The 135,225-nt window shown below is 32.1% G+C and overlaps 10 protein-coding genes across 11 annotated transcripts; 5 read left to right on the top strand and 5 right to left on the bottom strand.

The window, feature by feature from the left end:
* Window positions 1-15,322: 15,322 nt before the first annotated feature.
* On the bottom strand, window positions 15,323-16,398 carry LOC122607761. The gene has a single exon (XM_043780793.1). It carries the CDS (start codon window positions 16,344-16,346, stop codon window positions 15,522-15,524), a length of 825 nt encoding a protein of 274 aa, XP_043636728.1. The 5' UTR covers window positions 16,347-16,398; the 3' UTR covers window positions 15,323-15,521.
* Window positions 16,399-24,749: 8,351 nt separating this feature from the next.
* Window positions 24,750-26,065, top strand: LOC122609252. The gene is made up of 3 exons (XM_043782310.1): window positions 24,750-25,242; window positions 25,596-25,784; window positions 25,899-26,065. Exons 1-3 carry the CDS (start codon window positions 24,750-24,752, stop codon window positions 26,063-26,065), a joined length of 849 nt encoding a protein of 282 aa, XP_043638245.1.
* Window positions 26,066-40,143: 14,078 nt separating this feature from the next.
* Window positions 40,144-41,635, top strand: LOC122608417 (uncharacterized protein At3g28850). Its single transcript, XM_043781522.1, has one exon. It carries the CDS (start codon window positions 40,194-40,196, stop codon window positions 41,424-41,426), a length of 1,233 nt encoding a protein of 410 aa, XP_043637457.1. The 5' UTR covers window positions 40,144-40,193; the 3' UTR covers window positions 41,427-41,635.
* Window positions 41,636-44,464: 2,829 nt separating this feature from the next.
* Window positions 44,465-50,290, bottom strand: LOC122607384 (signal recognition particle 54 kDa protein, chloroplastic). Its single transcript, XM_043780348.1, has 15 exons — window positions 50,011-50,290; window positions 49,762-49,900; window positions 48,546-48,613; window positions 48,337-48,438; window positions 48,084-48,236; window positions 47,436-47,513; window positions 47,188-47,313; window positions 46,970-47,072; window positions 46,725-46,825; window positions 46,228-46,365; window positions 46,015-46,158; window positions 45,364-45,439; window positions 45,172-45,257; window positions 44,944-45,069; window positions 44,465-44,814 (listed from the first exon to the last, which is right to left on the bottom strand). Exons 1-15 carry the CDS (start codon window positions 50,122-50,124, stop codon window positions 44,710-44,712), a joined length of 1,659 nt encoding a protein of 552 aa, XP_043636283.1. The 5' UTR covers window positions 50,125-50,290; the 3' UTR covers window positions 44,465-44,709.
* A 651-nt stretch (window positions 50,291-50,941) lies between these two features.
* On the bottom strand, window positions 50,942-56,244 carry LOC122607689 (4'-phosphopantetheinyl transferase HetI-like). Of its 2 annotated transcripts, none has more exons than XM_043780711.1 (9): window positions 56,151-56,244; window positions 53,794-53,937; window positions 53,242-53,417; window positions 53,036-53,103; window positions 52,846-52,947; window positions 52,608-52,763; window positions 52,363-52,455; window positions 52,012-52,141; window positions 50,942-51,161 (listed from the first exon to the last, which is right to left on the bottom strand). In XM_043780711.1, exons 2-9 carry the CDS (start codon window positions 53,898-53,900, stop codon window positions 51,094-51,096), a joined length of 900 nt encoding a protein of 299 aa, XP_043636646.1. In that variant the 5' UTR covers window positions 53,901-53,937; window positions 56,151-56,244; the 3' UTR covers window positions 50,942-51,093. The 2 variants fall into 2 exon arrangements, with proteins under 2 accessions (XP_043636646.1, XP_043636647.1); XM_043780712.1 differs by lacking the exon at window positions 56,151-56,244 and adding an exon at window positions 55,961-56,029.
* Window positions 56,245-57,397: 1,153 nt separating this feature from the next.
* Window positions 57,398-61,983, bottom strand: LOC122606962 (rho GTPase-activating protein 5-like). Its single transcript, XM_043779867.1, has 5 exons — window positions 61,351-61,983; window positions 59,908-60,028; window positions 59,619-59,738; window positions 58,305-58,535; window positions 57,398-58,190 (listed from the first exon to the last, which is right to left on the bottom strand). The coding sequence occupies exons 1-5, from the start codon at window positions 61,863-61,865 to the stop codon at window positions 57,678-57,680; spliced, it is 1,500 nt and encodes a 499-aa protein (XP_043635802.1). The 5' UTR covers window positions 61,866-61,983; the 3' UTR covers window positions 57,398-57,677.
* A 16,558-nt stretch (window positions 61,984-78,541) lies between these two features.
* On the bottom strand, window positions 78,542-84,781 carry LOC122607267 (probable protein phosphatase 2C 42). Its single transcript, XM_043780203.1, has 4 exons — window positions 84,013-84,781; window positions 81,794-82,164; window positions 80,242-80,478; window positions 78,542-78,967 (listed from the first exon to the last, which is right to left on the bottom strand). The coding sequence occupies exons 1-4, from the start codon at window positions 84,365-84,367 to the stop codon at window positions 78,755-78,757; spliced, it is 1,176 nt and encodes a 391-aa protein (XP_043636138.1). The 5' UTR covers window positions 84,368-84,781; the 3' UTR covers window positions 78,542-78,754.
* A 26,127-nt stretch (window positions 84,782-110,908) lies between these two features.
* LOC122608599 (auxin-induced protein 15A-like) lies at window positions 110,909-111,608 on the top strand. Its single transcript, XM_043781697.1, has one exon. The coding sequence runs from the start codon at window positions 110,992-110,994 to the stop codon at window positions 111,358-111,360; it is 369 nt and encodes a 122-aa protein (XP_043637632.1). The 5' UTR covers window positions 110,909-110,991; the 3' UTR covers window positions 111,361-111,608.
* Window positions 111,609-119,324: 7,716 nt separating this feature from the next.
* Window positions 119,325-122,442, top strand: LOC122608291. Its single transcript, XM_043781380.1, has 7 exons — window positions 119,325-119,564; window positions 119,922-120,384; window positions 120,755-121,009; window positions 121,093-121,182; window positions 121,263-121,430; window positions 121,545-121,960; window positions 122,050-122,442. The coding sequence occupies exons 1-7, from the start codon at window positions 119,451-119,453 to the stop codon at window positions 122,116-122,118; spliced, it is 1,575 nt and encodes a 524-aa protein (XP_043637315.1). The 5' UTR covers window positions 119,325-119,450; the 3' UTR covers window positions 122,119-122,442.
* A 3,991-nt stretch (window positions 122,443-126,433) lies between these two features.
* On the top strand, window positions 126,434-134,609 carry LOC122607588 (beta-fructofuranosidase, insoluble isoenzyme 1-like). The gene is made up of 6 exons (XM_043780595.1): window positions 126,434-126,782; window positions 132,147-132,155; window positions 132,539-133,401; window positions 133,483-133,641; window positions 133,770-134,032; window positions 134,204-134,609. Exons 1-6 carry the CDS (start codon window positions 126,584-126,586, stop codon window positions 134,472-134,474), a joined length of 1,764 nt encoding a protein of 587 aa, XP_043636530.1. The 5' UTR covers window positions 126,434-126,583; the 3' UTR covers window positions 134,475-134,609.
* Window positions 134,610-135,225: the final 616 nt, after the last annotated feature.

Raw genomic sequence — 135,225 nt, 5'->3', positions numbered from 1 at the left:
GCGTTATCGATTATTCGGAGAAAATAAACTTAGAACACATTACTCCGGATAACAGTTATAATATCTGATTTTTTAGTTTAGTTTATCAACAACTATAAAATAAATTAAGAAAAATTATATAAATTTATATAACACAAAAAATATTAACTGTTAAATTAGACATAAGAACTTAAGAAGAACAAAAAATTTAAACATAATCACTAAAAAAAACCTAACTTTATAAATAAAACTTTATACTAACAATTATTTTATCGTCATTAAAAATATATATATTTTATCGAAATCAAACTATTTTATAACCAATAGAGTAGTGACTGTAAGCATTAAAAAGTTGTTTCAAAACGCAATAATTCAAAAAGGTATTTTCACTAATAGGCCAAAACAATATATAAGAATCAATGGGATCAATTATCACTTTTAATGATGGAATCAATGGAAAGGATGGAAAGTGAAAAAATCCTAACAGATGTGGGCAAGTTAATTGAAAAAATCTAACGAATTTGACGTGGTGACTACAAGTGAAAAAAGTGGTAATTTTAGCATAAAATTTGGAGTTTTAGAAGTTTAATGAGTGAAAGTGAAAAATGTGTTAAGTTCAAAAACCAAAAATGTAATTTACCCTTCATTTTAAATTACATAAAATGACTGATCATATCGATATGTATTCTGATATTTAATTCGATAATGTATAATTTTCTTATTCAAGGAAATACGTTTATAACCAATATATTATTTTTAAGATGTTTGATCGCCTCCTCTAATTTGGTCTGTCTTTTTTTCATTTCATCAAGCAAAAATCGCACATAAACAGTGAATGAAGAAATGTGAAAATGAAATTAGATAAAGATACATTAGCATATATTAAAGAAAATTACTCCCTGGCCGGTACTATATATAATGTCGTCAAGGCGTACAACGTTGTCGTGTTAATTGCACCCATTGGCCGGCTGAGTCAACCAACTATCCCGACCAATTTAAGTTCTTTTTTGAACATCAAGATGAACTTGATCTATAAAAACCTATACTAACAAGTTTTATAGAATTTTATATAAAAAACAAAAATTGAATTAATCGTACCGGTCAGTATTTCCGGTGATACAGGTAATACCAGAAAAATTCACCCCTTCGGTATGACCAAAACACTAGTTTTTAAAACATTGGTGGGAGGTTTAGCATATGTTGTCTTACCGTTAGAGAACCCACTTGAAAAAGAAATCTATTTTAAATACCTAATGAGGAAAAACTCTACTAATCCGCCCAAATATATGACGATTAATAACGTGAGATATGTACCAACATAATTAAGATCTCATGTTTAATTAATTAGTAAAAGGAAAATGCTATAAGTCCATGCTACGAAACCAAGCAATACATAAAAAAGACACACAAGGACAGAACTTTTAAGGGGACAAAGGGATTTCAGCCGCTCAAAAAAGTTTTATTTTTAATACTAATTTTCTTATATATTCTTCAAAAAGAATTTTCATAATACATATTAGCACCTCTAGCTAATAAAGCTAAAATTTTATGTCTCATTAAGTTACACCCCTTCATAATAAATTTTCATGTTCCGTCACTCGAAACACATTAGAATACCCAAGGTATTATGACATTCGTTTAGTGTTTTTTACCCTCACAATCCCGTGAGGGTTCATAAATTTAATTAGTATGTGAACAAAATTTACCTTTCAAAGAAAAAAAAATGTCTAACGGTATTGGCCGGTATTGGACTACTATACGTACGCACCTCATCTATTGGGAGGTATATGATTCAAGTCTCTGCGCGGGACATATATATGTGTAAAGTGTAATTAATCACACACATATATTCCAGGTTTATCGATGGTTACGTTTTATCTATGTCATTTGCAATTTGTTATATAAATTATGTAACTTGCATTGTGAATATATTTCAAAGCCAGCGGGTACCTATTAATATTAATCGTATGATAATATCATCATTTTACAATTTGGGTATCACGAATTTTCATAATTGGGACAATACGTATTGTATAATCTAGTTTTTGATTGAAAAACTAGAATTCTCATGGTACGTAGTTTAATTATTGTCCCAAAACTTCTCCCAACTAAAGATTGGAAACAATTACAGTAATTACAATAGCATGTCATATGTAATATCGTGGTAAAAAAAATCATATGTAAGGTCATCTACATATCTACTAATTAATAAGCTAGTTACTATCACTAAGGGAAATGATTTATCCTCTACAACATTAACTTAAAAATCTTTTTAAAACTTTATAAATGTGATAAGTGAATTTCACTTAATCTCTTTCCTAATATTACCTCTTAAATTTTTACATGTCACCATTCAATTAATTAGGAGGATTTTTTAAGCGGATGAATTAAGAGGATTTATCATTCCCCTTCTATTAAATAAACAATCACAACATATATACTAAGCAACATGGGATCAGTGTTAAACACTCTAGCCTCTGGAGATAGAGGTCATGGGTCGATCCTCATCCCATGCAAAGGCTGGAGGGCCTTTTCTACCATTTAGGTAGTAAATGGAAGCAAACTATCTACTTAGATAGATGTAAGGTTTGTCTATATCTTAACCTCTCACATACAACATCGAAGTATTAAAGATCAAAACTCACTGAAAGACAGCACCGAGTTAGTTTCTTTCTTTTTTTAATCACAACATATATACTCTGAGCACTGCCTTTAAAGGCTTAGACCCTGCTAGGATTCCTAGGAACATGCCCTCTTTGACACCTGCTATTTGGGTCCACGTCATACATTGGTTTTTATATATAGACGTACACTCTATAATTCGTAACCCGTATAAAACACATTGCCCGGCCATTCTAACACAATTTACAAAAGAAAATATAATAATAAAGGTGGGGTGGGCTGCATATATGGTTCTCAGCTTTAGACATACTGAGAGGCGGAGTCAAGATTTGCGATTGACGAAGACTGGGTGACAAAAGATATAGGGTCTGTGCTAAGTAATTTGAAGCCTAAGACGAGATAGCTTGAGTATGCTCTTACCAAAATGTTGTTGGCTAACAACCTAAGAGTTATTATTATCATACTAAGAACTCAGTTATACACCAATCCTTATTTTTGTAGCAAAAGGCCAAATTATAACATTAAGGTTGTTTTAGTGAAAGGATTTCTAACTACTTAAGCTACCTAGCTATGTTATAAAAAAATCTATAATTTGTAAAGATTTTGCACTCCGATTTTTTTAAAAGTTATTATTACGTACTGTAAATAAAATAAACAAAAATTTTTTCAATAAAATGATACGTAAAATCAGTTCTGTAGCTGAATACAAAAAACAAAAATGAAATTGCAATTGTTAACATGTCCCGTTCTCAGAATGTACACATCATACTACCATCATTTTCATATTTAAATGTCAAATAATACACCCTCTCCCCTCTGTATATCTACGAAACAAGTCCACTAACTCACTAAGGGGCTAAAGTGAATATACATTTAAAGAATAAGAATCAAAGTCAGAGTTAGTTATAGTTCAGGGGTTAAAATAGAAATAAAAAGCATTTCATCTTCTTCAGTTACTTGTACCTGCTGCAAATGGATTAAAACAACCAAAATCTGCAACTTCCGACATATTATGTGCAGCTTTCGGTCATGTATAGCAAAGAAAAACAGACTGGTTGGGGGGACCAAGCACCCCCTAGTCCTCCCCTTAGCTCCGCCCCTGCTCAATGTATTATTGTACATTTGTATATGTGTAGCCCAAAATATAGGCATCTTGCATATTTTATTATTATTATTATTATTATTATTATTATTATTATTATTATTATTATTATTATTATTATTATTATTATTATTATTATTATTATTATTATCATCTTTTTCTTTTTGTTTACGTGGAACATATTTCTCAACATGAATTTATCTAACTACATATACATATATATTTCATTCAAGAAGTATCAAATATGGAGTAATATATAGAGTTGTATACTGATCGATAATTCGATATAATGGGCTCTCTATTGGGCTATTCCTAACGGGACAAGCCTATAATGTATTTCACATGTTTGTTTGGAGCTTGCACCTTATAACGACATATATTGATGTACTCATGTACACACACAGCAATTAATTTAAGAATATATATAATATTTTGTCTAAGAAAATATGCTACTTTTGTGCATTCACTTTTCATTCTATTCCATGAGATAGATAAAACAAAATGAGACCGATCGAGTTATTTGTAGATGAGGCTATATATATATATATATTTAGCAATAAATTGTGACAATGTAAGTCGTTTTGATAGCTAGCTACTCAGTAATAAAAGAGTTTAAAAAAAAAGGGGTAATTTGTTGGTGTGTGGTACAAATTAAAGTCGACTAAAATACCATTTTTTATTCTCTATTATTTGTTCAAGCAACAAAGAAGGATACAAGGAAATGTTACAAACTGTTCAAACATGTTGTAAGTCTTGTTGAAATCACATGGATTATTTTATCACAAGTGTTCTCCAAAGTAGACTTGACCTGTGATGACCGTTAAGATTTTTCAAAACTGATTAATTAATTATATAAACGTACGTTTATCGTCAAATATTTCTTTGAATTTGAATGCGAGTATATTTTGTTCTTTGAATGTAGATATACTAATCCTAATACCTGTACAACTATATAAAGTGTATCATAAAGAAATTCGAATATACCTCATACATGATTCGTGAGTATGAAATAAATTGTGGTTAAAGTAAACTGATGATCGAAACTAAATTATAATAAACGTAATGATAAATATTATATATGTATAGTTAGAGTTTTGAATTTACCTTAAATTTTTACAATCACATCAAAATCGGAACTTGTAAGCATAGTGGATGACGACAAATTGTCTTGTGATTTCGGATCGTAAACTCAAAATTTTGAAGTCTTTATGTTATTAACTTATTATAAATAATATAAGTAATAGGAGTTAAAGAAATTGAGAAAGAAAAATATGCAACTTTATTAATGGAAAAAACGATAAATCAAATAAGGTTATATTATGTTTTGTATTTATAAATTAAGAGTTAAATTTTAATTCTAATTCTAATAAAGAAATTAAATCTATATACAATTAAAAAAAAATAATTTAATAAAATAAATAATTTAAAAAGACACGTGTGGATCTTAACAGGTTTGCACATAATGATGATTTATTTTTATAATACTCCGGTATCATTTTATAACTGGATTATTGTCGCGCGTAATACGTGAGATAAACATGTTATATTTTTGTAATAACATATTTAATAGTATTAAAAAAATATGTATAAGTACAATTTTTATTTTTTAATATGAATAGCAAAAATTAGTGATAATGTTTACATAATTCTATCATTTTTAAGTTAATAATTCTATCTTTTAATTATTGGTAACTTATAATTCATTAATTAATATCGATTTTTATTTATTGGTATTTCAAACTCAATCTTTTAATTTGATCATAAAATATTTAAATATTAAAATATTTAATACAATTATTTTAACCTACTAACTAATTAACCCGGGTTCAACCCGGGTATTCTAATTAAAGTTTTAGAAATGAAAAATATGTAGTAAAAATAAGTATGTAATTTTTGTTAATAATATATTATAACTTGATATTGATATAAAGATAATGAATCAACTAAGACAAAAATACATAAAATAAGATTACCATTTGGGTTAAAACAAAAAGAAATTTCAAATATTTATGTTGAAAGATAACTTTCTTTGTCTTTAATAAAAGATAGAAATTTTAAATAAGCATTTAATATAATGGTTTTTTTTCATATATATATGACATCATAAATCAAAGAAATTTTTTATAAAAAAATATGTGGGTTTGCCACATAATATTTTTTTCTAAAAATACTTTAAGAAAACAATCTTCTTTTATTTATTATAAAGATTGTATGTATATATGATATTAAAACTTTTATAAGTAAGTTAAATACATAATGATATAACAATGTTTACAATCATTTGAATATATAATATTTTAATATGTAATCATTTAACATGATATAAGATTCATATAATTCATATGATTTTTATTACAAAATATTAACTCTTATAATGTTTTGTGCCTATGTGTTTATATGTTAAAAGAAACTTACTTTAACGACCCATTAATCATTAAAAATCCTTGATTTTACTAAATAATTCTTGTTTTAGACCCAATATTTAATTTGAATAGCAGTTATTTTATTTTATTTATTTATTTTTATTTTTTTTGCGTTCTACTTTCCCATCACGGGTCTTGTTTGGGGGGCACAAAAAACATCACGAAGTGAAAATCAGTGGCTAGGCCTTCGTTGATAGGGTTTTTTCTCATGTCTCGGCTGTAATTGGCATAAGTTTTTTTCTGACCCTTTTGCAAACTTAGCAGTTAAAGATCTGGATTTTCTTCTAGTTTTATGGAGCTCTAGATTGTAATTTGTATATTGGCTGCTAGCAAATTGCTAGTTTGGTCTATGTTATAATTATTTACTGAAATGATACATGGACTATCCACCATATTACTGGTTTCATACCTATAACTTTAAAATTACTCTCATCATACATCAACTTATCAATTTTTCACTTGGACGATACCTGACTTGACGGACGTCAGTTTGGCCGTTAAGTTGGGGTATGACTACCGTAAATTTTAAAGTTTTAGGTATGAAACCAGTAATATGATGGATAGTCCAGATATCATTTATGTAATTATTATTATTATTATTATTGTTGTTGTTGTTGTTGTTGTTGTTGTTGTTGTTGTTGTTGTTGTTGTTGTTGTTGTTGTTGTTGTTTTTTCTTTTTTTTTTTAATTACACAAAGTACATTGATATTTTTTTTTGTAAATATTTATATTTATTTTATAAAAGAATACTTTATTTTTATAAAAATATTATTGTAAATATTTAATTTTTTATTAAAAACTATTAATATTTCAAAAACTATTATTTATAAAATTTATTTTTTAATAAAATAATATTTTCTTTTATAAAAGATCATTTTTAGTACAAAGTTTATAATTATTTTTATAAAAAATATTTTTCAATCTTCTTTTTTAAAGGGGTGAACCGAAAAGAATATCATAATTTCTTGTATTGCATTAGTACCTATACAACTACTATGTAAGGTTTGAATCAACTCAAAACAGATTTAATCAACTCCATGTGGTGGTATCCATTCAAGACTTCACGTTCATTTATCAATGCTTTACATGAAATTAATGTATTGCTTCCAATTTACTTATTTTTTTTAAATAAAAAATAAATAAATATGAAATAAATAAAATCATCATGGATCTATAATTTGATTGATTAATAGTTTTGAATAAAAAAACTAAATACTTACAATATTTTTTATAAAAATAAAGTATTCTTTTATAAAATAATAGTAAATATTTACAAAAAATATCAATGTACTTTTTAAAATTATTTATTCCTAAATAATACTTTGTGTAATTAAAACAACAACAACAACAACAACAACAACAACCACCATAATAATAATAATAATAATAATAATAATAATAATAATAATAATAATAATAATAATAATAATAGTAAAAACTTCACTTCCATTAGAAATTAATAGGATTTACAAGAAATTATAGTAATAATAATATAATAATAATAATAATAATAATAATGGTTAATTACATAAATGATATCTGGACTATCCACTATATTACTGGTTTCATACCTAAAACTTTAAAATTTACCGTAGTCATGCCCGAACTTAACGACCAAACTGACGCCCGTCAGGTCAGGTATCGTCCGTGTAGAGAACTGATAAGTTGGGGTATGATGAGAGTAATTTTAAAGTTATAGGTATGAAATCAATAATATGATGGATAGTTCATGAACCATTTCAGTAAATAACCCTAAAATTTATTTTGTCGTTCAAAAAAAATTTAATATGAATAGCAAAAGTTAGTGACGATTCATAATTTTATAACTTTTAAGTTCATAATTGTATTGTTTTAATTTTTTCAACTAATAATTTATTAATTAATACCGACTTTAGTTCATTTATATTTCAAACTCTATCTTTTAATTCGATCACGGATCTTAAATATTGCTTTTCAATAAATATTATTTATTTTTTAGATGTTGAGTTTTAAATTATTATTTTTATTACAAATTGATACTTTGTTTCGAGAAAAAAATAAAGGGTACAATGCTCATGTAATTATTATAAACTATTTTTTTTTGGTATCAAAAGTTGGTTGTAGTTACAACGTCCAATTTTAATAAAACAATTATACGTTGCGATATCTCTAGTTAAATTCAAGAGTACCATATTTTGATGATAAAGAACAAATATCAGATTAAAAAAAAAATACACAAACAAATATTATCTATAAAAAAGTATTACAAAAGATAACATACAATATATGTCTTAAATGTTTTCAAGTTATATATATATATATTATCTACTATTTTAACATTTAAATTTACATATTTAACAATTCATCTTATTTTAAAAAAAGTCACAAGCAACTCATGTATTTGACACAAACACAAATCTAATATTTTAAAAGACAACTGATGTAACATCAATTAATTAATCATAATTTTCGATTTTTATAAAACTAAGTTATTAGACATATGACTAAATTATGCTATTTTAAAAAAATAAATACAATCAAAGAACTTTAATTATTATCTATATGAATATTTATAGAAAAAAGTCTAATTAATTAATTTATTTTTTTGTTTTTCATCACTAATTTACACTTTGTTTTTCGCCACTAATTTACACTTTCTATCATTAATATTGAATTTAAAAGGGATTTACTTTGACTAATAAGTTGTGAGGAATTGTGTTTAATAAATTAAAAAAATTAAAAAATGTGATGTAGTGGTTATAAATTAATGCTCGATATGATCCAACGATTCTTTACTTTAAGGATGATTTCAGGACTTTGTTATATATATATATATATATATATATATTGTAGATTATATTATTCTAATTTAATTTTATCAGTATATTTGCATTTAAAATTTAACATAACTTAACAATTCATTTTATCTTAAAAATGTCATAACAACATGTGTATATGACACAAACATAAATATAGTATTTATTTAAGACAAACCTAACCTCATTTAATCAATCAAAACTTTCGATTTTCAAAATTTTAATTTCCTATGAATTTATATACACAATTTAGCTTGGGATAGTGATCATGGACATTTGCATAAATGAAACATGTTACGATTCTTTTTTAAATATATTATATCAACGTGCAAAGTAATTTATTTTCAAATTTAAATTTCAAAGTCTTGAAAGCTCATTCAATAATTCTTTTCATTCTTTATTATTTTTAAATTATAATTTAAAAGCATCAAATCCATTTCTTTGTGATCCCTAGCCATAATCTTTATTCTTTTTGATTTCTTATTAATGTCACAGGTTCATTTGTCTTTCTTTAACTTTTTTTTTTTTTGGTATATTTGTTCTCTCTTTCTACTTTTTAAGTATAAATTGTTGTGCATAATCTATGTGAATTTCAATATAAATAAATTATTTTAATTAGTTAGTATTTAATTTTTTTTACCATTTGACCATTAAATGTATACAGATAAATTAAAATTAATTGAAAATAATAGAAAAAAAGGGTAATTGTAGGAACCCTAACCCTGGTACCACAATTGAATACCCATCGACCCATCCCGTATAAGTCATATGATGTCGGTAAAATATCTCTATCCTAATACCTACATGATATGGGCACCCCGAAGGATCGAACCCACGTATTTAAACTTCACATATGGGTCTAGGCTTCATTGGTAAGGGGTACCTTAAAAAAATTATTTTTGTTTACAGTGGGGATCGAACCTGAGACCTTAAGGTAATCAAGTGTTTGCCTTACTACTACGCTAATTTCTTATTGGTTAATTGAAAATAATAGTAACAGTGCATGAACATACACTTAAAAAATAGCTACTTTTAAAAGTATTTCATATGTTAACTTTTTATATATGACATAATAATAAGTAAAAAAATATTGTAGCCCTTAGATCATTTTGATAATTTCATAAACCTTTTTAATAGCTTTATCCCAAAATAAGTATTTATTAATTATTTAATTATTAATAATTAAAAAAATTATGTTTGAATGAATTATGTATTAGTTTATTTGTAGATACATTTATTTAATTATTAATATTGCAGTATATTATGTAAGGAAGAAAATCGATTTTTACTATCCATTCATGATTACATACATATATTTTTTAAATTAAATAGTGAACTCATATCAATTATAGACTAATGTTGTAACTTCTCAATAATAAAATTATAAATAATTTTAATCTAAAATATTGTGAATAAAAAGCTAAAATTCATCTAATGATTCTTATTTCTCTAGCTGGGTGAATTTACAAAGAGTAATTCTAGGTTTTGCAAACTTTAATTTATTTATTTTTTAAAAAAATGCTACGAAATTTGTTACAATTCAACGAAATTAGATAAAATACATTACAGTTCATTCAAAAATAATATCAAATAAGTATTTTATAATAAAACTTTAAGTTTTAAAGTTTACAAACAACAAAAAATAAAATTAATGTATTAAGAAAAATGTTAAAAATGGAAAAATAAAAACATGAAACAATCGGTTTTACAATTCGACAGTACCGGATAATACCAGCGGTAATGAACAATGTAAATAACAGAATACCGGGCTATAAGTTATTTTCAACAATAAATTAATTTTTTTCGGTATTTTTATAAGTCATAAATTATTTTTATTATTTATAAATTAATAAAAGAAAGTTTTATGAATAAAGCATCATATGTAGTATGGAAAAAATTAATAACTTATTTAATAATATTTGATTTATAAAATATTATGTAGTATTTAAAGAAATATAACTTATAATAGATTGTACTAGAATTTAGACCTGTGTCCAACACTGGACACGAGACTTACGACATTAGTAAATATATATATTAATCACGTAACTCATAAAAACTTATAAGTTCAAAGTTGAAGATATATGTAGATATTATGTGTTTAATTCAAATGTCAAGAATGTTAAGCTAATAGAAAGAAAACTAATGTAAAAAAATAATATTGTAAGCATATACCCTCATTCGACAGTTGAAAAACTTTTTTATAGACGAAATTTATTGTAATGTCTTTTCTCTTCTCATCTTTGTCACATATTAACACCTTAAAGACCCTTCTCGACTTAACTCGAGATACTACAATGTACAATTATTCTTGTGTGAAAGCTGGACTTTGTATATAGAAACCAATTTTAATAACATTGTAAAATAATTATTTTAGTTATTTGTTTTTTTGTTAATTAAATAAAATTATGTAAAAAACTAAATGATAACATCATCGAGAGTCAATTTAATGAAACTGGGCGATATAATTGGTTAATAAGTCATAAGTTCAACTGTCTCTACTAATATTAAAATATTACAATTAGTCAATTACTATTAAGATCTTGATATATTTACATTAAATTTAATTTATTATATATATATATATATACATATAATAGAACATATTATTGGATATATATTAGTTATTATTTTATTGGATAAATATTAGCTATTATTCTATCGGATATATATTAGATATTATTTATTTATTATATCGAAATTATTGGGTAAAAAGTGTAAATTTGTGATGGAAAACAAAAAAGTGTAGATTAAAGTCAAAATTAAAAACAAAAACAAAAGTCAATATTAAGAAATCGAGAGCTATGATTGGTCGATAAGTTATTAAAGCAACTGTGTTTTAGTATAATAAAAGATGGGAAAAAAATAAAAAGATACACATACATTTATGTATTTATGATGGGAATATGGGATACATGATTCATAAAAGGAGTTTTACGTGTACATCTATCTATCTATCTATTTACGATCATGATTAGTACTCCATAACAATTATTTACGGTATATGATTTAAGGGGGGTTTTGTCTAATCATAAAATGTATAAGTATTAATGTTGCCATTTAATAAAGATGAAATAATTAAATTTGATCTAATATTTCTTGATTAAAATTATTGGGTAAAAAGTGTAAATTTGTGATGGAAAATTAAAAAGTGTAAATTAAATTTAAAGGGGTATTTTTTGCATAATCATAAAAGTATAAATATTAATATTGTCATTTAAGAAAGATAAAATAATTAAATTTGATCTAATGGCTCTAAATCAAAGATGAAATCCATCCAAAGGTTCTTGTTTGTTTAAGAATAAACTTCCCACCTTGTTATATATATATTGGTAGATCGGTATATGGGTCAAGTATAACCACAAGAGCCCAAATGACCTCTATCCTATTAGTTAAGGTAAGGTAAAACACTTTATTTTGACAAAATGCTTGAGGTTGGGGTAGTATAAAATAAAGTACATCCAATCATTAAATATTATAGAATATAACCTTAAAGATTATGATAGGCAAAATCAAGATATATGTATTTTGTATTAACTAATTATTAATAGATGAATTGGTATATAACGGAGTCTGAGACTAAGAGGGTTTTAGGTTGAAATCCTGATGTGAGCAGAATGCTCACAGGAATGGAGATAGGACTTTCTCATAATGGGTTTCCTCTAAAATTGAAGGTGAGAATATGAAGAAGCATACCACTGAGCCTAAATTTGCCGTTAAAAAATGAAAAAGAAATAATCATGACACTTTATGAGATTCCGGTATAAACAACAATTAAATATAATTGGGTTTTTTGGAATTTATCTCTTAGACTTTGAGATATATATGACAAAGATGGTTATAAATATTTTATTTAAGAGATAGAGAAACCAAACAAGACTTTTCTTTTAGAACATATAAGCATATGAAAAAGAAGCTTCATACACTTGTTTCATGCCCCATTGTAGTCAACGTATTTCAATTCATTCCATGTAAGACTTTTGCTGAAAGGCAACAATATGTTTAAAAGATAATAAAGAGAAACGAATTGAATGACATCACAAAACCCTTAACTCTAGATTTATGTATAAACAAAATAGGTTTGTGTGAGTTTGTTTAGGCCGTCAGAGATAATTGAGTTTAGTGACTAAAGCTCAGGTTAAGACTTGTGATCCTTTAGTTAATGAGCTCCATGTAAGACTTGGCTTGCTTCTAAGGCCGGTGCTTATAGCTGCGTCCCCCGGCGTCTGACGCACAGCTGAGGGGAGACGCTATAAGCACGGTTGCGTCTTCCTTCGCGTCTTGGTGGTTTCTCCTAATTCCAGACGTGCGTATTCGAGCTTCAAGTGGGGTCCGGTGCTGGTGACTAACGTAAAAAAAAAACATTCTTTTTATAAATATCTAGCCGTTGGTTTTTGAAATGGCCCGTTCCCCCTTTAATTTTTTTTTATTTAAACCACCACCATCTCCAATCTTCTTCACACATTCATTTCTTCACCATTTCACATACTCACATATTTCTCTCAATTCATATTAGCAAAAAGCAAAATCAATTCATCCACCATGCCTAAAAGAACCAACAAAAACCAAAACCAAAATCAAAACACAAACCAAAACCTTAATCAAAACCCACTCCAATACCAATACCAATACCAAAACACTATCGATGAATTTGACGCGTCGCTGGTGGGATCTCGCCCGTCCATGTTGTCGTCTAATATGATGGGGGCATCTAGTAGCTCGAGTGCTATGAACCAATCATATACGAAGTTGTTGCAATCACCACTGTTAAACGAACAGTTTCAGTAGTTCGTGTTACTCCAACAATTTAATCAATTTCAAGCTACGAACTCATAATTTCCTCAATTCCAGATTCCTCAATTCCAGAGGCCTGTAGATGAGACTTCGTCTAAACCGGCACGAACTAGTGTTGCCTCTGTCAAGGAAGAAGTGGAAGAAGTTCCTGCCCCACCCAAACAGTTGACGAAAAAAGGGGTTGCTGTAGCGGAAAAGGCGAAGTGGTCAACTCAGGAGGAGGTTTTGTTAGCTGAGGCGTGGACAAATGCTTCACTAGACTCGGTTGTGGGGATAAGCTAAGACGAGACTATGTTTTGGGCCAAAGTGATAAAGGGGTTCAACAATAACCGGCCAACGGGAGAGCGCAACAAAAGCCAACTACAAGGCAAATGGAACAAGATCAAAAGAACCACCAAGCTGTTTGGAGCAATCTTGAAGAGATTGCAAGATCAAGGCCGCCAGAGCGGTGCAGATGACAGACAAGTGTATAAGATTGCTCATGAAATCTATGTAGAGAATCATGGGCCAGCCCGATTTCCATGTGAGGAGTGTTACGATGTGCTGAAAGATTGTCCCGCATTTTGGCAAGACCATAGTATTGCCAAAAGAATTGCAACTGATTTTGTTGATTCGGGTGAGGATGAGGGACACGTTCGGGTTGGTCTGAGTGTAGAACTGGATGCGGCTTTGAACCAGTTGTTTAGAGACGACCCAATTAGGAAACCACCGGGTCGTAATGTTAGCCGGAAGTTGTCTAGTGGCTCAAATGCCACTTCTAGTCGTGGTTGTTCGAGTGGGTCAGAACAGGCCTTGGGCAAGCTTGATCAAATGCTCTTTTTGCAACAAGAGCAGATGAGAAAAATTAAGGAGGATAGAGGAGGAGCGGAAGATGAGACTGGATGATCGCTTTCTAAAGAAGGTCAGGGAGGCTTTTAAGCTTCTGCAACAGCCAATTCCGACCGGCATAGACGAAGACGAGTTGGAGCAGATCAGGAGTACGCGCAAAAACCTCATCGATAAGTACGGGCCATATCTTAAGGATATCTAAATGTAGTTTGTGTTTTCCGAATAAATGTGTTTTAATTATTAGGTTTAATATGTGTTTTTAGGATGTAATTTTAATTTCCATGTATTGTTTTATGTTTTTTTTTTTAATAATGTAATGTGTGTTTAATTATTAATAAAATGTGTTTTTTTTATTTTTGTGTAAAAAATATGAAATAATAAAATAGTGGGAAAAAAGTGAGGTTATAAGGATAAGGTGTTTTTGAAGAGAAAAAGCTGACTCAGCTATATTAGTTCGATTAGGCTAAGCTCAATTGTGGCTTTAACCAAGTCAAACTTTATTAAAGAGCTAACAACTAGGATTAATACTTGACGTCTTAGAAATGACGATTAGTGGAAGGTCTTGAGTTAGAAATTCGATCAATGGTTTTAACATTGACATTAACGTTGACATTCTCAACATTGTTGACCTTTTTACAATCCAATTCTCCCTTTCTTCACTCAATTAATTAAAATTCCATTTTCATTGAATCATTGGTACAAACTATTAAAACTTGCTCTTACGCTTTTGAAAAAAAGAAAGCATAATGTCAAAAACAGAAGGCAAGAAGTCAAACTCATTGACAAACATGTCAAAAAACTTAAGTCTCTCGTTACTTACAGAGTCCCTTTTCAGACAACAACTTTCTAAATCCAAATATGATTATGATCACAATTTACTGCTAATGAGACAAAACACACAAAGTAAAAACAAGTTTTTAAAACACCTAATTTTCAACATGCCACGTCAGGTTGCCAACCTGGGCCCTACCATATAACCTAAGCTCCCCCTCGTCCTAAATCCCACGAGTGACGTCCTGACACGTAATCATCCTCACAATCAGAACTACCCCAAGACCTTCTTCCTGAAGCAAACCTTATCATTCCCCCTAAACCAGCCGGTGCAGTAGGCGTCCCCGGTTCACTCATAACCGGTTTAACACTCACACATATTCTCCTTGAACCGGGCATTAAACTCTCAACCGGTTCCTTCACTTTCTCTCCCGGTTTACTGCTTTTCCGACATTGTTGACCTTTAGACCGGAACAACGACTTAAAACGAGCCATTAACCCGGACCGTTTGCTTGCATTTTTAGCCGGTTCTATCGTTTTTTCAGCTAAATTCTTCTTACAACGTTTAGACCTGACTCTACCAATACAGGAAACCTTAGGTGACGACGGTTCTGTTACAAGAACCGTCGTCCTGCGAGAGTTTCCGACAGAATTTGATCGTGTCGGAAACAACCTTAAATTAACCTGTTTATTACACAACCTACGTTTACAATCAACATAAGTTGTTTTTTGGGTTTTTGGTAAACCTATAATAGCAGCTTTCGACTTCGAGTTCACAGCATAATAACGCTGTGAACTTGGAGTCGAATGACTACTACCAGGGTTTATACTCGGATTCAAATTCATTGAACTTGAATTCGAGTTTCCTTTAGTAGATTCTTTTCTTTCTAAAAATGCATTTCGGTCAAACCAATCGAATTCCGCATCTTTAGATAACCAAAAAGATTCTGGAGGAAAATCCGAAGGTAATTCCACAACTGTACTGTTTGGAATATCAGAATCCTCTGCCTCAAAATGTAAATCTTTTTGCATTCTATGTTTAAAAATGGAAGCACAAAAAATATATGTTTTGTTTCTTTGTTTGTTTTTGATAGTATGACAATGAAGAAAATGAGACAAGTACGTGGTTTTATATAGGACCGGAAAATATTAGTTTATGTATTTTAAAACAATTAAATATTTGATTTGGGTCCACACTTCTTTCTTTTTTCTCTAGAAGTTTATATTAGCTCACCGCATACCCAATCTTTCAATTTGGGATTTTATAGTACTAAAATAAAAATATTCACTTAAAATATGTTTTAAACTTTTTGAGTCTATAAAGTGAAAAATATAAAACGTACATTGGTGAGTATATGGACCACCTGAGTACCTGACTCTGTTTCGAATTTTTAGTTTTAATGAGTAAGAACAAATTATGTTAACAAAAATAAGTCATTAAGGTTTATTCATGTTTTTAATTATTTCAATTTAAGTTATATAAGAAAAACAAAGCTTCAAGTCAAATGTACTCATCTTACTCAAAATATTTTATGAATGTTTTCAAATAATTTTAATGATCACATCGATTTAGTTATTTTTAATGACCATAGGGCTTCATGTCGACCTCACCATATTAACATGTACTATAAGCCAATAAGGAAGTCAAAATTATCAAATTCTGACATGACGCATCAACGTCATATCATTTTTTAGTTCTATAATTTAGTCAAAATTTCACCCTACCACTAATATTACCATTCTCAACAAATTCTTAATTTCTAACTGCAACATCATCACCAAATTATTTTCATTTATTTAATATAAACATAAATAAAGTAAAATTCAAAACGCCCAAAACATGGAGAATGGGGTGGTGATGTCTTCAAAATGTGACCCCCCATTTTCTCCCATCCTCATTGACTCCATGGAGATATGCGTCCAGAATGGTGGTGTAAAAATAACTAAGAGCGTGAATAATGACCAAGACACGACGGCCACGATTTGGTGCTAAAACTAGAGACGTGAGAACGGCAGGGATTTGGTCCCCAAGATGCCTTATTAATTTAGGCCTAAATAGAAAGATGTTAAATAAGCAGAGTATTAATTTAAATATAAACCAAATTTATATATGTCTTGGAAAAGTTTTTTTTTTTTCTTTTCTTTACACCTATCATAAAGTAAAATAATCTGATGTACATATATATATTTCGTTAAACAATGAAATATTGAAATGGGTGTAGCGTTTTCTTTAATTTCAATATATTTATTTTTTATTGACTTGTGGCGGTAACACTCAAGATACTTGACATTTGACAAGTTGACATCATGTTTTATAATCTTATTCTACATTAACAACCTGTATTATTTTAATTCAGTTATATAAAAGTGTTTTAAATAATACAAGGATTTATAATCATATAATTAAACGAGATACAGTATGTTGTATTAAGTATTTAAACACAAAACAAATATATAACAACTTAGTTGCGCGGATGTTTATAGTGAGTTCTGAGCCGTCATCTTGTTGTCTCCGAGTTTTTTAGGTAAGACACTATGTCATCTCATCTGGACATATTCCTTTTCTATAATAGTATAATCTATTTAAAAATATCATACGAGTATTATCTTATATTCTTATTGGTTTCCTCGTTTTTGAAATTCTATATCAGAAAATATAATTGAGCTGGATACTTTCATTGGGATATTGTATTTATTTTGTTGGATAGAGGGAAAAGGTAACCGGGGGACCCCTCATTTTATGTATCATTTTGTACATATTAATTCTTCGGTTAAGAGCTAAATTTCAACCATTTAATAATCTATTGATTTTTTAAAGTTTTTCTTGGTAAGACTACTTCAACCCAAGATCTCCTTTAGAAAGTGTCGATTGGTGGTCACTTGGCTATTACCTAGTGGTTTTATTTTGTTGGATAGTTATATACTCTTTTGCTTAATTATGTCATGAGTATATTGAAATAATGCTAAATTATGTATTAAGGTTATATGTGTGAGAGAGAAAATGAGAGAAATATGAAATACTATTATAAAGGCTTCTAAAAGTTCTAAAAGGTTCATGATTACATGGGCAGGGGTATTTATATGCATAGCTACACTTAGCACACCTTCATACTTAACTAAATTACAATTAAACACCCCTTCATACTTAACTAAATTGCAATTAGACACCACAATTTTATATCTAACAATACAAAAGTCTAAAGATTGATTCCCTAAATTTACCGTAAATGTTGACCCTTGATTTAAAATCAAGGGTTAATATTAAATAATCTTTTAATTTTAACCTTTAATTTTAAATTAAGAGTCAAAGATTACTTTAACTTAACCTAACAAATTAGTAGTAATTTTACGGAATTCTTTCCCGAATGAAATATGATGAGGTATGACACATTGACATCCATTACCTTAATTGGTAGAAAATATAATTTAAAAGTTATTTGTACTATGTATTTCATTTATTTTGGTATTACTTAACTGATTTAATTTTCTTATGAGCATAAAACTTTCTTTGCTGGTATATACTATAATATAGATAAATATATTGAACGTTTTTTTAACTATTATCGTCTAATAATTTTAGGTTTGAAACCTCTTTGATTAAACAATTATTTAATAAAAAGACACTAATGAAATATTTGAGGTTAAATAACATATCTTTAAAATTGGTCAGTGGTATATTTTAAATCCATTATGTGGGCCTTCGGGGTGAGTTTTTTCCAAGGTCTCAGGTTCGAGTCTTGAGTTTCTCATCTCAAGGTATTTTTCATGAGGAGGGGTTGGAGGTCCAACAAACCGCTAGTTAAAATTGTCTCCAACACATTTAAATCGAAACTAACTTAAAAAAAAGAAAAGAGAAGGAAATATCTTTAAATCAAAAACATTTTTCATAACTAGATAATCAGAGCTAGAAAAAACCTAATATAATTTATCATCTTTCAAACTCTATTAATGTAATAAATTAAAGCTTTGCGGTTCTAAAAAAATAAATAAATTACAGCTTTTGTTATTAATTATAAGAGGATCAAAATCTCAATGGATATGATATTCCTACAACACAATTTGTCAATCTACAACAATATCTGCCTTATGCAATTGTACTATGTGCAACAAAGTTTGTATTTTTGTTATATATAGATGATAAAATTATGTTATAAAAATATCACTCTCAAATCCCAAAGTTGAACCAAAGTTGCAAGCTTTCAAGCTAGTTTATATATATTATTATTACAACTATAATATTTGTTTTCTTAGGTCGCGTTTGGTTCATAGAATTTGATGGAATTGGAATTGAATTTCATTCCTTAGTGCGTTTGGTTGCACAAAGAAGAGGGAATCTCATTCCATAGGAATGTAAACTGTAAGTGTAATCTAGAGGGGGGGGGGGTGAATAGATTATACCAATTATTTAACTTCTTTTTGAAATGTTATGATTAAAAACAATGTTTTGAGACTTAATTTGTGCAAGACAAGTAATTTGTAACTAATACCATACACAAACATATAAATGTAAAAGTGTAAGGAAAGAAATACTTCACTACACAAGAACACAACGATGTATAGTGGTTGGGGTGAATGTTAACGAATTCGCCTTAATCCACTCCTCGATTCACTAATCGAGATTTGTAGCACTATGAACTCCAAATCCGGTGGAGAGTCCGATTATACACCTTGACACTTCAAGATATCAACAACTCCTAGTCACTAGGATGAAACCCAATTCTTGACACTTCAAGAATCACCTAACTCTAACCACTAGAGTTTGTTTACACCCAATAATCACACTCACTAGTATGATTGCACAATTACAAATTATAGGCTCTCACTATTTCACTAAATAGTTTCCTCACTACAAATTTGCTCTCTTGCTAAGAATAGATTTGAACAATGAATAATAATATGATAAGTATGTGTATTCAGTAGTTGTGATGCAAAAGGTGGTTTCTCAAAACAACCCAAGTGTTGTTTATAAAGAGAAACTTCAAAATAGATCCGTTTGGTAGTATGGACTCTGTAGAGGCCGTGCGCAGGTGCACCATCCGTGCCAAATTTTGAACTTTACAAAAAGCCAAGAATCACTCCATAGATACCTTCACCATATAAGGGAATAATCCCATCTTCATGTTTTCTTGAAAGAGAGACTTAGAAAGGGTAGATAATGCATGCCAAATATGAAAGGTTTTGGGAGAATGGGTAGTCACAAGAGGGTATATGAAAATGAGAAGATAAGATCCCCACTCAAACTCAAATCTGCATTTTAAAGTTATTCACACCCAAAATGTTGACTAATTCTGACTTTTGAGAAATGTTGACCAACTTTGACTTTTGTACTTAGAAAAATTTTGGCCTCAAAATTTGCCGAAAAATCAAAGTGTTAGAAAATGGAATTTTTTGATTTGGATCATCATTATATGATTATATAAGCCTTTCATGAAAGTTACAGGTCGATTTAATATAGAACGAAGCGGGAAAAAATCGAATGTGCCGAGACCAAAGGCACACGGCTCTTGCACAGGGCAAAGGTCGTGCTATGCTTCAGAGAGGAAGTGCTATGCTTCAGAAAGGCCGTGCTCCAGTGCTACACCAAGATGTCCTTTATTGACATTTTTGGTCCGGAAATAGCGTATGAATGCTTAGGTTTGTATTTTTGACATTTTTAAACAAGTGTGTACGTTCTTGTCATATATCAAAACAAGCGGAGACGTTAAGTATAATTAATGTGCCTAAAATGCACTAATATAAACATTTCATCATTTGATGGAATCTCCATTCCTTGGGGATAGAGGAAGGAATAATTCCTTCCTTCACTTGAATTTACAAAAAATCAAAAACATTCTGTCAAATTCCTTTCCTTCAAATTCCAATTCCTTTGAAAAATTTCATTCCTTCCCAAAACATTCTGTGAACCAAACGCGCCCTTACTTTCTTTTCATTCTATATCCACAGTAAGTTTCCAAAGTTCTATACTTATATATTATTTAATTTACTATTTACTAGAAGATATGAGAAATGTCTCTTCTTGTTGTTACAAGTTCAATAACGGAAAGACATATATGACAAACAACTTTGACTAATCAAAGCTTTATACTACTACTAGCGACGGATAATAATGGGTTAATTTGTGTTCCTCCATATAACGGAATATTGTCTTGGTTATATTCATATTATATTATAAAAAAAATAATTTTTTATTTTTTAAAAATGTTGAAACTTGTGTAATATTTTCATCTGGTAACTCTTAAAATATTTTCACGTATACTAATCCCTTAACGTTAATAATTAAATTACACTATCAATCATTTACTTCGCAAAAATATTTCTATTAAACCTTTACATTCATTACTTTTACATCAATAAAATACACCACTCGACATAGCCTCTGCCACTAATAATTGCCGACACTACCACACCTTTGCCATGACGATCACCGTCGCATTGTGCGAGTATCGTGCTAGTAGTAAACAAGGTTTGAATTAATCTTAAGACCATATAATTTATATTTCTATATAACAAGCCATTGTAGACTTTTCGAACAAAATAGTGTGCATACGACTAGTTATAATTTATTACCTTTATCTTTTCTTCCAAATTAATATTCCGTTACATGCAAATATGCAATAAATACCAACTATTGTTCGGGGTATATGATAGAACAAAACAACGGTGGTGGTGGTGGTGGGTGGGTGTGGATAGATGGATATATATATACCCATTCTCGGTATACCCAATTCATAATGTCTGTTTTATTATATAATTGTACATATACTAAATTATAGATTCGTGAATTAACTGTTATTTTCCCCCTCATAATACTGCATATCTTATATATGTAATATTTAATAGAGTTATGTCCGCGCAATGTTGCGGTGTAATGGTGGCAGTGACTGATTATGGTGCGCGCAGAGGTAGGGGTGGTGAAGGCGGTGGCGTTGGTGAGGACGGGCGGTGGTGACGGATGTGGTGACGAGTAGTTTAAGTTATTGATATAATGTGGTTATGATAAATTGTTGAAATTTAAAACCAATTTTGAAATCTAAAACCAAAATAAGATTTACTTTATAATATACTAGAGTTATACCGCGCGATGCGGCAGTGTAATGACGGCAATGACGGGTTGTGGTGGCGCGATGAGGTAGTGGCGGCGACGGCTGTGAGGAGGGTGGTGGTGACAGTGGCAGTGACATGTAGTTTAAGTTATTGATGTAATGTAGTTTTGATGAATGGTTAAAATTTAAAATCAGTATTGGAATTTAAGTTCAATATTGAAACTTAAAAGGAAATTTTCTTGTATAGAAGTATAAATGTAATATTCTAAAGTAATTTTTATTTATATTTTAAAGTTTTCTAATTAATTTATGGATTTATTCTAACTTAACTTTATATTAATGTATCCATAATGAGTACTAAGTTCATGGTATGCAAAGTTTGGAAACTATTAATTAGTATAAATGTTTTGAAACTCTGGTATTGTGAAAGATAATTGAGAATTAAAATATAAACATACTTATGATCTTGTCCTTGACATTCAAGTATATGTATTTGATTATGATGCGGGTCCATAACACACATAGGTTTTTTTTCAATCACATGTCCTATGATAATTAGATAACAATCAGGATTGTTTTCATATTTTTTGAAACCAGTTGTACTCATAATGTAATATTATTTATGAAATATAAGTAATAGTTAAAGTATAAACAACTTCGAGTGTCATCGTAATATTTTTACCATGACAACTATTAGCGGTACTACTCACAAACTCACAATACTTATACGTTAACCTATAATTAGAGCCGACAATAGTTCCCCAAAAACAATTGATTTGGCGATTTTGGATCATTTTTCATTCACTTTGGGAGTAAATGAATGGTATAGTGATTATATAATTGAGTGGAATTGGGTGATTTAAAAGGTAAAAATGTGTATGGGGCTGTATGCATTCAAGTTGAGTAACAAATCTCTCACATACTAATTTTTTATTATTTTGAATAAATGTTCAATGTATTTTATGTTTTAAAAAATGGTGTGTAAGGATTTTCCACCTAACTTGAGTGCCTAACATCATCATATTATCTTCCCCCGATCTAAAAATACATTTATAAAAACTCCCTCCAGGACTCCCACGTCATATTAACTTGACTGCCACGTCAGCAGGACTCCCTCCAGGACTCCCCCAGGACTACCCTGCCTATAAGACAGCTTCTTCAGGACTTTTTCGCCACATCATCATTTCTTTTATATTTATTTAATTAACAAAACACCATTCAAATAAATACTTTTATTATTAAATAAAACATTACAACACTTATTAAACTAACATTACAACACTTATTAATCATTCCATAAACGCACCGCGGCTCCGGCATGATCTCATGATAAAACCCTTCTGTTTCGAGGTACACGTGAACTTGACTCGACATTGTCTGCTTCGTCTTCGTTACAAATATCAAAAATTGCGCTTGCGATCTTTGGATTAAATGCGTAACGGTTGAGTTTAGAAATTTGAAATCGTCACTTGATGATGAATTAGACATGATTTTGATGGTGTTTGATGAATGAAATGGTATGTGATAGAATGTTTGTGTGTTAAAAATGAGAATAAGGTGGAGTCTTTAAATAGAAAAAAAAAAAAAACTATCCGTTAGAAATAGAAAAAAAAAAAAAACTTTGAATATCAAAAACTATCCATTGCTCGGTCCCACTTGCGGCGTCTTCCATAGTCCTCGTGAGAACTAAAACCAAAAACGCACAGCGTCAGACGCTCCGTGCTTATAGTGTCGTGCGTCTTCAAAGAGTAGGACGGAGGGGGACGCACTCTATAAGCAAAGGCCTAAGTACCTATAGGACAGATTAATATGCAACCCTAATTGGTCCTCGGGGTACACCCTAATTGCTCAAAAATGGCATAATCTCTATTCCTTAATTACTATTGTTTCTATTTATATTCATATTCATATACATACAATCATATAAGGGTGCTCGGAGTGGGAGTAGGCACCAACCGGTACCGGGTCGGTACCGGAAGTAACACCGCTCCGACCCCCCGGTACCGGTGGGGAGGGGAGCAGCGTGGGCACGGTGGTGCCGGTTTGGGTGCCGAAAAGTTGAACGTTAGAAAAAAAAGAAAAAAGAAATGGGGCCCACACTCCAACGTCTCTCTCTCTCTCTTTCTTCTTCTTTCCTTTCTTCTTCCCTTCTTCTTTCTTTCCTTGTTTCTCCTTTTCTGCACTTCTGTTTCTTTTTTTTTTCTTTCAACACACAAATCACACACACAAATAACATACACAAATAACACACACATATATCTATATTTTCGGAATCATGAACCCTTTCTTCAACAATCCTTTATTTCTTGACAATCACGGCCCAACACCCCCAAATTTCCAATCGGACTCGAGTTCATCCGACGAGACGGAACGGTATATTAATCTATTCACAATGGCGCATTATGCGATTCAACAAGATGTCCGTGATACTGCCTCCTCTTCAAGAACGTATACAAGACGCGACGATCGCAGTGAGTCTCACAACTGTCTTTTTCGAGATTATTTTGCCGAGGAACCGAAATTTAATGAGACTTTTTTTAGACAAAGGTTTCGTATGAGTAGACGGTTGTTTGTGAAGATAGCTTCAGATTTGGAAAACAATTTTACTTATTTTCAAAGGAAGATCGATGCTCGTGGTAAATGGGGGTTTTCGGCTTTACAGAGATGCACATCTGCAGTTCGCCAGTTAGGATACGGTAGTAATCCCGACAGTTTAGATGATTACCTAAATATGTCGGAAAGATCATCACGTGACACCCTTAATGCTTTTTGTGATGGAGTCATTAAGTTGTATCGACATGAATATTTGCGTAGGCCAACGCGTACAGATACGCAACGCATTCTTGATCATCATGCTTCTTATCATGGTTTTCCCGGCATGTTAGGTATATCTTTACTTAATATATATTTACTTAATGTATATATGTATATATACTTTACGTAGTTTAGTTAATAATGTATATATATATATATTACGTAGTTTAGTTAATAATGTATATATATATATATATATTTTACGTGTTTATAGGGAGTCTTGATTGTACACACTGGGGTTGGGATAATTGTCCAGTAGCTTGGCGTGGCCAGTACACGCAAGGTAATCATCACGGGCCGACGATATCGCTTGAAGCAGTTGCATCACAGGATTGTTGGATTTGGCACGCATACTTTGGTGTTGCCGGTTCAAACAACGACATTAATGTGTTGAACCAATCTCCTTTGTTCAATCCTTTTGAAGACGGCACAGCACCGTTGGTTCCATTCACTGTAAATGGAACTGAATATCAGTACCCGTATTTTCTCGTGGATGGGATCTACCCAAGATATGCGATGTTTGTGAAAACGATTTCCCATCCAACCGGTGAGAAAAGGATTCGATTTACTAAGGCACAGGAGGCTGCAAGGAAGGATGTGGAGCGAGCTTTTGGTATTATAAAAAAAAAATGGAAAATACTTAGAGAACCGGCAAGACAAATGGAAGAAACCCCTATCCGTAAGATTATGTATGCGTGTTGTATTCTTCACAACATGATTTTAAAAGACGAGGACCACGCTATAAGTCCTGATTACATTCCAGATCCCCCTGTTGCGCCACAGCCATCGGATGAACGATTGTTTGAGATACAGAACCCAAACGTTCACGAGGATCTTAAGATGGATCTCATTGACCATATTCATCGCACATTCATCCTGGGCATCGATCGCTAGTTTATTTATGTATTGTGTTGTCGTTTCGTTTAATATTGTACTTTGATGTTTTATTTTGTTGTTTGTTTTATATTTAATATTTGTATTAGTTTTAATTTATTAAATAAAATGTTTTAGTTTTAAAAATAAATAGAAATGAAATTAAATAGAAAAGGGTGGGGAGGGGAGGGAAGAGGTGGTGAAGTGCTCCTAGGTTTCGGGGAGGGGAGGGGAGGAGAAGAAAAATCAGGGAGGGGAGGAGAAGAAAAATCAGGGAGGGGAGGGGAGGAGTGGGGAAGCCCTCCCCCCACCCTTAATATATGCAAAATCTCAAAAGAAAATTTTTTTTTTGAAAGTTTCATTTAATTTTCTTTTTTATGAAGTTTTTTTAGAAATTAAGTGTTCATAAGCATGCACTCCATGCACGTTAATATCATCCGTAAAGAAATGTTTAAAGTTAAGAAGTAGTAATCAACAAATCAAAAATCAATATTTACACTAGTAAAAACGATTACTAGAGGTTAGGAACTAGTAAACAACTAAACATGAGTTGAGAATTAAGTTGTACATTCCGTGTTTTTCATATTTTTATTTCTTTCTAGACATGTCTCCTTCTTTCCTACACGTTTGGGCCACGGGGCCAACATAGCAGCCCATAGTTTTACTATTAACTACGTAATACATAAGAACATCCGCAATCAATATTTTATTATCAATTTGTTACGAAAATATTGTTTATTACAAATTCTAGGCTTCATTTTCAAATCCTTAATGAGTAAAAAAAACAAAAAAAGCTATTAACAAACTTAGGTACATGAAATAAAAAAATTCTGTGTACAAAACATGCATGCTATATATATTTTTGATTTGTAAAAACGAAAGTTTGGCTATTGTTTATAGTTTAGTTTGCTTGAATATATAACGACTATTTTAGAGTTAAGAGTTCCAGGTCTATATATCAGACTATAATCTAGTGACATTTTGTAAAATATATAGTAATAAACTAATAAACATGCTATATAATTTAGTAAGATTCTTAAGTACGTGTAAAACTTAAAAGAGTACTGAGGCATGATAGCAATTACATGTATAAAAAAGTGCAAAATATTCGTTCCGGTTAACACATTACAATTTAATGACTCTTATATATAGGCAAAAGTTAATTTAACGACACTATGGACACTTCTCAACCATTTATTTTTCATCATCTACGACCACCATCACCATCATCATCTCCGAACATCACCATGATCCTCCGCCGACGGCGACCATCGCCACCACGACTTACACATATGTAGGTTACAACTTACACATGTGTAAATTACATGTCCCTAATGATCTTTAATTTAAGATATTCCTAAATTAGCCCACCCCATTATATATATATATATATATATATATATATGAGAAAAGTTAGTATAGGGCTGTTATGTATCTAACTTGGGTGAAAAACCTCTCACATACCAATATTTTAATATTTTGAATAAATGCTTAGCTTCCATGATTTCTATGGTTTAAAAAAAGGTATGTGAAAGGTTTTTCACCCAACTTAAGTGCCTAACAGCCTCATACTATCTTCTCTCTCTATATATATATATATAATATGGGAAAGTGAATATGGGGTTGTTCTTCATCTAAACTTAGATGAGAAACCCCTCACACACAAATATTTTATTAGTATTTGTATTTTAAACAAAATGATGAGGCCTCCATGATATTTATGGATTTAAAAAAAAATTGTGAGGTAGATGGGGACAACCCCATATGCACTTCCCTATATATATATAGGGGTGGGTTATTTTGAGAACCATAAAAAAAAAAAAGAACGCGAGAACCAATCCTGGCCATTGATTTTGATCTTGATGATATTTAATTTTCTCTCTCCTCATTTTCACCCAATTCATTCAAATGGTTTTATCTCACAAATCGTACATCATTAAACGAAAAAAAAAACATGGGTAGTCTTAAAATTTCGTGCTCTTTCATTAGAGATGCGACTTGATATACTTTTGACAAACTTTTAAATTTCGATTTTTTTTTTAAATTTTTTTTTAGCGACAATCCTACACATGTGTAGGATGTGTCCTACACATGTGCAGGACATGTGTAGGGTATACATCATACACATCCTACACATATGCAGGTAAAAAAAAATTCAAAAAAAAAAAAATTTTGAAATTTAAAAGTTTGTCAAAAGTATATCAAGTCGCATCTTTAATGAAAGAGGACGAAATTTTAAGACTACCCATGGTTTTTTTTTCGTCTAACGATGCACGGTTTGTGAGATAAAACGTTTTGAAAAATTTGGATGAAAGTGATGAGAGAGAAAAAAGGAGATGAGATGTGTGGCCCAGATTGGTTCTCGCGTTCTTTATTTTTTGATGGTTCTCAAAATAACTTTCCTCTTTATATATATATATATATATATATATATTTGTACTGCAGACTTTATCTAAGCTTAGGTATTGCCACTTTAAACTTAGTTACAAATTAAACCTTTGAATTTGATAAACATACATAGCCCTCCTGAATTTTACATAACCTCCCCTGAATTTTACATAATCCCTCATGCTTTACCTAAGATAAATACTACATGTTTTACATAACCTTTCTTTCTCTCTCTCTCTCTCTATATATATATATATATATATATTCGGAGAAAGAAAATCAAAATCTATGTATACTTTTATCTTTCTAAATGTTAACCATTACTTTACTTTTATCAACAATAATTCAACATTAGATAAAATATTGATTCGTAACTTTTCCTTAATTACACTAATATCCTTATTCAAATAACTAATAAACTAATTCTATTATTAATTAATAATTTTTCCCATTCTTATTTACTTTTGCTCTAGTTTGTCAAACAGCTAAATATTTATGAGAAACAGTTATTGGCTAATTTTGTCAAACACATTATAATGGCTTAACAGTTAAAATTAATGGCTTGACACAAATAATTTATAAACAAATTTTACAAACACATGTGGTATGTAAGGTGGTATAATAAGTAAAAAGAGCGAATACAGATACAAGATTTAGTCAGTTAAATATATTTTTATAAAAGTATATTGTAAAATGCTTGTCAAACTTAAGATTACTCTTTCTCAAACGAGTTTTTAGATTCAATAAGCGGGTGTTTGGTACGAGTGAATCAAAGAGAATGAAAATGTAATAGAGAATGAATATAGTGGGAAAGAAAATGAGTATTTCGAAAGAGAATGGATTCCGTTGTTTGGTACAAGCAGAGAATGAATATATATGAAAAATACAAAATTTTAGATAAATATTAAATTTAATACATATAACATCACTAAAACAAAAAAAAATATTTTTTTTCCATTCCCATCCATTCTCTATAATTTATAGAGAATTGAGGGAATGTAATCGATTCCCATTTCTCGATTCTCTTTCTCATTCTCCATTGCAAGTTTGCAACCAAACATGAGAAGTCTTTCCCATTCTCTTTCCACTTTTTCCATTCCATTGTACCAAACACCCCCTTAAGCTTTTTAGCAAAAATGTGATTTTTTGACTTACCTGATTAACCGTTAATACATTCTAATAGTTAATTAGATTTTCTAATTTTCTCACTAGAATTTTTCGATTCAATACTCCTTAACTAACATGTTGAAAATAAAAAGGAATTATTATAATGAAAATTATAAAAGTCCGAGTCAAAAATTCAAAATTTTAACTATAATCTAACTCTTAAATTAATAAACCACGTCCATTTACTTTTAAATTTAGTAGCCTCATATGTAATAATGTAATCTTCCCATGTAAACTGAACTACTGAAGCATTGTGGGACAGAGATTGGTACTGGACAAGGACAGGTCAAAACATGTGTGATTAATATCTGATGGTTGTTGTCCAAAATAAAAAATAAAAAATTCTGGTTGTTATTTTCTGTGCCTAGTCAAAGTAGTCAAAATCATGGTGGAGTTTGGGGTCAAGTATAGAGAGCTCTAGCTCTGGTTATAAGCAGCAACGTGAGTCACTTTTCTTGCTTCGTTTTATATCAATCTAGATGCCCAAAGAATGTTCTTTTCTTAGCTCACGCTTCAATTATAACCAATATATATATTCGACTCCTGGCTGCCCATGGTTTCGTTTTCACAACATGACATGGTCCACGTTTTAAAGTAATGGGACCATTATTTATTATTTGATGTTTAGTGATGTTTATAAACTTATAATTTAATGTTTGATCATACTAAGGTTAAATAAGTAGTTAATATTTGTTTTTATTAAAGATTTTATGTTCATGCTTTAGACTATTTGTAACACTAGGTGAACAACCTAGGTGAAACATGTCGGTGAAGACAAACGGTGAAGTTGGGTCGGTGATCTCATTCACTGGGTGAAACGACACAATTCGGTTAATAGAAAAATAAAGAATTTCTTTTTATACCCCCACTGCGCCGCAGTGGGTTGGACACACTCCCACTGCGCTGTAGTGGGAGAAAAGGCATTCCTGAGTTCAAACAAGTTTTAGACATAAAAATAAACTTAATAAAAGTAAAACTAGTTATAAAAGACAATGCACCAAAAGTTAGAAATTTCAGCATTACCCATTCGTAAAATCATCATTTAAACCTGTTACAGATTATTAGTTTACCAAAACACATTTAATCATGATCAATACATCACTACTACAAAACGACCCATTGGAAGTACCCCAAAAACTCGGGTCTAACACTAGACATCATAATAATTTTCCAAAAAGACATAACAAGGGTACAATGAGCCGATAGTTCAGAGGGGGTCATTAAGGGTCCTATTACCAATACCATTATCCGCATTAAGCTAAAGCAATCATATCCATTAAGCAACTTTCTTCCTATAATCACTAGCATTTCAACACCCAACCCATCATTTACAAATCTTATATAAATCTTGGGTTGTTTCACAAAACATGTATCTCTTAAATCATTTTCATTTGGCCAAGAGTTACTTTCGTATCAAAATCGTCATTATCATATTTGACCTAGCAGACTTCAAACAAGCATAACTCAAGTTCTACTTACTCTTTTAACATGATTCCAGTGGCCAAATTTTCATGACACATACACCTACCTTTTATCTTTAGTGACCAATATGTGAATTGTCCTTCAAAGGTGAGTTCTGGTCGTTTTAAAAATCAAAATTGCTGCTGTTAAAAAGTTTTGACCTTACTGACTTCAAATGACCATAACTTGAGTTCTACACCATATATTGATCTCATTCCAGTGGAAAAATTTACTTAACACACTTAGGTACATTTTATCTTTAGTGATCAACATGTTAATTATCCTTCAAGAGTGACTTCTGGTCGTTTTAAAAACACAAACAGTTGTTGTTCTTACTGACAAAACAGATTTGACCATACCGACTTCAAATGATTATAACTTGAGTTCCAAAAAATATTTTGACCTCATTTCAGTTCCCACTTCAATTTAACACATTTAGGTACGTTTTATTTTCAATGACCAAGACATGAATTAACTCGTAAAAATGTGTTTTACCCATTTTAATAACAGACACAAAATCAGTTTTGCTGAAAAATCAGCATTGTGCTCCTGAATTCAAAAATTCATATCTAGAGTTCTACTTCGTCTTTTTAACCCATTCCAGTGGCTACTTCTTCTTAACACATTTACCTACATTTTATTTTTAGAACTCAACAAGTGAAACATCTTTTACAGCAGAGTTTTACCCATGACAAGATTAGTAACGAAATCTGTCAAATTTCGTTTTCACTAACAATCATCAAAACTTTCATGTAACCCAACTAAAAACCCTAAATTTGATTAAATTACAAGAACCCTAACTCATAGTATAGCAATTTACTCAACATAAATGAAACCCCCAATTTCCAAATAAAATAGTTGCATGAACCCTAATTCTTGAAATTAAAATCAAACTAGGTTAAAAGAAATTATTACCTTGAAGATTAAGGATTGGAATTACAAAGTTTTCTTCCTTCCTCCTATGAAGATGTTGACACACACACAACACCCACAATTCTCCCACATGAAATACCTTAATTGTGGATTATGATTATTGTTATTATGTTATTTTCTTGAAGGATTTGATTTAGTTAGAAAGAAATAAGAATCATTCACACAAGAAATTTTTGAAAAAGAGGAAGGATCAAGGTGATGGTAATGCAAGTGGTGGAGCTATGAATCATCAAAGAATAAATGGCCTGGTCTTTCCTTCCTTTGCCACGTAACTAAACAAAATAAATGGGTAAAATCTCCGCTACCCGTTAAAGTTCCAATTAAATTAACCCCGAATCTAAAAATAAAATACTAGGAAACTATTTTAATGTTAAAACTATAATAAATGTTAATTTTCATTGGCCTAAAATATTAGGATGTTACACTGGGCTGTTGGAATAAACATGATTCGATTCGAGTGATAAAACATCCTCAATCATCATGTGGAACCTGTAAGAGCATAAAGAATAATTGCTATTGATTTCGGGTTCCCATAACAAGGTGATTGAGTAATAATGGGATGAGTAATTCGGCTGGAACATGATGCACGAATTTGAGAGGAATACACACACGAAATTTAGGGTTTAATATATGTTTTTTGATTAACCTTAACCAATCATCATATCGGTCCCTAAGCCCCATTGCTGGAAAGGCTCGGCTTCAAAACCGTACGTGGAGCTTCCGCCTCATACGGCTCCTCTAGGGATGGAGGTAGGCCCAGGCTTGTGCGGTTAAGGTTGTTGTAAACGAAAGGGACATCTGATAATTTTATCCTAGCTCGCGGAGCGGCATACCGAAAAAAAAAGAGAAAGAATTCATTGCACCCCTAGGCACAAGGCATCCTCGTACCGGGCTTGGACCATGTCTCCCGAACAATCTCAGTACATATGGCGCAAGACGATTCCACATATCGAGGTCGGAATGGGATCGGGTGTTTTCACGTCTCACCGTAGTGCCCGGTTTGTCTTGATTTCCGATCGATGAACAAGATGGAAAATGGAATTCTTGTATTTTCTGTTAATGACTCTCTATTTATAAGGAGAGTATTTACGCATTCAACCCTTTTGATGTTTAATGTGTGCACCATTAGTCCTTTTAGTTTACAATCACTTAATGGGAAACCATATACTACGTCTCTAAGAGTAAATAAGCCCATTATATATTTACTAGACATAGGGATTTCAGTTATCGTCAATTATCATATCAGGAATGATAAATGATCAGTGACGGTCACACTAACGTGGTTCCAATACGGGCTCTTTTGTCTGTATAATATTTGGAGAGTGAGTATAGGTAATAGATGGATACATAAGCAAGAGAATCAAATACGTAAATAAATACAAACATATAAATGAAGCTATACTTCTGGACGTAGGGATCTTTTGAATTAACTATTTTTTTCCTTGAACGACATCTTTTTGAGTTGACATAAAAATCCGAAACCTTAAACTAACATATAGATTTCGACCTTTGAATTAACATATAAATTCAGGTTAATAAGAGTAATATTTTATTTTTAGTCATTACTAATTAAATATTTTTATATATATTTTGTTTAGTTTGTGGCAATATTTTTATTAATGTGTTTTTTAGTAACGTTCTTAATTAATATAATAATTTTTACTTTTACTATATATTAAATATAATAAAGGTGGGGACCAAATGGTAGGTGAATGTTTAAGGGGAAAAGAGAAGGTAAAAGAGGTTAGAAGGTGATGTTGTTGTGGCAGGAAAAAGTGTAAGTGAAAGAGGTGAATGGTTACGAATGGTCTTATAAAACTGAAACATTTTTTATCTTAGATGTAATCCAGAAGCAACCTCTTTACATCGTTATGGTAGAAAAAAAAATGTTTATATCTAAACCTCCTTTATACACTTTCAAAATATTATGATCAAAACCGGTGAAAGACAAACATTGGATACTTACTGACTTACTTATCTTAGTTTCTGTAAATAAGTTGAAATAAACGAGTTTTATTGTTTTTTTTATTTTTATATTTAATTAGTTAGTTTAATTAAAACTCCACAACTTAATTTTTTTAAATCACTTTTATTGACATAATTTAATAAACAAAAATTTATTTAATTATAACTAAATAATAATTTTCTCGGAATATGAAATCGAAACACCAAACATTTCATATTACTTATAAACTATGGGGTTATATGTGATAGTACTAAAGAGTAACTAGAGAGACTGATTGGCAGATGTTAAAAAATTAGCAAAAGTTAAAATATTTAAAAAATAAAAATCTTAAACATATATATATATATTTTTTAAATGACTATCTATCATATTCATAAATTACACACATGTAAGAGCTGAAAACCCAATATTTTTGAAAAGTGCCTTATAATCCACCTCACAAATGTGAGAATTAAGACTCAAACCTAATTGGATCTTACGGTAGTCAAATACCTTACCAATAACACATAAACCCCATTAACAAATATACATTTCTTTACTTTCCTTCCTTCTTATAAATCATACATACAAAGAACATATAATATATAGGAATATGAATAGAACAAAACAAAACAAAAAGAAATGACAAGCAACATCAGCATTTACACAAACCCACCCCGAACCAAGGTCGACGTTGAATTGAGGGGGAGGGGCGGTGGTGGGTGGTTAACTATGCCACATCACGGTTTAGAGATTATTGTTTTAGAAATTAGAATAAACGTAAAGTTAAATAGCCCATTACTTCCCCTCGCCTTTTTGCGCTGATCGAACATTCTTTAGTTAGTAATGTTGGGTTTTGTATAAGGAAAAAAAATACAATTAATTGTTAAACATAATACAATGCCAAATAAATGATTGTCTGATGAAGAATGAAAAAATTGCATGAAGTCTTGTTTTTCTTAATAAACATAAATGAGATTTTTTTAAACGACAAAATTAAATTAAAAGGAGTAAGTTAACAAGATACTAGTCCCTTAAATATACGATTAATTGTTAAATTAATTTTTCCTTACTTATTAAGACTATACGGAGTGGGGCGATTTCCCCCTCCATTTCGCCTCCCCCTCACCTGCTACACCACCCCGTTCCGCCGATTAAGCCCCAAAAACAAAAGGAGCGGAATTTTCCTATCGCCTTAAGGATTACTTGTTCCAAGGCATATAGCCGTTGGCAATTTATTTTTATTTTTTTTACCATCTCTATATAAACCTTCTACCTTTTACATAATTCATCTTTTCTTCTTTTTTTTAACACTTTTTTACAATTTTTTCTAATAATAATAATAATAACTTTAACCTTTTTAATAATAATAATAATCGTTTTATCCGTCCTAACAATCAAAATCAACAAGACGTTAATGATCCTAATATGCTACCAAACGCGACGTTGTTCCAATTGATCCAACAAATGGGTGCTACGCCACCACAAATGCCGGGTTTTATACCATTTTATGAGCCACAACAAGATGGTTCTTACGGTTTTGGTGGGATTAAGCCACCACAAAACACGCCGGGTTCATTTTTGGTTAACTTTTTATATATTGTATTTTACTTTTTTGTTTATATACATATATACAATTGTTGTTTATATACTTTTTGATGTTCATATAAATGTAGTTTGTTTATTTATAGTTTATATATATATGTTATATATATATATGTTGTTTATGTTTTTGTTTTTTTTAGATCGACAACGAATTGTCGACACTCCATCGCCAAGACAATCATCATCAAGACCACCATCACCAAGGCCCATTTCCCCCGATGTTAAAATTGTACAAGAAACCCAACCCGAAAATGAAGTCGGCGGTTCAATGCCCAAAAAGAAGTGTTCACACAAAAAGAAAGCACCCGGTGAAGTAAGGTTGAGAGCACCCTCGGTTCCATGGTCAAAGGAGGAAGAAATGACTTTATGCACGGTTTGGCTATCGGTTACCGAAGACCCGGAGGAAGGTATACATTTTCATATATAATTCGGTTATATATATATATATATGTAATACACATTTTTTTAGCCAACTATATGTGTATATATATATAATAAAATTCGGTTATATATATAAACTAATACGCATTTTTTTTTTGTATTTTTAGCTAATTATCAAAAAGAAAAGACGTATTGGTTGAGGATAACGAATGGTTTGATCACACTTTTAAAGAAGCTGAAAGATAATCGTGACATGGAAGGTGTTAGTGCAAAATGGAGGAAGATGCGTCCATTAATTTCAAACTTCAATTCAATCTACACTCGTCTCACCTACTCGAACAATCATCAAAGTGGTGCAAATGATGCGGATGTGGTTAAGAAAGCTCTCGCCGGGTATCCTGGGACATACAAGGTTCCTTTCAAGTATTTGGATATTTGGGATAAGATGAGATGGTTGTCGAAGTTTCATTATGTGACCGAGAAAGATGTTAGGGCAATTCGTGGAGAACCGACCACAAAAGGTCAAAAACGTCATCATCCACCGAACCACAAAGTCAAGGTATAAATTTCGTTCCTTTTTCTTTTTAATTCGATTTTATTTTATTTTAATCTTTGGTGCTTTTTTTATTATTTGTAAACATGTTTTATGTTTCGTATAAAAAGGTTTGAATGCACGTGTGTGAACTTTGATCTTAATGACTTTACCGAGGATGAATCGGTGTTCCCGGAGTGCGCGTGTGGGAGAGCCGCGGCTAAGAGAGCTGCTCATGGGGGGTCGTTGAGTTCGTCCGGCAAGGGAAAAGGGGTGGCTAGGTACTCAGACACATTTGATAATCTCTCGATGAAGTTGGATGAGTTGTTTCAGGCGAGTAGGGAGCGGATCAATTTGGGAAAGCAAAAGATAGAGTTTGGAGGAAAAAAAAACTTCAATCAAAGAATACCTAAATCAAGCTAGCGGAGTTGAAAGTGTTGACCACCGATTACAGTTATCTTGCTGAACCGGAAAGATCAATCATGGAGAAGGCGAAGGAAGACATTATGGAAAAGTATGGTTATATGTAGTTTATTTGTGTGTTGGACTTTATTATGTTTAATTTGGTTTGTTTTAGTTGTTTAAGTGTAGTTTAAGTTGTTTAACTATGTATTATGGACTTTATTTATAAATTATGTGGGATGTTTTAATTATGGATGTGTTTTATGTAGTATATTTATATATTATTAGTTTTGGAGTAAAGAAGTAAAAAAAAAAAGTTAAAAATTAAAGAAAAAAAATTGGTGGGAGAAACATGGATGTCACATGTCCAAAGTCTCACACACACATGAGTAGCCTCACTTCCCCATTTTCCTAACCAAATCTTATTACTTACGTGGCGCCACATGACGGAAACACCCCACCCTTACGAGTTGGCTCACTCCTTTCAGCCTAAAAACTAAAAGTGGTCAGGTACTCAGGTGGTCCATCTACTCACCAGTCACCAACGTACATTTTATATTTTTCACTTTATACATGATCAAAAGACTTAAAAAAGTTTTAACCCTTTTTATTTTTTAAGTGAAGGTTTTTATTTTAGTACTATAAAATTCCGAATGAAAGATTTGGTATGCGGTGAGCTATATAGGTTTTTTTTCCTTTGGTCGATTAAGCGAGCCCAACTTCGATTTTTTGAGTATTTCGTGAAAAATAAAGTTATACTCGTAGAAAGTTATGGATTATGATGGACCAATCACCGATACATGTCTTCGTTTTTTGTTTTTATTTTTACTGTTTGGCCCAATCACCCAATATATGTCAACCTTGTTCATCCTCACAGTCACACTTGCGAGTAACACATCATTTTTATTTTTATTTTTTTTAATTCTTTTGACATATGCACAAAGAAAAACTAAACTTACTAGCGTGTAAAATATTATAAGAACTATAGTCTAGCTAGAAGAGTAGGGTGAAAGAGGCAGCGACAACGACGATGGACTAGGGCGGCGGCGACCAGTGCCGGCTCAAGTTTTTTCGGGGCCTTAAGCGAGAATATATTTGGGGGCCTCGTTAATTAACATACGAACTAACTACTGTGAAAGTCGCACTCATGCGTTGCTGCCTTCTGCTGGCTTGCTGCAATCGGGTGGTTTGCTGTGAAATAGTTATAGAGTTTTTATCCCATATCCACTTATGTGTTATTGTGGGTACAAAGATAACTATCTTAGATCAAATGGTGTGTACGTGATAAGTGTTAACTCATAGACCGATAGACAACCATATCTTTTTGCACCAGATATTAGCTATTATTTTTGCACCGTATTAGAGATGTAGGGTCTGTAGGGAAGTGTTGAACCATGTAGTTTTGAAATTCTTATATATCACAACATAAACTTGCACAATGCACATGATATTGCAATGCTGTTGGGTTTAGATTGATAGAAAGATGTGACGTGTTTTTTAGTAAAGATCCAAAACCAAGGTCTATCTATCGTCTTCTAAGAAACACTATAAAAAAGTTTTACACAGATTTTGGTTTACAGTACTTTTTTTAATTTCATTTTCATACAAGAGACATGTTTGAGTTAGAGGGAATTTTATTATAAAAAGTATATTTTATTTATGGTTTAGGGTTTAGGATATTAATGGAACTTAGAGTATCAAGAAAACTTGATGATGGTTGATATGGTTCACACTTTACAAAGATTGAAACCGTATCTGTTTTGTTGGATACTTCTAGGAATAATTTGACTTTTAAAAAAAATAAATATATATACTCCTAGTTTAATGTCATATAATTGCGGGGGCCTTAGTAGTTGGCGGGCCTTAGGCTTGTGCCTAACCCAATATAAATATTGGGTCGGTTCTGGCGGTGACGGGTTGTATAGGTTATTAATATAAAAAGGGTAGTGTAGTTATTTTATAAATTCACGAATGGTTCTTGAGTTATGTATTAGAAGAAGAAAAAAAGTGATAAGATGATATTGGATGATATTGAACCCTTCCAAATCATCCCTAAGTAAAAAGAAGATCTAGATAACAAAATGAATTGCATTATTACTTTATTTTTTATTATTTCATTTTTTAACATCCTTAAAAAGAAACTCAAAATACAAATTGTTTTAACACCATTGGATTTCTTTACTTTGATCTCTTGAAAAAAAAAGTCAAGAACATATCCTAAGGTAGATGTTGTATATTAATTTAATTAAAAGTATTATATGTATTTCAAATAGATATTATAAATATTTCAAGTAGAGATATTCAAAATAATGAATATAATGAAAAATATTTTGAACCTGTGACCAATATTTGGCTGAAATATATAAGGGACATTAAATATTCAGTTGGGCTAAATTCCAAGGACATTAAACATGATTTATCACCTAATATATAATATTGATACAAGTTTTTCCTCTAATATGTTGTTGTGTTTTTTGGTCAGAATATTATGGGGTTTTTCCTCCTATTAGGTATTGGGTTAGAGGATTCTCAAGCGGACACCCGATTAAGACAACGTAATCTTGACCCTCTGTTGTGATATTTAACCCATATTTGTCAAAAAATAATATTTAATAAATGCTTACATATGTGTATTATGTTTGAATAAATCTAGATTGATTAGTTATATCAAACTCATGGAAAGTTTTTATAATTTTTTAATTCAATATACCTACATATAAATTATTAATAACAATAAAAAAAAAAAAATAACCATATACAAAACTAACAGTCATTTAGATTTTTATTCTTTATATTTAATTCACTGAAAGTTTTAATTAAGTCATTGTAAAAGTGTGTCATTCTTATCAAGATATGTTATACAGCTAATAATACAATATTTATTAAATATATACTTACAAAATGTTTGAATTCGGCTTATGCTAATTAATAAGGAAGCCAAAATTTTAAATTGTCATTATCATGTACTTTTTATCCATTAATAAAACATGTTTTTTAACACATACCTTATAATTATTGTTTTTAATATTAACTACTACATTAAATTATTAATTTAATGCAACCATCATTTTTCATATACATATTAGAAATTTATTAATTGTATGCTAATCAAAGTAGACAACAGAAAAGGAAAAGTCATAAAAGAGAAGGGACTAAAACTGAAAAACTCTCAGATTTGAAATTTCAGACCGTTTGTGTCCACCAACGGTTACTCCAAACACTTCGTACCATGTAAAACAAACATCAAGACATCCTAAAAATCCTTAATCCTAAATCCATATCCAACACCAAATCTCACACTTTCACACACACACTACACACACTAACAAAAAAACATGGGTTGTGTATCTTCAAAACATATCAAGAAAAAAGATCTTAACAACAACAAGAAAAATAAAAAGATTCATTTGAAGACTGATTCATCAGCTTACAAAAACCATGTTGTGTCTTTAACTTCATCAACATATGGCGCTTTAAATCTCGATAAAGATAAAGATAAAGATAAAGATAACGATTTAAACGAGGTATCCCCGTCTAAGGATGTTACTACAGAACAAAAGAAATCGCCTCCAAGAAGATCGAATTCGGGCCCGCCCGAGATTATTAATGCTTGGGAGCTAATGAAGGATCTTGAAGATGACCCACAAATTGGGGATTTGGGTAAAGGGAAGAAAAGCCCCAAATTGAGAAAAGGGTTTGCAGAAATTGATGTTAAGACTCCAATGAAGTTTTTGAATCAATTGGGTAGTTCACCAAAGGTTGTATCGAAAAGATTTTCGGGTAAAGAGAATAAGAAAGTTGGGGTGAAGAAATCTGAGTTTAGCCCGAATGTAGGGATTGTAAAGGCGTCGACTTTGCCTCCGAATTTGAGGATATCGAAAAGGGGTAGTGGGTGTGAGTCACCTGTGGATTCGGGTTTGAATTCGGCTAGAAGGAGGAATCTTGGGTTGGTGTTTGACCCGGATCGTGTTGACCCGAATGGGAAAAAGAAGTTTCTTGAGAAAGAAGAGGTTAAGAAAATGGTATTGGGGACACCCACGTGTCAAAAGTCGAGAAACTCGATTGAGTCAAAGTCAATTCTTGACTCTTTCGAGAAAAAGTCTCCTCCAGGTGGACCTGCAGGGGAAGATGTGGTGGTGGTGTACACCACCACATTAAGGGGTATCCGAAAGACGTTTGAGGATTGTAATGTGGTTCGTGGGATCATCGAGTCACACCATGTTCGTATGATCGAACGTGACGTGTCGATGGATTCCGGGTTTAAGGAAGAGTTAAGGATGTTACTAGGAAAAAAAGAAGTCAAAGTTCCTGTCGTGTTGGTCAAAGGGAGATTAATTGGTGGGTCAGAGGAAATATTGAAGTTAGAAGAGGAGGGTAAATTAGGGATTTTACTAGATGGGATTCCGACCGTGGCGGACACTGGATGCACGGGCTGTGGCGGGGTACGCTTTGTGATGTGTACGGTGTGCAATGGGAGTTGTAAGTTGATAGGTTATGATGGGAGAAGGAGTGTCAAGTGTTTGGAATGCAATGAAAATGGATTAGTTCAATGTCCTATTTGCTGTTAAGTTATAAGTTTGTGTGACATGAGAAAATTAAAGGTCAGTACAAAAATCATGTGAATCTTATTATTTTTTCTTCATTAATGTTGTGACTAATTTGGTCATTAATTAGGTAATTTATGGAAGGTTTGACTGAGATTGGTTTAATTATACATTTTGTTAAATTCATATGATTTTTGTTTGGCCTTTTGTTCAATGTGATATGGAGTTGAATATGTTGCGACTTTTGATAATTTTGTTGTTACAAAGTCATCTCTAGAGTTTGATTGCTATGATAAGATTAATTCATTTGTTTGCTTATTTGTAGTACAATTGTTATGTTGATCATGTGTTGAAACTTGAGGTTTTAGGAGACAAAGTGACAAATCCCTTAGGAAAAAATGAGCATCAGTTGGTTTTTGCAATGATCAGTTCTTTGAACCAGGAAAGCATTGACAAGCATTTTTTTCAAGTGTCATGACTAATGAATTAGGTTTCCGATTTTGTTATCAATGTTTTGGCTGAGACGGGTGATCTCTGTTGCATTCTTGCCTAGTCCGATACTATGACCTTTTAGTCTTTTATTTTGGTTCGCTTCTTTTTGTACTTGGTATGGCAATGATTTGAAGCTAGTCGATCATTCGCTTCTTCAATAGGAGCTACTGAAAATGCTCAATAGACTGCTGAAATATGGTTCATCGTTGGATGGACTCATGAACATATCTTCAGATCTCTCAGGTTTCTGCGTCAACTGATGACATTTGCTTGCTTATCAAGCTAAATTTGATGTAGTGGCCATTCCATGGCTAGAAGACATTGAACAAGTATGAAACTCCAAATGAAAAAATGATTAGGACTATTGCAGGAGATATATACAGCCAGCTAGTGTATTTGTAAGTGATGACGTAGTACTTTTCCATTTAATCATACATGGCCTTAGCAAGTTAGCAGTATTAACGTGACTCCCCAATTGAAATAGGGTTAAAAAAGATGACAATGTATCTCTTTTTAAAATTTAAATTTTAAGTGAACTTGCAATTCGAATTTAGTAATTATTTTACTACTTAATACAATAATCACCAAATTGATGTTTTGAACTTTGGCCTTTCTGTGCTTTGTTTTATTAGTTTGCCTTTTTTCTAAAGCGATCTAAAATATATATTTAATCAACCACCTGTATAAGTTACACACTTGTGATTAAAATATTAAATATTCATATTTGTATATACATTATAATAAAGCATTTAAAGTTGTGTATTAAAAGTATAATTATATTAGATAAATAATCCCTATGGTTAACACTCTAATAAGATTCGGTACACTAACGCGTTTAGTTCACAGAATATTTTTATAAGGAATGGAATCTGTCAAGGAAATTAGATTCCGAATGAATGAAATTTGATGAAATATTTTCTATTTTCTTAGAATTCAAGAGAAGAAAAGAATGAAATTTCATCTAATAACCCCAAAGAATGGAGATTAATGTTTACCTTCCAATGGAATGAAATTTCATCGTCTTTTGACAATCAAATGTACCACGGAATAAAATTCAATTCCAATTTCATTAGATTTCATCAGAATCTGTGAACCAAACGCTTAGTCAAAGTTATTTATAAAAGTTTAATTTAAAGGAAGAGGTGTTAAAGAAAATTATATTTATAAAAGTTTAATTCAAAGTTATTTAATCAAAACATATTCAGATTAATTAAATCATAAATTTAACTTATTACTATAGATTAAAATTTAGCATAACATTACATGTAAACAATATTTGCAACAATTTAAATCATAAACAATATTTATACCTTTTTTAAACAGCTTGATATTCATTCGGCTCATGTATATTCTACGGATACATAATCATAATATTTGCAACAATTTAAATGTTGATTCAAATTATATATTTAAAAAAAAGGGGTCACGTGGTATCTCTAAATTTTGGTAAGGTTATCTCCAATGCTAAGACGCCCTCAGGCTGAGCTGCCACATCATATTCTTATATATCTTTATATACATTCTTATAAATCCTTCAAATTCTATAATTTTATCTCCAACCATACAAACATTTTTAGATTTCCCTACATATCCTTTTACCTCCAACTAAAAACAAAAATATATTATATAAGGACAAGTAAGGGCAAACACTTAGGTAAGGACATCCTTCAAAAAATCATTAGTTTTGAACAAACTTCAACGATAAAGGCACCCATTGAAGATAGTCTAAGAATTTGCTCATGTGGTATGTTATGCCGCCAATGATATTCAATAAAGATAAGATATATGGATCATAATAATAAAAGCTGAAAGTTTATGAAATTTATATTTTAAAAAAGTTTAAGCTTTATATATAACGATGAGATTACACTTTATTGCCAATTATAAAGTTTAAAACTGTACTGACTTTTTTGCTAATGCCCTTTAATCATGACTATTTTTCCTTTACTCTATTTTTTTTTGAAACATGGCTATTTGTTTATGGAAAAAATGACTTTTGGCATCATAAGATGTTTTGATTGTAATAAGTGATAACATATACACAATTCAAAAATTGAGACTTTGTAGAGACAAAGGGGTTATATTTCCAAAAACAACCTTTTTTTTATGACTCTACCTTTTCATACTTCACTACTTTTGACAAAATTGAGTATTGTTGTTGTAAGAAATTGGGATTATACTTGATATAAAAGATATACCGAAAATATTATGGCATACCGCATAAGACCAAAGCATGGGTTAAACAGTTGGTTGTTTGGATCGGTTACCAGCATCCGGGTTGGATGACCAACCAAAAGCTACGGGTTGTTTGGGAATCCAACCTGTATCATCAGTTCATAACCGAGTACCTGTAGGCTTTGGGCCGTGGTACGCTAATAAAACTTGAAGTCCATATTGTGTATAACAGTGTAACCGGGAACACATTTAATAGCAAAGCATGGTATGTTGACATGTTTAAGTCAATCATTCTGAAGTTCAACTAAACAAGTCAAAAAGTTCATACCCGTGCACTGGTTCATGAAGCAAAATGGATGGATAGATTGTATGATGCATCACTAGAAAAACGGAACTTAAACACAAATTCTTCACTTTGTAGAGTTATAATATAATAAAAAAATTTCTGGTTCTCCAAAGCTGTATCGATCAGTTTTACGTAACTATGCACGAACTTTTGATCGTTAAGCTACTTTACACCTTTCTCATTTCAAGGCTACAATCATCTATCTAATCCGCAAGATTATTCTACACGTAAATCGCCCTGTACCATGAGGATACCATTTGTTGATTTAGCACCAACTACAAGTCTTCAATACTTTCAGTTCCCACCACCAAAACCACGAGGGCCAGGCTCTCCTGATGAGCCTGCAAATTGTTTCCTCGATACTGATCTTCTCTTCCTCCTTGCAGTACCTGGAGGAGCCTGCAATTAGAAAGAAAACAAGGATTGTTCATTTCATATTAGCTTTACCAAACTAAATTCCAGTTTTGAGGGATTGTGTGAAGAAACACCATGCAATTATTCACTTAATTTTAAACAAAAAGAAATCACCTTCTGTTCGGATTTCATTGCCTCTTCGAGGTTGCTGAGTGCAGGAACAGATCCACCTTCCATTACACCCATTAAATTTTTCATCCGAACACGCATTTGGAAAAGCTGAGCAACAAGTTGGCTCACCTGCAAGACAAGTCAGATCTTACTTATGTTTGAAAAACCTTCTTTTGATCTAAATTATGTATGAAGTTGTGAAATGTCACTAAACAAAGAAGCAGTATGTACCTGTTGCTCAGTTTTTCCAGATTCTTTAGCAATTCGCTTTCTCCTGGCAGGGGATTCGGCAAGCAATTCAGGCTTCTCCCTTTCCTCTGAAAATATCCAAACAAATCACATCAGATAAACAAACTAGTCTTAAAAATTCCAATTCGCACCGTAAGAGTACATATGCATTAAGTTTTGGTAAAGGAATAAAACCTGGAGTCATTACTTCAATCATTGCTTCCATTATTTGTAAGCTCTTTTCAGCCTCTCGAATTTGTGCAGGAGTAATCTGTCCCAATACCAATGATTGACAGATTATTAAATCATTCAGCAAAAAAATAGATGGGATGTAACGGGAGGAATAACGTAGGCTTCATAATTAGGGTTGCCTCATCTGTATCTAAAAGCATAGATAGCAAGTTGGATGGGTTGGTGCGTCGGTAATGGTTCAAAATGGGTTCGGGTTCAAACAGGTCTTTTGCTAGAGCAGGTCGAAATAGTCCGGGTCGGATTAAGTTGGCCACAAACACTTTTTCTTCATTTACAGCAATAATTTGTTGGTTATGATCACAAAAATCATAATATTACAACAGTTATAAATCTTTGAATAAAACGATTAAGGACATTGTCTGCATTAATCATAGACTTTGGGCTACTTTAACATGTCTGACGTGTGTTGGCTTTTTTACTTTTATTTGGTTTGACATGTTTAAGGTATAAAAAAGATAATAAAGAAGATTGACCCATTCACAAGTAAATGGGTCGAACAAGCCATCACTATCTATAAGAATTCCTCATGCACCACCCTCAAAACATATATGCATGGGAAGCAAAAGCAAGATAAAACAAATCGAGGGATTGTACCTTTCCCATTCCAGGAATCATTCCAAGAACACGAGACATGGAACCCATTTGTGCAACGGCACGAGTTTGCTTCAAGAAGTCATTGAAGTCAAACTTTGCACTCATGATCTTCTTCTGCAAATCTTCAGCATCTTCTTGTTTCATCTACAGATATATGGTTAAGAGTTATTGCTATAATTTTCTAGAGGGAAGAAATGATAATACGACACTCACAACTTCTTGTGCCTTCTCCACAAATGAGAGAACATCCCCCATGCCCAAGATTCGTCCTGCCATACGATCTGGATAGAAGGGTTCAAGGTCTTCCATTCGCTCTCCACGTCCTACAAGCTTGATTGGCTTTCCTGATACCTAAAATCTCCAGATGAAACAAAATCCATGTTAGATAATCATTGCCACTCAAATACAAAGCTCGATTGCAAACAACATTCGTAGCTAATATGTACTTCCAGATGTGACAAAAAGGGCAGGCTGGGTAATGGGTCAAAACATGTCCTTTTTTACTGCAAGCATAGGGTTGGGTTGTATAAAATCAGGGGTTATAAGCATTAGAAAAATGAAACATGCGTGACTCTAAACACATTACTCCTTAAGCCAAACATTTTAAACCCATTTGAGATATAACACAGATTAAAATCGACCCATTCATAAGTGAACGGGTCAAAACCGCCACCCCTAGTTCAATCATTTTCTCATTGTAAAATGTCAACCTCTTTAACACTCAGAGCTGCTCCACCTCTTGAATCTCCATCTAGCTTAGTTAAAATGGCTCCAGTAATTCCAATTTCAAGATTAAAGGTTGTCACCAAAGCTGCAAAATTTCACCAAAGTTAGTATGTTAGATAAGATAATAATACATCGATTATTGAAGAGCAATAAGTAAACATAATCATATAACTTGCATAACAATCAAACTAAAAACACCAAACCATTCAATAAGTGGTTTCCAAACTACCTGCAGCTTCTTGACCAGTCATTGCATCCACAACAAGCAAAACTTCAGTTGGATTCAATGTCCGTTTTACGTCTTTCAATTCTTCCATCATAGTTTTGTCGATCTGTTATCAACATGAAAATTACATATTTTCTCTAAGTACACGTTATATAGGTGAAATTAACATTGAAACATGTATTCTCCAGAATCAGAAGTAACTGAAGTACATGTTATATAACCTGAAGTCTTCCTGCTGTATCCATAATAACTACATCTACATTCTTCTTTTTAGCTTCTCGAAGGCCTTGCCTAGCTATTTCTGCTGGTTTCACATCAGTTCCTGCTGTATACACAGGAACATCCACCTGTCACATGAGATCATATCTAAGAAATGAGTACAAAATAGAACCACATAATACAATTTCAAAGCATATTGATGTATGTTATTTTCCTATTATGAAATTAACTTTATGCATAAAAACCGTACCTGTTTTCCCAAAATAACCAGTTGATCGATAGCAGCTGGTCTATATACATCTCCAGCAATCAGCATGCAACTCTTTCCCTATAAAATTTCATTCACATTACAATTGAAAAAAGAGTAGGCACCTAGAGGCAATTACTCAGAAACAGCAGGTATGCCAAAAGCTATACTAACGTATAGTGTGTTGGGGGATGCAAATTGGGGGGCTCTAGTCCCCGGGTCATTTTATGGGTGAAGACGGGTAACTTAGTGTGAGTGTGACTCAAACTGGGTCCAGGTGGGTTAACCTACAAATACTTACTAGTCCATTTCATATATCTCCGTATCTGTATGTAATACCCAAGCCCAAGGGACCGGGGACGGCATAATTATTAGAACAGGGAATTTCCTTATGTCAACCTTGTGTGTAAGACACAGGAGTCAACTTATCAGATAGGATTACAGAAACTATATTATTACAACATTCTGAATGTTTGAACAAAGCGGTGTTGGATTTTATATGCTTTAAAAATACGCTTTGGGCATCTTTTCAATGTGTTCTAATTTAAGCTACTTTATATATTGATAAGTGAATGGGTCAAGATTCAGGATTGCAACTTCTGAAGTTCTGAGTGTAAGGTAGGGAGACAGGAGTTTTAAAATGCAGTCAACCTGTTTCTTGAGGTAATAAGCTAACTTTGCGCTGACAGTTGTCTTCCCGACCCCTTGCAGACCAGCCAGTAAGATCACCGTGGGGCTAGACTTTGCAAATGTCAATTCAGAAACCTCTCCACCCATCAACTTCACGAGCTCATCACTTACAATCTGCGTGACGAAAATTTCTTGACAGGTGAATTAATGAACATTCATTGATTATTTTATGCAGAGGATATCATTTCTTTTCAATATACAAAATTAACCATACTTTGACCAATTGCTGATCTGGTCTGACTCCACGAATAACGCCAACACCAACGGCTTGTTCGCTTACAGCTTGAATAAATCTTCTTACAACGGGAAGGCTAACCTGACAACAGAATTAGAAATTTAGCTAAAGAATTAGAAACCATATGCATTTCCAGTATAATAAGAAAATATAGATGCAACAGGCTAGGAAATATTTTGTGCACATACATCTGCTTCTAGAAGTGCTCTCCTAATGTCCCTCATGGGTTCGACAATATTCTCCTTCGTTAGCACCTCTGCAGCACAAAATAATTACATTCAACAATAATGTAATGAAAAAATGAGTGTGGGAATTTCCAAATTAGGCAAAAGTACGACTAGTGAATATATGGGACTAAAGCATATATATATATATATATATATATTATAAAAGGGAACACCAATGAGCAAAAGCACACATAACATGATGAGAGCAGATTTCTCCAACTGTTTACGACACATTGCAGAGCTGCCATTTACAGCCAATGTAGATTGCTAGTATGCAATAAGTTAGACTTTCCACAGCCCAATACATAATCTTACTATGTAAACACCCACAATGAAAACATAAGTTTGATACGTTGTACCTATTTCATAAAGTGGACTCTGATTTATAGGATAATGAAGATGTAGACTATGTTAGGATTATGGCATGACACACCAAGTACATGCTTTATTCTGAATTTCTGATTTTATATTAGATGGTAAACATGGAACAAATTTCCAAAAAAGACTGGCTTGTCAAGCGAGGGACAAATGTCCAACTTCAACCCATCATAACTTTTAATCTCCGTTGAGTTACAGGACATATAAACATCCCAAGGAAAATGTGTAGCAGTCTGGATATATGGGCAAACAACCCCAGTGCTATGGCCCAACCTTTTTATCCTATTTGATGTTTACTCAAAGATTCTGTATTTCCCACTAATTTTTTCTTATAGCTAAATTGTGTGAAATTTTGTGATTTCCATCAATAACGTGATTATAATATATACTTACTCAAAAAGAGGTACCAAGTTCTAATCACGGCAGTCTGCAGCCAGTCCCAGCTCAAACTTTTAGAACTATAAAAGGGGCTGGTGATTTATTCGGGTTAAGCATGCCTGATTAAGAAAGCCAGATCCACGGATTTCCATAGTTACCCAGAAAAAACTGAAGTATCTACTTGTAGTTTTTCAAAGTTTAGCCAATCCTTTTTCGATAAAAGGTTACCCCTTGTTAACTTGAACTAATAACCAAAAATAAAATCAGGCAACACTAAACCATCTTATGTATAGGACAAGGCCCTTTAAATTAACTATGTAGGTAGTATATCGTAATCGATATTTTAAATATAGCTAAACTACAATTATACATACAGAAACATATTTTAAAAAATAATAATTAGAGGAGTAGGAGGAGAAACCTTCTCCCTTGAGTTTGTTCCAGGCGGATTCAAGGCCACTAGTGAGCTGCCCAAACATTTCGGCCCTGATTATCGCGCTTTCGTTCCTTTTTCCGACTGTAATTAGCCTTTGTGAATTCACTATCCCCCATAATTCCCTCTGTAATCCATCCCCAAACATCCAAATCACCACACAATATTATATACATACAAAAAATTATACAGAAATCAAACATGTAAAGTAGTTAATCTATTACTGTACGTACTAACCGAGGATGAAGTAGAAGAGCGAAATGAGAGCGCGTGAGCGAAACATGTCTTTGTTTTTCTTGGCAAGAAATGGCGGGAAGCAGGATAAGTAGTAGCGAAATTTAAGGCCTCCATTTTATTAGATTTGGTTTGGATTTCAGAACATATGATGTACAAACACACAGACAGACAGATACCAAATCTTTCTTTCTTTCTTTATCTCTATCTATACATTTATATGTTGTATATATTTATACAAATTCAGTTTTTGTTTAGAGACAGGAACAAAAGAAGAGAAAAGATGGATAGTATATTATATGTTGAGTCTGGTTTTTTCGTTATCCATATGTAATCCAGTTTTTTATTTAATTTTTTTTTCTTTTTCGGTTTTTAATAATTATAGTCTGTATGTTGGACTACCATAACTATTGTGTCCCTCGTGGCACCATTCACATCCTCTAAATTTCTCAATAGTTATAAACCCTGAGAAAAATACAACTTTAGAAAATCCAATCCTCTGCACCCATTTTCAGTTACACCTTTGATTCCTATGTATAACCAAATGTCACCTCTTACATGCCATGAAGTTTGATTTTCTTAAAAGATTAATGCAATGTATCCAGATCGATTACAAAAAGGTTTTGGTCGCTGCGTGTAATTTGCAAGCAATTAGGCTCGCATGACAAAGAAGCGCCTGCTTGGTCCTCTATTGTTGCAAAGGTTTGTCCATGGAGATCACCTGTGTTGGTAACAATTGTCATGACAATCAACTATAGACCATAGACCATAGCCAATCAGACACGATCTACTTCACAGTTGATACCTCCGACATTCGATTTCACAATAATTGCCTCATCTCTTTCACTAAACATTTCTAGTTCTAGAATATACAAAACACCAAAAACCCCAATTATATTAAGCCAATATGCAATTCTGCACACCAAAAATAATATTGAACGTGAAAAGGAATATATAACATTAATAAAACTAATAATTACTTTAGTTAAACTAGACAAATGCCAATGTTCACAAATGTAAGCATGTTCAGGGTAAGTTATTTAAAATCGAACTGCGTCACAGTATTGATTTAGGCTTCAGCCGAACCTATCCCATCACACAATGTTCTTTAACTAGAGGAATTGTCTTCCGAACAATCAGTTCTATTGGAGCCCCTGTATCAAATTCAAGCTCAAGGTTACATTCAAATTTACCCCATGAAATATTAACTATTAATCAAAATAATAAGCACCTGCAATAACGACAAAAGGGATCTATATTCATGTACCAAGATCAATATATACTTGATTATAGTGGTAAAAATAACAGGTAAAATTAACTTATATAGGCCGCCGAAAGGAGTACTGTGTGTGGGCATTTCAATGTTTGACCAGTAAAAGACTAAACGTAGAGGTTAGAGCTAATACTTGTATTTACCTACAAATCTGTCAGACTGCATCGGACCGTCCTAAAACATTTTAAGTTATTACCTGTCCCGCTCGACCCACCCATTTGGCCACACCTCTAATGGAGGCATTAATTTTTGTCAGATGAACATATTTTTCCAGTGAATTAACAAGAACCTTTTAAGGCATATCCAGAGAAGGAAAGTGAGCATCGGAAGAGAAAAAAACTCAAGAAATAAAAAAGAAAACTAGATGCATCTATAGCTTCAATCTGACAGTAGCTGTAAGTTCAGAAAATCAAAATTGGAACTTTTATGTCTCATTGGTTTAAGCTAAACTTTAATTTAAAAAAAAAAGGGTCAACCAGCAGATTTTGACTTGAATGAAGAAAAAAGGTGTTTAAATACATAAATTCTCCTAAATTGTGCAATTCAAAAAGTTTATATGATTACTGTAAAAATAAACTTTATGATCATATTGAACACATTAATCATCTATTAAAAAAAATCGAATGAAGAAAAACAGGCGTTTGTGGAACAGTCCTACCAACTCATTTTCACCCGTCACCCAACCCAATTACTTACCCATTTGCCACCCCTAACAAGATATAAGTAATCACCTCTGGAAAGTTCGTTGATCTCCCTACATATGGCGCCATAATGAGAACCAGCCAGTTCTACCTGTGCAAATTGCCAATTGGTTGTAAGTGTGGTTGGGTTCTCTAGAGGCACAATGACTGTTGCAGAATCCTGCACAGATATTAATTAAAGTAAGTGGCCACATGTTAGACCAAATATAGAATGCAATAATGCAGAAACATATAAAGAGAGTTATTAGATTCATTTAATTACGATATTAAAAAAGGACGCATAGCATAGAGCTATCTAGATTGATACAATTCATATCACAAATGATATCCAATTTTTTGGGCCCTAAAGTGAGCCTAGTGGATCAAAAGCTTTACAAATACCTCAAGACTTGGATTTGAAGCACCGAACCTAATAGTAAATGTGTTGAAAGGAGCACCTGAGAAGCCTCTTCCCAATGCTTTAACATATGCTTCCTGAAATTGGTTTATTAGTTACAAAAAGAATAGTGCATGTATATTAGTATATATGCTTTCATTTCATATATACAAATATACTTCAAATTCCAAACATAGGCATTAACAAAAATGCAAACTATTAAACAAAACAGAAACAAATGAGAAAAAACCTTTAGTGTCCATAGTTTGAAGAACTCCTGCCGCTGAACTTCGGGGTCTGAAATTGCATTTAAAACATCCACTTCTTCACAAGAAAAGTAGCGCTTGGCAAAGGATAAAATATTGTTTTTCAACCTCCTTTGCTTTTCTTCTACATCAATACCAATCTATAAATGTAAAATAAGTTCTTGAGTAGTTGATAAGGAGCAATACTTTTTTACTGGAAATGAGAAGAATAAAGGAACAAACTGGTGAGTCAACAGACACTCCACATGCTATCAGAGATGATGTATGGGACAGATTAAAATGCAGCGACGGTGGATGCCAATCACCGTTGTTTTGCCATACTATCTGTAAAAAAAATTGATCATGTAATTAAGCCTTTGACCTAGATTCGTAAATTATTCTTGACTGACCAAACAAAATACCAATATCTAACCTCGGGTTTCCCATGAGCGTTCTTTTTAAACTCAAGAGACCTTGGGCTGACTTGAGAATGTAACTGATCTAGTCATGAACATATCTCGCGTAAGTTCTAAACGTTTTCTGACATTATTTCAATGTATATACAAGAAAAGTATTGACTAAACATCATAGTTTTCATAAAAAGCATGGAAGAAAATGTATGATAATTGAAGAGCTTACATCTAGCTATAGTAGTACGAACAAGCACACGAGCTAGCAAAGCACTCTTACGCAGTTCATCATGATGAATGCTCAAAATGTGGTCTTTCTCTAGCGGCGATAGAAGGTCAACATATTGATTTAGTAGTGAATGACTCTTCACTTCCTTTGGTAATACATACCAAAGATGTGTTTCCCTACATACCAACCTTTTTCGTCTTAGTAAAATGCTACAAGTCATTATCAGATACAGATAGAGGTGGCAACTTCAAAACATAAAGATACGAGCCAATTTGGTTTGTAGTTTAATGGATGCTTATCAAACAAGTAAAAGATAAAAATAGAGGAAAAAATGAAATGGGTCGAATGGGTACTGGTCGACGGTATAAAAACACTACAATGTATGAATTAAGCTCGTTACCCAACACGACTGACCCCTGCCCATTCTGATCCAAACATAAAGATTACTCATATTGACCTGTTACCCGACACACCCAACTGCCTATTATGACTCATATGCAGTCTATAACTCTGTACCAAAACACTTTAGTGTATATAGATTCAGGATCATACATTCGAGACGGAAGTTTTAATGGTGAAAAGGTTGAAGTAGAATACATCCTCTGATCAAAGCAATGTAGGTTCATGTTTAAAACCCGTTTGCAAATATATGAAAGCATAAATCCTCAAGCTTAAAATAATGGGTTCTCATAATATCTGCACGAAACAAAAAATAGGATGTGAGCTTCATTTGACAATTGGTCATCAAAACAAGTAATAACAGGCTGATTCCATACTAGTCAGACAATCATGTGAAAGGTAAGTCAAGCTCACCGAGCTGTTCGATAAGATGAGTCATAATTTTTATCTCCCAAAACAACTGGGCTACACGTTGGACGCTTCAATTTAATAACTTTAACATAATTAACTATAAATCTTTAGGGTTTTGAATTCAATAAAAAAAAAAAACACCGAAGAATCAGTGGTAATTTTTTTTAACATGATTTAAGATTACCAAACATATATACATATGGATACAGAATATATACATATATAGATGTAGAGACCGATATAAATATAAATACAGATACAGATATATACCGATATAGAAACAGGACTTTCTAATGACTGAATAAAAGTTGGATAATTACCAGAAAAATAAAGGAAGATAATGAACATGACTTATCTCTAATGAGCTTACAATTAGTAACGATTTTGTAAGTATCGATCTAAAAAGGTATCAATTTTAGGGACTTCGATTCCCAAACTATAAAGCAAACAAGCTTAATGGGAGTTCAATTAACAAAACTGATGCGGGATGATACAAATCGTTTTGAGGTAGCTAGCTAACCTATGAATCGAGCATCCCATTAGCTAACTGCCAACAAGAAGATTTGAAATGCATGGATATTATGCAATCTCTGCATCAAAAACACCTTACGAACTTTTTCTTTTTTCCTTCTTGGATAGCAGGTTAAATGAACTGAAGCAACATGGTCGGCTAAATAGGTCATAAATGGGTTGGGGGCTCATGATATGTGGTAAGGCCATTTTGGGGATGCCAACCACAAGAAAGCACCATACATCTATATTTTATTAGGAGGCTGTGTATTGGAGTTCAACTCTCAGCCAACTCATCGACATGCCCTATGGTTATTCAGAAGCCTATTAATTTGTCTAAGTTTGGCTTATTTTTATAAAAATCAATTTTTAGCCTATAAACTTAATATGAAACTCTAAGAAAAGATAAGCGTATAACCAAAAAATGAATGAACCACAAAAACTTGGTTTATCGAAGATAAGTCAAGACCAAACTAGCCGATGAGCTATCAAATAAGCTAAGCTAAACACCCTGTATGTTGTTAAGTGTCTAGTTTCATGCTTATGCTATTTCAAAACATGGTGGTTGTGTTGGTTTATGTATGATGGACTGATATTGACCGCCAAGACCGAATTTGACCCCCTTTCACTGAATCTGATAAAATCATAAAAGTGACCGATTTGCGGATTTATCACTCGGTAGACTGCGAAGATCCGATATATCGGCCACATGATATTTACAACACTGCAAGACATATTGTAAAAAAATAAACTTCCACTGTTGCATTGTGCTAGTATAAAGCTAGTATTAAACAATGAGTAGACCAGATTTTTAACCACTACAGTTTTCATCTTTTTACAAAACAGCAGCAGCGGTTATAAAAACGCAAAGTAACCAGTAAAGTTCAATACATCTCAAATTTTCAACCTACCAAACTTATCACTATGTTGTGAAGCAACAATTGTATTTCCTTAGCTTTTCATCTAAAAAACAAGAAACTGCATTGAAGCTTGTTTTGTAACAAAGTGACAATTATAAATGATGGAAATCTAAGAAAGCCAAGTATTCTACCAACTAAGAACCATTCAGTACAAAAAAATATAAAACTTTATGATGCAAAATCAAATATCAAAGTTACTCTTGTACACGGTCAAATTAACCGGTTTTAGGCAGTCGAACTACACACTTTATTTACGACAATTCACAAACTCACAATCCAATCCTCAAGAATTGCAGCCTCTACCAATAGGTACTAATTTAAATAATCTACATATATACTGTATGCTTCATATCTCAGAATCTTACATGCTAATGATTATATAATTCTATTCATATAAGGAAAAATAAGGTAACGCATAAATTCACGAAATTCATCACTAATAAACATAACAATATCGAATACATATGAACAAAACTCACTGTGGCATTTCAACAAACAGCTTATGGGCACCTCTGATAATTAGAAAAATATACGGTTTCTGAGTTTCCCATATATGATGCATAAATTCCACTAAAATCAAGACAACTACTTGAAAAGGAAGCAAAATTTAATCTTTTTTACAGGGTTGGTAAATTCATAGGTAGTAAAATCTGAAGACAGAGATCTGACCTTGTGAAAGATGACGTTTAAAACATTCTTTGTTGGGCTTTCTGTCTTGCTAGCCCGCAAAGTTTATATCAAGTTTGACCACGATTACTTGATAGAATAGCACGGTTTTTAAAAAAACCGGGATGAGAAAAACGTATATTAAATCCGGTTAACCGTGTTGACCAAACCGGTTTTAGTTTTCGAAAAATCTATGGTTTGAAATCAATTTCTGTTTTTCTGGTATCAGGTTCGGGTTTTTGATTTAAATAAAAAAACCTGGAAAAGCCAAAAAAAGGGTCAACTTTTGACCAAAACCCGTTCGGATTGGTCAAACCCGCTTTTAATATCGTTGACCAAACCCAATTTGGGCCAGAACCCTTTTTTGGGAATGACTAGTTTGGATATCGAGTGTTCAAGTTTAAATTCGAATTTCTTTTTTGACTTTAAAATAAAGTCCAATTTACCTTGTGAGTAATTTTAAAAAAGAGTGACGATAATTTTTTGGAAAAAAAAAATATATTTTCCGTGTGTTAACTCGACAAGATTTTGGCTTATTGTCCTTAAGTGAAAAAATTACCATTTTGATCCTTGAAGTGAGTCAAATTTCACAACTAAACACCGTCTATTTTTAGCTGTTAAGTGAAGGTAAATTCGTATATGTTTGGTTTTAATGAGATTTGAATTCATAATCTCTTAGTTGTTTGGATCATTTTGAATGGTATTAAGCCAAAAAAATTTGGCTTATTTACTGTCGATTATAATTCTATATAACCATAATAAAAGAGTGAATAATATCTTTTTAATTTATCATAACAAATCTAAGTTTTGCCATCAAAATTTAAAAATACTTGAGACATGACATATCACTGCGATGTAACATTCTAAATGATGAAATTACATAATATCTAAAAGGTTTTGCGTTCTCAACATGTTCAATTATAAGGGTGGACAAAGTGTGATAGCGAAGAGACCAATTTCCATAGGTTACTGGCTGGAACACCATTTCGCCCCACCACTACCGGATGGGTGGGGAGCGAGGTGGGGAGAGCGGTGCCAGGGTTGCTCACCAGTCACCACCTTCTATTCTTTTTTTTCTTATTGAGTAGAGATAGGTGAGGAGGGGTGATAAGGTATTCCATGCAAGGGAGGAAAAGACTAGTAGAAAAAGTGTGAAGAGGTAGGGAGGTAATCCCCATACCAGCCCACCCTAATGCATACTCCTGTTAATCTTCCCAAAACCAACATTATTCTCTTTTGAGTCGATTGTGTCAAAATAAAACCTGTAGTCAAACTTCTATTATATTAACATAATTAAGTCAAGATGTAAGATTAGTCAACAAAGATCCCTAAGATGAACAAAACCCAGAAAATAATAATAGGAGCAACAGCCCCAAATACACATAATAAAAACATAAACAAACCATTGGTATGCATAGCATATACCAATATAGACATCCAAACCAAATTACATAAAGTTTCACTTTTTCCAACCACCGGTCAAAATAGATAACATCCCATCACCCACGTCCACCACCGTGATCCACCACTTCACCGCCAGGCTTCAATCCTCTCAGTTCTTGAGTTTAGACGGCTCACAATCGTGCTTCCTTTGCTTTTCTCTACATTTTTTCTCAATCCTTTCTTATAGTTGGAGTTGCTCACCTGTGGATTTCTAGTCTTAGGAGCTCCAACCACCCTAGCACCACCTTCTGCCACTGTAGGACTGGTTTCTTCTTCAAACGTATTAGTCTGACTTTGTCTTTGACTTTCACTTTGACGTTCAGAAGCGGATTCATCCTGAGGAGTATCCTCATGGCTTTCCAAGGTGGGTTCTTTGATAGAAAAATCTTGATCCTCCCCAGTGTTCATCTCATTGGTTTCGTCAACCGTCCCACGAAATGAACAATGGGGGCCGTTGTCTTCTTCAAAATGATCAAACCGTGACGCGGGTCCTGCCTCCACTATAACATCTTCTCGTTCCCTCAGCGTCTTCACAATCAATGTCCTCAAAAAGTTCATAACTTGCACAGCATACATCAATGCAGTCAATGGATCCGCCATCTGCAATATCAGTATCAGGGTCATAACATGTAAGGTATGCATCATTTATTGTACAGAGATGTATCACTCCAAAACTAATAGTACACTCCGTCGACAGAAACTTTTATTATGTACCTGAGTCATGTTGGGTGCAAACACCATAGCAATGTTACGGGCATTCATCTTGTTAAAATGTTCGAGTTGAGCAACATCGGCCATCAGATTTACAGCCCAATTCATCAATGAAGCTTCAGTTGGCGGGAGCAGCCTCACGAGCCGAGCGCACTCTTCTTCTGACTGGGCTTGCATCACCTGCTCAGGCTCAATCGAGTCGAGTACCCCGTTTGGCAGTTCCCTGAACCACGCCTACACTTGAACAAACAATTGTTTAGAATCACATAATATATTGTAGAGGGTCAAATTGTGTCATTTGAGTTGCATACTTAATTTCGATACTAATGGCTCAAAGGGGTATATAAAATAGTTAAGCTAAAATGAAATTTGGCAAAACACCTTAAGAATCACTGAAACTTTAGTTTTAAGAGTTTGAATTCTTAATTTAATACAAGTTTGACTAATTTTATAAAACTCAACAAAAACAGAATATGCAGTTTTTTGTGGGTCAACCCAATCTGTTTTGAGCCCTCCTAACTTTACCCATATTGACCCATTACCTAACCCGTCCGACACACCCGTTTTGCCACGTATACTGAGTAGTAAGATGTTCTTCCAAACGAGTGACAGATGATTTGACTAAAATCTGAAGTCCACATGTATCAAATTCATTTCATTAAGTTAAAATAACAATTTCCAAAGCAGGGGGTACTCAACAGAACATGTAACCCACATGGTATAGTTGTTTCAATCAAAAAACAGCTGTACTATACATCAATAAACTTCAATGTACAAATTGAATTAAATGAAGACAAGTTGTCTTTATTAATAAACAAATTACTTAAAAAGATTGGCAATGACTAATAATGGCTAGATGAGCATTCGACACATATATAAGCGCATGAAAACAACATAGCATTAGAGGTATAGAGGTGGACCCTCACAACTACTCACATGTGTCTATCTTATGTCTTCGTCAATTTAGTTTATGGCCTATCGCAAACGAGTTACACAGGGCGAATAAAAAAGTTTAGCTGGAAGGAAATCAACCAAAAGAGTCCAACGGGTCAACCTACTTGAAAGTTGCCCAAAGGGTATTTTTAACGCCCACAATCTCCTACATCGTTTTAATGTTTTCAAAACTGGATACTTAAGTAATAACACAGTTCATTATTTCATGGATCGATGGTTTACAGAAAATTAGACGAAAAAATGTTTATGGCTCAACCAACACTAGAAACAACCCATGTTCACTCCTTACCCAACCCACCCGACTCACCCATCTACCACCTCTATTATAAGGGGATAATTTAAAGTAGGTTGCTAAAGGAGTACCTTAATTAGCCCTGCCAAGCTGTGTACATCAATGTTTTCAGGCACCTCTCCTTTGTTCAATTGCTCCCTTATTTGCTCCTCTTGCCCGTTATCACCATTGATTCGAAAGATTCCTTCTGCCTGAATTTTTATAAGCACACCGAACTTGTTTTTAGTTCAAAACATGCTTAGATATATCTTGAATGTAAAAGGCTGGCCACGAGATGCATTGCCAAGTTGTAAAACAGCATATTGGGGATTTGTAAAATTGTACAGTACTATACAAGTCAGTAATGCAATTTCCACACACCTGAAGGCCTCCTTGAGCATACAAGCGCCTCTGCATCATTAAAAGAATTGTGGGCACACTGTTTCCTCTAGAATCGAAGGAGAGCTGCATAGATTCAGTTGAGACCCCAAACACGCTTGTACTGCACAAAAAAACATAGTTAACCAAATGCTTAACATGATATTCAAGCTGATAAAAAATTGTCTTTACATATAGTTGTAGGTGATTTTTTTAACACTAAAGAATCAGAAATGGAGATTTAAATTTTTATGGGTCACAATACAAATGAAAAGCCAATAAACAGGTTAGTTATTATGAATCAGTGAGACTGGTTAGTTACTTTTTCGAACCTTTGATGTTATGTTTGGCAAAGCTAAGGGGTATGTTAAATACAGCATAATGTTTTATTGAAAAGTAGATGCTTATTTGCATATTTTTACATAATAAAAAGTTTTGATATCAGGAAATGCAAATAAATAATTTTGCTGTATTTAACATAGCCGTTCACTATGCAAAACATAATATCAAAGGTTGAAAAAATCACAAACAAAAATAATGGACATAACTCATAAGTACTACTTTCTAAATACAAAAATGATTCGGATTTTGTTGAGAGACATCAACAAGGACTTTATTCAACTTGTAATGGTTATTACTATACCAAACGTGTTAAAAATTTAAAGAAACAAAAGTTCAAAATTGGTAAGCTATCAACTTAAAAGTCGACGTAAATCTTTCTTCAACCAAAAATGCTAAAAATCCCCATGGCTTGCAGGGTCTGCAGCAGGCATACCACATGTAAATATTCACGATGCATCATTCAAAAAGCAAAACACATCATGGACAAATTTAGTTACAAGGTAGTACAGTATAAGAAAACGATACATATGGCCTCAGATTCAACATTTATTATAACATGGAAATATCATTAGATTACTTACACAAATCAAGGTCATAAGTAGTACCACTTCCCAAAAACAAACTCTATCTAGATTTCATTAGAAAATCAACCTGGATTTGTTTCCTAAATCTAATGTAGATCATCAAACTCGATCTAGATATTAGTTATCGAAAATATTTCGAGATTCAACATTCATTTGACAAGTTAAAAAAAGTAACCACTTGAGCTAAAAAGTAACAAATACATCTTTCTTCAATACAAAAATGGCCTAAATATAAGCATGTACCAAATACATTTTCAACATGCAAGAATCAAGATTCACAAACTTTAAACACATCCCAGAAAAAAACTAATTCAAAAAGTAGCAGAACAAATTAACAAATCAAAACCCATACATTAAAAAAAGATATCATTCCACCAGTATAAGTCTTTTGCTAGAATAATAATAATAATAAAAATAATAATAATAATAATAATAATAATAATAATAATAATAATAATAATAATAATAATAATAATAATAATACAATAAAAACTAAAATGGTCAAGAAACAGAAACAAACCTGGCACTAGGAGGTCTTCTTGGAACCTCAGGTTCAAACTCAACAGGCAAACCAAGAAACCCATTGAACCTATCAAAAGTAACATGAGCAACATGCCTAACATCTGTAGGCACACCAATCTCCATTTTTGATGATTTTTTTGTACTATTATTATTGTCACTACTATAATCTTGAAACTTGACACTATTACAAGACCCAACAAAAGATTTCCTAAAAACTGTCACAAAAACATCCAAAATTGACACTTCACTTCCTCCTTGATCTTCTCTTTCTCTCCTCTTTTTCCTTTCCCTTTCTTGTGATATACTATTATTATTTGTATTTGTATTAATATTATTGCATATAGATACACCTATTGCATACAAATTGGAACAAGGGTTAATAAGAGAAGATGTAGAAGATGGAGAAAAATGATTACTTGATGATGATGTTTGTTGAAGTAAAACATCATTGTCATCTAGTATAGAGCTTTGAGAACAAGATACTTGAAGTGGGGATTGAAGTATTTCTGTCATTTTTTTTAAATAAAACAAAAAGTTTTAATTTTTATGCAATTTCTAGCAAAATTAAAACTTGGGTTTTAAGGGAAATGGTAAATCCTGAAATGGGTAACAAAAAGTTTTGATTTTTTTTTTTCAATTTCTTGAAAATCTTGAAATTTTTTTCTAAAATGTTATGAGTTTTATTCAGTTTACTGAAAAAAGTTTATATTTTTATTGGAAATTTTGGAATTTTATGACTTGGGTTTTAAGTGAAGGGATAAATCTTGAAATGGGATGATGAGTAATCTAGGATTTTTTTTTTTAGTAATGGGGTTTGGTGAATTGGGGAAGAATGAAATGAGAGGGAATAGAATGAGTTGGATTGAAGCAAGGATTTTGGATGGTGAGAAGTGAGCATCAAAAGATTATTAAATAAATCAATTAATAATAACAAATATATATAAAATAAAATACGAGTATATTTATTTTTGTCTTCCACTAAAATACACTTTATTTAATGTTGACATGTAAATAGAAAGATTATGTTTTAATAGATTGTTATATTTTTGCTTTGAAATTGGAATTTGTATATATTGCAGTTGTATCTGTATATTGTAACCTTGCTACCTTAGGAAAATAGTTTGGATGTTTGGATTTTATTTAAGATTGCGTCTACTTTTGTTAAAAAGAAGAATAGAATATACTAACAGAAAAAGTAGAGGAAACGGTCGATAGCCAAAATTATGGTTTAAGGATTTTAGGCAACTTTGGTTAAATTCTTTTCTAAGAAAATTTTACTAAAGGGTTGGCAATATGTTTTTGGTTTTGTCATGTCATTACTCATGACTAGTCTTTAATCATGTGTGGATATACCAAAAGTGTATAATAAACATTTACTCGTATAATCTTTTGAAAATATAACTAAATATTTGCTTGGATACAAAATTAAAAATAAGAACATGTTATTCTTACATATTCTTAGAAAAAAATTTATAACCTTAGCAAAAAAAAATAACATTGTGTTATTATAATTTACATCAAAGATCATATACTCAAAACAATCTCTAATGTTAACCATCAAAATGAACGTCATTGGTTATTTAATTATAATAGGGAAAGAAATCCTTCTACACAGTTTTTTCTTTTGATCAATATCTTTTGGTATTAGTTTCTTGTGATCCCAAAGTCCTAACCCTAGTAAGAGTGTTGTTAATCACTTTAACTTGTAACCCATTTGTCCTCTCTAAAAAGCAACACGTTTTGTATAGGCATGTTGGTAAAAGTGTTGCACTTGATCATTTATTTATGGCAAGATTTGGGGCCAAATTGCATCATTACCTAAGCACACTTATAGGTTGGTTTAGTGCTCAAGCATGGCACATTATTAAATATTAAAAATGGTCTAAAAAGTATTCATTAGTAGTAATATATCATTATCCATGTCTCCAACTTGTTTATCTTTTGCATAAACTAAAGAGTTTTGCATCATTTTAGAAATCTGAGATGAATCCTTTTCGTGGCGATAAGTGTCCATAGAAGAATCATTTATGGTCATTTATAAGTGATTTTGTCTTATGTTTGATGTAAAGTCATGTATGTCTAACAAAGTTCAATTAGCCCATGTCACAAGATTAGTGTTTCTGATGAATTTTGGATACAACAATCAGAAAGAGGCACAATATATGGAACTCATAGTGGTTCAACAACTATATTTTGTAGTGATTTGTTGGAACAAAAGGTATTCGGGTATATGAGTATTTATTGCTTTTCTTTTTTTAAAAAAAAGACAAATTTCTTACAATACCTACATTATTCTTAAATAATCTTAAATACGAGTGTCAACGATTGATCAATAAACTTATATCCCAAGGGCAAGAGTCTCTGCCATGTGGCTAACCCCACATTAACTAGAAGTGTAGCGCTCTCCTCACCTATACTATTCCATAATAACACAATATTAATCAAGATGTTGGACATTTTACATGGACCCAAAAAGAAAAAAGAAAAAAAAAACATAAAAATCTGGTAAAGATGCTATGATGGTGGATATATATACCATATGCATTATTAGATTTTCAGGCTCTTGTTTATCATAATGGCAAATAATAGGTTTGCTTATCAGTTACTTGATGGATTTAATAAAGATATTTAACATTAGTCTATATCTATAAACCCTTATAAAACATATTGAAATTTTATTTTAAGTAATTTAAGTAGTTTTTTCAATATCCTTATATTGTCTATAATTCACATATTACCTCTAATTATATATCTCTAAACACAATCAGACAAACACCCTATCAAAATTTAACACACAATCATTTTTTTCTCTCCTTCTTATTTACGCACACGCATATCAATTCCCCTCATTGTTTTGTATTATCATCACTGTTTAACCACCGCAACGCGCGGGCACAAACCCTCGTATATTTATAAACCCTTATAAAACATATTGAAATCCTATTTAAGGTAATTTAAACACTTTTTTCAATATCCCCATATTACCTCTAATTCACACATTACTTCTAAATTTATATCTTTAAACACAATCAGACAAACACCCTACCATGATCTAACACACAGTAACTTCTTTCTCTCCTTCCGATTTACACACGCATATCAATTATTCTCCCACTATTTTGTATTATCATCACCGTTTTATCGTCGCAACGTGCGGGCATCAACCCTCGTTTAAAATAAAATGTATTACGCTTAACGTAGTCAATACTAACTTCTGGCTTTCGTAACTATTCAATGTATTCAACATTAATTTACTTTTTTGCCAAAACAAAAGCAAATCGACTTGTGAGCAAATGTTGGGATGCCTCATGTAGTTTATAGCACCTTTTTTCATCCTTGGTCGTTCCATCATAATCATGCTATAACGCTTGCACATGACTACGTAAATCAGTACGTTAAACAGCTTGGGAACATATTAAAATAAACTTGAATCAACAGATTAACACAACAAGATGAAATCGAGTATCGGATGAGGGTGGTTAAAGCAGCTCACAAGGAAAAGGTGTCAGGTGATTCATCACCAACAACATTTAGCCGTGAGAATGCCCCCGAGACTTAAGAAATCAAGACAGTTGATTCCGAGAAGGAATTTGATAACAAAGTACAAGCTCAACAAGAAAATCATAAAGATACTAGCAGCGGTATATAGAATCAAGCGAATACTCAGATAGGTGAACATTCATTTTGTAATGTTAAACCTCCATCCACGTCCCTGACTTCTTGATATGTCGTATTTTAGACCCATTTCCCACAATGAATATAGTTGTTTTAGCATGGTTTATAAGTCGTTTTTGTATACATTTGGTGCATTTATGGTATTTGTTAGTGTTTCAGGCTACTGACAGGTGTTTAAGTGTAAATCTGGAGAAAACGACATTATTTAGGTGAAATAAGTGCTAACGGATGATTCCTGGAGTGTTTGGATGAAGATAGCAGAAAGTCAACGAAAGTCAAAGCTGAAAAGTGGGGAGTTGCCCCGCAATTGGAAAACAGAGGAGAATCGTTGCCCCGCAACTTATGAAGTTGCCCCGCAACACCTTCACCTTTAAATCATTGGACGTTAACAAGTCAACGTGAAGCTGGACCTAGTTGCCCCGCAAGTTGGTAGTTGCCCTGCAACTAGGTCCGAATCTGGGCAAATTTTTTGGAAACGTATAAATTGCTTGCTTAATCATTCCAAAACCCTATTCCATCTTTTTCAGCCGTTTTTGAGGATCAAAAAGGAAACTTTTCATCAGTTCTTCTACCTTTGAAGATCAAGATTACGATTGGATTTATTTCGTTCATTGTTTTCATTTATCATCATTCGGTAACGATGAATTCTCTCTATTTGATTTGTTATTTCATATTTAATATGAGTGGCTAATCGCCTTTTCATCCATCTTGATGGAGTGAGACATTATATAGGGATTGCACAATAATTATTAATTCAAGTGATTTGATTTAACGTGTTGTCGTGATCTTAATCTATTAATTCTTTGTTATTCAATTATTGATTGCGGATAACTTGTATTCATTGCTTAGTGACGACTAGGATTTGGGTATAAGTTATTTTGATTGCTTGGTTAGAAGCAATTGGTTCTATGACGGGTACGGTAGAGGGTAATTAATATTTGATAAGAATTAATGGGTTGATGGTTGGGTACTATCAATAGGCAAAATTGTTATCTGAAATGACCAAAACCATTGTTAAACTAGAGAAGTTATAAAAAGGCGTCTCGGGGTACCGGTCTTAATAATGAAACTAGTTTATACAAGAGAGTCGAATAAGTTGTTAACTTGACGGGTACGGGGTTGGCGATTAATTTGAGTCTCGGTCATTTAATCACTAAATTGAATTTGAACTTCATCAAACGTGCAATCTTAACATTTTGTCGAGCGAAATCAAGATGGGTGACCTTTAAACTATTGTTTAAAACAACAAACTCTTCTTTCGATTAATGCTGAGGGATTACTAACAAATTTAACTGACTTTGCAAAGTGACAATTCGGTCACAAAACCCCCATTTTTCTCTTGAATCACATTTCTTAAAACAATTGCTTACAAAAAGTCCTTGTGAACGATCTCGGATTTGCCGGTTACTATACTGCATACGAACGGGTACACTGCCCGTGAGTGTGTTGTAGTCAGTTTTCCAGTGATTCGTGTTTTATAAATTTTAAAGCTAGATTTCGCACATCAAGTTTTTGGCGCCGCTGCCGGGACTTAAATTAAGTAGTTGTTCGTTTTGTGATTCGATCCTTCCTTGCATTCATTTGTGAGGAAGTTATTTGTTTTTAATAGATAGATTTTATTTTTGTTTTATTTTTGTTTGGTTAGTTTCTGGTGCGGTTAACGGTATTTCTTGTGGTGCGTGTGCAGGTGCTTTGTAGTTGATGAACACAAGAGCCTCTGGTAGACCTTTGCTTAGTCCTCAATCTAATCCAGGGAAAGCCAGACGATGCTTACTTAGATCAAACAACACGGAACCCTCAAACACCAACAACATAGATTCAGGTACCGAAAACCGTGAACCCGGACGTAGATTTGGATCAACATTACTCAAAGAAAGGTTCAACGTCCGAGGTGCTCTTAAGTTCTAAATTCTCCGAAGGTAGTGGTTTGTTCAAAACTGGTGATAGCTCAGAGGAAGAAGATAATCGGGATAAAACTCATCAACCAGATTCAACAGAAATTCCTAGAGCAAATCTTCAGGTAACTCAACCAGTTAGAGCTAGGAGAATGGGTGATCAAGAACCGGTAAACCCCAATAACCGTCTTTACGGTGACCGTAGGAGAAATGTACCTACTAATAGGGGCACTCCTATTCGCCTTCCAACCACCGGAGTTAACTTTTCTCTCAAAGGGAGTCATTTGAAAAGTGTGGAGGAAGAGAAGTTTGATGGGGTAACTAACAATGATCCGTATGGCCATCTAGAGAGGTTTGAGAAAATTTGTAGGTTTTACCACTATGGCGCAAACCAAGATGATAATGTGAAGCTTGAGCTTTTTCCACTCACTTTATGTGGAGGAGCTAAGGCATGGCTCAAGGAGCAACCAGATGATTTGTATACAACTTGGGATGAGCTTCGTGTTGGGTTTATTGATGAGTTCTGTTCTATAAGGACTCAAAGACAGTTGGAAAATAAGATTCGGTCATTCACTCAAGATCCAGGGGAAGATGTAGTGGATGCTTGGAAACGATATAAGGAAATGATCAGGAATTGTCCAGGAAACAATCTGAACACAGAAGCAGTGGTTGAAATCTTCTATGATGGTTTGCTCAAGAGAACTCGAAGGGAACTAGCCGGGGCATTTGGGGGTAGTTTGAACAATGTGACCCCAACTAAGGGTTACAAAATCCTAGATGATTTGGCTAAGGAGTTTTCTGATCGCGAAGAGCTTGTAAGCAAGAGAACTGGTAGTAAGACTATGGCGAAGTTGGAGAGTAGTGAAGAATCAAGCTTGGTTGCTGAAGTCAAAGCCCTCACAAAGCAGATGAACGAGAGGTTTGACAACCAAGATGTGAGATTCAAAAGCATTGAAAGGGATGTTAAGGTGATTGCTGATGGTTGTGACTATTGCGGGGACATGCATTATTCAGAGGATTGCCCGGATAAGCCGGCACAAGAAGTTAACTATGTCCAGAATCAGCAAGGGAACTTTAATCAGAATACCGGTTATCAAAACCGGTCATCAGGTATTTCTTTTCCTTCATCTAATTTTAATGCTAATAATTCTGGTTTAGTGGAAGCAGGTTTAGCAGGTTCAACAATCAGCAGAATGCGAATGCTGAATTGAGAGATATCATGAAAGATTTGGTAGGTGCTCAGAAAGCTACCAATGAGAAGATGGCCTCTCAATGGGATGCTATGACTACCAGATTGGATGGTTTGGCTAATAAGCTTGAGTAGAGCACCAAGAGTACTCAAGCGACTTTCCAGGATATAGAAGCTAAGCTCGAAAGGCTAGAAAATTCGATTAGGCAGCCCGATACTCTATCAAGCAATACTCAACCGAATCCTAAGCCTCAACAAAACAATCAAGGATCGGGATCGAAGTAAAACCCTCCCAATGCTCGAAATGAGCATGTCTATGCCGTCACAACTCGATCAGGTAATACGTATATTTTTGCAAATCATTCGCCTGATGAATCTACTCCGCTTGCGCAGGTACATGAAGAAGAAGAGGATGTTGCTGAAGAAGTAGAGATGGAGCCGAACCCAGCCGTGCAGACACCGGTCGTTCCATCAAAACAGGCTGACAAACCTGAAGTAAAGCCGTACCAGCCCAAAATCCCATTTCCTCAGAGATTGGTGAAACATAAACTAAAGCAACAAATGGATAAATTTGTGAGTCACCTCAGTAAATTGCATATTAACATTCCATTTTTAGATGCAATTGTACAGATGCCAGGTTATGCAAAGTGTTTGAGGCAAATCTTGATGAATAAGAAAAATCTGGCGAGGGTGACAACTACAGTGCTTGAGGATGTTTGTTCAGCAGCAGTGACATGTAAGTTGCCCGAAAAACGCGGGGATCCAGGTAGTTTTACCATACCTTGTAAGATTGGTAATTTATCTGTGAAAAGAGCCTTAAACGATTTAGGAGCAAGTATTAATCTAATGCCTTCATCGATTTAATCTAAACTGAATTTAGGAGAACCGAAACCGATTAAAATGAAAATCCATTTGGCCGATAAATCTGAAATTAGACCAATGGGAATTCTAGAAGATGTGTTAGTTAAGATGGGCGGTTTGGTTTTTCCTGTCGATTTTGTGATTATTGAAGCAGATGAAGCATTAGATGTGCCTCTTATATTAGATGTGTATATCAGTCAAGTATTGTCAAACATTCCGGTTTTCATTTAAGATTAAAATTGCCTAACCATCTGTTCTCATTCTTGATTATGGTTGAGCTTTCTTTTTGATTACTGAAATGTGGTTCCTTAATGTACCAAGGTTTGATTTGTTTTCAGCTTGGATCTGCTTGAGGACAAGCAAACCTTAAGTGTGGGGGGATTTGATATGTCGTATTTTAGACCCATTTCCCACAATGAATATAGTTGTTTTAGCATGGTTTATAAGTCGTTTTTGTATACATTTGGTGCGTTTATGGTATTTGTTAGTGTTTCAGGCTACTGACAGGTGTTTAAGTGTAAATCTGGAGAAAACGACATTATTTAGGTGAAATAAGTGCTAACGGATGATTCCTGGAGTGTTTGGATGAAGATAGCGGAAAGTCAACGAAAGTCAAAGCTGAAAAGTGGGGAGTTGCCCCGCAATTGGAAAACAGAGGAGAATCATTGCCCGCAACTTATGAAGTTTCCCCGCAACACCTTCAGCTTTAAATCATTGGACGTCAACAAGTCAACGTGAAGCTGAACTAGGTCCGGATCTGGGCAAATTCTTTGGAAACGTATAAATAGCTTGCTTAATCATTCCAAAACCCTATTCCATCTTTTCCAGCCGTTTTTGAGGATCAAAAATGAGACTTTTCATCAATTCTTCTACCTTTGAAGATCAAGATTACGATTGGATTTATTTCATTCACTGTTTTCATTTATCATCATTCGGTAACGATGAATTCTCTCTATTTGATTTGTTATTTCATATTTAATATGAGTGGCTAATCGCCTTTTCATCCATCTTGATGGAGTGAGACATTATATAGGGATTGCACAATAATTATTAATTCAAGTGATTTGATTTAACGTGTTGTCGTGATCTTAATCTATTAATTCTTTGTTATTCAATTATTGATTGCGGATAACTTGTATTCATTGCTTAGTGACGACTAGGATTTGGGTATAAGTTATTTTGATTGCTTGGTTAGAAGCAATTGGTTCTATGACGGGTACGGTAGTGGGTAATTAATATTTGATAAGAATTAATGGGTTGATGGTTGGGTACTATCAATAGGCAAAATTGTTATCTGAAATGACCAAAACCATTGTTAAACTAGAGAAGTTATAAAAAGGCGTCTCGGGGTACCGGTCTTAATAATGAAACTAGTTTATACAAGAGAGTCGAATAAGTTGTTAACTTGACGGGTACGGGGTTGGCGATTAATTTGAGTCTCGGTCATTTAATCACTAAATTGAATTTGAACTTCATCAAACGTGCAATCTTAACATTTTGTCGAGCGAAATCAAGATGGGTGACCTTTAAACTATTGTTTAAAACAACAAACTCTTCTTTCGATTAATGCTGAGGGATTACTAACAAATTTAACTGACTTTGCAAAGTGACAATTCGGTCACAAAACCCCCATTTTTCTCTTGAATCACATTTCTTAAAACAATTGCTTACAAAAAGTCCTTGTGAACGATCTCGGATTTGCCGGTTACTATACTGCATACGAACGGGTACATTGCCCGTGAGTGTGTTGTAGTCAGTTTTCCAGTGATTCGTGTTTTATAAATTTTAAAGCTAGATTTCGCACATCACTTCTGATCAAAAAAATGCTGAAGAGTCTTGTTCTACGTGATTTGATTATGTTGGTCCTCTTACTACCGACGAGCTGATCCTGATAAATGTTGGAGTTATAAAGATCCAAAAGGGAATATTGTTCAAGGACCGTTTTCTCTCGCACAATTACACAAATGGAAAGATTATTTTCCTAACGATTTTAAGATTTGGAGATATTATGGGATCTTAAAGGATACCGTTCTCCTACATAGTGCCTTAAAGAGATGAACAAAGAATGCGGGTTAGATCTCTTTGCATTTGTGGTATAATGCAACGGGTGTTCGGTTTCTTTCATGGGAGGTCTTTCCTCTGGCGTTGCATTGGGATCTTCATTCTGACTTTAGTAGATGTCAGCATCTGGTGTGTTTGTCTTGTATCGTTGAAATTTATTATGTTCCTTTCATTGTTGGATCGTGCTTTGTACTTGCTAGTTTTTTACTAGCGTTTTCTTAATAAGTTTTAAATGCTGTTTTAAAAAAAAATTTCTAAATTCTAAAAGTCGGGTCAGAATTTTAAAATCCTATACTGGCTTTAATAGCTTGTGTATCATATGATTAAAAACACTATTGTATCTAAAAATCTTAAAATTTCTAAGCATAGAAAAAGGAAAGGGGGCCATAACAAAAAAAAAGTAAGCAGTGCAGCCTATATAATTGAGTAGAAGAGAATGGTATCCGCTCCATCTTTCTTTTACCATTTACAAAATGTTAAAAGTGGAAGCCATAATAATAGCCGTTGATACTTTATTTCTCGATCTTTATTACTTTTAAACTTTTCCTTTGACAAGACAAAAAGAGTAAATGAAGATAGAAACAAAACTTGGTGCCCATTAATATTTTTGCTACATATGATATTTGTACATTTGTCTCAACTAAGAAAGGTAAGGAAAAATCAAACCAAACGATTAAAAACCAGATCAAATATACGGTTCGGTTTTATGATTGAGTTACAGTTTCGTAAAAAAATCAAACGTTGTAATTAGTTTACAGTTTCGTGTGATAAATTGACCCACAAAAACCAAATAAATTTGAAAGTATATAGGATTTTAACTTATTCTTTATATATGTATGTTTGTCAATTTATCATAGCCATAAAGTATTATCCCGTCACTACAAATCATATTGCATTTGTTCACACTTTTAGGTGAGTGTGAACAAATTAAAAATTTTGTCACGCTTTTTAATGTGTAGAAATATATTAAATTAAAAGTGTGTGGAAATTTTTCCACACTAAAAAGTGTGTAGAAATAAAAGTTCACACTTTTTAGTGTGAACTTTCATAATTATTTTGTCATACTTCATTTGTCCACAGTAACTAAAAAAGTTACCGTGAACAAATGAGGTGTGACAAAATAAGTTTAAAATTTCACACTAAAAAGTGTGAACTTTTATTTATACACACTTTTTAGTGTGAAGAAATTTTCAAACACTTTTAATTCAATATATTTCTACACACTAAAAAGCGTGACAAAATTTTTAATTTGTTCACACTCACCTAAAACTGTGAACAAATGCAATATTGTTTGTAGTGCGTGTTGCGGGGCTTCTATAACCGTGATTGCATTTGTTATCGATGCGATTTTACAATCAAGCAAATAGTTTAACTAAAAAAGCCCAACAATTATAATGAAACAAAAAGTCAAAAGGTAACACCAAACCATTCTATCATAAATTTGTTTACTAAAAAGTTTATCATTTCAATTTTAGTGTATCTAGGACTAATATCAAAATCACTATATCATAAAAATGGTTGCTCAAAATGTGTTTGCCTTTGCTATTTATTCGGTTTTATAACCGAGCAAAAAAATTCAAGAAGAAAACCCAATAATTAAAAATGGTTTTGCTAAAGGAACCCTTAAAGACTTCATTCATCATAAAATTCAACTGGTGAATTTTTGATATGAAAATGTATAATTTTTTTATACTCATTAATTGAAGTCTTAAGGGTTTCATTTAACATTTCTTGAAAAACTAAATAATAATCAAAAAGTCAATGACAATACGAAAAAGTTTGTCAAATCAAATTTATATATATTTAAGAGTAATACCACAACTAGGACCAAAAGCTTGTTATATGAAATCATACATATGAAAGAAAAAAAAAACCAGAAAACGAACAAAAGCTTGTGATATGAAAGCATGCATAGACATGGGAAAAAGTTGAAAATCGAAACTAACTATCAGCAAAAGCTTGCAATATCTACTAATATACTAAAACATGATTGATGCTTTATTAAAACACCATTTGACATAATCTTCAAACGACATGTGTCACTTTAAATTTTAATACTTTAAAAATTAATTAAATATATTATTATAAAATAATCTATAATAAAACTAAAAGAGAGGGTTGGGGGTACACTTGGCACCCCTAATCCCTCTCCTTTAGCTTAATCCTTCATCCTTATTAATCCTCTAATTTTTTAATATTAATCTAAATTAATTTACACTTTTTGGTTTCCATCACCAATTTACACTTTAACCCCAATCTAAAACAATTAATTTACACTTTTTGGTTTTCCATTATCAATTTACACTTTAACCCAATTTAAAAATAATTAACTTACACTTTTTGATTTTCCATCACCAATTTACACTTTAACCCTATTTAAAAATAGGTAATTATACTTTTTGGTTTTCATCACCAATTTACACTTAAAAATAATTAATTTACACTTTTTGGTTTTCCATCATCAATTTACAATTTCACCAAATTTATAAATAATTGATTTACACTTTTTTGGTTTATTGGTAATCTATAATATAACTCACGTACGACAACAAAAATAAGAAGAAGCTACGATCAACTACAAAAGAGATTTTCTTTTTATATACTTTGCACATAATTAATCATTATTGTTATTGTTTAACATTGAATTCTTATGTTATTGTTATTGTTATTGTTATTTATTTTAATTTAATTTGAGGTTCGTTATGGTTTTTTCTTCAACAACAAAAAATATGAACACATTAGTTCAATTTGAAAATCTTAAGCCAACACATGTTAACCATCATTTACGACTCCGTTGTAACACCCCACTAATTTTAAGGTAATAGAAAATTTACCCTTTTTATTGTTTTAACATTTAATTTATTTCATAGTATTTTGTTTTAAGAAAAAGGGTTAATTTAGTTGGGATTTTAGTGGCTAGTGGGTATTATACCTTCTTATTTGAAATAAATGTGGCAAGAGAGGGAGAAAAAGCCAGACAATCTTCTTGATGGTTCCTAATTCCTTATTTTTAATCTAATAACCTCCAAATTTCTTCAAAATTATTCTGAATTAAGAATCAAAAAGATTTACCTTGCAATCAACCTCAAATTTATCAAAGAAGGAATTAATAATTACAATAATAATTCTTAGAAGCAAAAATCTAAAAGTAAGGGTTTGTACTTTGGTGGTGGTGGTCAAATTCTTCAGGAAAAAGAGAAGGGAAATTTGATTTTTAATCATACTATTGTTATTGGAAGGTAAGTAATCCTTATTAACTATTCATTTATAATTTAGGGTTTTATATTAAAGAAATTAGGGTTCTTGGTTATGAAATTTGAGAAGTTTTGATGAACCCTAATGGAAATTAAAAAGAGGAAAATTGGGATTTTTGAAAATAAAGTCTTTTTGGTAAAACTCCATGATGATAAACTATGTATTTTAGGTGTTTGGCTAGAAATATTATGAAATTGATTATGGAACTTATGATGAAAGAGTTTGAATAGCCAAACACCATAGTAATTGAAGTCATGATGAATTTAATTAGACAATTGTGAAGGAAATGAGTTTGTAGAACTCATAGCTATATATTGTACATTGTGTAGGTGGTGAAGAGCATATTATTGTGCATAATATTCAAGTAGAGTCTATTAACCAAAATCAAGGTGAATACATATGTATGTGTTCATAGTTGTGATATGAAGTTCATAGATGAGTAATCACTATGACACCATTTGTGTGAAATATGTAAGACTAGTAGATGATGATGTACCTACTAGCACATTTTATATGTAAGACTAGTAGATGATGAGATACCTACTAGCATATATCCTTGGCCAAGTAGAAAAGACATGATTATGCTTTGTTTGTTATTATTGTTTTGATTGATAATTGAATGGCTTAATTTGTTGTATGCCTTAGCATTGTAAAGATAATATTGGTCATATTCATATGTATTCGCTAAGCTTTAAAGCTTACTCTATAGTTGTTTGATGTTTTATAGGAATAGGTAGTAGTAGCAAGGACAAAGAGCCGGTGACGTGAAGTTAGAGTTCAAGTCTTGAAGTTCGGAAGAATTGACATTTTGGGTTATTGGCTAGACAATCCCTTCTTGATCACTTGACTCTTGATACAAACTTTGTTTGGTCTAATCAATCCATTTTTGATGTGAACACTTGAAATTATGTAAAGTGTTTAGTAGTTTGGGTTGTAAATGGTCATGTGTATATTTAGTGTGATAATGGGTTGGGTGTTTAACCCATTGTATCATAGTTTGAGTAACCCTATAAATGGGTTGTACAGTGTTTTGGTACAATGAAATATGTATATGGTAATCTCAGGTTACAGGTTCTTTTGAATTTGAAATGGTAATTTGGAATGAATGAGTTTTTGGAAAGTGCAGGAAATGTGATAAATTTTGAGGAAAGTTTCTGTGCAGGTGCCTCACTGCGCCGCAGTGGGGGAGTCCTCAGACCCACTGCGCCGTAGTGGGCTTGTTGGTTTTCTGCTCCGAGACTTTCCACTGCGCCGCAGTGGGTTGGTTTTTTCTCACTGCGCCGCAGTGGTGTTCTGTATAAAAAAATACGGTTTTTATGCAAAAGAGTTTGGGTCTTACATCCGTGTTTCTTTTTTAGTTTTCGTATTAACTAAGTTTTATATGACCTGGCTAATCTAAATATTAAAGTTGAAAAACAAAGGGTAAATTAGAATCAATATTTATATGAAATTTATTTTCATATTTTTCTTTTTTAAATTTCGTATTAATTAAGTTTTATATGACTTGGCTAATTTAAATATTACATATTAACTTTTGTATTTGTAACCTATATTAACTCTTAGGATTTTTAGTATGAATAAAATAAATGATGGTTACCTTAAAATGATTTCGAACCGAAGCGTAAAACAAAAATTGAACAGCAACGACATATAACTATTATGGAACCAAAAATAAGGAGCATCCACAATTCCATAAATTTTTTTCAGTATCTATTTAATAAACTTGATTCCAGTCTTTTAGCTTTGATTAATATATTTTGAGACTACCCGTCCAATGGACGGGTCTAAGCACTAGTAAGTACGTATCTATCGAAGTAACATGTCCATATTTAACTAGAATTCTAAAACCTATGTAGCACCGAAACGTATACGGCAAAGCGGCACGGGAACGATACGGGAACGGGGAAGGACAAAACTAAAAAATTTAGGATACGGATACGGAAAAGATACGACCATAAGTAATAAAAAAAATATATATTGATTTTGTATAGAGAGACACTTGAGACTTGAGAGATTATGTATAATTACATATGTATAATTTTATAATATATGTTTGATGGTGACCGATGATCGCGAATTAAATTTTTAATAATCAATTTTGGAATAGAAAAAGGCTGATGGTGATCTCCATTGTATAATTTAGTTGGTTTGTGTTTGGTGGTATGCATAGTCACAAGATGACAGACGTTTTTGAAATAAAAAAAACTCATTGAAACCCTAATATTAATTAGATACGGTATGAAAACTTCACAGAAACGTTTCGTGTATATATATAAACTTCAAGGAAACTTTTCGTACGGGTTTCGTATGAGTTCCCGTTCCCATGGAGTTTCCGAAACGGGTATGCCTACCTGTTTGGAGTTTCGGTGCATCATAGTCTAAAATTATTGAATAGCTTTATTGTTAAAACTAATCGTAGCCTCCAATATAATTTCTAATAATAATAATCTACATTTAGCTAAATCTACATCTACATCTACCAATAAAATAAAAAATGATTGAGATGTTCTTGAAATGACACGTGGCATAATCCTTGATCGACACGTGTCCTTTTAATTTATTTACTTTATTAAATTAGTTTTTGAATTTTATATAGATTCAATTTTCTTATTAGACTTAGAATTAAACTATAACTTTTAACTTATAGATACAAAACAAATTACGTATAACCTTTTCATCGTTTTCACTCATAATTTTTTTTTTTTATTTTCAATTCGTCAACTTCTATTACTTATATTACTTATAATAAGTTATTAACATGAATACTTCAAAATTTTGAGTTTACAATTCGAAATCACAAGAGTATTTGTCGTCATCCACGATGCTTACAAGTCCCGATTTTGATGTGATTGTAAAAACTTAAGATAAATCCAAAACTTTAACTAAACATATATTATATTTATCATTACTGTGTATTATAACTTTGTTTCGATAATTGGTTTACTTAAATTATAATTTATTTCATTCTCACAAATCATGTATGAGAATGATTTGAATTTTTTTATGATATAATATATATAGCTACCGTACATTGTACGGATATTAGGACTAGTGAAAGCATATATATGAAGAAAAAGCGAAAACCCGAAAACGACCAAAATCTTGATATGAAAGCCAATATTTATGTGGAAAAAACTGAAAAACAAAACCTACTATAACCAAATTCTTGTGATATGAAAGCATATATAGGGAAAAAAAATGAAAACCAAACCCCGGAAATAATGAAAAGCTTCCTATATGAAAACATATATAGGAAAAAAAAAACCCAGAAACCGAAACCCGAAATCTTAAATCTGATACTTGACAAACTATGGGCATGAACGCACGAAATGTAAATAACTGATTGGTGCCACGTGTTTGAATATTAGAGCCATGGTTTCTATTCATAACCATGAACTTCAACATATGTGGTAAGCTTATGTCGCGATCAATTATCGTATTTATTTTTATATGGTTTTGTTGTGCTATTTATTACTAAGATGCTGATAAGCTTATTACTGTTTGAAGACCATTGTTTACAAGATGTACTCAATATTCCCAAGCAAAGATTAAGTTAAGAATATAAGAGATCTTAACATATTTTGCAGATAAACAACGGAATATATAATAGTCTTTAATTTTATAATTTTTGTTATTTTTATTTCATTCTAAAAGTGTGTATGTAAAAGGCTTTTAAAAGCCGATGATGATCAGCCCAGCTACTTAGAGTCATTCACGGTTTTACTCAAGATCTTAAGTTTAATCCTTAGGGATGATGCAAGTGTAGATCGAGTGCATTAAGCACAAGTGCAAGAGGAAGTTCAAAAAAAGATCAATAAAACGTTCTGGAATGCGACGTGTCATTCCCGAAAACCCTAAGAAATGCATGGGAAAGGTCGGATTAACGCCGAAAAAAGTGATCAAAAATGGATTTGACCTAAAGTTAAGAAGTTCAAAAACAAGATGTCCTGAAAAGAAAATTCACGAAAAGAGTGGATCATCAAGTTTGAGCTTTGGAGTTTGGACGATTGAACAAAAGGTGGCTTTGGCGAAACAAAGCCTAAACAAAGTGATATTTTGATTCTCAATAATGATCCGATTACGCATGCAATAAGATCCGAAGAAACATAGATGTGTTAAGTTTATCAAACCCCCAAATTACAGAATCATAAAATAACTTAAATACGTACTACTTGTTATGTTGTATTAGATAGAAATCTGAAGGTTCTTTGTAGTACTAGTACCCAACATAATAGGAAACAAAAAGGGAAGGCTTGGGCAAAATTTTGACATTTATGAAGAATGGTTATAGTAAACATCAAGGTATTACAAAGACCCTTATGATTCAACAGTATCCCATAATTTTCTTTTCTAACTTTTTTTTTCTATTTTTTTTTTCAATCGCCTCAGAGATAAATTTAAACTCTATATCAACATTAGAATGATGACAAAAACCATCCTTGAATCGCCTGATAGTAGTAGTACATTTAGTGTTCCAATGCACTTCGAAGAGAGACGTTAGGACCGTTGGCCGAACCTCTACATATCTGATCATAGTTTAAAAACAATACAATTACAGTTATATCATCGTGGAAATGACGCCGAACCCGCTTATCAATCTTCCGTAGATCAGAATATCGCATTTCTCTTTTTTTTGCAGCCTCCTGTAGAGCAGCTTTCACTAGCCTCTTGGCTATTCCCTGAAACAACACAACCATCCACAATACTCTTCATGGGTTACACCTCAAGCAAAACTAGTTATATGAAAAGTATCACAGCATTATGCTTTGACAGTTTGGTATCTTGTAGATATGCTTTTACACATGAAGCCCACACACATATAATAGGTTTATATAGGCGGCAGAAGTTATACAAGAAGTCAGTAGGTCACTAATGCCGAAACACAAAACATGCTGAGATTCACATACAACATGACCATTTCCCCGCCTATAAAGTACGGATTACTATTTGCCTTATGCTCCAAGCAGAAATTAAATAAACAGTAGCTAACAAACCCACTGAAGTTAACCACAAGGGCGGTAGCCTAGTGGAAAAAGCTTGGTCTCTATAACAGGGAAAAACCTATAGGTCCCAAGTTCAAATCCTAGGAGCAAAAAAATATACCTCCTTGTGGCCACGGAGGTTCACCAATGACAACTCCAGGCTACTCGCAAAGCGAGTGGTCGCCCTGGAATTATTCGGCAGGCAAAGAGGGTTGGATACCTAGGTTAACCCAACAAAAAAGAAAAAACAAACCTAGGTAAGTTTAGTTATCAAGGTTCTATTTTAGTATGTTTCCTGGATCGTTGCCACAAATAACTAGTTGCTCAAAGAGTAACTAGAAAATAATACATCTTTGCATAAAAAAAAGAAGAAAGAAGGCTAATATGAAGACGGTGGCAAAAGAGTACCCCCTCTGCTCTCCCTTTGTTTTACTTCGACTTTTAAAGACAAACTCTTATTTGCCAAGATCATAAACATTAAATATCGTACAAATTTATAATTTCAACACATGATGTAGTTACCACTTACCAACACCAATTACTGTATCTTGGACTGATTTGGTTTATATTAGTGCCCTCTTGAGAAAATTCTAGGATAATCATATAATATACCTCTTAGGTAAATTCAGATCTATGATTTTGGACATGTTCCTAAAATGTTTGATAACCTTAAAACAAACTGCGTGTATAAAAATGTGACAATAGCATTCTCGGTATCACACAATGAATACTACTTACGAAAGTTCTCATTAAACACAACTTGTGAGCAGGTCTTCTTAAGACACTATTGATCACAAGTGGCTGCACTTGTTTGTTTGTTTTTTAAAGCATGATACACACACATATGAATACATATGTCAATCACTTATATATTAAAGATAGATCACTTATATAATCACAAAAAACAGCAGCAGGGATAACTATAATGATTGAAAATAAAACTAATATGAAAAAAGGCAAGAAAAGCTTACGGCACGTGGATTATTGTGAACGATTTCCACAGCTTCTTCATTACTCAGGTGTTCCCATAAACCATCAGAAGCAAATATAAGAAAAGAATCACTTGGGTGGATATCATGAGTAAGAATTGATGGAGTGGCAGACAGGATAGGCATAACCGTTGATTCAGGAAGTCGGAACTTTTGTGCAATTTGGTCATTATTGTACTCCGAGTGTTTCATATAAACATCCCCAATGGATCTTGAAACCTGCACCACATTCAAATATTCAAGTATACTATTATAGTCAATATTCGACCTGACAACATCACATATATGGTTCCAAATATATGCAATGTGTAGGTTCTAAAAACGTGAAGTTCAAGTACATCAGGAATGGCACGAACTTACGAACCAACAAATAAAATTAAGTGTATATAACCTATTTTACTCGTCAATAACAATCCTTTTTTTCAGCTAAAAACTTAAATTTGCATATGTTTTAGTACTTGTCACACCAAATAGCTTAAATCCAACTATCCAAGGAACCTCCAAAACGTACACAAAGCTACATCCAAAAGACCTATGTTTGTAACGACCTGACGGATAACTATGGGTCTATGCCATCATACTCAACATTTAGAAGACAAATACTACACTTGCAAAAAATTTACAAGCAACAATATACAAATACATGTGGCATGTGATGTGGACCAATCAACAGCGTGAGAAAAAGAAGGAAAATAATGAAATGAACTTCATTTGATTGGTATAAAATGGCGTGTATCAAATGTTTGGCCTCTCATAGCAACTATTTGAACAAAAAACTTGCAGTTAGTTACAATAAATCATTCAATTACAGTTCCATTCGTTATGCCATTTCTTGCATTCCTTATAATATGTTTTGTGGGTCAAACCATACCTTCATTTCTTTTCACCTATGTAAGTCCCATGATCACTTCATAATTTATCCTTGCTTCATACAAACGAGACGAACAAAATCATGGATTTTAATGGACTTCATGCCAAAAATCATAAAATATGTTGCTTTGTAGCCACTAATATGGATTATACCATATATATCTTACACATAAGGTCTTTATAATGCCCTCCCCGAGTAATAAATAAATTCGAAAATCAAAAAGACTTCTGTAGTCAGAATTACAAAACATAAAAGATATTAGCGTATTTTCATTATTCAATATGGTTTATACTATATATATCTTACACACAGGATCTTTGTAATGTCCTCCGAGTAATGATAAATTCAAAAATTAAAAGGACTATTGTATTTAGAATTACAAAACATAAGAGGAATTCTCAGTTTTTTTTCACTACAGAAATATAAATAAGTTCAGAGTATGCACACTGATACCCAACGTTGTACGTAAGTCCCGCCACAAATACATTAGTTTACGTTGTATCAGGAGCTCACTCAAGTATGCATTTAGAGTAATCAAATTGAACACAAAATCAAATTATTATCACAGACAAATAATTAAACATATGATACAAGATATAAACTATTAGCAAATTATGAAACAAGAATAATTTAATTTCAAGGAAAGAAAGCAATAGAAATAACCTGAATAATGCCTTTAACTCTCCAGACCCCATGCTTCAAGGCAACAATCTGCGGATCATGTGGGTGTAAATTTTTTAGCTCGTGTCTAACCTCCTCAAGATTGGCATTATGCTCTGATGACAACTGTATGGCCGCCATACCTCCCGTGTTACCGACTTTTTTACCAAGTACAACACGCGCATCTCCAAGATTGGCAACAAAAAGAGTTTGCTGATATATTACTCCAACCAAGCAACATGATCCGACGGTTGCAATGCTTGGTCGTTCATTAAATAACTCAGATACGAGAGCGGTAAATCCATTCTCCGTTTGAAGAAACGCATTTCTTATCGTCTCTGGGGTCACAACACCATTATCCTCAGCAGATGTTGCTGCACAAATACCAAACCTAAGAACAGTGACGTATAAATCTTTTCTTTTTCTCTAAAGTCTAAACCCTAAGTAGAAAAACCTAGAGGTGGCCAACTCAACCCATTTGTCCTAAAAAAGGGTTGCTGACTCATTTCCGGTTGTATTTTACTGTAATTGGTCAACAGATATAATATAAGGCTGCGTTTGGTAAAGAGATTTGAAATAGGAGACATGGATATGATTTCACTTAGACTGTTTGGCATGGGAAATATTATATGTGGAAAAATACACATTTCTCAAGTAATAGTTTTGTTATGGTTCGATTTCCATCCAAAATGGGGGGAAATGCAAGGAAATGAATCAAATGATAATTAGAAGGTTTTTTTTTTTTTGGTTAGACTTATTCATCTAAATGGGTTTATGCAAAGTTGCTTGAATTTTTAAGGTATTTGGTTACAAAGTATTATGCTCCCTAGCATTTCTCAGGTCAATTTCTCTATCATTACCAAACAATAAAATCTATCATATTTCTCCACGTATTTCATTTCTCTTTATTCTTTTTCCTGCTTCATTTCATTTCTCTGAATATCTCCCTACCAAACACTCCCTAAAAAGTTACCTAAAAATGAATAATGTCAAAAGTCTCCTAACATGTATATTGTATGCAAATGCTTACCATATCATATATCATTCTATTTAGAAAACTAAATTTCTACATATGACATAATTTCCGTAGTCATGTTTGATATAATAACTTCAAATGGAAGATGAGTATCCTCCTTATTCATTCTACTAAAACTAACAATGCATGTCGTATTTCTGTTATCATGCCACTACTAACAATGTGAACGAATAGCAAATGTTAAATCTAATAAAAATAACCATCTCAACTATTTATAAGTATTTACTTATGGTAAACATCCATAATACCTTTCTAAGAGTAAGAAATAAAGATGACTAATTGGTAATTGAGTAAATTCGGATTCAGATATTATCCGAAAAGACAGAAAACTGCATTTTCATGGGAAAGAGAAAGTAACGCCAAAACTTGAGTCATTCATAGAGTAAATCAATTACGTCAATGAGAAAACGTCACCATATCAATCTACCAAAGCACATGTCCAAACCAATTTAACACCTTTTTTATATTTTGAGACGGGAAGATAAACTCACTTTTGGTAAATTAATCGACATAATTCACTACTAAGTAAGTCTGAAAGCCACGTCTAAAGTATCACCAAACATCCATACATAGTTTGATAAATTTTCCGAACATAAATTGTTAATAGTATCTTTGACATCGACTATATACTCTAGTAATAAGAAAAAGTGTGCCTTTAGGCGTTTAGGGGTTCATTTTGCATGTAATTATCTGACTTTTCCAAACTCAAGTCAAAATCAGTTTCAAGTGTATAAATAGTCTGCTTCTGCTCATTTACACGTCATATAAAGAGTGACAAAGAGCCAAACGTTTCCGACGAAAGTGGCCATCGGTACCAAAAAAACGAACTTAATAACTTTTATTGTGCCAATGTTTATTATTAGCATTTATTTTGTTCTGTTTTTGTTTTTACAATGCGCGGGATCCCTACTCTGAGTATCTTCGTGCGTGCCATTCTAGAAGTCTTCATTTCTCGTTTTTATTAAGTAATGGCCACAACAAAACTACTTATTCCCTTATAAATTCCTACTCTATTGGCATAATCGAAAGATATCCTAACATAATTATTGCCTAAACCATAATGACATTAATTTCATCGGTGATCAGTCACAAAATAATACACACAACACATATATATACAAACACACATACATATATATAAAACATATATATTCCATGAATCAATCAGAAATATGAAGAAACAAACCTTGAAAATTCTGAAACAAGTGATCACAAACGTAACGAGCGGCATCGGGACCACCATGACCATCATAAACACCAACAAAAGTACCAAAAGGACCAGACTCTATCTGGCTCTGGTCTTCAAGAACCTGGTTAGCCTGAACAACCGCCATGGAATACTCACCACCACCACCGCATTTCCCGATATCTTTAAACCATAACAATCCATCTTTTTCAAAGTCATCGCCGCCGCCATTATTGACATTTCCATTAACACCAGAAGAAGAAGAAGGACCACCACCAGAATTACTACTTGTTTCGCCTTTATTAATAAATGGCTTCCAACAAACAGATAACAGATTCATCACATCTTCGAACATCCCACATTTCTTGCACAAATTCCCCCCCTCCACCTTCGAAAAATCCAATCTTTTGAAATACCCAGATCAAAAAGATTGTTAATTTTTGGAAATTTATTGATATTAAGAAAATCTAATTGAGGGAATTAAAGAAAGTTGATTGATTTTTGATTAGAGTTGGAATAATTATTAAAAGATGGGGATGAGGAGGTTGGTTTTGGTTTTGGTTTTGAATTGAATTTTGGTTTTGTGGGTATGAATCTTGGATTGGATTAATTAAATTAAATTATATATAAATAATATATAATTTATATAAAAGGGTGGGGATTATTAGAGAGATGGGAAGGGATGGATGGGGGGTGGAACCCTAAAGAAGGAGGGAGGGTGTGGGTGTTGGATGGTGGAGGAACAACAAACAAACAACAAACAAATGAAAATAAAAAATGAAAATGAAATGGAAATTCTAATTTTTAATTCATTCTCCTCCTCTCACTTCTAGTAAAAGTGATATGTTGTTACTTGTTATTTAGAGGGAAAAAAGTTAATGAAACTTTGTTTGTTTTGTTAGCTAGATTAGAAGCCCTCTTAAATCTTAGTTACACCAATTGTAGTTTACGCGTTTTACTTTCCCTTTTTAAATTACTAATAATAACCACACCCACCCGACACGTACGAGTCGTATGCAATTAGAAGGAAAAATCCATACATTGAGAAGATGAAGGGGTATGCAAAAACTATAGTTAGTAACTAATCCGCAATGTTTAATTTACTTCGTAAATGAAGAACCCGCACAAATAATATTGAACAAGAATTCAACTTCTTAGAAAGCTCGAAGTACGAATACGTACATTGCTAGTGTAACAAATCTATTACGGGAATCTGCTGACCGACTTTAGTGTTTCTACAACAGCTATGATATAAATCTATAACCTCTTATAATTACTTCACGCCCAGAATATATGATTTGCAGTTTTTGATGGCTCACTTCGTTTCAAATGTATCACCCACTCCCTTCACTTGCACTTTTATCTAACAGATCAAATGGACATTCTAAAAATGAATTTTAAAAATATACGAGGTCAAGTAGGTCAAATGCCTCCAAAAATGCATGTATAGTACATAGAACTTAGGGGTGTAAACGAGCCGAGCCGAGCCCAAGCTCGATAGTGCTCGAGCTCGAGCTCGTTCGAGCCTTAGTATATAAACTCAAGCTCGGCTCGTGATTTGTTAAGAAAGCTCGAACTCAGCTCGTTTGTCAAAAAAAATTAAACAAATCCGAGTTTGGCTCGTTTAGGCTCGGCTCGATTAGTATATGAAAGCTCTATTAATATAATAAATGTTTTATATTATTATTATTATATTATTATTATTATTATTATTATTATTATTATTATTATTATTATTATATATAAAAGCTTGTTTAGGCTTGCGAGCTTAATTGAGTTATAAATTCAAAGCTCGAACTCGTTTAGTAAACGAGTCAACAATTAAGCTCGAATTCAACTCGAGCTCGTTTAAGCTCGGCTCGAAACGAGCTTTTTTCGAATCGAGTTCGAGTATTTCGCGAGCAGGCTTGACTCGTTTACACCCCTATATAGAACATGCTAAATCGATTTACTCAAGAACATTAAATCATTCTAATACTATAGTTTTATTAAGAACAACCCATGCAAAATATCATACAACGTAACATGCTTATTCTGACCAATATGTAAAGTAATAAGTAAAATGGTAACAATAAACGGTTAAAACTTCAAACTTGAATAGAAACATGATGGCTCAACAAAGTATGTAGCCTCAATCAGTCCATAGTGCATAGCATCTTCATGTAGTTTACCCTTTTGTAATTGTATTTAGCACACAAGTTATGTACCAAAAGATTTTGAATAGCGTGCACAAGATGTGTTTTGGTTGACCCAAACTGAATGATACTAAACTTAGAATACCAAAAATTGAGTATTCTTAGTCTCTTATGCATAGGTTACGGAAATCGCTAGACGCACTTAAGTCGGTCGACTAATTAAGGAGTTGAGAGTACTCGGATGTACGGGAAGTACCGGGGGGGAGGGGGGTCGAAGCGGCCAAAATAGGGAGTACTCGGAGTAATCAGCCAAATTGGGTCGACACAACGCCCTACCTTATATTAAAGTATATATATATATGTGTGTGTGTGTATGTATGTATGTATATACATATATCGAGGAGCGGAGAACCTGGGTGATGTGTGCAAAATAAAAAAAGTGACTTTTAGGGTTCCAATGCGGCACTTAGTAATGTTTATATAGAGCCTAAAACGGGTCGGGTTTCATACAAGTCCTTACCCATGTTCGAAATGAAATAACGTTTAAATGAGAAACAGAAAATATGATATGTAATTAGAATTATACACTGCTCGAGGAGTACTTGGTTCTACTCGGTAAGTTTTGTCACATTCATGACTCTTAATTCAAAGATGTGTTTTGGCTACCACACCAATGTAGCCAATTGTAATATTATTTTTCATACAACAAATTTGACTAGCTATTTGAGTGCAAATTATCTTATGCACTATTTTCTTTTAAAGGTGAAAAAGCTGCAAATTATCTTATACAACAAAATATGATGCATTTGGTTATATGATTGGCGATTGTTGTATATTTGAAATTTGTAGTTTGAGTTACTACATGATCATTTCATTTTATTTAATAGCTTCTAATCATGCTCGATGTTCACCAGTTATTGACATCTGATGTACACAACTTGTTCTAGATATCTGACGAAGATTGTTGAGAATATGTAAGAGGAAAGGTACCAACATTCACGTTTTAGGTAGTATTAAAACGATAAAAGATTAAGCAATAAACTAGTAACAACTCAACTAATCTACACAAGGTCAAGGAGGAAAAGCTCCCTCACGTACACGCCATCGGGCAAGACCATCCAATCATCTTTTGAAAATACATAACCACTGGGTTGATAGCCCAGTGGCCAGCCGCCCCCTGCAAAGCCGGGGCCCGCCATGTGATGCCCTATTGAATATAAAGGGTCGCAAGTTTGAATCTCGGCTTACACACATGAGGATTTATTCCGCTGTTGGGTATTTGGTGGAGGGGTTTCACAGAGACACGGGTTGTGCGGCCTGTTCGTGTCGGAACCAATGCGGTTCCGGGGATCGGGGTGTTCCCTCCAAGCTACACCTTTTTTTTTTCTTTGAATCTTTTGAGAATACATATAATCTTCAAAAAAAAAAGACTGGGGACAATCAGATGGAGCATAATATTTTTCTTTTAATGAATAAGAATATAGCAGTCTAATCTTATGTGAAACAAATAAACAATATAGCATAATTCTCGGCAGGTTTCTTTGGAGCATGGTAAGAACCAAGAAATGAGATCCTTTAAAATGGAAAGTTTAAGATAAAGAGATAATATGATGTACTAACTAGAGGGAAATTTCAACCGGACCATTAACTTATAATGGGTGATAGTTATATATTTCGAATGGGCCAATGAAACGATTAGAAGGAATAAGTTAGAATGTCAATGGGTCAAAAGTTAGCCCACAATTTTCTTAGGCAAGTTTTTATACAACGGGTCAAAAGTTAGCCCACAATTTTCTTAGGCTAGTTTTTATAATAATAGATCTTCATAACTATTTTCTTAATTATTAGATCAAGCTATATGGAATTATTAAGAGGGTGATGAAGAAAGATAATGAGTAAATTATACGGGAGTACATGTTAATTTTGTGATATTAAAAGGACTATTAGGCTAATGTTTTAGAAGGATAAATCATTTTCCGATTTTATAATCCTATTTGATGCATCAGTTATTCTATTTAATGATGTTTTGAACCGTTACCAAATTATCCAGATTGCCACTTTCAATTACGTGTTGGAAGAATGTGGTTTTATAAACATAATTTCTTTCCATCAGCAGTGGAATCATGTCATTTATTTTCATTGAACTTCCAATTCCCAAAAGCCATTTTATCTTTATGCTCCAAACAACCTAAAACTAGTGTATCACTTCATATTTTTAGTATCAATATCAATACTAGATATGTAAGCTGACTGTTTTAGAAAGACATGTATCTTTTTATATGTACTGTAATATTTAGAAAACCACATCTTGAATTTCGTAACTTTGAAGTATAACTTTTGATAATTGTATTACTGACAAAACTTTATATTATTTAATTGTTTGACATGTTCTCTAAAATATGATCCGAAATAATTCATTTTTATATAAAATGCATGAGTTGAAGTTGTGTCATCTCATTACGGTTTAGTTCGAAGTCCAAAGATGTAGAAGCAGGTGAAATATATCTTAATATTATTTCAATCATTAAGCCTAGCTACATCCATATAGTATATATCAACTAAATTAAAGTATACTTTTTGGAATCATATGCTTGAATGATATTTAAATCGATTCATTATTTATTTTGGGTTTAGTTGTATATAATATCACGAAATTTCAAGTACGTTGTACATGTAAACATATATAAATATTTTATTCTTTCGGCGACATTTAAAATCATGTGATACGAGCTAAACGTCTAATTTGCCCAAATTTAATAGCACTCTCTCTAGCTAATCAATCCAGGTTTAACTCGGGATAACTTATAAACATTTTACAAATAAACTAAATTCTATCCGGGTAGCTTTAAAATATGTTATCATGTTAAAATGTATAATAACAGCGTTACTATATTGAAAAGTTGTGATAAGTTATTATGTAAATGACGAAACTAAACGGAAAATAAACTTGAGTAACTGTGGACACATGGTTGAAACAGATACGAGTGGTAAAAACAAAAAAATAAACTTATCCTAAAAGACACCATAGTTTTCGCCCTATTATAACGAAAAATTAATTTGATTAAAATGTTACATATATAATAGTGTGAGCATTTAATAAAAATTTATATTACTGAAATATATAATTTTTTTTGAACGGCTGGTGGGAAAGTCGTTCTATCAAGCTGAACATTGACATTCAAACGGGCAGTATGCTCAGGGTTCGAGGCGCCTTACACCGCTGGTTCCCTAAAGGGGACCCATTTTACGCTAAAGAGATAAATGTCCGAGGCCAATGGGGAATAAAAGATTTGATCTCATGACCTCTAAGCCAACATCCCCTCTAGCCAAGATATCCAGAAGGTACCCCGGCTGGACACTGCGCCAGAAGCTAGGTGATTAAAAAAGAAATGATATTTTAAATTTTAAATAAATAAAAAATGATGTTGTCATAATTAATTAAAAAGATGCATGAGAGTACACAATTTTTAAAATATTTTGTTTTTTCATTTATATAATAGATTCGTGCGTGTATCATGAAATATTACCATTTACATTAGATGGCGGTACAATTAATCTTTTGAACCAACTACAGAAATTTACCAATGAATGTAATGTATGAAGTTCGTAGGTTACGTGATTTACAAATCGCTATTCTTTGAACTTTGAAGTACAAGCGAATGAACATATATTGATGGAATATTCTCATTTACAGTTGTAGTAAATGTGTAGGGCGCATAGTTGATACTCATTCGACCCACATAGTAGCCGGACCCAGCAGACAGGTATTTCTTCTTTTCAGATTTTCGGCAGACAGGTATGATTTTCTAAACATTTTTCATTTTCCGTCTTACACTCCTTTGTGGCCGGAGGTCCCTATGGAAGCAGTCTTTCTACCTTTGTGTAGAGATAAAATTGTCTACAGCTTACCTCCCCCATACCCCGCGCAGGGATTGAGTCCTGTTATTGTTGCTGTACGGTTGTAGTAAATGTATATAATAAAACTATAACTTCTATATAAAAATTTATACTTGAATTTATTAATTTGTGTGTGTTTTTCTGTGTTTGTGATATATATCATGTTAACATGGTAAAAAGAACACACATGGGTTAAGGCTGGATCGACCGGATTTGCCTTTTGAATTACTAGCATGATACCCGTGCAATGCACCGGTAGTTGTAGAGGCAACAGTGTGGTGGTAGGGGCGATTATTGGTGGTGGAAGCGGCGTCGAGTGGTGTAGATAATTGATGTAATCATGTAAAAGGTTAATGGAGATATCTTGGATAAATGACTTATATTGTAATTTAATCATTAATGGGATTTCAGATAATTCTCTATAACTTTTAAAGGGAGAGTTGTTTTATTTATTAAATAGTATTAAAGTATAGATTAAGTGTATAGGGAATTAGCATTAAGAAATAAGAATATTTTGGATATAAAAAAGTGTTAGAATTTCCTAAAATAAGATAGGTAAATATGCTTTATATATGCTTTATAAGAAGTTATAGATATAAATATAGATAAAAGTTTTTGGATTTTGTTAGATACAGCCTAGAAGTTGTAGTTAAAGTTTGTAGACTAATTATACACTTACCATAAATTAAATTCAAAAGTGGACAATTGATACAAAAGTACAATCTATGCATGTTAATTACAATTCTTAGAAACTTTATTATCAACTCATTTTGAGCATATGTAATGTATTTCACTCACGCGAAATCTTTAATTCGGATAAGATATATACTTTAATTTTATATAGGCGCGCAAAATTTTTGTTAAGAACCATCCATTAATTTTTAGAAATTCTAAGCATCACAGTTCACACAAAACACATTTGTGATATAATAACATAGATACTTTTAACCTACTTACGTATTTATGCTTTTAACCATGCCTCTTGCAAGTATAAACCTAGCTAGCTACTTAATGTTTTAAAGTTGAACGGCTTAAGTGCTGAATTTTTTTAATTTTCTGTTGATAATTTTCATTATTCCATTGACATACCTTTTTAACTTGAGATTATTAATTAAAATTACAAAGCCATCATATATACATGCCTTGCTGGAAATTTTATGTATTATTATTATTTAATGTGTTTAAATAATATAATATAAAATATTCGAGGTAATAGATATGTTAAAATGAAGTTGAAAGTGTGTTTAACTAATGTAGGTTTGTCCCACATTGGTAGAAGTATAAATATTAAGTGTGTTTATAAGGAGGAGTGTTGAAGGGGTTACACCCCAAGTGGGCAAGGAGGGCGCGAAGCACTCGACGCGCAATGCCCCCGTGCCCGAACTGTGGGTAGTGAGGCGTTTTAGTGGCGTTTTTATTTATTTACTTTATTGTATTGATTAGTTAGTAGTTAATTCTCTTGTAATATTCTGTTGTAATTCGAATATATCTTCAATAAAATGTTATTTCTGACCTTTGTAAATCAGTCCAAACTTAGTTAAGGTATCAAGTTTTTATTTAATTTGCATTAAGTTTTTGTGTAACAATTCGTCACGTCTATAGTTCTCTCAGAAAGAATTGATTTTTGTATTACAAAAATGCGTAAAGTATTAGAGGACCAACTTTTTCAAACACATAAATAATTTAGCGAGAAAAAAACAAGCCCATGAATACATCAATCTCGTCGCATCCAACCATATTTGTTTGATCCCATTATAATAAAATAGAAAATAATTTTCATTAAAAAGTTAAGTGTTTTTTAGTTGATTCACACTAACAACAACATTATATTAAGATATATAAGCAATTTGACAGCCAATATTTTTGAAGTCTAATGATAATTTATACTCTAATGCCATCTAAGTGACAAATACATCTTAACCAATCAATCATTACAATTTAATCTGGTGAGTCATTGTCAATCTAATCAACCTATAAATATAACTCAACAAGTCCGTCTACATCATGAGTAAGATTTCAAAACAATGACATCAAAATATTATCAACTTTTTGTAGGTCTAAACATGTTTCAAAACAAGATTTGTTCCATCAAGAAACTTGCCAAAAAAGCTACATATAAAAGAAGATACCTCAACACCGGGAAGGTTTATGCTAAAGAAGAACAATTGTTAAGATACGACGTTGAAGAGTGTTGCTCCACCACGCCAAGAGGGTATCTGGCAATTTATGTAGGTGAGGAGAGACGACGATTTGTGGTTCCAACGAGCTTCTTATCTCATCCGTTGTTCAAGATTTTGTTGGCTAAAACCTCTGAAGAGTTCGGGTATGAGCAAAAGAATGGATTGGTGGTTCCATGCAGTGTCGCGGCGTTTCAAGAGGTTGTTAAGGTGATGAAATGTTGTAGAGGCATGTTTGATCTTCAACATTTGATCCAAGAGTTTATTATATAGAGGAATTATTGTTTCATGTTTTCATTTTTAAAGATTTTCAAAACATGAAAAACCTTTGTTATTAATTATATATCTTTATGCATTGATAATATATAGTGATCTCTTTTGTCACTTTTTGTTTGTTTAATTTGTTTTAACTTAAAGATTTCAAATGATTTAATCTGTTATGAAGTTAGTTAACAAATAAAGGACTCCAAGTAGCCAACTTGTTCGGATAATGCTTGATCATGAGTTCTTGACAAATTTAGTACTAGGAATACGAAAAGAGTGTTTGGTGGATTCCAGATTAAACTTACACAACAAAATACATACTTTACTATCGAAAATTACATAATTGTTTATTTATTTATTATATATAAAAAAAAAATTAGTACTTTGAAGAACAATGTAGCCACATGTACAAACTAACTTGCTCTCTATATATTTGATGAGTTTCCATATTTATTCAGGATCAAAACATTTCATCCCATATGCAACTCATTAAGTTTCTATAATGTCATTATAACAAGAGTTTGTTATTTAGAGCTCATGGATAAAGCTTGGTAAAATGTTATACATAACGATTAAAAACTATTTTAGGGAATAGTTACTTTATGTATAAGTTTTTTTTTTAAGGAATCAATAACAAGTCACTATCTCATCCAATCATCTTCATCCATCACATAAGACAACTCATCATAGGTGAAAAAAAAACCTCACAAGTTCAACATAAAATCCCAAAAAAAAAAAAAAAATTCTTTTTTTTTTGTCCCATAAGGATTTTAACCCATTACTTTCTCATCATTGAAATCACTAAGTACCTTACGTCAAATTGTGAAGTACTTACACTAAAGATCCTTGGACATTATGTAAAACATTTTGTAATGTGTTACGTATCTATAGTCCGAACTATTTATAGCAAAATATAGTAATAAGCCTAAAGCCCTAAAGAACTAGAAGCACATCCCTTTCTAGCATTTGGGTTGGGCTGGGCTGCTATCGTTCCGTAGTTTGTACCGTTGTATACCTAATTACCTATACTGGATCAACCAACATCAACATATTAATGGGTCAAACTCACCAAAACTAATTATCAGTTGATTATCGTAATGGGTTCTTAAAGATTTATTAAAAAAATATTATCACTAAAAAAGGGATGAAAACAAAAACAAAACTATTAACTTGTTTTCATATGATCTAATATTACTAAACCTTTGATTCTTAATTGATCCAAAAGGAATGCACAGTTACCGTTTATGTTTTTAATGGCTTTGTATTGTCTTCGTTTAGCTTTACAAAGTTATAGATTGGTTTTTGAGTTAAAAAACCAAGGTTGTGTTTAGTTATAAATTTTCTTTTCAAAACTTCAATTTTTATTTTTCAAGAAAAAGATTTTTCAACTATATAAAATCCTTAAACTTTTGAAAACATGTTTAGTTTCAAGTTAATACAAGGAGTTTTCATTACTGAAGTGGAAAATTAGAAAACTACAAAAATGAGTTTTTCAAGATAAAGTTACAATTAGAAAACAGAGTTTTTTATAAAAAAAATTATCTTTTAAGAAAATTACATTAAACATATTTCCTGTTTTCCATGGATCATCTGAAAATAAAAAAAATAAAAATTTAACACATTTTTTCCCCAACTAAATATCTTTAAAAAAAATTTAGATTTCAATATTATATTAGAAACTATTTTGCTACACTTACTTTTTACAAATTTAAATGTTATTGTCTGCATACTTTAACTCTCGGGACATTTTATAATGCTTATTTAGAGATTATACAGCACCTTCCGTTGGCTGTACAATTTGTACGAATAACTTCCCCACACAACTCTCCAAAGTCCAACAAAAAGCATTTCAGTCCACAATCTCGGCTTAATTGTCCATTATCTTTGTGTTGTCTTTACTTTTTTACCTTAACAAAATTATCACGATTTGTTTAAACATATTATATTAGCGACTCTGATCAAAGTTTAAATAGAAGTATGAAAATTAATATTAATACTTAAATTATTTATATTAATACTTAAATTATTTATATTTATACTTATATTCAAATCTCATTTCCAACTTTCAACATTATTATTTATATTTATACTTATATTATAAATCAAATCTCATTTTCAACCTTCAAGCTATTTAAAACCCCATTACATCAATAATTACATTACTCGCCGTTGCCGTCGCCTCTGATGAGCCGTGTGATGGGAAACCTTCCCGCACGGTTAGGAGATCACTGAATTAGAATGAGAGGTTCACCACCTCTATCGCCGCTACCATCGCGTCACGACCACCCGCCACCGCCGCCATCATTACACTGATGCATCGAACGGACATAACTCTATTATTTCACTGAAAAACTTGAAAGAAACCCAAGTCTAAACCTTTTGGTTAAACAACTAACTTGAAATGACTGGAGAAAAAATGAAAACGGCAATAGAAATACCCGTTTCATTGCATGCATCAAAGTCAAAAACTCGGTTTTCTTCAAATCTTCTGAACAATATTTCTCTGAGATTGATAAACTTCATGTCTTTAAAATATATCAAATTAAAAAGATATACTATGTATATACACCAATCAAGTAATTTTAGATTTAAAAACTTAACTTGAAATCAGGATAAGGTGCATGTCATATTCAACAAATAGAATATCCAAATCATTAATGTGATATTATGATAACAACTTTTAAAGAAAACGATGATGATCAGTTGAAAACGTAATATAAATGTGTTGGAAACAAATTCATATTAATCACAGCAATATGATATGATTTCTAAAGAAAATGCAAAAGATGAAACTAGTAGATTACACATCGATATTTGGAGAAATCTTAGAACTTGAGGTAGGTAAAATACTTCGAAGAATCAAGAATCAAGATAAAAGTTTTCACATAATGAACTTTTTCTGCAATTAGAATTTGGTATACGAAGAATTATACCATTAAGTCCACATTTCTATTAAAAAAAAACTAATACACATATAATTTTGTTAAAAAGACTGTTGTAAGGGGAAAAAAAAATTCATTATTATTATTATTATTTGGTCTTCTGTCGATGCATGTATAATCAACCATAAGCTTTGTTGTGTGTTTTGTAGCTAGCAATTTGCAGGGCTTGCTAATGAAATTGTCTTAAAAAAACTAAATAAACATGATTAATAAGTTGAGACATAGATAAATATGTGAACATCAACATTTTTACATATACATTTATGCATGTTTTAACAAGTTAAATGTAGCTTGTATATTTATCATTTCTTAAATTAAATGCACTATAAAAACCTTGTTCAAATTTTCATATCTATACTTTTATATATACCAATCCTCCGTATTTAACATTTTAAGTTTCAACATTTACTTTTCCAAAATGTCTCTTCTATCAATTATATATTTACCAAACACTTTTTCTTTTTTCTCAAATCTCAACCAATAGTTTTTTTTTTCTCCCCTTCATAAATTATTTATTCATCCAATTCATTCAAAATCTTTTATCTCACAAACCGTATATCGATAAATTATAAAAATTATATGGCTATTCTTAAAAAATCATGCTCTTTCATTAGAGATATCATTCGATATACTTTCGACGAATTTTTAAATTCGATGGCGGAACCCGTACGGTCAAGACATTTGGCTATCACACTCTATGACCTATCACAGTCAAGGCATTTGGCTATCACACTCTATAACCTATCACACTTTATGACCTATCACTCCCACCATCTCACCATCGCAACGCACGGATACTTACTCTCGTCATATATTATGCCAAAATAAACGGGTTTATGTTACATATTAAAATGGGTCAAAAATTTGTTCTACTATACCAATATCTTAGCAAAATCCCTAAACAAGGTCATGCCTTCAAACGAAGTATGGTCATTGCTCAATCAGTCATAATCATGTCGTGCATATCCTCAAGAAACATGAGTGCATCTAGAAGACCATGCCGTCAAGGATTCATGGCATGCCTTCGATCCAAATTATTTTATAGAATTCGAGATTCTATTAATTACTATTAATTTAGGATATGATATTATATGCGATTTGGGTCTTTTTATCATATAATCCTTTTCTTTTTCTTTCATAAGTTCAGGAACTTTTTATACGAGTGACATGTATTGGATTAGATACGAAAGATCAAAATAGTTCTAATAATCACAAAAGAAGATTATAAAACTATGACATCAGTTTTTTATTTACACGTATTTAAATTTGTTTATATAATCATCTACGTATAAATATATATCAAAGTAGGAAAAAATAATTTCAGGATGGGGTAAAATTTGGGGACCGGGGGACTCCGATCTTAACAGCGTCTGATCACTGCATTTGGATGGCTCAGATACTTCTATCAGATCAATGCATCTTCCTCCTCCTTCATTCCTTCTTCTCCGGCGAGACAACCACCGACACCACCATCATCTCCGACCACCCCAGCCACGGCGCCGACGCCGGTGTCGGCAAGGACTAACCCGTACCGTATCAAACCGCAACCATTTTTTGGATCGCCAATTCGCCGCCATCAAATCCATACTTCTCATATGCGTTCGGTGACAACCTTTTTAGGACGGATGAGGGCAACGCCTGTACCATATCCACTGGAAAACGAAATTGATGATTGCCAGAGATGTCGTGGCCGCCGCTAGAGATGAAGATGACCGAAGATATCGTCTGGGATAATCAATGGTGATTAGATCCGATGATGAAGACCCTTCCATGTGTCTATCTTTCCATCTAATCTCCGGATCTGACTGTTCAGATTGATCCCTTTGTTCTCTTTTGATTGTTTGATCCTAATTTAACCCACCCCAATCAAAATATATGTATATTTAATTACATGCCTTCAACAAAAATATATTGTTCTCATATAAACGTGTAAATTAAACATGTATCATTGTTACATGTTAATGAACTTAACAAAATGTAATCTAAGACTCTAAGTCATGATTAACATTTCCCCATATTTCTTGAAAAACAGATTCTCAGATGAACCTTAAAACGTACCTATCAAATAAGTTCATGAGATTAGTCATGATTGTTACAGAGTGCATAATGAACCTATATATGAAGCAAAAAGAGCTATAAGAGGTATATCAAACATGGAGCAATATGGAATACTTCTATAAAACAACATGAAAAGATAGAAAGAATGAACATGTTGGTTATGATATGTAGGAAGTATGACGTACATAATTGATGGTAAGTAGTTTCAATAAATATGTGGTTTATTGGTAAATGAGTTGAAGTAACTCTTAATGCCGTCTTCCACGGGTTTTGGGTCTTAAATACCGTCTTCGACGGTCGGACGGTGTATGGGGGAGGTTGAGATGTAGACAGTTTTACCCCTACCAAAGGTAGAGAGGCTGCTTCCAGGTTAGACCAAAGGTAGAAAAGGACCTTCAGTTTTGCTGGACATAAGGATCGAGCTCATGACCTTTGAATCAAGAGGCAATGACTCCCATTACTGATCAAACCCAGTTGATTGATGTGTTATAACTAAATTTTGAAAGATATGAAGGAATGAAGTTTTTTTTATTCTGGTTATCAAAATATGCTTTATCAAACAGGAGTAATTATGTGACTATTGGTGAACATTTCCCTGACCACATATAAGATTTTCACCAGCGAAATTTAAATTTAACACATTTTGTAAAGACGTTTAGATTGTTTACCAACTACCGTTAATCATCATTCTTTTATCACCTTAACATGTTTAAGTATAACCCAAACACATCTTAACTTTGTATTGAATTCAAGTATGGTTGTATCAAAATTTATCACCCTAAATTAAACGCATAATATATACACTATGGGTATCCCAACCAAAGTTTTTGGTATCCCAACTAAGGGTGGCTTTCAAATGAGAATGGAATTAAAATGAGAACAAATGAGAACACTTAAAAACTACATTTTGATGCATTAAAAGTTCATAAAACTAACATAGTGCTTAACTAATTATCATTATTTAAGTGTTTAACAACACATTGATCCGTCAAAATCAAAAAAATCACGTTTTTTGGTGGATGCATTATTTTGAAGAATATGCATCCAAGATGGATGCACAAAACAAAAAACATGATTTTCTTGATTTTGACAGGCCAATGTGTTGTTATACACTTAAATAATGATAATTAGTTAAGCACTATGTTAGTTTTATGGACTTTTAATGCATCAAAATGATGTTTTTTAAGTGTTCTCACCGTTCTTATTTTAAGACTGTTCTCACTGGAGTGTTACCCTCCCAACCAAAATAGTGTGGGCCTCCATGTCTATAATGGCAAATATGGTAGAGTAAAAGCGGCCCTCTGTCATTAATAATCTGGTCGGGTTACCAAAATCATGGTTGGGATAGCAGACGCCAATATATATGAGAAGGGGGGCAAATTATAATACCACGTTATATTAATTGGGTAGGGCAAAATAGTACGAGATGCAAAAGTGAGAAATCGACTAGAAGTCTACAACCACCGAAAATGGGGTTTGACCCAATCAATTGTATTAAAAAAACCGAACACCCTTTCAATTTCTATAAAAATATTTATTGCTTCTACAAAAATGGTGGTGGTGAGTACCACGGCATAGTGCTTTCGGTCATTGGGCCCATGTCATTTGTCCTTTTGATTGGACGCATCGCACATCTTAAACTCTATACGACATACTCCTTTCCGTACCAAATAAAGTGTGAATGTGTAATTTACCCGAAACATTTTATATATTTAATCGAACCTTACTTGGTGATGTTTTGGAGGTGACTTCGAAAAAAAAAAGTTAGAAAATGATCACAAATTAAGTTAGCCTGCTTAACAACGTATATTTGAGTTAAAGCTTGTTTATTCTAAATAAATTAAAAAGAGAAAATTTTATTCCTTTACCTATTTCTTATTCGCCTATTATCAAGGGTTTAATTCAATTATCAAAAGATAGTTTTGGCATAAAATACAGAAAGTATTCACAATGTCTACGTCTACCAAAAACAGATCAAAAGTTCTTCAACAAATCAATAGTACAACTAATATTGAAACTGATTGAAGGAGGTTAAAGAGACGGTTACTCTGTACCCACCACGTCTCTTTCTTTTTTTCTTTCTTAGTGCATGTCAGTTTCATATGACCCATTAATCGAAGAGAGTATATGCATAAGAAGCCTTCATTTCTGATTTTTATAAATAGCCTACTAAAGGGCAAGGGTGTAGTGCCACAATTTGGCAAATTGACTAGTCTTCGGCCAATCAAACGTCGCCACGTATCTTTGTTAAAAACTAGCCAAAAGTAGCCAAATAACATGGTGTTGCGCAAAAAAAAAGTAGCCAAAACTTGCCAAAATGTCAATGTCGGAAAAATTAAAGGTTGCCAGAAAAATAAAAAAGTGACCGTTTTTAATAAAAAATGATACTTGGGCTCAAAATTTGGGGCCAGAACATTGGAAGTCGAAGACGCCATGGCTGTCAACCCAAAGGTTAACCCCGCTGATATGACTCATTTTATACATGTTCCGCACATTTTTTATGCCATTTATGCTATGTTCTATAGTCATCTGTACCTCTATTTCGATACTTTATGGTATGTATGAGTGGTTTCAAGTTCATAACAAGTTTTATGGAGGAAAATGACTAAATACAAGCTAAGATGAGCTTATGGATGCTTCCGAATGAATTTCTGAGGATGTTAAGATGAAGAAAATTAGAATGTTAAAGCCTAACTACCATTACTAATGGTTAACGGTCGTTAAGGTGATTAAGGAAGATTACACAGCTCAGTAACGGCACCTACAAATTCTATAATGGGAGTTACAAACATGCATTAATGACAGTTACAAATTCTTAACGACTGTTAGTGTCTGAAGGACGAAATTTGCAAAGAATTTCAGTTAACCAGTGTAATGGGAGTTCCAAGTCTGTAATGACAGTTACACGTGGACTTTATATAAAAACTATTTTGGACGGATTTTGTTCAGTTTTTTCGATTACTTAAATCCCTAAGTCATATCCCAGCCGTTTTTGGAAGCCTTTGAAAGAGGTTTTTCAACCGAATCATAATCTTTGAATATCGAGAACGCGTTTGGATTTGCTACATCATTTATCTTTCGATTTATTGTATTCGGTACATCATGAGTTCATTTATTTTGATTTGTTATTGTTGTTTGAACAAGAGTAGTTAATCTTTTCTTCATCTATCTTGATGAATTGAGACAATATGTAAGGATTGCACAATTTTACTGATTCAACGTTGATTTCATTTAACGTTATATCGAGATCTTAGTGTATTCCTTCCTTATAATTTATCTTCAATTGATTGGTGGTATATATGTCTCTTTAATGGTAATTATTGATTACATATATGTCATTTGATTGTTTGGGTACAAATAATTGGATCTATGATGAGTACGGTAGATAATCGTTCAATAATAATAAGAATTAATGTGTTGACTCCAATCGATAGATATAATTGTTATCTCAATAACCAAAACCATTGTTTGATTAGGGAAGTTATAAAAGATATCTTGGGGTACCGGTCTTTGTAATGAAACTAGTTTAAACACGAGAGTCGAATAAGGTCAACTTGACGGGTACGGGGTTGGTGCTCTGTTTTAGTCTTGATTATTTAATCAACTTAATTTGGAATTTGAACTTCATTTATGTGTAATCTGAGCATGTTGTTGAGCGGATTTAAGATGGATGTCTTTTAAGTTATTGTTTAAATCAAAATTCTTTTCGATTAATTCCTCGGAATTACTAACTTTATTTAATTTTTGCAAACTAACTTTCAAAAGCAACGTGACAATACCGTCACAACCCCCTCTTTACCTTGAACCACTTTACTTGAATAAATTTCTTAAACAATAGCCCTTGTGTTCGATCTCGAATTTACCAAGTTAATTATACTACATACTAACGGGTCCACTTCCCGCAAGTGTTTAGTAGTCAGTCGCTAGGTGATTCATGTTTATAAATTTTAAGATTCAAAATTACACATAACCCGCCAAGATACGTATCGGATCATCCGAGTCCCATTTTTACAAATATTTTGTATCATCATCGCCCATCTAACGTAACACCGACAACCTAATTGTTCAACGATATCATCATCGGCATAAAACTACTATTCCGACTACCTATTGCTTTAATGGAACAAAAGACGGCAACACTACCAAGGAAAAATCTGGCAACGCTACCGCTAAGTTAACACTACCAAGATAATCACAAACATGCAATTAACCACAATGTAAATAAGATGATACATATAATCAAGAATAAGCAGCAGTAGTTAACCGAAAAACCCAAAAAAAGGCTCACCGAAAAACCGAAACAACACCACCAGAAACCCCAAAAAGGAGTCACTGGATCACATGCAACAACGATTAAACCAGAAACCTCAAAAAACGAGTCACTGAAAAACTGAATAAACCAAAAACCCCAAAAAAGGGGTAATCGGAAAACCGATTAAACCATAAACCTCAAAAAATGGGTCACGTGAAAAGTAGCCAAAGAGCCAATGAATGTGTCAATTGCACCCTTTATACTCTCTTTCATACATATTCAATTGTAATCTAAAAGATTTCAAGCTATTTTAAAGCTTTTGCCACTGGAGTGAAAGCTTTTTAAAAAAAGTTTTACCATTGAAAATGCTCTAATTTACTAAATTGGATATTACTCTATATTTAATTATTGTTGTAGTTATAAATTGATTGCTTAGTTTTGTGAGTGACGCATTAAACGAATTTCTATACTGAAATATAAAGGTTGCTTATTGTAAAACAAGTATTAAAGTAAAACAATAGGACAAGATATTGACACTTAGATCATGATAAATTGTATGCACGGAGATTCACGAGTCACAAGTATATACGTTGATGCACGATGATGTTCATGATACATAGTAATTTTCAATAATAAAAAAATTATTGTTTTATTTTTTTCACATTAACAGTTGTTTTATTTTAACTGAAACCTTGAAACATATATATAAGATGTATAACCGACCAACTATCTGTCTACACATACTAGTCCAAGCGTCTCACCACCAACACGAGATAAAATAAATCACGTAACAATATAAATTAAGAGACACGACGTAAAAACTGTACCCCTAACCCTCGCTTTTATGCATCATATCTCCAACCGTTTGGTTACCATCTAGCATACCTAAAATGGAGCATTATTGGATATAAGAAGTTTTAGGTTGCGTGTCGTTGTAGAACATTGATAGCATCAATGTCCTGATAATTTAAGTAGTTTTTTTTGTTAAATATATTAAATTATAGGAAAATGCTAAACCTACATTTAGGGCTAAATTATAAACATCCATGTTCTTAATACTTGATTATATAAAATTGAGCATATATATTGGCTTATTTGCTATCAACTCACTTAAGATCAGTGTTGTGAAAATCGGCCAATAAAGCCGAGTCGGACTGTGTATCGGCAACTGACGATACAAGTTTACCATACTTGGTCTGAAAATCGGTCAGGGTTTCATACTCGGGTCAACTTGGTCAAGACTCGGCTGTATCTGTCAACAACCAAAGTCAAAACTTTTTTTCTTTTTCTTTTTTTTTTTAAAAAAAACTTTTGTTAATTATGTTATTGTTTCTAGACAATTATGTTTAACTTGAAAAATCATGTTATGTTTAAGTTTGAAGTTTTATATATATTTTTAATTTTTTCTTACGTATAACTTCAAAAAGTATTATTTTATACAAAAAAACTCATTATTCACCGATCCGATTTTTAAAAAATCATGTCTTCTATCCTCTTCTCGCCAATCCGATCCTGATTCCCGAATATCGCAACATTGCTTAAGATAGAGCCAAAAATACACTCAGAAGTGATTTATTTTTTGTTGGAAAATTTATGTTTAAAACATAAATTATTCAAGTTAATATATGTGATTATAAAAAGGAGTTGAAAGAGTATTTGACTAATGTGAGTTTGTCTCACATTGGAAGAGGTATAAACATTAAGTGTGTTTATAAGGAGGAGTGTTGGAGGAATTATAATTCCTTATAAGGGGCTACACCCCAAGTGGGCTAGGAGGGTGCGAAGCACCCAACGCGCCCATGCCCGAGCTAGAAGTATGTTGAATGCAAGTAAATGTTGTGAATGAGTTGAGTTCATAGAACTCATAGATATATATTGTTGTATTATGTATAGGTGGTGAAGATCATCAAATTGAGCCTAAGCCATAATATCTAATAGCCAAGTTTGAGGTGAGTGTATATGCATATAATCATGTCATTGTTAATAGAGGTCATAGGTGGGTAAATTCCTATGACCTATTTGTTTGATTGATTGTGAGAACTAGTAGGTGGGTAAATTCCTACTAGTCATATTGTATGTAAGAGCTAGTAGGTGGGTAAATTCCTACTAGCCAAATTATCCATGGCCATGTTGAAAATGAGATTGTGATGAAAGTTATGTTTGTGAATGCTATGCAAGTAATGGCTATCTTTGATAGGCTATATGTGGTGCTTAATGCACATTGATATGAAAACATGATTATGATTATATGTGTATGCATTCACTAAGTAATTGCTTATGTTTTAGTTGTTTAACTTTTTATAGGAAGTGGTAGTAGCCAAGGTAAAGAGTTGATCAAGTGATAGATTGAAGTGGAAGTAATTAACATAGGTATTTTGGCCATCTTGAAGGTTGACAACTTGGATAATGGGGTAGATAATCCCTTGGTACATTTTGGCTCTTGATACATGTTATTTTTGGTTAAACAAGTCTATTTTGGTATAAAACCTGTGATAAGGTCAAGTTTTTAGTTATTTGGATTGTATATGGTAATGTAAATATCTAGTAGGTCAATGACTCGGGTAAGCGACCCGTTTCGTTGTACATTGATTCTTTTGGTCGAACAATGGTTGTAATTATCATTTATCATGTCAAATACTTGTTTGAAATCTGAAATGTAGTGTTTTGAAGCCTAGAATTGAGTTTAGAAAGATTACAAGTTGAGTCAAGTGTCAAATTGGGTCACTTTGTTATTCAGCACAAATATGTGGCACATACAGTAAAGGTATGTGGCACATTTTTGGTTCTGTTCAGATTTGGGTCATTTGTGTAGCACATACACTAAGGATGTGGCACATAAAAAACTGAAAGTCGGAATATGTGGCACGTGAAAACTTTCATGTGGCACATATTTGCTCCTGCCCAGAATTTGACAAAAAAATGTGGCACATGCATATAAGCATGTGGCACACTTGGGCAAAAAAAAAAAATAAAAAATTATTATAACTTTTATATTTTATAAATGAAGTTTGGTTGCTACATACCCTGAGAAACTGTCGGGTTCATTTGGGTGGTCCGAAATCAATTTTAAGGGTCCTCTGTTTAACAGAACCCTCAGCCGTTGTTAACTCTTTCCGTTTTGCCTTTCCTTCTGTATTTATGTTTCTGTTTCTTTTATAGATTAATTGTAGTTAATTTCATTGTAATTTTGTGTTGTAATTCAAATTTTATTATCAATAAAATATTATTTTTTTGAATGGTGTTTCTACATTTTTACTGTGGAAATGTCATAATTGAAGACACATTATTTTGATATCGTACATAAGAAAAACAAGTACGTGTTTCAGTGTCTGGGGAGGGGAAATAGCTTAATTAGTGCATCATTTTGAATCATGTATATTTCATGTCTGTTTCAAACTTTCAATCCCATATGCCGACTTCTTGTGTATCATAAATTCAGTGACATTTGTCAACCTATACATGATTTGGATTTTAAAAAGAAAAAACGAAAAAGAAAAAGAAAGAGTAAAAAGAAATATGAAACAAACCACTCAATTGGCCATCTAATAACTAAAATAATCAGAACCGTCATAAAATCATTAACTTTCGCTTATAAAATGATCATTGCTTATTACTAGAAGACGGTCTAGACGAGTGGGATTATAAAATTATTAACTTCCGATTACACGGGCGGAACTATGAATGGGGACTTATATTATTCAAAAAAATAATATATATTTACGTTTATATAGTAAAATGTATGAATGTTTATGTTACATATAAAGACTTGTGTTTTACATATTGATTGATCCTTCTATTAGAAACTAGATGAGAGGACTTTCAAGTGTGTATCCCATTATGATATCATAGTCTAAATGTTGTGATATTTAATTGGCACATATAAAAAAGTAAAAATAAATTAGTATTGGTGCCCGAAACAAATTGGTCACCTTTCCGTTCCTGATTACACGACATTTAGACAGTCGACGATGAAGTGTCTTGACGATTTGGAATTTCTGACATTTATGATGTTAACTTAAGTCGTTTTCTATGTTGTTATATCTTTATGTAAATTGCTTGTGTCACGGGTATTCAATAATTTGTCCTCAAGGCACATAACAAAATGCAATAAACAAACAAAATTCCTAATGAAGATAAACATTTTTTGCATTTTAATCAAGCGTGGGTTTTAAGATATTACCTGAAGCTAAAAACTTAACTAACAATAACAATATCTATATATACAAAGAATTTTGCAATCTATATATTAAAGTAGTTATGTTAATTTGTGTCTTCGTAACACAAGCTAATGCACACTTAATAAGTTTGAATTTCCATATTTATGTTAATTGTGTATCGAAGACACAAGTTAACAAAATTTCTTAAGAACATCTAGTATAAACACATGAGGTTATATTGTATACCTGGTAGGTGATGTAGCAGTAGATCATCCCATCTTGATTTTACCTTAGGTTAAAGGATCCTCGTCTAGAGCTTTCACCGTGTTGACCTTCTTAATTTGGTACTTTTTAGTTTCCAACCAATCTAAATAAAAAAGAAGTTGTAATAAGAAAATGTAAGAAGAAATTGACAAAACATGAATATAAAAAAAATGTGAAAGGTGAAAGAGAAGTATTTTTAATATATGCTTTGATTGATGTGTGGACTCAAATATAATTAATCCAATACATTTGATGATTTGAAGATGCCATATATAAATAAGATCATTGTTTAAGCTTAGAACTTAGGCTAAAGATAAGACCAGTGGCGGATCTAGGAAATTTTTTAATAAGGGACAATATGTAGTAGAGATGATAATACATATGGGTTGGTAACGATTCAAAAATATTCAAGTTTAATTTTACGTTATATGTAAGATTATTATATGATACAGAAATAGGTATGCCTTTTATTTAAATAAAAACTTAGATGTACATAAAACATTTCATTGTAATTTTTTCATTGAATTATCCAAGCATGCTATTAACATATCAAAATCATAAAAATACAAATATATTGTTTCATTTAAGTATACAAGACATATATATACTACCCTAATGATAATAAAAAAACCAACATCCATTTTTTTATTTTAGTGAAAATCTAAAGTAAAGATGTTAAAAAACTTAAAAATATGTAAATCAATATTTGTTGGGTTAATGTGAGGAGGTGCCTAGGACCCCCCTAATAACACTATGGATCCGTCAATGGATAAGATCATTGTTAAGGGTAGGTGAAAGAAGAAGATGAAATGAAAAGATGAAGTAAGTGAATTATTAATGAATATAGGTGAAATAGATACGTGATGCGAAGAAGGTGAAAGTGTTCACCTATAGTATAGTATACCATAATCTTTTTCTTTTTCCTCTTAATTTGTTTTACTTTAATTTGATTGGATATATAGTGGGGTATTAGATTTGAAGGTGAATGGTTAATGAGAAAAAAAAAAGGTGAAAGTAATGATAAGGTGATGTTGACGTAACAGAAAAAGTGTAAGTGAATAAGATAAACGGTTAAGAATACTCTTATAAGATAATAATACTCCTTACAAAAATATATGCATATATTCTATCTCTTGTATTAGGTGATGTATTAAAACACAATCAAAATTGGAGTTGGAATATTATGGTAGTGGCAGAAGACACTTAAAGTACAAAGAGTACCGCCCAGATTTGGTGGTGGAAGAATCTTTACATATTTGTCTTTCAATCACGCACGTTATAGTTGGTTGGGGACGGGGACCTCCAATTTCATAGATTTAATTAGTATGCTTACCCTTCGTATTTTGACTTCTATATATTTTAGTTATATAAAAAATATTAAGATACACAATAATTCGAGTATTTTTGTTCTATTCCTAACTGAATTCTTCAAGTTGTTGATGGTTTGATACCTTTTAATCATGATAACTTCAAACGACATGTTGGTATTGAGGGGTTTTGGTATGCCATGAGAAGCATGATGACTACACTTCAAAAGTACAATTTTATTTTCATGTGGTTAAAATGGTTTCATACTTCTTAAAATGTGGAGAGTAAAATAGTTAACATGGAAAAAAAAAAAAAGAGGTGAAAATAACGTATCTTAAACACAAAACTTGAAATCTACCTAAAAGATACCAAAAGCCTTCAAGAAACAAAATTTTTTTTACATAGAGTGGCTTTTTATTTTGATAACGGCATTTTATTAGATGACTAAATGATAAACGTGTTGGGTTATATAACTAATTATCACAACAAATCACAAAACACGCAACGGAAGACAAGATCTATGTAGTTTAACTAATTAACCAAAGAATAGAATTTGTACCTTATTATGGAGAGATTGAAGATAAGAACAAGGTTTAACTTAACCTCTCTACGATTGCACACTCAACGGTGGAACGTATGTATGCTAGTACTTGATCACGAACCGAACAACCCTTTGTTTTTCTTCTTGAATTTCGACCCAAACAAAAGCCAAAACCCTTTGTTTTTCTTGTGCTAGTCGACCGAACCAAGAGAAGGAGAGAGAGAAGAGATTTTTAGGGTTTTAGAAAACCTAATTAATTGTGTGTGAAAAACAATTAACCTAGGCTTCTATTTATAGGCTTAGGAAACTTAATGACCAAGTTTAGGGTTTTAGAACCCTTGGTTCGACCGTCCCCCCCCCCCCCCCTAGAACATTCTAGAGGGGTTTCCTAATTGTTTCCTAATTCCAACTCTTCTCCGTTAAGTCCGTTAATTAAGTACCGTTAACTTTTAACTATTTTAACGAACCTCTGTTAGTTTTTCGTGATCAAATTAATCAATAAATTACATTTAATATATTAATTAATTTATAGTTACATTCACGTTGAGATGTGACCCCGTAAGCTTAGATACTTTTCGGACATACGTTCATTTTACGTGATCATATTCCAACAAAACGAAATTACATAATAACTAAGAACGGACTTTGAAACTAATCTACTGTATCCAACTAATTAATGTTTTTCTTAGCTCTAAAATTATACCAAACAAAACCTCGACTTACAATATTATCAGAAAGCCCCGTTTGTGAAGAATTGTTAGAGGAAGGACTAATTTATTGCAGAAGTTCCAAATGTGACACATTGGCAAAATGAAATGATGAAGTGAGAAATGTAAATGAACACATGTCATCAAATGTATGTATAAACATGTAAAACTCATTATTACTCATTATTTAATCATGTAAAACTCAAATATAAATGATCAGCTTCTATAAGAAATAACTAACAGTCATATGCCCGTGTGATGCGATGGTATAGTGGTGACGGTGACGGCGGCGGCGGCAATAACGGTGTGATTGTTAATATAAAACTAATTGACGTGAAATGAGACTGTGTAGTTTTTAAGGGTTAGAAGATATATGTTGTAAATAATTTATTAAGGGTATTATATATATATTAGATAGAAATATTCAAATTAGTGAATTTAGGAGAGGGGTAGTTTGGGTAGATCAAGTTTTTTTTTAAGAAATTTAAAAGAAATAAATGATTTATAATGTAGTTTAAATTTAGATAATTAGATTATCAATCAATAACCACTGGCTTAAACCCCAGTGACAAGGGGTGTTTACACTTCCCACTATATGGGGCCCCGGTGGGTTTCTCCTAAGGTTGTGGGTTCGAGTCTCGGCTGACACAATCCTTAGGTTTTCCATCTATGAATTTTCCACAAGTAGGGGGGCTGAGAGACTGCAACTTATGCTCAGCATCTCGCGAGGTCCAACGATAGTTGGTTAAAATTGCCTCCAGCCATGTCAGAATCGAAATAATAATAATAATTATTATTGTCATTGTTCTTGTTATTGTTGTACGCAGTCTATTAGTAATTATTAAAACATGTTTAACTTGCTTTAACTAAATGCCATATATATATATATATATATTCTAGTTTTTGGTTAAATTAATATTAAAGTGTTAATATATTTCATTGTGAAATCAATTTAAATTTAGGTTATCTCCAATGGGTGTCCTTAGGTGTGTTTAAGTGTCTTTAAATATTCTTTACCATTGAAGTTTGTCTAAAAGTATAGATTTTTTGAAGGATGCCCTTACCTAAGTGCATGCCCTTACCTAAGTGCATGCCCTTACTTGTCTTTTACCTAATATAATTTTGTTTTTAGTTGGAGGTAAATGATATGTAAGGATACGTAAGTATGTTTGTATGGTTGGAGATAAAATTATAAAATTTAAAGAATTTATAAGGATGTATAAGAATTTGTAAGGATATGATGTGACAACTATTAATCCGAGCCATTTGAAGTTTTTTATATTGGTTTTCAACTCTATTTGTATTATATAATTTTTAAATTTTTTTTTTTTCAAGATATACCTTTTAAATTAAAGTTGAAGATGTATTTTCTATTTTATTAAAAAAGTTTTTGCTTTATCTAATTGGTGTGCTTGTGAGGTACTAGTACCCTTATTTTTTAAAGAGATACCTTTTAAATTAAAGCTGAAGATGTATTTTCTATTTTCTTAAAAAAGTTTTCATTTTATCTAATTGGTGTGCTTGTGAGGTACTATGAAGGGGTAATGAACTAATGATTATTTGTAACAGCAAAATATTAAATGTTGACGGGATACCAACAATTTTACATACTCGTATTTGATAGAAGTAAATCCTCTATATATATAATAAGAATATTACTTCTAATTTAATCTTAGAGATATTTGATGTTGCTAACTTGCCTTCAATTGAGTATATATATATATTTTCATGTGACGGGGACTAAAAATATATATAACAGAAAAAAAAACCTAAACCTAATTTTAACTTTTGAATGTTTTTTTAAGCAATGAAGCTTTTGAATTAATCAAAACTCATGACCAAAATTTCTTAAAAAAAAGTTAAATTCTGTTGAAAATTGGTTAGTATTATAAATTATAAATTAATTTTGGCTGACACAAGATTAGCTTCAAAAACTTTGTGCTATATATGGTCGTGTTAAATCCTGGTTTTACCGTTGAATGCTTAAAAAAAAAAGTAAAAAAATTCTTAAGTAGTCAGTTAAACAAGACAAAAAGTGGATAATAAGTCAAATTAAGATGAAGAGATTCCCATGACACTAGAATACCAACACAATCATAAGCCTCAGTGGCTCACAAGTCTCTTTTATAAAGTCAATAAGTTGACCATCTTTGTGACATTCCCCTAGCTACTACATATTCCCCCTTGTTTCTCATTATACCATTACTCAAATTATATCTATCTATCTATCTCTAATTATATCTATATATCGTTCTCTCTCTAGCTAAAATATCAAACATGTTAGGAAAAATGGTTTCAGTCAAGAAACTAGCCAAGAAAGTGAAAGTGAAAGTTATAAATGGCACCGAACCATCACACCATGAATATTTGCTCAAGGATCAAGAGGAAGGAGCATGTTCAACTCCAACCGGTTTTCTCGCGCTTTATATAGGCGAAGAAAGACGTCGATTTGTCGTGCCAACGGGTTACTTGTCTCATCCGTTATTTAAGATGTTATTAGACAAGGCTTCGGACGAGTTTGGATTTGAGCAAAAAAATGGATTGGTGGTGCCATGCAGTGTAGCCGCTTTTCAAGAAGTTGTAAGTGCGGTTGAGTGTTGCAATGGGAAATTTGATCTTAGTCATTTGGTTCAAGAATTGATTTAGTTGTAAAGAAATGTTATATATGTGCCAAAAACAAACAAAAAAGAAAGAAGAGAGAAGTTGTGAATTTGGCAACTCCCTTTTGTTGGTTATTTTCAAGGATATCTGGCTAGCTTTATCAATATAATCCATTTGGTAAGAGGTAATTCATGAATAATCCTTCTATGTACTTTGGCACAATTGAGTTTTTGAAGATGAGTTGGTGCTTAGTTTTGACAAATTAAAAAGATTATAAAACAAGGTATTCTTAATTGTATGTCAACATTTTTATTTTCTTTTTCATGATTCTAAACTAAATAGCAGGTGACATAATTAACCTCCCGCTATTATGAAAAATAACCAGTATATAATCTCGTTTCGTGATGCTAACCCAAACTAGCGGTAGTTGGTTCATACATTATCCTCTTCTTTTTCGTTCCTTTCAAACACCTATGAAACATCTTTCATATGTGACTAAATTGATATGATCGATCGAAAATTTATGTTGCATGTTTGTTTGTTGGCAAAATTATTATTATTATTATTATTATCATTATAGTATTTTTTTTTTCTCTCTTCCAAATGGTAATTAAGTAAATTCAAACTTTTAAATTACGAATTTTCAAAGTAATGTCAAACAATTTCAATAGTTTGAAATCTTTTTACCAACCCCAAAGCAATTTTTTTACTCTCCATAAAATGGTCCTTCTTGATAGTTGGTTGGTTTACCTACTCCTATTTTTTTTATTATTGAGTTTCAAACTAACATTCATTTGATAATGTCATAATGGTTGATAGCACAAGTGGGGTATCTTTAACTCTTAAATGTATGTTAAGAGCCCATTACTAGTTGGCTCTTCATCTAGCCATTCTTTTTCATGAAACTTTTACAATATTTATTGCATTACACGTACGACTTCTAAGAAACAAAATTTAGATCCAAGTGTAAACGTCTTTGCTTTTAGAGAGTGGTCAAGCTTGTCTCTATATCTTGCCTCCTTTGTACATAATATATAGTATTAAATCCCATAACTTCGTAACCTTTAGAAAGTGGTTTTGAGTGTTACTTCTTTAAAAATGCCAATTTTATGTAAATATCAAACCGTATATATATCACCCCTAAAATTGAAGCGCATACACTAGCTATATATTTTTTGTTTCATACCCATTGAGGTTAGAATTATAACATTCTACCTAATATAATACATATATGGTATGATTACAACTTCGCTATAGAACACAACCAACTATGGACAAACCCATTTGGACCATATATGTGTTTTCAGTAACTTGTAATATACTACTCTTGATAAGGTGTTGCATCAATTTTTTGGTATTTCTTGCTTGTAACTTAAGAGAAGGTATTGAGTCACAATCTAACTGGTTTTTACCAAAATGAACTTCTTTTTCTTCCAAGATAACATCCTTTCCAAGCTAAATATCACATAATTTGGGAAATTTCTTAACTAAAACATTTTGGTCAAATTTGCTTTCAATACATAATACAGTACATTACCTTCTCACCAAATGTCCAAATCCACCGAATTATATATGGATTCTTGGTTTCATTCCCCCAATGAGTTTGGTAACTATTTTTAAAGTGTACGTAGTTTGTTGGACACATATTTTCAATGCATAGGTAAAATTGTATAGTTGATGATTAAATTTTTATGCAAATTAGCATTTACTTTTAATAATAGGGTAAATTTCTTAAAAATCAGTTTTGTTTTTTTATTTAATCGAGTAAATTATGGAATAAAAAAAAAACGTACATACAAATCAACCAACGTACTGTGTGGTTATTTGTTCCATTTCGACATATAACATATTCGAAGCCATAAAACATCGAAAGACACCAATGCCGATTTTTTCTCTTTTACAACATTATACGTTATCATTTTTTAACGCTTTTAATTAGAATAAATAACCCAGTACGTTGGTTCATTAGAAAGTTTTTGGATTCGATGGATTACACACTACTAACCAAAAAGTACTATAGTGGTTATTTATATATGGTTTATTATTCACATAAATTAAGCAATGGCAAAGTTTATTTCAAAAAAATATAAATAGAATCCGTTACGTATGCTTTTTCTTCCGCACTAGATCGTGAGATGCGTTGATGAAAAAAGTGAGGCTAGCTTGAATCCAAATAATTATTTATTTATTTTTTTCATCTAAAAATTCATACTTTCAACTCTATAATACATTTCCACAACCATTAAAAATTTTAATTTTTACACACTATTTACAAAGCGATCTCCGGGTCATGTTGGCCATTATTTGTCTCCGATTACGAAGTATTTAGTCTCATGCGTTGTATTGTGTGGCTAAATGCTAGTAGAAGATATGACTCATATCTTTTAACAAAATTTGAAAGTTTTATAGTCGCTCTGCCAATAAAGAAAGCGAAATTAAGTATAAATATGACTTATGACAAAGTTTAAAAGCATTATTTCGAACCTAACTTGCCATAAAATTGTATTTAACTAAATTCGAACAGCTTGAAACTTATCCTATTCGGATTTTAGATGAATTTAATTTTAACAGATTGAAATCCGAACAATGTAATAAAAATATTCCAAACCTTATAAATTTGAACTTTGCTAATATTTTTCTTGAAAAATCTAATAAGTGGCAACCTTCTTGTCCCTAGTACGTGTTAATACCCACAGTGTAAATCATAGATTAAATCCAAATAAGTTAATCCGGAAATAACCCAAAATCCGTGTAATATATCCCAACAATACATCTAGATAATATCGTAGTACCATAAGGTACATTTGACTATTTGAGTGGCTCGGCATTTAATTTTATAATTCAAAGTCTGTCACCGACATTTTTTTTTCTTTCGTGGGGGCAGACTACTTTCAGTGGCCCATGAGAGCCATGGACCATCCTAAAAGTTATTTTACCTTCCATTAGGCCCCTATTAGTCACAGCCCAATAACCTTTCTAATAACTCGTTCTTTAAATTTTTTTCACCACATTTCAATTTTCATAATGCAATTACTTATTTACTTTATTATTCAATCACTCCATTTCTCCTACACTTTACTTCCAAGTTGTATAGGTTAATTTTATAAACCATAATTACTTTTTGTTTGTTGAAACTATTAAAATGCCTTGCAATATTTGTTTTAACTTTATCATCGTGCAAAAAGAAACAAAAAGAGAAGGATATAGGTCACCATGTTTAGGATCTAAGGCATAATTATGTGAATCGTTAGACTTGTTGTATTAGTTATACTTGTGTTGTTAGGAGTCGATCTTGCTTGTAAGAACGAATTTGCACAATCGAATTGGTGATGAGTTTTCCATAAATTTATTGTGTAGTTTGTGCGGCAGTAAGTGACGCTTTAGCCAACATGTGAAACGAAATATTGAATGATTTAGAACGATTCGTAAATGAAAAAGTTGTTCCCTGACATTTTGGCAGTTGTTTTCGCTATTGTTACCTAGATGTTTTAGAGTTGAAGAAATAAGTTTTCTTTTTTACCTAACTTAAACTTAAATTCCTAGATCCGCTATTACACTTGACCCACTACAATATATATTGGTATGCCACGTTTTTATATGATTGTAAAAAGTGGAAATTTTTGTACGTGATTATAATTTGCGATATATATTGGTATGCCACGTTTTTATATGATTGTAAAAAGTGGAAATTTTTGTACGTGATTATAATTTGCGTACTTAGAGGGGAAGGAGTGGACACGAGAAACTCTTTCTCCGATACCGGGCCCGCGCGGGTACACAGCTGCCGGCGGTTCCTCGAAGCAGAGAGAAGAAGGAAATCGGTGAAGGTTACCGCGTGGGGGAAGGGGAGAGAGAGAAGGGGGGGGGGGAAGAATAAGAGAGAGAGAGAGAGTGTGTGTGTGGCGTGATTGGCTGGTCAACATATTTTTTTATTTATTTTTTGATTAGTAATGGTGGAAATATATACATATTTACTAGACTTATGTCCGCGCAATGCGGAGGCGGTAGGGGTAGTGATGATGGAGGTGGTGGTGGGCGGAAGTGGGGATGACTGTGGGGATGGTAATGAGGGCGATGATGGTGGTAAATGTAAAAGTAATTGATGTTAAAGATGGTATTGTAGTTTGGATGATCGTTACTGTAAAATATTTCATTAGGGGTATTATAGGTATAGTAGATGAAAATGTTCAAATTAGTAAATAAAGGAGAATTGTATTTTTGATTTTTCAAAGGTAGAAAGTTTAAGGAAAAAAATGAGTGGTTTGTTTTATTAGATAGTATAAATGTATGTATATACATTGAACAAGAAAGAAGCAGCCACATAAGATCTAGATATTTTATTATTATTATTTTTATTTATATTAATTACATTTCAGTCCCTCTATTTTGTTAATATTTAAAGTTTGTAACTATATTTCTATTTATGTTTCAGCTCCTGTACTTTTATTTTGTTTATTATTAGTTATATATATGTATGTATATGTTTTTTTTAAGTTTTAGATTTGATGTATTAAAAAAAAATGAAAAATAAATGAAATGGTATTAAAAATAAATGAAAAAGAAATGATGAGTTGAAGATTGGGAAAGATGGAGGGAAGTGGCGCAAGTGATTTGGAAAATATTGGAAAAAATTGAGGTGAAAGGATTTTGATTGTTGGTAAACTTTGGGGGAGTGGTGACCACTCCTTCCCTTGTATAAGTACATAAGATTTAGAAAACAACAAAATGAAAAGTTGAAATGATTTAAAAAGAAATGTCATTAACTTTACATATAGTATGACGAAGTTGAAATAAAAATTCAAGAAAATATAACAATGTTTTTGTTTATATTACGTATGGATATCATTGTATATGTATCGATGTACAATCCTACTATAGAACAGCTGAGTAGCTGACTTATTTGCTAATGTGAAATTTAAGAGACAACAAGTCTATTTGGTTTAATGAACAAAATCAAGTCGTCAAACTTATAAGTGCATAAATGGGAGCCCGGTTCAAGAAAATCCATCCTACAACGTGGCCCAGCTTGTAAGTCTTAATAATCCTGACAAAGTTGGGCTGAGGCTTAGGCTTAACTTACAAGTTGCAACCCAATTTAATCCGTATGTGTCGACCGACACTCGACGGTGTCGTAAAACGCCTATTATGTTTTCTTATTCTTAGCATACTCTTTTAGAGGTAAAAGTTTTTGTATATCATTAAATTAAGTGGCTTAAAACTTTGCTTCTACCAATGTACGGAGTAATAGTTTATCCATAGTGTATACCATCTTATTAAAAAAACAGTCGAAAATTATATGGAGAAAATTGTCTAAAAATTACACTATCAGTCTTTTAAAATATCACAATCAACTTTTTACATCAGTTACTTTTACATCAATTATATATAACACTTGACGCAACCTTCTCCATCAATTATATACTTTTACATCAATTTTACACCATCGTTACCACGAGCACCGCCGCATTGCGATGATGTGATTGTAGGCATTTTTGATCATTTGGATAGAAAATCAGTAATCAATGATAGAACACGATATGGAAGAGTGTGGTATTGTGCAAAATGAGGTATCTTTCTTGAACTGGCACGACATTATATGACTTTGTAAATCATACGTTTTGACTTTTGAGTTATAAACGAGCTTAAGAAAAAAAAGTTTCTTATTAATTGATTTATTTTTCAAATATTTATGCGACATCGAGGAAACTTTACCGTATAATGGTGAAGTCTTGCACGTACCTTAGACAACGAGATGTTGACCATAGGCCGTTAGAAGTATTCGGAGGAAAAAAAATCCTAAAACTTGTCATCCTTAAGGATCGAACTCAAAACCTTGGGTAAAACCTGTAATGTCTCTAACCAGTTGGACTAGTCATCGGCATTTATTGATTTATTCCGAGCTTTCTTATTTGAATTGTCACAAAATTGAGAGAATTAATGTGTTTGTGATACTTTGAATCATAACTGAAGCAATGACCTCAACATCAAAAATCAAACCAAACTCTATGCCTCGTTGTTATATTAGCGTGATGGTGCCCTTTTCTTTCTTTTTTTTTTTTTTTTTTTTTTTTCTCCAATAAAATTCACAACTAGCTATTGTTCATCTATACTCATTTATAAAATTTATTAGGTGGCGTTGAAAGTTTAAAATTTTAAGACATACGAATTTACTTATTTGCCCCTACATACCCATTATTCTCCACCCATGCTCTTACATATTATGTAACTCTTTTTTTGGCCACTACTATTAAGGAAGTAATACAGAAACTAACAAAAAATCAAGAGTCAAAAACAAGATAATCGTGACATGAGAAACCATCTTCATAGTATCTGTCGCAACGCGTAGATACCATGCTCGTATGTCTTTACTCTTTACTAATGCCAACTTTGGTATTGACATTTCATGTGAGTATTCATTTTTCTTGTGGTTAACACAATCAATGATCACATCATCCAATTATCTTTGTATTCAAAAGGCATTATCCATATTATACCTATCTAGTTACCTGAGTTAATTATGTCTTCCAGGGAAAACCTTAGTCTAGGCAAACAAGAAATTGTATACTCTAAATGATTAAAATATGTATTCTTTTTACATACCGCTTCATTTATTTTTTACCTTTTTCTTTCAAATACTCCGAAATATGTTTCCTTTTTATTTACTTTTTAAATATTTTATTTTATTTTTACCATTTTATCAACCAAGCTTTATGTTATGATTTAAATAAAACTGCTACTATTGAAAGATCGGAAACCATTAGTTATTAGATCATAAGCCAATTGAAGCCTCGACAATCTCTAGCGACTTTTAAAATGCAGCTCGTTGATGACTGGGGATGGCTTGACCTAACCAACCCGCTATTTTTGCTTTTTTGTGATGGTAGGAAGTCTCGGAAGGGTTTATTCCCTGATGCCATTGGGAGGCGGTCATTGGGGTGAATCTTTTTAAAAAAGTTATTATTAGAGACCCGGGCCTTTTTCTTTTCTTTTTTAGAAAGGCAAATAATTTACTAATAGCATCTAGCGAGTTACTAAGATATTATCGGAACTTTAACTACTAATTTGCAAATATGTTGGAAAAAAACCTGTGCTGATTACGATTACCCAAAACACAAAAAACCCCATCAACAAAGACTGAGCTACCAGTTTTTACTTCATGACGTTTTTGGTGCAATCTCTAACAAGTTCTGAGGTAACAACCGAAAACAACAAAGAGACCAAATTAGCATATACTTACGTCTAATTAACCCAGACCCAACATAAAAGGTGATGAAAACCGAGTTGAATAATTCCATGCTAGTTTTACAAGTTTCCCAATCAAGGTGTACTAGATTGATATTTGAATAACGTTAATTACATAGTATACTCGTAATTCATAACTCATAAGAGGAACTTAAAAAGTGACATATTCAATTACGTAAACAATATCAGGTTTATGTATCACAAGTTACAAAATTGGATTAAAAGTATTCTTTTTTATTTATTTAAAATTTAGAATTCTTTTGTATAGAATTATAAAGAAATGACATGAAGAGACAATAAAGATGAAAATCAAAAAATGTATTTTTTGTTTTTGTTTTTTATATACCGTAACTATTGATATAACTATTGACGGTCAATATACCAAATTATTGCATAATAACTAAAGTTTCAAATCTTGACGGTCAAATGATCAATATATTTTATATCGCAAGAAATTAATAAAACTCAAATAACTAAACAAAAATATTTCAAATTTGAATTTACCTTAACGAAATTAAAATTCCAAATAAAAATAAAAAAATTAAGAAAAATGTTAAAACAGTTTTTATGGCTACATTTCAACGTATAATAAATTGTCTTATGATATAAAAATCCAAACATAAATTTTATGATAAGTTTTAAAATGGAACACAAGGGTTGAGTTTAATATGAGATACCTAAAATAAAAAAAATATAATAATAATGAATGTAAAAAATAAAAAATAAAAAGAAATAAAATTCAAATCTCGGCGCTGTGTAACGGATAGAAAGGTGTGCCCTAATTTCAATTTCAATGGATTGATATAAATACACCACTTTGTTACTACCGCCTCCTCGTCTTACATTTTTGAAACTCAAATCCCCACTCCCTTTCGATTTCGATCTTCTTTCAGATGGATTTCCATAGCTTAAACAGAAGACAGCTTCAATCTCTTTGCAAGCTCAACAAGATCCCTGCTAACATCACTAATGTCGCCATGGCTGACGCTCTCCAATCTCTTCAATCCGTACGATTATTTCTATATTTCTTTATTTATATATATATATACATACATCTTATATTATCATCGTATCAGTATTTGTATAGTGTTTATATAAATAAGTATACATTTTGTATAATAATCGGATTCCATCTGATTTACCAAGTATAGGTGTTTTTGTTTATTTCAACTCTTTATAGCGTTTTCAAAACCTAAAAATAAAATAAAAAAAATTGTGCATTTTTTTTAGGTCAAAGCTCGGAATCTGGCTCACATTTTTATTGAATTATATTCGTTAAATAAATAGCGTTTTTCTTGTAGACCGCATTGTTATCTTACACGTATATTGAATTTAGAGATGTTTTTGGTATGTATGTATAATAGGTTGTAGGAGTTGAAGAGTTTTTGAATCCGGTTCCGGCTGAAACTGTTGAATTGCCAAATGAAGTGAATGAGCTTATGTCGCCGGCGCCTGTCACAAGTTGTAGAACTTCAGTTAGGTCGAGGGTGAAGAAATCGTATGTTGATTTCGTGCCTGCGACAACTGATCGTGGAGGCAGGAAGCAGGTAGACGCTGAAGGGGCTAATGACGCCTTGAAAACTCAGGCGGTTGCTAGTACAAGAAAGAAGGCCGCGGAAACCTCTATGGCTACTCAAGATAGTGTGAAAAAAGAGGCGAATACTGTGCAGAGAGCTTATAGTACAAGAAGATCAACACGATTGACTGAAAAGAAACTTGCAGAGACCGGCGTGATGGACAGGAAAGCGAGTCAACCAGTAAAGATTGGTTCTTTCTTGGAAGAAGAGGATTCGGGCAATCTGGTTTCTGAGAAAAGTTTGGGATCAGGTATGCTTTGGTCTCTGTGATATTTATTGAGTTGAAGCTGATTTAGTTGAAAATACTAATCAGTGCACAAGGGTAATTTGTATATAGGCAACTAGTTTGTCAAGTAACTACTGTCTATGCTAGGCTTTAAATTCTCACATTTTTGGAAATTCGATTACATAGAAGGTTACCAATGTGAATATAACCCTAAATCACTTGCAGTGAACAGAGTTTATCCGAGGAGGATCTGGTCTAACAGACTAACATTAATTTATGCATACTTGTTTTGTGATTTAAACCTTGCATCAGATCTGTTATCATAACTTGACTAACAAAAGGTCGTGTTATATACAATACATTCAAAATATGACTGAATTTTTTTTTTTTATAGAAACATCACACGAGTCAGACATATCATTTGAGAACACCGAAGATAGTGTCGTAGAAGGAAGTGTTGAAAGCTTTTCAAAGGAAAAAGTGGAAGATATCTGTGAAATGTTTGACAATGTGGATTTAGAAGAGAAACAGAATGATGGAGATAAGTTTGTTTCAAATGAAGTTGACAACTCTGAGGAGGAGAATGCTTATGTCGTTTCTGAGGAACATTCAGACAGCTTGCTCTCTGATAAAGAAACCTTTGTTTCAGGTAAAACCATATTTACATTTTGTGGTTCTATACTTTGACCAGTACTTTTTTCAAGTTTTAAATTGAATGTAATTTCGTTACAGAATCTAAGCCAAGTGATACTCCAAGTTCAGAACTTGAAGACATGTCCTCCGTTGTTTCAGAGATGAAAAATGAGTCTCTCGAGAGCAGTGGTGAGTTTTGCATTTCTAATATGAATTTTCTTGCATCGCTTGAATGTTAGCAATCCCATCAGATTTTGTTTTTTCTTCAGCATCTACAGATATGGCAGGAGATGTTGTTCACTTAAACTCTGAGAATCTCAGTGAGTTCTCAATGTTGGATAATCCAGACGGCAATTATGTTGCTAAGGAAGTGACTGAAGAGGCCATGGATTTTGGACCGTCTGCTGAAGAACAAGTGAATATTTCCAAAAGCCAAGGTATGCTCAAGTTATTTACAATCATGTTTTCTCCTTACTAAAGTTAGTTGATTCTGTCTTTGTTGATTTATAAAAAGGTTGCCTGTAAATGTGATTGTTGTCATGCTATTACAGTTGATGCTGTCCTTGTTGATTATCTGATTCCCAAAGATTCGAGCATGACTTTTGAAGCTCCTCCTGAAGAAAAGACAGAGGACACTGCTGATCATATGGATGCTGATAAAGTTGCACAAGAGTCAGCAGCTGATAATGCAAATGATGCTATCAACCACTCAATTCATTTGTCGGCAATGAAGCAGCAAATCAATTTGGATGGCCCCACATGCTTAAAGGAAATGACTAAGGTAGACAATGACGAGAACATTGTAACCGAGCTGCAAGGTGCCACAGTTGAAGATAATAGAAGTGTTAATGAAAAGGCTGAAAATGACAAGCCTAAGTGTATAACTGAGTTAAGTTTGAGGCAGCTAAAGAAGCAGCTCAAAGCCTTAACGATAAAAAGTAACAGTAATACCAACAAAGATGATATGGTGAGTGTCACATATTTACTAATTCAAAACTTTTTATCCAAAGCTCATAATGTTTCTAAACTTTGTTTGCTATGTTGAAATATGAACAGGTGACTGAAGCAAGGCCTGCTTTGCAAGTTGTGTGCGACAACCAAATGGTTACTGGTGAAGACCACTGAGGGCTTTCTACAATTTTATTTTGGGTAGATTGTAGTATCGACTTCACCTTTGGAGGGACGAGCTGCCTACTGTTGCAAACTTTTTAAGTGTAATGTGACATCAAATTTTTGATTTGATGATCTTGATACTATATTTGTACTCTCATCTTTTTGAACCAATACCATTATGCCAAATAACATATGGCTTGGAGAGTTATAAACACAATGGAAAGTGGTTATTATCATTGATGCTGCTACTATCTAGTTTGATGATCTTGCTAGTTTCTAAACCTTTATTTACCTTTATATATTTGTTTTGAATTGAAAAATATGTAGAAGTTGAAATTAGTTTGTTGTCGATAGTATGTTCATGATGAATTTGAAATCGATCATATAGCTTTAAAGAATGTAGTGTTTATTCATCTTTCTAGTTTTTCATTTATGTTTGCCTGGCTTACTTTCTATGTGTTGGGTGACTATCGAGGTTTGGATATATTAGATATACGAAAGGAAAAAGCTTTAAGAATCCCCCATGGTGCATTGGTTAGTATTGAAAAGTTTGCAAGTTTTTGGATCTACTGCTCATCAGAAAGATCTATACTAACAAGCAGTTATTCCGGTTGTAAATGAAGTTTTAGACGGGTTCAACTGTACAATTTGTTGATTATGGACAGGGACAGACGGGGAACGGGAAAACGTACACCATGGTGGGTAAATGTATGAGGTCAAAGGTAATAAAGTACGTTTTGTTTTGTTTAATACTCCGTACTTAATTTGTAGTTTATTGGGTGGTTTTCTTTTGTTAGTAGTTACTGATATTCTCTGGTTAATGTGTTGACAGTAGAAACAAGAGAAAGAAATCATTTCTGCAGTTATGGAAAAAACTAGATCTCTGGCTGAAGATCATGCAAGTCCTTCAATAGAGCTGAAGGCTAATAATTCATTGCAGCATCAGTATATGGTATGATGAGTTTTTTGTTAATATACATTGAACTCTTAATATAAAGAACCCGAGATGAATTTCTTATATTCAGATATCTATGTATTGTGCAGGATTATGACTTTATGAGCCATTTGGAAACACTCCATTAAGAAGCGGTACTGATGTTCCAAGTAACCATAGAGTCACTTCGAGCAGTGCCAGTAACGAATCTATTGGAAGTGTTTAGGGAAAAATCATTCTTTCAAATCCTTTGCTGGGAAAGAGTCAAAGATTTCTTTTTCTATACACCCACCATTGGCACAAATCAGTTAAAAACAATGGTTAAAAAGGTAATCTCTGTGTACAGAATCATGTTTTGTACTTGTTACTCTGTATGTGATCAATATAACGGTGGATTCACTCCAATAAATCCCTTCTCGGGATCTAACTATGTTATAGAAAGGTGTTGAAGATTAGTGAGATTTTAGCATTGTGATGTGATTGTAGAAATTTTTGATCATTTGGATAGAGTATGACTATGCAACCCTGTTTTGTTATACTGTATTAATCAGTGATAGGATACCATATGGAAGAGTGTGGTATTGTTTAATATGAGGTATCTTTGTTGGACCTGCATGATGTTAAAAGGTTAAATCTTGGCTTTCTGTCTCGTATGTTGTTGAGTTATAAGCGAGCTTAAGAAAACCAAGTTTCTTATTGATTGATTTATTCCAAGCCAGTCTTTTCTGAATTGTCATGTTTTTGTGATACTTTGAATTAGAACCAAAGCAATGACTGACCTCAACATCAAACCACACTCTATGCCTTGAGTTTCGTTGCTAAATTAGCGTCAATGGTGCCCTACTGCCCTGTTTTCTTTTTCTTCTGTTTTTCCAATAAAAATTTGTCACCGGCAATTGTTGATATGTCTTTGACTCTTTGGTAAAGCCAACTTTGGTAGAAATGTATACGTATAGATATTGATATGGCCTATGACCTTTCACGTGAGTATTCATTTTCTGCTTGTGGCTTTTCACAAGCAGTGATCACCTCATCCAATTTGACCACGGAAAAGTAGCACCCAAGTCATTTTCATTACTACATTTTCTTGCTTTTTATCCATTCGTATCTAATTACCTTAAATTAAAAGTTTTTTTTTTGGATAAACCTTAGCTTAGGCAAACAAGAGACTGCATACTCTAAATGCTTGAAATATACTTCTATCTAATACCTTTTTCTTGTTTCAAATACTCCGGAATATGGTTTTTACCATTTTATCATCCAAACTATAATGTTAATTTGAATGAAACTACTACCGTTGATGAATCGAAAATCATGATTTAGAACACGAGCCCGACGCCTCGACAATCTCTCGCGGCTTTTTTTATGCAGGTCATTAAGCTAAGCAAAACACTACAGTCGTATCCATGTGTACGTAATGCTTATCCTAGTACGGAGTACTATTTAAATCCACAAACTCTAGCTACCAAATTGGCAACTAGAATAAATCTCTTTGTGTCATATATATATATATATAGGAAAATGATTAATCAACTTAAGTCATATGCCTAAAAATCAACCTAAAACCTTAAGAATTTGACATGTGGATTCCACTAATTCTCTTTCCTAATCATCTCCCCTGATTTTCCACATGACATCATCTTCTTATTAGGCGTATCTTTAGGCACACCAATTAGGTTGATCATTCATATATATATATATATATATATATCCAACTGTTTTTCCAACTGTTTTTACGTATAAAGTTTAAAAACAAAATATGTATATCCAACCATTGACAACACAATATGACATGTCAACTTGATCTTTTTTGTGTTGACTTATTTTTCATAGAGTTGAAAATTAATTGCTGTATAAAGTGCTTTAGTAAATTAATAAGTGAATTTAAGAAAATGGATATCGACATCCATCACGAGTCAAATTTTCCCACATAATGGGAAAAGCCTATTTATGTCTTTCCGATATTCATGTTTGTAATGTACTTGCCTAGAAGAGTTTTGTACCTTTTTGCACATTAGATTATATATGTATTTAATCAATTGCTTTAATAATAATTAAACAAACTTATATACATTATAAATACTGTAATACATAAAATATCATCATATTGAAATTTACTTTTTTTATGACATATTTGAAAACTAAAACAATATACAATTTTGAGAATTTTTATATGTTTAAAATCACCTCATTTTTAGTCATTTAAAGGTGTTTTAAATATTAATAAACCATTACTATTATTTAGGAAGTTATGATTATAAAATATAAATTAACACACGTCCTTATACTATATATATTACCACATGAGTTATTACTTATAGCAAGCTACCCACATATGATGTATAACAACAGCAGCAGCAGTACAGTACTTGTGTAATAAGTACGTAAAAAACTTGACTATAGATTACAAATAATAGCAATAATAATATCACAATGAGAACTTAAAAGTGACATTAACATGTTTCGTTTTCCACATTTTTGATGCACAGATATATGGCATCAATGTTTTAAATACCGGTATCAGAGATCATGCCGGTATTTTAAGTCGGTATTTTGTCGGTATTTTCACTATTCAATACCGGCCGGTATTTCCGGTATTTTCCGGTATTACCATACCGGTATTTCCGGTATTTTCAAAAAATAAATTTTAATTTTTATAAAAAATTATTTTTATGATACTTTAATGTTATTTTTTGTTATTTGTGAACTTTAAAACCTATATTTTGTTATGAAATACATATTTGGTATTATTTTTGAGTAAATTATAATTACATTTTGACTATTTTTGTTAAATTGTAACAAGTTTTGTAAGATTTTTACACAAAAAAATATAATAAATTAAAAATAGTCGTACCGGCCGGTATTACCGATATTACCGATAATACCGGAAAATTTTTCCACGCCGGTATAACTAAAATACCGGTTTTTAAAACATTGTATGGCATTATGTCACACAAATTACAAACATTCGGCTCAAAACGTAAATTGAATAAAGAGTCATTAAATTCTTGTAATATATTTACTTTTTGGAATCCTTTTATATAAAAGGAAAATGCTAAATAAAGTCGTTAACGTTCATTTAACGTGCATAAAAATGATGTACGTTTTTATATTGAAAACTCACCCCCTGATTTTTATGGTAAGTGTACAACTATTTAATACACCTTAACGAAAACCCTTAGAGGCTTCGTTTAACAAAACTCTATATAAAATTATAAAGATAAAGATAAAAGGAGAAGAAAAGAGAAAAGGAGATAATAAAGAAGTGAGATCAGAAAATGTATAGTTTGTTATATTGACCTTATCTTGATGTTGACTTGCTCCATATAAATACCACATTACATTGCAACCTTTATTCCATCTTTTATATTTCTCATCACGCTCTTACATGCACTAGCTAGTGTGTGTTTTCTTTCTCCACTTCAAAACACAACCATTCATTATCTTTTTTCATATTCTTCAAGATAAAATCTATAAGACAAATATTTTTTATATATTATATTTATGTTTGTATATTAAGATCCAAAACCTTGTTTGTTTGTGATGGGCTTTTTTAATAGTTTTGTATGGGGTTTGGCATTGTTAATATGTCTTTTACCAATGCTAAACAACTTCAATGGAAGAGAAGGAGTTGTGGCTTTTCACAAAATAAATCTCAAGTATCAAACTAACAATCTTGTGCAGGTTAAGCAAATTTACAGAACTGGTTATCACTTTCAACCCAAAAAAAACTGGATTAATGGTATTTCTTTTTCTTCTCTTCTTATTTAATTTGTATCTTTGCATACATTTTATCAAAAGACCTATAGTTTACGGGTATGTACATGTTTGTCCATTAACCAGAAAAATTGTTTTGATGCGCATTATTCAAGCTCAGTTATGAACAATTAAATATGTGAATAATTACGTGTTCGTGTTTATATTTGTTTTTAAGGAAAACGAACCATCACATACATTGTGTCCAACTCTAGTTATGCTTGACCGTCCATCGCATATTCGTTGTTTTTTTTATCTATACGATTTTATAGCAGACTCGTTTGACAAAGTCTTAAAATCCATAACTTTAAATTAAATATGTCAAAGTTATTGAAGTACGAGTATTATTTAAAACTTACCATGATATATTAGTTACTACATACTATTATTTGATGAACTTAAGTGAATTATAGTAAGAAAAAAATTTTAGAAAAATAAAATATAAAAATTTAACTATTTTTTTGCAAACATTTTGGATTTTATAAGTAGTAACAATCACCTGATAAATAGTGTCTCATCGGATCATACGGGTAGCATTTCTAGTCTTCTCAAAAGATACATAAATATATCTATCTTCGTGCTGTGCAGACAAGTATTAAAGAATAACAAATATATATGATAAGATATTAACCATTAAAATCATTATAAAATTAAAGAAAATGATTAAGCATTTAAAAAAAAAAAACTTCTAAAATTTTTCTTAATAATAAAATTGTGACATTTGTTAAATTCAAAAGATTAGATTATTAGAGAATTAGTGCAATATACTTGTCAAATAGTTATGGCATTAGGAAGATTATTAAAAAAATATATCATTCTCCCTAAAACCAATGCAAAAATATTCATAATTAGGCACAATTATATACACTAATGCATGAATCTTTCATGATGTACACGATTTTTAATTAAAAAATTAATAATTTTTTTATTTTAATATTTATTTTATTCGTACCAAAATCAATTCATCTGATATTCGTGTAAGACAAGAATTGGTTTTAAGTAGATTAATTATGTTTTTAAATTATGAAAAAAGTAAAAAGATTGCATAAACTCTTTAATTTACATCATGAAATATTATTTTAACGTGGAGAAATTATTAAAGTCATTTTAACGTGGAGAAATACTATATGATTGTATTTTTACATCCTTTAAACTCGACCTTTGAAGGTGACTAAGAGCATCCACAATAGTAGGTTGATCATAGGGATGACAAATAAACCTGTACCCGATGAGGAAAAACGAAACCCGATACTATTATAATAACTAGTTTATATCGAAATGACATGCAACTAGTTAATTCAATTAGCATTTTATTTTGTGCTTTATGATATTATGTCAAAATTTAGTAATGTGAAAGTGTTGGAACAAGAAATTAGTCAAAAGTAAAGTTCACTTACTAATAAATGAACGTCAATACTAATCAGTAGTGTTTCCAATTTATTTACAAATCATCTCAATACTAAAATTGCAAAAAATAATAGTAATAACGGATACCCGATTACCCGCGGGGAAACCCGTTACCGGGCGGTTAGTGAATAAACGGAGACCCAGGTATGGGACAATGATTTTTAACCGGGTCCGAGATTACCTAAACCCGACTCATATCCGACCCGATGTCATCCCTAGTTGATCAACATGTTTTTTTTTATGTTAATAAGTCATTCAAAACCTTTTTACCATTGGGAAAGATAGTTTTTTTCATCAAAAGATTGACGGTCCTCAACCTATTTGATGAAAAACTTTTTTCAAAGACACTCACACCAACTTATAATACATTATATTAATATGACTTTATCTAACATATTTAATTTATTATTATAATTTGATGGTGTGGAAATAATAAAAAGTCATTGATAAATTGATGCCATTGGGATGACCCAAGTAATTATTAAGGACAACCACAATATAGATATATTTTACACATCAAACTTAATAAAATTAAACATCCAAAATTCTTAAATTGAATAAACATTATTATATATTTTCTATCTTTACTACATTATAAAATATTTGTTTCCTTCAAAACTTTTCAATTTTAAGTAGTTGAAAATCCCAAAATACCTATGTCATTTATTCACAATACCATTTAATGGAATATCAACTACTAATTTTTCCCTCTCCTTCATAACTCATTTTATTCCTTTAATTCATTCAAAAAAATTTATCTTAAAAACCGTACATCGATAAATTATAAAGATTATATGGGTGTTATTTAAAATTTCATATTCTTTCATTAGAGATGTTATTCGATATACTTTCGACGAATTTTTAATTAAATTTGAGGGCAGAGCCCGTACGGCTAAGGAATTTGGCTATCACACTTTATGACCTATCACCTCTTCTGACCTATCACACTCTATAACTTATCACCCTCACCATCTCACCACCATAACACGCGAGTAATTTCTCACGTACGAAATATATTTAAAAGTCGTGACATTATTTTTCCAACCTTTGATTCTGTCATTGGTTGTAATTATATATACGTGTAACATCTATGTCATTCATTAATTAATTTTTGTCTCAAACCACTTATTAAGTCAATGCTATTGATATTTAATCCATTATAAAACAAATAATTCTTGGATCCATATATTATTGATAAACAAATGTCTAGTACAATAATGGTGTGGAATTTTGATGATTAATGTTTGTTACATTTTTATATAATAATAATAATAATAATAATAATAATAGAAAAAAATGTAAATAACTATTATATAAATATATATATATATATATATATATATATATATTACAGAATCTCTCATATGTAATTATTTATTTAAAGTTCAAGTATACACACATAAGATTTTTGAAGCCATATTTATGATAAGAAAAGAAATAGTTAATTATATTTTTGAGTTTAAATAAAAGAAAAAAAAAAGAAAAAAGATGTAGTTTTACATATATAGCCTTATTAAATCAATTAGTATTAGTTTTATATTGAAGGGTGAAGTGGTAATTTTACATGTTTGTTTTCTTTTTTTTCATCAAAATCATGTCAAATTGAAAAAGAAATTTTGGAATTTAAAACCCCAAAATTTTCCCATCATTTCTTATCTTTTCTGTTATAAATAAAAACTCAAAAATAAAGATTTAAAATAAATATCTTTATCATTCTTTTTTCTTATCTCATTGAAAAAAACCTCAAGAATATAGAGGTTTATAAAAACTTCGTACAATATGTGTTGTTTAGATAATTTTATAATAGCTAAAAATAATACTCGTACCAGACAAGCTAATCAATTTCTCTCTACGCGTTTACATATAAAGATCCAACCAACTTCTTAGAGCACCCCCAATGGGTGGGGTGAATATTATCCAATACAGTGCCGCATAGCGTCACATCAGAAAAATCTCTTTTCAATACATTTTTCTCAGTTCACACCCAATACCCAATACATACCAATATATATCTAGGACCCACCATTTTAAATAATAAATATTAAACTATGTGAGAGAAAGAAAAAAAAAAGCAATCCTCCGGCCGTATTCACCACCATAATTCTCCCAATACACTCTCCAATACTAACCCAATACATAACACTCCCAATGGTATTCATCCGTATTAAAATCCAATACTACCCAATACTATGTACATTGGGGTGCTCTAGTTAAATGTGGTCACGACGTATTTTGTATCTAAAAAATTTGTATTTTTTAATACGAGGTACAAATGTTTAAGTACGTAAAAACCAAATAAATAAGTCAATAGTTCTTTTGTCATGCAAGTCTAAAGTTTTTATATACCTCATCATCATATATACCTTAATCTCTAGCTTATAGTAAAAGTTTATCAAAAGTATATATATATATATATATATAAATGGTAAATTTGGCTTAACGATATAAATATATATTCAACTCCAATCTAAAAGAAATCCATTTTGGAAAAGAACATTGTCTCTATACCGAAAAATATTTTTTTGTACTTGCACCCAATTTAATTAGAACGAACCCATATACATAAGAAAATCTCCATTGTAAAAGTTTCAACTCAAAGGCCAAATGGTTTTTATGCCTCATCAATACTATCGACGTCCAATTGAGCTATAGCTCAATTTGACATTGGTAAACTCGTCAGGTAGGTTAGGTTAATTATATATATGTTTACATGAGTTAAACCTTTACATATATTAGACCCATATCATGCAGGTACAATTGAATACCCATCATATGATATCTATCGACTCACCCCGTATAAGCCATATGATGCATGTATAATACATTCATTCTAATCCCCACATGATCTGGGTACCTTAGAAGATCAAATCCACATATTTAAACTTCACATGTGGGTCTAGGCTTCATTGGTAACGAGTACCTTAAAGAATTATTTTTTGTGCCAAGCGGGAATCGAACCTGAGACCTTAAAGTCATCAAATGATTCTTTAGTCTTTACCACTAGGCTAACTCCTTGTTAGTTTTACATATATTATAGTGCATATATAATATAAATTATCTAATATAGCACAACACCCGCGCCAGGCGTCAGTGGTGATCGTGAGGGCGGTCTGGTGGTGTTGTCAATGGATGGTGATGGCGGTGACTATCGGTGCCTTGGTAGTGACGGTCTCGAATGGTGTAGGTTGATATAAATGTAACTGATTTAAAAGTGGTGGTGGAAATATTTTTGAAAATAAAGGACAAATAGTGTAAATTAATTCATTAAAAGTATTGATTATTTCATAAGTTTTTTTTCATCAAAGGTCTATATATAATATTTATATAATACTAGCACGGTACTTGCGCTATGCGGCGGTGGTCGTGACGGCGACGGTGTGATGGTTGGACGACTGTTGGTGGTGGAGCGACGGTGAGTTGTGTATATAATTGATGTAAAAGGTTAATGGACATATTTTAAATGATAAAGGACTGACAGTGTAATTTAATCATTAATGTTAAGAGGATAGTGTATATGAAAGTATTTTAAGGAGTGTTAAGTGAAAATATTACATATTTTCAACATTACCAAAAATAAAAAGGGCTATTATTTTTATAATATAGTATAGATAATAATATTGAAATATAGATTATCGTTGATCTAATGCATATAAAATATTTATAATAATGTTTCTATCAAACGATAATAAATCTATTAAGATCTAGACTAGCTGGATTTTCTGCTAATCGAAAATTGTTTCTTGTCGTTATCAAGATACATGCATGCATATTATATGAAATCGCTTGTAATTTACGACTATATATGTATTAAAATATTCCCAGTTTTGTTTCTGTTTAATTATTCTATATAATTACTTGTTTTATATGTAATTAAACTAATGAAATTTTGTTTGTTTGCATGTATGACATCGATGTGGGGAACAATGATATTGAACCAACGTAGATCCAAATGGTAAGCAATGGTCTTGAATTGCTAATATGTCATAATCGATATATATATGGACTTATATTCAATTTACTTTTCTACATAAAAATTGATATATATTGAAATTGTATTTAAATTTGATCTTAATTCTTATTGTATTTCTAACTTAATATGGATTTTAATTTTATCTAACTATGTTTAATTTTCTTTTATATAAATTATGATAGTAGTATGAGATGCTACTAAAATGCATAAAATAGTTTTTATGTTTAGATAATATTAAAAAAATAACTTTTTTATATAGAAGAAATACAAAAAAAATTTATGCACGTTAAAGACTAAGACAATAATAATAATAAGTATTTTGTTACATCTAATATACTTAAAGTATATTTTGTCAATATCAACAGCACCAATGTACTACAAAGGATTTTATCATTTGTTCTACCAATACAATCCAAAGGGTGCAGAGTGGGGAAATATCGTATGGGCACATTCGGTATCGAAAGACTTGATCAACTGGATCCCGTTAGAGCCGGCAATCGTACCATCGAAGCCATTCGACAAATATGGATGTTGGTCTGGATCCGCTACGATCCTTCCAGGCAACAAGCCCGTTATCATATATACAGGAATCGTAAACAAAAAACCAAAACCTGGCCACCAAGTCCAAAACTATGCCATACCAGCCAACTATTCGGACCCTTACTTGCGAAAATGGATTAAGCCTGACAACAACCCGATCATCAAGCCAACGCACGAAAACGTATCATCTTTTCGTGATCCTACAACGGCTTGGTTCAATAATGGTCAGTGGAAACTTATTATAGGTAGTAAGAATAACAATAGAGGGATTGCTTATATGTACAAAAGCCGCGATTTTATAAATTGGACCAAGGCAAAACATCCGTTGCATACTAAACCTAATGTTGGTATGTGGGAATGCCCTGATTTTTTCCCGGTATCGTCTCAAGGATCAAATGGTTTAGACACTTCGGCATTAGGCAAGGATATTAGATATGTTTTTAAGGCTAGTCTTGATATAACTAGGTTTGATTATTACACAATTGGAAATTACAACGTTGCTAAGGACAAATATGTCCCATATAACACATCCGTTGATGGATGGGCCGGGTTAAGATATGATTATGGAAACTTCTATGCTTCTAAGACCTTTTTTGATCCCATCAAGAAAAGAAGGATTTTGATGGGTTGGGCTAATGAGTCAAGTACAAAAAGTGAAGATAAGGCCAAAGGATGGGCCGGAATTCATGTAAACACTATCTGGTTTTAATATGTTTATAACTTTTCATTTAATAATATCTTTGATTTGATATATCTTTATTTTTTGTAGCTTATTCCGCGTAAGATTTGGTTGGATTCAAGTGGACACAATTTGTTACAATGGCCAGTTAATGAATTGGATTCATTAAGAGGTCAAAAAGTAGAGCTAAGCAATGTGAAACTCAACAAAGGGGATACCATTGAAGTTAAAGGAATTACAGTAGTTCAGGTTCGAAGTTTTAAAACTTTATTATGTTAAAAAAAAATTGTACATATATATATGTTAATTAACATATGACGATGATCGGTTAGTAGTTATTTAGCTTCTTTAGTGTGATCGAACGACATGATTTGCAGGCGGATGTTGATGTAACATTTACATTTTCAAGTTTGGATAAAGCCGAGTTATATGATCCAAAATGGGCAAAAATATTCTCTCCAGAAAATCTAGCCCAAAGTATTTGTGGGATAAAAGGTGCAACTGTACAAGGTGGGCTCGGGCCATTTGGGCTCTTGACCCTTGCTTCAAGCAAACTTGAGGAATACACACCGGTTTTCTTTAGGATTTTCAAGATTACTAACAACAAACATAAAGTTCTCTTTTGCTCTGATGCTACCCCGTAAGTAATTTTTACCTCTAGACAGATTAATTGGTTATCTATGTCACATTGCCTTTTCAAAAGTAAACAAATTATCAAGATTTTCCATTTGTGCATTTGAGCTCTATAGGCAAAGTTAATTAAGTCATGTGGACTAATTTCGAAATTTTGTATATTATTTTGTGTAAACAGTTCGTCGTTGAACCAAAATGAGTACAAACCATCATTTGCATCGTTTGTGGAAGTTGATTTGGCTGAAAAGAAGCTTTCGCTTCGGAGTTTGATTGATCATTCAGTCGTAGAAAGCTTTGCGGAAGGAGGAAAGGCAGTTATCTCATCTAGAGTTTATCCAACACTTGCAATAGCTCAAAATGCACATTTGCATGTATTCAACAATGGTTCCGAGGTTGTCACGATTGAGAGACTAAATGCATGGTCGATGAAAACGGCTCATGTCAACTAGACTTGTCCATTTCATTTCTTCTACGGGATAGGAAATAATTCATGGATCGCAGTAATATCATATTTTTTCTGTCGAAGAATCATATTTATGATGAATTATATAAGCAAACCAAGATTAATTAGTTATATATGTCTTTTGTCAATATGAATATCATTTACTTTCTAAAATCCTCTTTAACTAATCTCATTCAATTCACACCTTTAATGCATCAATTAAAGGTTTACCATGTATGAAAAGACCTGATTAAGGAGGTTATAATCTCTTATTTTGTGGTTTAATTTTCTTCTCTAGAAAAGGTTTGCGCATTGGCTAACACATTCTGGTGGGATTTTCCCCCCTACTAATCTACTCTATTGTAGCACGTACAAGTCCGCTTAAGACTACGTAGACTACACTTGGACTTTTGGAGGTCTCACCCAATGTTTTAAATTTTAGTCATGCGAAATTTTTTTGGTATTACCTGTATTATCGGTATGACCGAAAATACCGGTTGGTATGAATATTTTAATTTTTTTATATAAAAATTCTACAAAACTTATTACAATTTAACAAAAATAGTAAAATATAGTTATAATTCAATCAAAAATAAATCAAATAAGTATTTCATGACAACGTATAAGTTTTAAACTTAAAAAATAACAATATATTAAAGTATCATAAAAATAATCTTTAAAAAAATGAAAAAATTAAATAAAATATAAATACCTGAATTAACGGAATGGTAATACCGGAAAATATCTCAAATACCGGT

Source organism: Erigeron canadensis, chromosome 7, assembly GCF_010389155.1.
Source record: "Erigeron canadensis isolate Cc75 chromosome 7, C_canadensis_v1, whole genome shotgun sequence".
NCBI classification, from domain to species: domain Eukaryota; kingdom Viridiplantae; phylum Streptophyta; class Magnoliopsida; order Asterales; family Asteraceae; genus Erigeron; species Erigeron canadensis.
The sequence above is the reverse complement of the archived record's forward strand: the minus strand, read 5'-3'. Positions and strand labels throughout refer to the sequence as shown.

Coding starts and splice junctions, on each gene's coding strand:
- LOC122607761 (XM_043780793.1), bottom strand. CDS start 16,346: ATGCAAAAAGATTTACATTTTGAGGCAGAGGATTCTGATATTCCAAAC.
- LOC122609252 (XM_043782310.1), top strand. CDS start 24,750: ATGGCGCATTATGCGATTCAACAAGATGTCCGTGATACTGCCTCCTCT. Junction 25,243..25,595: donor TGGTTTTCCCGGCATGTTAG/GTATATCTTTAC, acceptor ATCCTTTTGAAG/ACGGCACAGCACCGTTGGTT. Junction 25,785..25,898: donor GGATGTGGAGCGAGCTTTTG/GTATTATAAAAA, acceptor TGATTTTAAAAG/ACGAGGACCACGCTATAAGT.
- LOC122608417 (XM_043781522.1), top strand. CDS start 40,194: ATGGGTTGTGTATCTTCAAAACATATCAAGAAAAAAGATCTTAACAAC.
- LOC122607384 (XM_043780348.1), bottom strand. CDS start 50,124: ATGGAGGCCTTAAATTTCGCTACTACTTATCCTGCTTCCCGCCATTTC. Junction 47,314..47,435: donor TGGTTATTTTGGGAAAACAG/GTACGGTTTTTA, acceptor CTCATGTGACAG/GTGGATGTTCCTGTGTATAC. Junction 45,440..46,014: donor TGATTCCTGGAATGGGAAAG/GTACAATCCCTC, acceptor GTATTGGGACAG/ATTACTCCTGCACAAATTCG.
- LOC122607689 (XM_043780711.1), bottom strand. CDS start 53,900: ATGCTTTCATATATTTGCAAACGGGTTTTAAACATGAACCTACATTGC. Junction 52,948..53,035: donor ACGCTCATGGGAAACCCGAG/GTTAGATATTGG, acceptor TTTTTTTTACAG/ATAGTATGGCAAAACAACGG. Junction 52,142..52,362: donor CTTCAAATCCAAGTCTTGAG/GTATTTGTAAAG, acceptor ATATCTGTGCAG/GATTCTGCAACAGTCATTGT.
- LOC122606962 (XM_043779867.1), bottom strand. CDS start 61,865: ATGACAGAAATACTTCAATCCCCACTTCAAGTATCTTGTTCTCAAAGC. Junction 59,739..59,907: donor ATGCTCAAGGAGGCCTTCAG/GTGTGTGGAAAT, acceptor ATAAAAATTCAG/GCAGAAGGAATCTTTCGAAT. Junction 58,191..58,304: donor TTGCACCCAACATGACTCAG/GTACATAATAAA, acceptor CTGATATTGCAG/ATGGCGGATCCATTGACTGC.
- LOC122607267 (XM_043780203.1), bottom strand. CDS start 84,367: ATGTTCGAAGATGTGATGAATCTGTTATCTGTTTGTTGGAAGCCATTT. Junction 82,165..84,012: donor CTTGTTTCAGAATTTTCAAG/GTTTGTTTCTTC, acceptor GTATTTGTGCAG/CAACATCTGCTGAGGATAAT. Junction 78,968..80,241: donor TTCACAATAATCCACGTGCC/GTAAGCTTTTCT, acceptor GTGTTGTTTCAG/GGAATAGCCAAGAGGCTAGT.
- LOC122608599 (XM_043781697.1), top strand. CDS start 110,992: ATGTTAGGAAAAATGGTTTCAGTCAAGAAACTAGCCAAGAAAGTGAAA.
- LOC122608291 (XM_043781380.1), top strand. CDS start 119,451: ATGGATTTCCATAGCTTAAACAGAAGACAGCTTCAATCTCTTTGCAAG. Junction 119,565..119,921: donor CTCTCCAATCTCTTCAATCC/GTACGATTATTT, acceptor TATGTATAATAG/GTTGTAGGAGTTGAAGAGTT. Junction 121,431..121,544: donor GAATATTTCCAAAAGCCAAG/GTATGCTCAAGT, acceptor ATGCTATTACAG/TTGATGCTGTCCTTGTTGAT.
- LOC122607588 (XM_043780595.1), top strand. CDS start 126,584: ATGGGCTTTTTTAATAGTTTTGTATGGGGTTTGGCATTGTTAATATGT. Junction 133,402..133,482: donor AAGGATGGGCCGGAATTCAT/GTAAACACTATC, acceptor TATTTTTTGTAG/CTTATTCCGCGTAAGATTTG. Junction 133,642..133,769: donor AAGGAATTACAGTAGTTCAG/GTTCGAAGTTTT, acceptor CATGATTTGCAG/GCGGATGTTGATGTAACATT.